This window comes from Scyliorhinus torazame, chromosome 22 (assembly GCF_047496885.1).
Source record: "Scyliorhinus torazame isolate Kashiwa2021f chromosome 22, sScyTor2.1, whole genome shotgun sequence".
Classification (NCBI taxonomy): Eukaryota; Metazoa; Chordata; class Chondrichthyes; order Carcharhiniformes; family Scyliorhinidae; genus Scyliorhinus; species Scyliorhinus torazame.
The window spans coordinates 111,605,183-111,749,361 of NC_092728.1; the positions used below are offsets into that span (position 1 = coordinate 111,605,183).

Sequence of the window (144,179 nt, forward strand, 5' to 3'; positions counted from 1 at the left end):
CCCAATTCGGGGCGTTCACGTTGGCCAGTACCACCCTCTCTCCCTGCAACTTACCATTACGTACCTACCGCCAATGTCTGCCACAATGCTCGACGCCTCGAATGACACCTTCTTTCCCACCAAGATCGCCACCCCTCGATTTTTGGCATCCAGCCCCGAATGAAACACCTGACCTACCCACCCTTTCCTCAATCTTACCTGGTCTGCCACCTTCAGCTGTGTCTCCTGGAGCATGACCACATCCGCCTTCAGCCCCTTCAGGTGCGCGAACACGCGGGCCCGCTTGACCAGCCCATTCAGTCTCCTTACATTCCAGGTTATCAGCCGGATCAGGGGGCTACCCGCCCCCTCCCCCGCCGACTAGTCATAACCCCTCCTTGGCCAGCCACGTGCCCGCGCCCGCATCCCACGCCCTGCCCATTCCCCACGGCGGCAGACCCCGTCTTGACTTCCCCCCCACCCCCCACTCGCTCCAGCTCCCCCTTGACCATACCAGCAGCAACTGGATTCCCCCCCACCCATCCCTCCCCGGCTAGGACCCATCCAAGCTGTTTTACTCCCCCCATTGCACTTCTGCAAGTCAGCTGACTCCTGCTGACCCCGGCCACTCCCTCGACTCCTCCCATTGTGTGACACACCCTCCTCTTCCATTCCCCATCCACAGGCTCTCCCCCTCCCTCTTCCATCCTAAGCGCGGGAAACAACCCTCGCTTCCCCGCCCCGGCCCCGCCCCGCCCCCTCCAGTCTTCAGCGCGGGAAAAAGCCCGCGCTTTCCACCTACCCGGCCCCGCCACCTCTGACACAGCTCCTTTACAGGCCCAGTCCCCCCTCACCCCCGACTTGGGGCCTCCTCCTCCTCCTCCGCGGGACCCCATCTCACCGCCGGCCATCCACACCTGTTCCATTTGCTTACCCCCCTCCAAGAGCCCCCCCAACCAACCCAACCAAAACAGTGCCCAACCCACTCCACCCACCCTCAACGACCCGAAAGAGAAAAATACAAAGAAAAAGAAACCAAGAGCAAAGGACCCCCCCTCAAAAAGTAACATATCAACCGCAGTCCCCAAACGTCCATCCCGACCCTCAATCGGTGTCCAACTTCTTGGCCTGAACAAAGGCCCACGCCTCCTCCGGAGACTCAGAATAATGGTGCCGGTCCTTGTAGATGACCCACAGTCGCACCGGCTGCAACATGGCAAACTTCACTCAGGGACTGTTTAGCACAGGGCTAAATCGCTGGGTTTGAAAGCAGACCAAGGCAAGCCAGCAGCACGGTTCAATTCCCGTAACAGCCTCCCCGAACAGGCGCCGGAATGTGGCGACTAGGGGCTTTTCACAGCAACTTCATTGAAGCCGACTTGTGACAATAAGTGATTTTTATTTCATTTCACCCCCTTCCTGTGCAGCACCACCTTCGTTCGATTGTACCCGGCCCTCCTCTTCGCCACCTCCGCACTCCAGTCCTGGTATATTCGAACCTCCGCGTTCTCCCACCTGCTGCTCCTCTCCTTCTTGGCCCACCCGAGCACACACTCCCGATCAGCGAACCGATGAAACCGCACCAGCCCCGCCCGCGGAGGCTCGTTAGCCTTGGGCCTCCTCGCCAGCACTCTATGGGCCCCTTCCAGCTCCAGGAGCCCCTGGAAGGACCCCGCTCCCATCAGCGAGTTCAACATGGTGACCACATAGGCCCCCACGTCCGGCCCCTCCGGGAGGCCCAGAATCCGCAGATTCTTCCGCCTTGACCGATTCTCCATCTCCTCGAACCGCTCCTGCCATTTCTTGTGGAGCACCTCGTGCGCCTCCACCTTTACCGCCAGGCCTAAGATCTCGTCCTCGTTGTCGGAGATATTTTGTCGGGCCACGCGGATCGCCACTCCCTGGACTGTCTGTGTCTCCAGCAGCTTATCAATAGAAGCCTTCATCGGCTCTAGCAGGTCCGCTTTAATCTCTCTGAAGCCGCGCTGGATACCCTCCTGTTGCCCCTCTGCCCACTGAATCCACGCTGCCTGGTCTCCGCCCGCCGCCATTTTGTTCTTCTATCCTCGCACCTTCCGGGTCCACCACCACCTTTTTAGTCGCCCCGCTCCTGGTAAAAGCCATATACTATCGGGGAATTGTAATCTCCTTCCCACACCGGGAAACATCGAAAAAGTGCCGTTGGGGGCTGAAACGAGCCCAAAAGTCCGTTTTTGCAGGAGCCGCCGAATGTGCGACTTAGCTCCGTATAGCCGCAACCGGAAGTCTACTTCGTACAATCGTTGATTGACTAAATCTGTTAGCTAAATCTACAAAATGCAAAATAAATACATTATTGTCTTCATTTTAAGGTCTATGGCCACAATGTTGTTAAAATCCCTGGCCAAAGGTAGGGTTACTATCGGTCGTGCTGGTGTCCTTCTGTACATCCTACAAAACAGCAATCACTAACCTGTTCTATCAGCTTAGTATGGTCTTCATCCCTTACCCTTGCATCCTTTGATAAATTTTTCAGCCTCCGAGGAGACGGATGCGCAAATTGCCGATGCACTTTTAATACAACAAGCTTTTTCTCAGCTTAAGTCCCATTTTCAACTGCCATTAACACATCCTTACCAACTGTACTTGAAATATTATTTGTCAGTAATGAAATAGACCGGTTGCCATTCCGAAAAAGAACCTTTTATCCCAACTCTCTGCCTTCTGCCTGACAGCCAATCGTCAATCCATGTTAGTGGAGAAATCCTCTATTTTCCAGAACCTATCAAAATCCAACCATGCTTCATTCGCACTTAGCAAGTCATCCTTTTTATAAATCTTATTCATACAGCGTAATAGAGTCTCCAAAGAACAAAGAAAAGTACAGCACAGGAACAGGCCCTTCGGCACTCCAAGCCTGTGCCGACCATGCTGCCCGTCTAAACTAAAATCTCTGCACTTCCTGGGTCCGTATCCCTCTACTCCCATCCTATTCATGTATTTGTCAAGGTGGCCCTTAAATATCACTATTGTCCCTGCTTCCATCACCTCCTCCAGCAGCGAGTTCCAGGCACCCACTACCCTCTGCGTAAAAAACTTGCCTCGTACATCTCCTCTAAACCTTGCCCCTCGCACCTTAAACCTTTGCCCCCTAGTAATTGACCCCTCTACCCTGGGGAAAAGCCTCAGACTATCCACTCTGTCTATGCCCTCATAATTTTGTAACCAACTTTATTCAACCTCTCCTCATCGCTAATGCCCTCCATACCAGGCAACTGGTAAATTTCTTCTGCACCCTCTCCAAAGCCTCCACATCCTTCTGGTAGTGTAGTGACCAGAATTGAACACTATACTCCAAGCGTGGCCTAACTAAAGTTCTATACAGCTGCAACATGACTTGCCAATTCTTATACTCAAAAAATACTCCAGACCTTCTTCTGAGTCTAACTCTTCCAATTCCAGCTCAGAAAACACTTTGCTCTGGATTTTACTGTCATAAGGTAAAGAGAGAGCCAAGCCATACCTTGTTTTCTCTTTCCCAAGGCAGTTATCTTAGTGCACATAACTACTGCACTTCTCCATTGGTCGTATAATCCTTTTTCAGAAAATAAGGGGGGATAGTCATATCCGGCCATCGATATCCTCGGTTCAGCCATTTATCTTTTTTTTTTCTTCTCACTCACTCCTTGGTTTGATCTGGAAAAGTTGTATCTTTCAACCCTTCACATTTACACAGCAACCCTCCTCTGCTACCATTTGTTAGACGTTTAGCTGCTGTTGTATAAAGAGTCAAAGGTTCTGCTCCTTTTCACAAACACCTTTAATTTACTTCAACAGACTCTGCACAAAACTCTAACATCACATCACCTGACACAAAGGTCACCTGAAGCCTCTTTACATATCAGTGTCAATTATTGGATACTTAACATAAATGAGACAACTAATTGGAATGTCTCTTAACCCATTACTTAGCAGCACCTGCCACGATTTTGGGGTCAGGAGCTATTCTTCACCTGATCGCATGCTCTGATTTCAGCGTCGGCTAACGGAAAAGCCCAATATCTATCTGAAATTCCTATATTCATCACAGGTGGAGGTTGTTGCAACTACTACAAAAGGAACATGTCAGTCCTCTGAAAAAAAAACCAAAGCACGACAAGGGATTGTTATCAAATGTTGTTCGAAAGGAATGATGTATTTAGTTTGCAAGAAACAAATAAACTGAATGGATTGCAAAAGCAGAGCGATGGACTGAAGAATGATTGTGATTCCTGTCGACAAGAGAAAGTTATTCAGACAGAACAAAATACTGCAGTGGTTTGAGGTAGAACTCCGACATGTTCAGTAACAGAGTGTTAAGCTGGCAAGAAATGTCAGTTGACTGGAAATTTCTTGCAAAGCGTTTAAAATCAAGGTTGGAATGTTTTTTTAAACTAAATTTAAGATACTCAATTCTCTATTTTTTCCAATTAAGGTGCAATTTATTGTGGCCAATCCACCTACCCTGCACATCTTTAGGTTGTGGGGGCGAGACCCACGCAAACACGGGGAGAATGTGCAAACTCCATATGGACAGTGACCCGGGGCTGGGATTGAACCCGGGTCCACCATACCGCCCCCAAAATTGGAAGTCTGCTGGAGCAATCATTTTACATGAGTCAAATGGACTAAGAGTAAAACCTGCGCAAACTGAGAACGAGAATCAGAAAGCAAGAAAAACAGCTTCATCATCGCATACAAACTAATCAGCTCTCAACTGAGTGAGAGATTGTGAAGGCAACAGCTGGGAAATAAAACTGAGTTGGAGCAAATTCGGAAACAGGTTGAAGATTGTGATCACTGCAGAAAACTCTTTCAACAAAGATGGGCCATTTAAAATTGTCAGATGAATTTTAAGATAAATGAAAAGTTTTATAAAAGGAACAACTGTAGGAGACGGAGTTGGAACTGGCTCAGACCAAAATGCAACTAGTGGATGCTGAGTGCAAAATACAGGTGGAGGAGAAAGCGGGCACATTCAATGAAGAACTGCTGAGGTCCAAGTAGATTGATTGAAGCAGAAGATGAAAGGAAGAGATTGGAAAATGAAACCACCCGGTTTAAGGAAGTTGTGCCGGAGAGAATTAGACAAAGCAGCAATTCAGGCGGAGGAAACTGAGATTACACGCCAGAACAAGATTGCTGAAATGGTCACACTAATAGAAATGCACAAGCTTGAAAATAACATGGTCAATGGAAAAGATGTTGAATAGAAATGCTAGAAAGAGGAACTTTGTCACACAACCTAAGCACCAGAGACAGTACCATGACCATTCCTCCACATGCGACAGACCCAGTTGTGAATTAGTGGTCAAGACATTAGACTCTGTCGTGTTGTGATGATGGTACCTTCATTGCATTGTAGAGTAAGATACGTGACAGAGAAAAAGATCAGTGAAGGATTGGAGATCGACATCGTTCGCAGAGTAAAGTATGTAGTCCATGGTCAGCGCAGCATCTAGAACAGGTTTCGGAAAGCAGCAGCCTGTATGGAGGAATCCCATGCAAGGCTATATTTGGAACTGTGCATATGTGAAGCCGACTAGTAGAAGTGTTATGCCAAATGCAAGCCTCAAGATCTCATCATTGAACAATCACGATCTTGATTTACAAATGTCTAACTTGCGTGTCTGATTTTTATTTAGAATGTGGGTTTGAGTAAATTGATTTTGAAGATTGCGTAAAAAAAGGTTAAAGGGGAGGAATGTAGTGAGTGTCTGTCGCTTTAAGACAGTACAGCAGAATAGGTTCACCTGACTGAAGGACCAATGGGAACCGAAACTAAGTGATCACCAGAGCGTTGAGCGCTCTCTTGGGCAGATTACATCTGGAAGCAATGTAGTAAGCAGTTAAGGATTGGAGCTGCTGCTGGATGGAATGGTGGCACAGTGGTTAGCACTGCTGCCTCACAGTGTCAGGGACCTGGGTTTGATTCCAACCTTGGGTGACTGTGTGGAATTTTCATGTTCCCTCCATGTGCTCCGGTTTCCTTCCACAGCCCAAAGCTGTGCAGGTTAGGTGGATTGGGCCTGATAAATTGCCCCCTAGTGTCCAAAGATGTGTAGGTTAGGTTGCGGGGATAGAGCGGGGAATGGGCCGAGGTAGAGTGCTCTTTCAGAGAGTCGGTGCAGAATCGATGGGCCGAATGGCCTCTTTCTGCACTGCAGGTATTCTATGGATTCCAGAGCTCCAAACTTCCTGTACCAAGTTTCTCTTTAAGAATAAATACCTTCTTGTTCCTAACAAACTCTGATGCCTCTTGACAACGGAAGAAATGTGCCCCAAACATAACAATCCCTACTTCTGAACTTACCATGGAAGGAAGGTGATTGATGAAACAGCTGAAGATGGTCCGGCGCAGGACACTCGTCTGAGGAACTCCTGCAGTGACGTCCAGCAGCTGAGATGATTGACCTCCAATCACAACCATCTTCCTTCATGCCAGGTATCAGTCCAACTAGTGGAAGTTTTCTCCCCGTTTCCCATTGACTCATTTCATGAAGGCTTCTTAATGTCGCACTCAGTCAAATGGCATTTTCATGTCTAGGGCAGTCACGCTCATAATCCCTGGTATTCTGCTCTTATATCTCTGTTTGGAACAAGGCTGTATTGGAATCTGGTGCTGGGCGGCCCTTGTGGAACCCAAACTGAGCATCAATGAGCAAGGTATTGCTGTAACTGCTGCTCGAGAACTTTGCCAATTGTACTTTCTATCATTTTGATGATGATCGAGTAGTCTGACGGGTGGTAATCGGCCTGACTGGGGATTTGGTGGACATATCTGGGCAATTTTGCACATGCAGTGTCTCACAGATTCACCAAAACGATATCTGTACTTCAAATTTTATATTACAAGGAGAGATTACATAAATTTGGTTTCAATTCCTGGGATTAGTGATGGTTGAAGGGCAATCTGATTGAGGTTTTAGGACTTTGAAAGAGATTAGATCAGGCAGTTGAAATTTCTATTACTGATGAGGGAGTGGGGTCTACAAAAAGGGTCCATAACCTTAAATCAGTCATGATGTGGAGATGCCGACGTTGGACTGGGGTGAGCACAGTAAGAAGTCTTACAACACCAGGTTGAAGTCCATTAGGTTTGTTTCAAACACTAGCTTTCGGAGCATGAGGAAGGAGCAGCTCTCCGAAAGCTAGTGTTTGAAACAAACCTGTTGGACTTTAACCTGGTGTTGTAAGACTTCTTACTTAAATCAGTCAGGCCATTGAAGAGAGAAGTTAGGAAACATCTCTTCACATAAAGGATGATAGAAGTTTGAAAGTCTCTCAACAAAAAGTAGTACTTGGTTGCTCAATTTATAATTTTAAATCTGAGATTGATAGATTCAAATGAATCCAGGATATAAAAAGATCTGGAAACAACACTTGTAAATGGAGTTGTTACAGATCACTCATGATTGACTGATGAAAGATTTGAGGGCTGGAAATCCTCCTCATGTTCCTATGCTGTTAGCACTGTTGCATTTGAAATGTCAAACACCATCTCCTTATCCGTAGGGAATGGTGCCTGCTGAACCCAAACTGACCATTTGCACCCTCCGATTGAACTATCAGCATAAATTCAGTCTGTCAGTAATAATCACAGGGTACATAGAACATAACAGCGCAGTACAGGTCCTTCGGCCCTCGATGTTGCGCCGACCTGTGAAACCACTCTAAAGCCCATCTACACTATTCCCTTATTGTCCATATGTCTATCCAATGACCATTTGAATGTCCTGAGTGTTGGCGAATCCACTAATGTTGCAGGCAGGGCATTCCACGACCGTACTACTCTCTGAGTAAAGAACCTACCTCTGACATCTGTCCTATATCTATCTCCCCTCAATTTAAAGCTATGTCCCCTTGCGCTAGACATCACCATCTGAGGAAAAAGGCTCTCTCTGTCCACCCTATCCAATCCTCTGATCATCTTGTATGCCTCAATTAAGTCACCTCTTAACCGTCTTCTCTCTAACGAAAACAGCCTCAAGTCCCTCAGCCTTTCCTCATAAGATCTTCCCTCCATACCAGGCAACATTCTGGTAAATCTCCTCTGCACCCTTTCCAATGCTTCCACATCCTTCCTATAATGCGGCGACCAGAATTGCACGCAATACTCCAAATGCGGCCGCACCAGAGTTTTGTACAGCTGCAACATGGCCCCATGGCTCCGAAACTCAATCCCTCTACCAATAAAAGCTAACACACTGTACGCCTTCTTAACAATCCTCTCAACCTGGGTGGCAACTTTCAGGGATCTATGTCCATGGACACCGGGATCTCTCTGCTCATCCACACTGCCAAGAATCTTACCATTAGCCCAGTATTCAATCTTCCTGTTATTCCTTCCAAAATGAATCACCTCACACTTTTCTGCATTAAACTCCATTTGCCACCTCTCAGCCCAGCGCTGCAGCTTATCTATGTCCCTCTGTAACTTGTAACATCCTTCCACACTGTCCACAACTCCCCGACTTTAGTGTCATCTGCAAATTTACTCACTCATCCTTCTACACACTCCTCCAGGTCATTTATAAAAATGACAAACAGCAGTGGCCCCAAAACAGATCCTGTGGTACACCACTAATAACTGGACTCCAGTCTGAACATTTCCCATCAACCACCACCCTTTGTCTTCTTCCAGCTAGCCAATTTCTGATCCAAACTGCTAAATCACCCTGAATCCCATGCCTCCGTATTTTCTGCAGTCGCCTACCGTTGGGAACCTTATCAAACGCTTTACTGAAATCCATACACACCACATCAACTGCTTTACCCTCATCCACCTGTTTGATCACTTTCTCAAAGAACTCAATAAGGTTTGTGAGGCACGACCTACCCTTCACAAAACCGTGTTGACTATCTCTAATCAAATTATTCCTTTCCAGATGATTATATATCCTATCTCTTATAAACCTTTCCAAGACTTTTCCCACAACAGAAGTAAGGATCACTGGTCTATAGTTAACGGGGTTATCTGTACTCCCCTTCTTGAACAAGGGGACAACATTTGCTATCTTCCAGTCTTCTGGCACTATTCCTACAGACAAAGATGACTTAAAGATCAAGGCCAAAGGCTCAGCAATCTCCTCCTTAGCTTCCCAGAGAATCCTGGGATAAATCCCATCCGGCCCAGGTGACTTATCTATTTTCACACTTTCCAGAATTGCTAACACCTCCTCCTTATGAACCTCAAGCCCTTCTAGTCTAGTAGCCTGAATCTCAGTATTCTCCTCGACAACATTGTCTTTTTCCTGTGTGAATACTGACGAAAAATATTCATTTAGCACCTCTCCTATCTCCTCGGACTCCAAGCACAACTTCCCACTACTGTCCTTGACTGGCCCTACTCTTACCCTAGTCATTCTTTTATTCCTGACATATCTATAGAAAGCTTTAGGGTTATCCTTGATCCTACCTGCCAAAGACTTCTCATGTCCCCTCCTGGCTCTTCTTCGCTCTCTCTTTAGGTCCTTCCTAGCTAACTTGTAACTCTCGAGCGCCCTGACTGAACCTTCATGTCTCATCTTTACACAAGTCTCCTTCTTCCTCTTGACAAGTGTTTCGACTGCTTTAGTAAACCACGGTTCCCTCACTCGACCACTTCCTCCCTGCCTGACAGGTACATACTTATCAAGGACACGCAGTAGCTGTTCCTTGAACAAGCTCCACATTTCCATTGTGCCCATCCCCTGCAGTTTTCCTCTCCATCCGATGTATCCTAAGTCTTGCCTCATAATTGCCTTTCCCCCAGATATAACTCTTGCCCTGCGGTATATACCTATCCCTTGCCATCACTAAAGTAAACGTAATCGAATTGTGGTCACTATCACCAAAGTGCTCACCTACCTCCAAATCTAACACCCGTCCTGGTTCATTACCCAGTACCAAATCCAATATGGCCTCGCCTCCCGTTGGCCTATCTACATACTGTGTCAGGAAACCCTCCTGCACACATTGGACACATAGGTCATGAGTAGGGTTTCAAAGTTGCAGGAGTGTACCGGCAGGCAGGAAGGTGGTTTAAAATGTGTCTTCTTCAATGCCAGGAGCATCCGGAATAAGGTGGGTGAACCTGCAGCATGGGTTGGTATAGGTTTAGTGATTCACAGTGCATACCTCAGAGCCCCATTAACTCAGTAATCTCTGGCTCTTTTTGAAAATTGTTCAGTACAGGGAATGCGAGTCGAGTCATTTTGTGTAGAATTCCCTGAGTGACAGTGCAAGCAGAGACTCTCATGTTCAGTCCAGATAACAGAAAATAAAGCCATTAAACACAGCAGCAGAGATCTCAGTCAATGTACAGACATTAAACACATCGACTAGTATATTCACCGGAAATTTTAATTTCAAAATGGGCAACTCTGTAAAATACATGCTTCGGAAAAGACTTTGAACAAGATCGCAGAGAGAAGAGGATGCTATTTAGTCCCTCAGACCTGTTCTACCATTCAATTCAATCACGGTTAATCTGTATTTTAGGTAAATAAAAGCAAAATACCGCAGGGGCTGGAAATCGGAAACAAAAACAGGACATGCTGGAGAACCTTAGTGGCTCTGACAGCATCTGTGGAGAGAGAAACAGAGTTGAACAGTTTCCATCTGCACCACTCTTGATTGACTTGATATAGAATTGTTTCCGTCTCCAGAGTTTCTGCAGCATTTTCTGCTTTCATTTCTCTATTTTAGGACCTTAGCAGCAGGAGGAGACCATTCGGCCCATCGAGCCTGCTCCACCATTCAGTAAGATCATGGCTGATACGATTGTCATCTCTACTCCATTTTTCTGTCTGCAACCCAACCCCCCCATCCCACTCAGCCCCCCCGTAACCATTTGCTTTCTTGCCCAACACATCTGTCTAGCTCAGCCTTGAATACATTCAAAGACCATCTTCCACTATTTCCTGGGAAAGGGAATTCCACATACCAACAACACTTTGGGCGAGACCTCTTATTTTTAAACGATGTTCCCTGGTCTTAGTCTGAACCACAAGAGGAAACAACCTCTAAGTATCCATCCCTTCACCCACAGGATCTCATGTTTCAATAAGAACTCCTCTCATTCTTCCAAACTCCAATGGGTCTCGGCCTAACTTGTTCAACCTTTCTTCATAAGACGACCTCTTCATCCTAGGAATGAGTCCAGTGAACCTTCTCTGAACTGCTTTAAAAGCAATTATAACATTTTAAAAATAAGACTGTGTACACCACTCCATAAGTGGTCTCACATTTGTACAGATGCAGTAAAACATTGTTGTTTTTATAATCCATTCCTCTTGCAATAAAGACTAACTTTCCATTTGCCTTCCTAACCACTTCCTGCACCAACACACTAACTTTGTGTGGTTAATTTATCAGGACAATTAGATCCCTCCATTTTGCAATGTCCCTCCATTTAACTAGTATACTACATCTCTCCCCTTTTAACACATGGGAATAATAAAATTACACAATTTCCAGAACAGCAACGATCACAAACACTTTTCCACTGGTCCAACAATAGCGGTGGGTCCAGTGACGACTTCTTCCTCTCAGAGTGATGTAGCACCAGTGACTTGAGATTCTTCTATTAAAGGTAGTCACTGTTGGCCTTATTTCACAAGGACTCGCTCCTTGTACCGCGTTTCACCTTCCCCTGTTTCCTGGGGATAACACTCTGGCCTGTTACTCGCTGATCCCACAGTTCATTCCTCAGGAAGTTATGCATAGTTCAGGAATAAAGCAATTTAACTCAACTGCGTATCATCCAGAATCACAGGGCACGTTAGAAAGATGGCATCAAACTCTAAAGACCATGTTGAAGGCCGATAGTCAAGATTATCAAGAGAATTGGGATAAAGGAATTCCATTTGTACAATTTGCATTTATGGATGCACCTAATGAATCAACTAAATTCAGTCCTTTCAAATTGATTTTTGGGCATGAGTAAGAGGACCAGTTAAACTGATCAAAGATAAATTGGTGAGTTAGCGTTTGGAGATGACCAGCACAATTTAATGAAAACACGCAAGTATGATTTTGGGCGCGTTTGGCAGGGTGTTTCTCGATGGCTGCGTTGTTGAGATCGAGGCCTGTATTTAACAGAACTTATGAGTCCCCTCGGGCTTCTCACCATCTGATTCGGCAGGCTGCACCTCAGTGTCTCGCCGCTAACAAGGGGAGCTGCTTTTAAACGCTCCCTCACCACTCATTCCCAGTCAATGGCTGTGCGCAGACCTGCTCCTCGCTTAAGGGGAGGATTCTCTGGCTGGGATTCTCTATGCTGTCAATGCAAGACAGGACATCCTGTTCCCTCGAAGGGGTTGGAGGAATAGCAGCCGGGTCACTCATACCACCTGGGCGGCAGTGGCAGCCAGAGCAGTTGGCATGACCCGAAGGACCGCCGTACAATGTCGGCAGAAGATCAACGACCTCTACTGAGCTGCAAGAGTAAATTACCACCTCTCCCCTGGCATCAGTTCCACCTGCCACCCCTCAAATTCCCAAACCCCCTCTTCCCCCACAAATCACTGACTGACACCTCGCACCCTCCCCACAGCCGATCCTCATGCTTGCTCCTCAGAACTCCATGGCACCCAGAAGCACAATCCCTTCATGGCCAAGTGTGGTGCCCACACACCACCTGATATAGACCCCCCGACCCATCACGCGTGCGGCTCACTATGCCCTCTCTTTGTCCCTGCAGAAGATAGCCCATAATAGGCGGAAAAGGCCAAGACAAAGGAGGATGACTAGAGATTGGAGTCCTCACCCCCTATGAGGAACAGGAGCTGGAAATAATGGGATTGATTTGGGGAGAGATCAGTCACCAACAGCGAGGTTGTCCTGCACCACAGAGGTGAGGATCCACTGCCCCTTCACCCAGATGACCTGTGTCAAAACAGTTGTTCATGTATGACAAAATGATCCCTCTCACTGACCACATGTCCATTGTCTCACAGGATCACCATTTGATAGGGGTGGGTCATCTGGAGTTGTTCCCCCAGCCAAGAGACCACCTCGGAGGAGAGCTCCGTGGAGACCACCATTGTGGCAACATAGCTGAGTCAGCACAGTGGTGCAGTGGTTTGCACTGCTGTCTCACGGCACCAAGGACCCGGGTTCTATCCCGACCCTGGGTCATAGTCCGTGTGGAGTTTGCACGTTCTCCCAGTGTCTGCGTGGGTCTCACCTGCACAACCAAAAGATGTCCAGGGTAGGTGGATTGGCCATGCTAAATTTCCCTTAGTGTCCAAAAAGGTTGGTGGGGTTACATGGTTATGGGGATAGGGTGGAGATGTATGCTTAGGTGTGTGCTCTTTCCAAGGGTCGGCAGAAACTCGATGGGCCGAATGGCCTCCTTCTGCACTGTAAAATTCTACGATTTTGGAAATGGAGTAATTGTGCAGCTTCACAATCTGGCAAGCTTGTAATCCCAACTGATACAAATGGTTTTATCCAGTTACACTACTGGCACATGGGTGCTGCCCATTCTATAAATCACACTGGTTGAAGGATGCCTAGATATTCTAGCCTTTTCAATTCTGTTTCAACATTCTCCAATAACGCAGAGGGCACAGGTCTAGCCCTGAAAAATCTTCTAACTTCACATGAATCTTGACTACTTCTATTTTTCACAGTTCTTCCTGGAAAACATCTTGGTGCTTGCTTCTTGAGCCTTCCGTGAGGCTAAAAATCTCAAACCAATTTAATTTGATCTTCTGGAGCCGGTCACGCCCCATTAAGCTTGGTCTTTGACCAGCCATGACAACTAAAGGTGGCTGGGCAGATGTGATCAATAGCTCACTGGGGTCATCATTGTGCCTATTCTCTTTATGGCCCTTCTGGGAGGTACCGGTAGGTTTGCTCCTCCCACCATGGGGCTGAGGCTCCAGTGTCCACTTCCATCCGTAACACCATTCCATTTACCACCAACTCGGTGGCACAGTGGTTAGCACTTGGGGACCCGGATCTGATTTCGGCCTCGGGTCACTGTCTGTGCGGAGTTTGCACTTTCTCCCCGTGTCTGCGTGGGTTTCCTCTGGGTGCTCTGGTTTTCTCCCACAGTCCAAAGATGTGCAGGTTAGGTGGATTGGCTTTGCTAAATAGCCCCTTCATCTCCAAAAGGTTAGGTGGGGTTACTGGAATAGGGTGGAGGCGTAGGGTGCTCTTTCCAAGGGCCAGTACAGACCAATGGGCAGCACGGTAGCACACGTGGTTAGCACTGTGGCTTCACAGCACCAGGGTCCCAGGTTTGATTCCCCACTGGGTCACTGTCTGTGCAGAGTCTGCACGTTCTCCCCGTGTCTGCGTGGGTTTCCTCTGGGTGCTCCGGTTTCCTCCCACAGTCCAAAGACGTGCAGGTTAGGTGGATTGGCCATGCTAAATTGTCCCTTAGTGTTCAAAAAGGTTAGGAGGGGTTATTGGGTTATGGGGAGAGGGTGGAAGTGAGGGCTTAAGTGGGTCGGTGCAGACTTGATCGGCCGAATGGCATCCTTCTGCACTGTATGTTCTGTGCATCTATGATGGGTCAAATTGCCTCCTTCTGCATTGTACATTCTATGAAATCCATGTGATCACGGCCACTTTGTCCGTTTTTACATTACTGACATAACTTTCCACTCCGCCTCAAGACTATTTTCCATATGGTATACTGCTGCTGTATTGGTCGATCAAATACTGTTAGGCAGGCTGTGCTCATAGTTGTACTCACCTGCCCATCATTGCCACGCCCCAAAATCACCCACACTACTACCATTTATGCCACCCCACACAGCCAGCAACACTTACATCCCGTAAAATTACATTTAAATAGTCTATCCCTCATGCACATCATCTCTGACAGTGCAGCGCTCCCGGAGTACTGACCCTCTCTGACAGTGCAGCACTCCCTCAGTACTGACCCTCTGACAGTGCGGCACTCCCTCAGTACTGACCGTCTGACAGTGCAGCACTCCCTCAGCACTGACCCTCTGACAGTGCATCACTCCCTCAGCACTGACCCTCTGACAGTGCGGCACTCCCTCAGTACTGACCCTCTGACATTGCGGCACTCCCTCAGTACTGACCCTCTGACAGTGCGGCACTCCCTCAGTACTGACCCTCTGACAGTGCGGCTCTCCCTCAGTACTGACCCTCTGACAGTGCGGCACTCCCTCAGTACTGACCCTCTGACAATGCAGCACTCCCTCAGTACTGACCCTCTGACAGTGCAGCACTCCCTCAGTACTGACCCTCTGACAGTGCGGCACTCCCTCAGTACTGACCCTCTGACAATGCAGCACTCCCTCAGTACTGACCCTCTGACAGTGCAGCACTCCCTCAGTACTGACCCTCTGACAGTGCAGCACTCCCTCAGTACTGACCCTCTGACAGTGCAGCACTCCCTCAGTACTGACCCTCTGACAGTGCAGCACTCCCTCAGTACTGACCCTCTGACAGTGCGGCACTCCCTCAGTACTGACCCTCTGACAATGCAGCACTCCCTCAGTACTGACCCTCTGACAGTGCAGCACTCCCTCAGTACTGACCCTCTGACAGTGCGGCACTCCCTCAGTACTGACCCTCTGACAGTGCGGCACTCCCTCAGTACTGACCCTCTGACAGTGCGGCACTCCCTCAGTACTGACCCTCTGACAGTGCGGCACTCCCTCAGTACTGACCCTCTGACAGTGCAGCACTCCCTCAGTGCTCTCTCTCTGGGCGCTGCTGCTTCTCCCTCGGTTCAATTTTTTTTGCCGCTTCGCTTTTCTTCCATTTGAAGGCGGCAGCGGGACCCGGTGCGCCTGCGTGGCCGCGGCATGCCGGGAGTTGTAGTCCTGGCTGACCCTAAGCGCCGCTCTCTGAATCCTGATCCCCGGCTGCGAGAACTACAACCCCCAGCGGGCAGCGCGTGCGCTCCGCGCCTGCGCACTGTCTGGGCGGGCTCAGCGCAGCCGCCGAGGATGCGGGAGAATCGGCGGTGGCGGCGGCTCGGAGCCGAGAGGCAGCAGGTAGAGCGGCCTGGCCTGGCGGCGGGGGGCACCGGGGGCGGGAATACCGGCCGGGGGAGAGCGGCTCGGGGGAAGGGGGCATTGGGAGGGTTGAAGCGCGGGCGGAGGGAGCACAGTGGGGGAGGGGCTGGGTGGGGGGGCACAGTGGGGGAGGGGTTGGGTGGGGGCACAGTGGGGGAGGGGTTGGGTGGGGGCACAGTGGGGGAGGGGTTGGGTGGGGGGCACAGTGGGGGAGGGGCTGGGTGGGGGCACAGTGGGGGAGGGGTTGGGTGGGGGGCACAGTGGGGGAGGGGTTGGGTGGGGGGCACAGTGGGGGAGGGGCTGGGTGGGGGCACAGTGGGGGAGGGGTTGGGTGGGGGCACAGTGGGGGAGGGGTTGGGTGGGGGCACAGTGGGGGAGGGGTTGGGTGGGGGCACAGTGGGGGAGGGGTTGGGTGGGGGCACAGTGGGGGAGGGGGTTGGGTGGGGGGCACAGTGGGGGAGGGGTTGGGTGGGGGGCACAGTGGGGGAGGGGCTGGGTGGGGGGCACTGGGGGCAGGGGCTGGGTGGAGGGCACTGGGGAGGGGCTGGCTGGGGGGCACAGTGGGGGAGGGGCTGGGTGGGGGGCAGTGGGGGAGGGGCTGGGGTGGGGGGCAGTGGGGGAGGGGCCTGGGTGGGGGGCACTGGGGGAGGGGCTGGGTGGGGGGCACTGGGGGAGGGGCTGGGTGGGGGCACAGTGGGGGAGGGGTTGGGTGGGGGGCACAGTGGGGGAGGGGCTGGGTGGGGGGCACTGGGGGAGGGGCTGGGTGGAGGGCACTGGGGGAGGGGCTGGCTGGGGGGCAGTGGGGGAGGGGCTGGGTGGGTGGGCACTGGGGGAGGGGCTGGGTGGTGGGCACTGGGGGAGGGGCTGGGTGGGGGCACTGGGGGAGGGGCTGGGTGGGGGCACAGTGGGGGAGGGGTTGGGTGGGGGGCACAGTGGGGGAGGGGTTGGGTGGGGGCACAGTGGGGGGCACTGGGGGTGGGGGGCACAGTGGGGGAGGGGCTGGGTGGAGGGCACAGTGGGTGAGGGGCTGGGTGGGGGCACAGTGGGGGAGGGGTTGGGTGGGGGCACAGTGGGGGAGGGGCTGAGTGGGGGAGGGGTTGGGTGGGGGCACAGTGGGGGAGGGGTTGGGTGGGGGGCACTGGGGGAGGGGCTTGGTAGAGGGAACAGTGGGGGAGGGGTTGGGTGGGGGGCACAGTGGGGGAGGGGTTGGGTGGGGGCACAGTGGGGGAGGGATTGGGTGGGAGGCACAGTGGGGGAAGGGTTGGTTGGGTGGGGGGCACAGTGGGGGATGGGTTGGTTGGGTGGTACAGTGGGGGAGGGGTTGGGTGGGGGGCACAGTGGGGAGGGGTCGGCTGCGGGCACAGTGGGGGAAGGGTGGGGGGGGAAGGCACGGGGTGTGAGAGTGAGCGGGGCAAGTATTGGGGGGGAGAAGGAGAGAGTGAAGGCATGGAGGATAGAGGGTGAGAGGGGGCCAGACTGGGTACGGAATGGGGGGGAAGAAAGCAGCAGGGAGCAAAAGTGAATGGGCCGGTATGGGGAGGGGGAGAGAGATGGCAGACACAACAGGTGGGGGATGGAAGCGAGAGCCGGCACCGGGTGTGGGGGAGAGGATTCGGCAGAGGTGGTGGATGGGGTGCACGGAGGGGAATATGGGGAAGTGGGGCTGTAATGGGGTTAGTGCCTTTGATCAGTGTGATTAATATTAGTGTAATTAATGATAAAGGTCACCATTAGTGAGTCTAGTTCTCAAATTAATTGAATTTGAATTCTACCAGCTGCCATGGGGGATTTGAAGCTGCGTCCGGGTTCCCTCTGGGTTACTAATTGACATGAGCACTATGCCATCAACTCATTTTTGGTGTCTCAGATTAAAAGGATATGAGGAATGGGTGGGAAAGTGGAGCTGAAGCCAAAGACCGGCTGTGATGGTATTGAGTGCGGATTAATATTCTACTCCTGCTCCTATTTCTTATGTTCTTGTGATCTTCCCGGTGATGTTTACATCTGAAACCTCACAAACTGCTTTACGGGAGCGATTATCGAACAGTTTTGGCACTGAAACACACACAGTGATATTTTGATCAATGAGCATTGTTGAAGAGGTGGTTTAAGGGAGCATCTTGTACAGAAGAGAGAGATGAAGAGGTTTAGGGAAGTGAATTCCAGAACTTTGGGCCCCAGGCAGCTAAAGGCACAGCAGCCAATGGTGGTGTTACATCTCAGGCTGGGAGAACAACACCAAAAGTCACAGATTTAACTGCAAGAACACCATAATTTAAGCTGCCATTTTGGGCGGCAAGGTGGGGCAGTGGTTAGCACTGCTGCCTCTCAGCGCTGAAGACCCAGCTTCGAACCCGGCCCCGGGTCACTGTCCGTGTGGAGTTTGCACATTCTCCCCTTGTCTGCGTGGGTCTCACCCCACAACCCAAAGATGTGCAGAGTTGGTGGATTGGCCACGCTAACACTTAATTTTAAAAATTACCTGAAGTCTTTGGCTTCCCAATAACTAGCCACCAGGTTTGGAAATTTAAACACAATTAACTTTTATTATTTAAAAAAATATTTGTTTATTCTTCTCCTTTTTCACATTTTCTCCCAAATTTACACCCACCAACAATGAACAATAATCAGTACCAAATATGTCAATCCCATATCAATAACAATGATCCCATCCTCCCACCAAACCCCAAACATTCGCCCGCATGTTCACATAAACAAATAACAAAAAGGAATCGTGACTCACCCACGGCCACCATTATCACACACCGCCCCCAGCCCCCCCCCCCCCCCTCCCCCAACTAATGTTCAATGTTATCTAATTCTTGAAAATGCATAATGAATAATTCCCATGAATTGTAAACCCCTCTATCCTTCCCTTCAGTTCAAACTTAAGAGTCTCAAGAATTCCAACAGGTCCCCCTACCACGCCAGGGCACAGGGTGGAGAGGTTGCTCTCCAGCCCATCAGGATCCGCCTTCGGGCGATCAACGAGGTGAAGGCTACAACATCTGCCTCCGCACCCGTTTCCAACCCTGGCTGGTCCGACACCCCGAATATGGCCTCCTGGGGGCCTGGGTCCAGTTTCACGTGCACCACTTCAGAAATTACCCTAAAAACCTTCTTCCAGTAATCCTCTAGCTTTGGACAGGACCAAACATATGAACGTGGTTAGCGCCCCCCCCCCGCAACGTTCACACACATCTTCTACACCTTCAAAGAACTTGGCTCGCCCTCATGAGGTGTGCTCTGTATACCACTTTCAGCTGTATCAGCCCCAACCTCACACACGAGGTGGAGGCATTCACTCTCCGGAGCACCTCACACCAGAACCCCTCCTCCACATCCTCTCCCAACTCTTCCTCCCACTTTGCTTTGATCCCTTCCAGTGGTGCCTTCTCCTCTTCCAAAATAGCTCTGTAAACCGCTGATACTACCCCCTTCTCCAGTCCCCCTGTCATCAGCACCTCCTCCAGCAATGTGGAGACCGGCTCCACCGGGAAGCCTGTATTTCCTTTCTGGCAAAATCTCGAACTTGCTTGTATCTAAACATTTCCCCCTGCTCCAGCCCATACTTCGATTCCAGCTCCTTCAGTCCTCCAAACCGATCCCTAAGAAACAAGTCTTTTACTGTCTTAATCCCCTTCTGCCATTTCCGAAAATTTCCATCCACCTCCCTGGCTCAAATCTGTGGTTCCCCGAATAGCATTTCCCTTGACCCTGCCCCCAACCCGAAGTGTAGGCGAAACTGCCTCCAAATTCTCAATGAAGCTATTATTACTAGACTCCCTGAGTACTTCCCCGGGGCTATCCGGAGCGGCGCTGTTGCTAGTGCTTTCAATGCTGACCCCCCTGCACAAACTCCTCCATTCTGGCCCACTGGGAATCAACCCGTCTGACCCAGCTCTGCACCTTCTCCACATTCGCCGCCCAGTAATAATACATCAGGTTCGGAAGACCCAAACCCCCTGCCTGCCTTCCCCTCTGTAGCAGCACCTTTCTAACTCTGGCCACCTTCCCTCCCCCATATGAACAACGTAATCCTTCCCTCAATCTCTCTGAAAAAAGCCTTTGGCAGGAAAATCGGCAGGCATTGGAAAATAAACAGAAATCGCGGCAACACGTTCATTTTAACTGCCTGTACCCGACCCGTCAGTGACAGAGGGAGACCATCCCACCTTGCCAGATCAGCTTTCACTCTCCCCACCAGACTCTAAATGTTGTACCTGCTGAGCCCCCCCCCCCCGCCCCCCCACTCCTAGGCAACCTGCACCCCCAGGGGTACCTAAAGTGAGTCCCTGCCCTACGGAATGGCAGTCCCCCCACCGCTGCCCCCACCCCCGGCCGAGACACCACAAAATACTCACTCTTGTCTAAATTTAGTTTGTACCCTGAGAAAGACCCAAACACTCGAAGCAGCTCCAATATTCCCCCTATCGACACACTCGGTTCCGACACATATACAGCAAGCCATCGGCATATAAGGACAACCCTATGCTCTATCACCCCCCACCCCCCCCCCCCCCCCCCCCCCCCCCCCCCCGCACTATTCCTTTCCATACCCATAATGCGATGGCTAACGGCTCAATCAGTGAGTGTAAACAGCAGGGGGGACATAGGACATCCCTGCCTAGTCCCACAGTGGAGAGAAAAAGTATCTCGAGCTGATGTTGTTTGTGCGGACACTCGCCCTCGGCTCCTTATATAGTAGCTTTACCCAGTTCACAAATCTTGGTCCAATCCCAAACTGTCATCAAGTACCCCCATTCTACCCGGTCAAACGCTTTCTGAGCGTCCCATGCCACAACCACCTCTGTTTCCTTCCCCTCTGCGGTGCCATAACGACGTTCAATACCCTGAAAAGAGCTGCAAACCCTCTCTCGAACCCTGTCTGATCTTCATCTGTCACCGTTCGGGGAGGCACTCCTCCAGCCTACCCGCCAGTACCTTCGCCAATACTTTTGCGTCCACATTCACAAGTGATATGGCCCTATACGACCCACGCTCCGTCGGATCCTTATCTTTTTTTAGCAACAGGAAATCGATGCCTGCCCCAAAGTTTGTGGCAACAACCCCCTTCCCTATCGCCTCCTCAAACATCCCCACCATCAGGGGTGCCAGCTTATCCTTGAATTTTTTATAATATTCGACCGGAACCCCATCCGGCCCTGCCACCTTCCCCGACACTGCATCCTCCCAATCGCATCCTTTATCTCCTGCTCCACTATCGCTCCTTCTAATGTAGCACTGTCCCCCTCCCCTAACCTCGGGTACTCCAACCCATCTAGAAAGTCCTGCATCTCACGGCCTCCCCCAGGCAGCTCTGACCTGTACAAACTCTCATAAAATGCCTCAAAAACCTTGTTAATCAGATCCGGAGCCACCACCAACTTCCCTGCCCTATCCCTCACCTGTACAACTTCCGTCCGGAGCTGACCTGCTAACATACGCCCGCCTTATCTCCATGTTCATAAACTGTACCCCTTGCTCATCTCAGTTGACGCACCGCCTTCCTGGTGGACAGTCGGTCAAAGCTCGCCTGTAGTTCCTTCCTCTTTTCCAGCTTTGCTGGGTCCCCATCCTCTGCATAACTCCTATCTACCTACAACATCTCATCTATTACCCTCTGCCGCTCCAACCTCTCCTCTTTGTCCACCTTGGCCTTAAACAAAATCATCTCCCCCCCTCACCACCGCCTTTAGAGCCTCACAGATGATCACCTTCGACACCTCACCTGTACAGTTGAAACCTACATATTTCTTAATTACCTTTTCAATTTTGTCACAGAACACTTGGTCCCCCCCAAAAGTCCCACATCTAATTTCCACCCCGGCCTCTGCGCTACCCCCCTTCTCCAGCACCATATCCACCCAATGCGGGACACATGACCTTTTTTTTAGAACATTACAGCGTAGTACAAGCCCTTCGACCCTCGATGTTGCGCCCGACCTTTGAAACCACTCTAAAGCCCATCATCCATATGTTTATCCAATGACCATTTAAATGCCCTCAATGTTGGCGAGTCCACTATGTTGCAGGCAGGGCATTCCACGCCTTTACTACTCTCTGAGTAAAGAACCTACCTCTGACATCTGTCCTGTATCTATCACCCCTCAATTTAAAGCTATGTCCCCTCGTGCTCGACATCACCATCCGAGGATAAAGCCTCTCACTGTCCACCCTATCTAATCCTCTGACCATCTTGTATGCCTCAATTAAGTCACCTCTTAATCATCTTCTTTCTAAAGAAAATAACCTCAAGTCCCTCAGCCTTTCCTCATAAGATCTTCCCTCCAGACCAGGCAACATCCTGGTAAATCTCCTCTGCACCCTCTCCAATGCTTCCACATCCTTCCTATAATGCGGTGACCAGAATTGCACGCAATACTCCAAATGCGGCCGCACCAGAGTTTTGTACAGCTGCAACATGGCCTCATGGCTCCGAAACTCAATCCCTCTACCAATAAAAGCTAACACACCGTATGCCTTCTTTAAAAAAAAAAAAAATTTTTATTAAAGGTTTTCATAAAATATCAGTAACAAAATGAGAAAGAAAAAAGAACCCAACAGGGTTAAGTACAAAACACAATCTAAAAAAGCAACCCCCCAAAACCCCCCCCCCTGTACATAAATAATAAATTAACATTAACACCCTGACTTAACACAACAGGTGTATACACCCCCTCAGACCCTCCAGTGTAAATAACATAAACAAAAATAAAGTAACCCCCCCCCCCCCCGCAATACTCCAAATGCGGCCGCACCAGAGTTTTGTACAGCTGCAACATCACCTCATGGCTCCTAAACTCAATCCCTCTACCAATAAAAGCTAACACACTGTACGCCTTCTTAACAACCCTCTCAACCTGGGTGGCAACTTTCAGGGATCTATGTACATGGACAGCGAGATCGCTCTGCTCATCCACACTGCCAAGAATCTTACCATTTGCCCAGTACTCTGTCTTCCTGTTATTCCTTTCAAAATGAATTACCTAATTTTTCTGCATTAAACTCCATTTGCCACCTCTTAGCCCAGCTCTGCAGCTTATCTATGTCCCTCTGTAACGTGTTACATCCTTCCGCACTGTCCACAACTCCACCGACTTTAGTATCATCGGCAAATTTACTCACCCATCCTTCTACGCCATCCTCCAGGTCATTTATAGAAATGACAAACAGCAGTGGCCCCAAAACAGATCCTTGTGATACACGACTAGTAATTGGACTCCAGGCTGAACATTTCCCATCAACCACCACCCTTTGCCTTCTTCCAGCTAGCCAATTTCTGATCCAAACTGCTAAATCACCCTCAATTCCCAGCCTCCGTATTTTCTGCAATAGCCTACCGTGGGGAACCTTATCAAACGCTTTACTGAAATCCATATACACCACATCAACTGCTTTACCCTCGTCCACCTGTTTGATCACCATCTGACACTGCAATTGCCGAGTATTCCGACCCCTTGATCCCAGCCAGCAAAGTCTTCCCCACCACAAAAAAGTCGATCCGCGAGTATACCTTATGGACTGCTGATAAAAACGAGTACTCCCATTCCCTCGGGTGCAGAAACCTCCAAGGGTCCACCCCTCCCATTTCCACCATTAGCACAGCCAACGCCTTTGCGCCCTCTGATGGGACCAACAAGCGCGGCTGTGACATGTCCAACCGTGGCTCCTGCACCAAGTTCCAGTCCCCCCCCACTATCAGTTTGTGTGTGTCCAATTCGGGGATGGCCCCAAACACCTTCTTTGCGAATCCCACCTCGTCCCAATTGGGGCCGTATACACTTAACAGCGCCACTAACCTCCCCTCCAGCGCCCATGTCACAATGACATATCTATCCCCTTGATCTGCCACCACCGTCTCCATCTGACTAACTTTTATTATTAAAATAAGTATAACTAAATCTCCTGATGGAAATAGGGCGAAGAAATCAACTGCTACGTCCTCCCATCAATAACCGTGGGCTGTGTACTGGTTCTGGTGAATTTGGTCTGCTGACAAGTTGACATCCATGACATGTTTCGACAAACTGCTCCACATCTTTTCCCATCCCTGACCACCATACTTAAGTTTGTAAGTTTTGCTTAGTGACGCTCATGAACTGGCATCACTAGTCTCGGACTAACCCTTTGTGACACTACAAGTCTGCTGCCTGTAAGACCGCACTTCCCAATTAAGTCCTCAGCGTATACCTCAAACTCCTCCAGCTACACTTTGCAATTCACACTAATGGTGTTGGATCAATGGTTTAATGTCTTGGACGACAGGCATATCAGCTCCAGCAAATGCCAGACAGAGTCCTAAATATCTCCACATTCATCCCCATTGCCAATGTCACATTGCAGTCTGAAAGAACAACACTGTCACAGATTTAACTGCAAGAACAAGGTCATTTCATCTACCAGACTGGCTAACTTCCAAACATGTGCCATCTGACCTTCAAACCCATGTCAGGTGACCCCAGATGTAGTACAGAGTGTACCTTACAGTACAGTATCTATGTGAACACCTATAGTTTCTAATACTTAAACCCACATGCACCACCAGCACAATCCATACACACCACCAGCTCAATCCACCCCCACCCCCCCAGCACAAACACCCCCGGCACACACACCATCAGCTCAATCCACACACACCACCAGCTCAATCCACATACACCCCCAGCTCAACCCCCACACACCAGCTCAATCCATACACACCACCAGCTCAATCCACACACACACCAGCTCAATCCACACACACCCCCAGCACACACACCACCAGCTCAATCCACACACACCACCAGCTCAATCCACACACACCTCCAGCACACACACACCCAGCACACACACACCCAGCACACACACCCCCAGCACACACACCCCCAGCACACACACCCCCAGCACAAGCCACACACACCACCAGCTCAATCCACACACACCACCAGCTCAATCCACCCCCCCCCAGCTCACTCCACACACACCACCAGCTCAATCCACCCCCCCCAGCTCACTCCATACACACCACCAGCTCAATCCACACCCCCCCCCCCCAGCGCACACACCACCAGCTCAATCCACACACACCAGCTCAACCCACACACACCAGCTCAATCCACACACCCCCCAGCACAAACACCACCAGCTCAATCCACACACACCACCAGCTCAATCCACACACACACCAGCTCAATCCACACACACCAGCTCAATCCACACACACCAGCTCAATCCACACACACCAGCTCAATCCGCACACACCAGCTCAATCCGCACACACCAGCTCAATCCGCACACACCCCCAGCACACACACCACCAGCTCAATCCACACACACACCAGCTCAATCCACACACACACCAGCTCAATCCACACACCACCAGCTCAATCCACACACACACCAGCTCAATCCACACACACACCAGCTCAATCCACACACACCCCCAGCACAAGCCACACACACCACCAGCTCAATCCACACACCACCAGCTCAATCCACACCCCCCCCCCAGCTCATTCCACACACACCACCAGCTCAATCCACACACAACCCCAGCACACACACCACCAGCTCAATCCACACACACCAGCTCAATCCACACACACCAGCTCAATCCACACACACCAGCTCAATACACACACACCCCCAGCACACACACCACCAGCTCAATCCACACACCACCAGCTCAATCCACACACCACCAGCTCAATCCACACACCACCAGCTCAATCCACACACCACCAGCTCATTCCACACACACACCACCAGCTCAATCCACACACACCACCAGCTCAATCCACACACACCACCAGCTCAATCCACACACACCACCAGCTCAATCCACACACACCACCAGCTCAATCCACACACACACCAGCTCAATCCACACACACACCAGCTCAATCCACACACACACCACCAGCTCAATCCACACACACACCAGCTCAATCCACACACACACCAGCTCATTCCACACACACACAACCAGCTCAATCCACACACACCACAGGCTCAATCCACACACACACCAGCTCAATCCACACACACACCAGCTCAATCCACACACACACCAGCTCAATCCACACACACGCCAGCTCATTCCACACACACACCAGCTCAATCCACACACACACCAGCTCAATCCACACACACCACCAGCTCAATCCACACACCACCAGCTCAATCCACACACCACCAGCTCAATCCACACACACCCCCAGCACACACACCACCAGCTCAATCCACACACACCAGCTCAATCCACACACACCAGCTCAATCCACACACACCACCAGCTCAATCCATACACACCACCAGCTCAATCCACACCCCCCCCAGCACACACACCACCAGCTCAATCCACACACACCAGCTCAATCCACACACACCACCAGCTCAATCCACACACACCACCAGCTCAATCCATACACACCACCAGCTCAATCCACACACCACCAGCTCAATCCACACACACACCACCAGCTCAATCCACACACACACACCAGCTCAATCCACACACCACCAGCTCAATCCACACACACACCAGCTCAATCCATACACCACCAGCTCAATCCACACACACACCACCAGCTCAATCCACACACACACCACCAGCTCAATCCACACACAAACCACCAGCTCAATCCACACACACACCAGCTCAATCCACACACCACCAGCTCAATCCATACACACACCAGCTCAATCCACACACACACCAGCTCAATCCACACACACACCAGCTCAATCCACACACACACCAGCTCAATCCACACACCACCAGCTCAATCCACACACCACCAGCTGAATCCATACACACCCCCAGCACACACACCACCAGCTCAATCCACACACACACCAGCTCAATCCACACACACACCAGCTCAATCCACACACACACCAGCTCAATCCACACACACCAGCTCAATCCACACACACCCCCAGCTCAATTCACACACACACCAGCTCAATCCACACACACCAGTTCAATCCACCCCCCCCTGCTCATTCCACACACACCACCAGCACAATCCACATACACCACCAGCTCAATCCATACACACCCCGAGCACACACACACCAGCTCACACCACACACACCAGTTATCATGATCACAAGGGGAGTGATAGAAATTGGGAGTACTCAAGAATCCAGCATTTGAGCACTGATAACGCTCCGGATTCTGGGGCTGGAGAAGTTTGCTGAGATAGGAATGGGATGAGGACATTGGGAGAGTTGAAATCCATGATGAGAATTTTCAAGGCTTTGCTTCACTGGGAGCCAGTGTAGGTCACAGGAGGCGATGGGTGAGTGACATTTGAAGTCATAAAATCTTGAGAAATAGGAGCACAAATAGATGATTTGGCCCATCAAGCCTGCTTTGCCCTTTGTTAAGAGCAACTTCAAATTTAGGGAACATGAGAGGCAGGTCGGGACAGAATTGCAACAGTCAAGTCTGGAGGTAACAAAGGCATGAATGAGTGCTTCAGCAGCAGATAATCTGAGGCAAGGCAGAACTCAACCAGGTTATGGAAAATAACATGTTGCTTCCACAAAACCCCTTCAAATTGATCTTGTCTATCATGGTTGTTCAGTTTCGGTCCTTTGGTTGATGACTCCTTCACTCACACCATGACATTGGCTATAAAAATATTCAAACTGTTGCAGGTTCTGGCACCAGAACTCTTGCTAGGATCTTCCTGCTGTTTTTGATCAGTCTGCTTTGCTACTTTAGATAGAAGCAATCAGAATATTGGCCCTTAAACAGGAGGTCTGTTGCGGGGGTGGAAGGTGGTTCTTTAATTCAGGTTGTTCCTCTCTACCTACTCTTCAACGGGATGATTAATCTTCCAAATGAGTGATATTTTCTTTGCAGTTGGTACTAGATTTCCGATGCCAATGAATGGGAACTGTTCTGATTATAAAGATTTAATGCCAAGGGTTAGCAGCAGGAGGTCGTTCAGGATTGGGAATCTGTGCTGCCCTTCAATTAGATCACGCTGATCTGCACCCATCTGCCTTGGCTCCTTATCCCTCAATACCCTTACCCAACAAAAATCTGTCAGTCATGTTTATGAAGTTTGGTTCAGACTCTCTCTGGAATGGGGTTGACGGATTTCCATTTCCCCCTGTGAAGAACTGCTTCTTGACATCATCCTTCAACACCCAAGCTCAATTTTTCTTTTATTCGTGGGATGTGAGCTCCCTGGCTAGGCCAGCATTTGTTGTCCTTGACAAGTTGGTGGTGAGCTGCCTTCTTGAACCAATGCAGTCTTTGAGATGTAGGTGCACCCACAGTGCTGTTAGGGACAGAGTTCCAGGAGTTTGACCCAGCGAGTGAAGGAACGACGATATATTTCCAAGTCAGGATGGTAAGTTACATGTAGGGCAGCTTCCAAGTGGTGGAGTTCCCAGGTATCTGCTGCTCTTGTCCTTCTAAATGGTAGCAGTTGTGGCTTTGGAAGTTGCTGCCTAAGGAGCCTTGGTGAGTTCCTGCAATGCATCTTGTCGATGGTACACACGGCTGCCATTGTGCGGCGGTGGAGGAGGAATTGAATATTTGTGGAAGGCAGAGAAATCAAGCGGGCTGCTTTGTCCTGGATGGTGTCGAGTGCTTTTGGAGCTGAACTCATCCAGGCAAGTGAAGAGTATTGCATCACACTCCTGACTTGTGCCTTGTAGATGGTGGACAGGCTTTGGGGAGTCAGGAGGTGAGTTACTCGCTGCACGATTCACAGCCTCTGATCTGCCCTGGCAGCCACAGTATTTATATGGCTGGGTCCAATTCAGTTTCTGATCAATGATATCCACCAAGATGTTGACAGTGGGGGATACAGTGATGGTAATGCCATTGAATGTCAAGGGGTGATGGTTAGATCCTCTCTTGTTGGAGATGGTCATTGGCTGGCACTTGTGTGATGCAAATGTACTTGCCACTTGTCAGCCTAAACCAAGATTTGCCCAGGCCTTGCTGGATTTGAACATGGACTGCTTCACTATCTGAGGAGTTGCGAATGGAGCAAGGGACTGTTTAAAGTCAGAAGGGAGTTGCCCTGGGAGTCCTGAACATGACTGTACCCCATGAAGGCTCATGGCACCAAGTCAACATGAGCAGGAAACCTTTTGCTGATTACTACATGCTGTGTCACCCCCCCCCTCTCAGCTGATGAATCAGTACTGCTTCATGTTGAACACCACATGGAGGTTCTTGGGAGGGGGGGGGGGGGGCAGCAGAATTTTAAGATTCTGGCCCTTTACCTCGGAGTCGTCCACCACCAGAGGAATTTGTTTCTCTGAATTGATCTTCTCCAGACTTGTGTAAATCTGAGATTTATAGATACACATTTTTAAACTAGATGTGTTTCAATTAAACATCAGTGGCAGTGGTTTTTTTTTAAAGACTCTTCACTATAGCTGATAATTTAGTTTTTAAGCAGATGGTATTCCTCTGGGTTACAGAGGCTCAAACACAGGAGCTGTGGGATTTCACTTGTATCCCATGAACGGTTAATAACACCTCACTTACAGATTTAGTTTGCCTGAATTGACTCATGGCCAAAACGAGAATCAGGGCCATTCATTTACAATGAGTGAGTAAATAAATCCCATTCCATGTCTTTTAAGTGAAATATTTTGATTTTTACGTCCCATTCTATTATTCCATTCAATTATCTATACAAACTGCTGGTGATTATTAATTGTATCCCGTTGCTCCCTACAGTGCTTTCATATCTCACTTGAACAGCAACAACAATTAAATGAGTTATTTTGCAATGTGCCACGTGACTTGTTTTACAGTGAATTTATCTTCATATAGGTTGTAAGTATTTGATGGATTATGGGGGGGGGGGTTGTGGGATATTTGGGCTGTTGAGGTTATTGACATTGCGTTGAAGAGTGTGCTGCTGGTTGATGTGACGGTGAAGGACCCTACAGCAAACAAGAAGCTGTTATATAGCACCTCTAACATCGTAAAACTTTCCAAAATCTTTCACGCATGATCAAAATAGCAGCTGTGGTGTAGTGTGTGGTATACTGTAAATTATGTCAGATGCTCGTCATTAAGATGTGCTTTGTTAGGTTTATTCACTGTGAATGGTTGCCATGGAGTTTCTTATATTTCCTAATAGTTGCTGTTTGGTTGTGTTGTTCATTGTCTTGTCCATGGGATGTATGATTTGTGAAAGCAACTCTGAGTTTCTGAAGTGCTGCAGTTATATATGTTGGTCTTCTGAATTCAGATTAAGGGCAATTTTAAACTAATTAGGGATAACATGTCAAAAATAACTGCAAACTTAATGGATAAAACTGAATTTTGGTTCCGGGTGCGGCGATGACCAGCTAAGTCGCACGTTTCGGCAGCTCCCGGTGGAACGGACTTTTGGGCTCTTAATAGGAGCCCCAACGGCAATTTTAACGGCTAAAAACACTGTGCGGCAAACCAGAAGGGAATCCCCCCTGGACACGGATGGAAAAAGGAGAGGAAAGTGGCCAGATTGCGGTGGATCCTCTAGAGCAGCGGCCAGGACGGCAAGCACAAAGCAAGATGGCGTCGGAAGGTGGCAGTTTAATATGGGGCCCTGACCAACAAGAGTTCCTGCGGCGCTGCGTGGAAGAACTTAAAAAGGAGATGAAGAAGGAGCTGTTGGCCCCGATATTTCAGGCGATTGAAGGGCTAAAGGAGGAGCAAAAGACCCAGGAGCAGAAGCTTCGGGTCGTGAAGGCAAAGGCTGCTGAGAATGAGGACGAAATACAGGGCCTGGTGGTGAAGACGGAGATGCACGAGGCACAACACAAAAGGTGTGTGGAAAGGCTGGAGGTGCTGGAGAATAATGCGAGGAGGAAGAATTTAAGGATTCTTGGTCTTCCCAAAGGTGCAGAAGGGGCGGACGTCGGGGCATATGTGAGCACGATGCTTGACTCGTTAATGGGATCGGAGGCCCCGACGGGCCCGTTGGAGGTGGAGGGAGCATACCGAGTTATGGCGCGAAGACCGAGGGCTGGAGAAATTCCTCGAGCCGTAGTGGTGAGATTTCTCCGATATAATGACAGAGAGATGGTCCTCAGATGGGCAAAGAAAACCCGGAGCAGTAGGTGGGAGAACGCGGTGATCCGTGTATATCAAGATTGGAGTGAGGAGGTGGCGAGAAGGAGGGCAAGCTTTAATCGGGCCAAGGCGGTGCTGCACAAAAGGAAGGTTAAATTTGGAATGCTGCAGCCGGCAAGACTGTGGGTCACACATCAAGGGAAACACCACTACTTTGAAACGGCAGAAGAGGCGTGGACATTTATTGTCGAGGAGAAACTGGAATAAGCGGGCTAGAAAAAGAACGTTTGGGACAAAGTGGTGGGGTGATTACGTGGGGTGAAGGGGGGGGGAAATGGGGGAAGAGATGATTTCCCAAGTTGTTAATCCTGCGACCCTGTAACTTTTCTCTCTTCCCCATGTCGTGGGGGAGGGAGGATGGGGAATTGGGGGCGGGGCCAAATGGGAAGCGCGGGCTTTGTTCCCGCGCTATGGTAATCATGGCGGGAAGCAGGAAGGAGGGGGCCTCGCACAGTGGGGGCCGAGGTCACGGGGGGAAGCCGAGGTCGGCCAGAGTTTGCTGACTTCTGGGAGCAACATGGGGGGTGCAATTACGCTAGAAAGGGATCTAGCGGGGGGGGGGGGTTAACTGGGTTGCTGCTGCTGGGGAGAAGGGGGAGCTGGTATGGGGTGGGGCGGGAGGGCACCATTGGGGGGAGATACGTGGGAACCGGGAGAGGAGCTGGATTGAAAAAGGAGATGGCTAGCCGACAAGGGGGGGGGTAAAGAGCCCCCCAACCCGGCTGATCACGTGGAATGTGAGAGGGCTGAACGGGCCGATTAAGAGGGCACGGGTACTCGCACACCTAAAAGAACTTAAGGCAGATGTGGTTATGCTGCAGGAGACGCATCTGAAACTGATAGACCAGGTCAGACTTCGCAAAGGATGTGTGGGGCAGGTGTTTCATTCGGGGCTAGATGCAAAAAACAGGGGGGTGGCTATATTAGTGGGGAAGCGGGTAATGTTTGAGGCAAAGACCATAGTGGCGGATAGTGGGGGCAGATACGTGATGGTGAGTGGCAGATTGCAAGGGGAGGCGGTGGTTTTAGTGAACGTATATGCCCCGAACTGGAATGATGCCAATTTTATGAGGCGTATGTTGGGACGCATCCCGGACCTAGAGGCGGGAAAGTTGGTAATGGGTGGAGATTTTAATACGGTGCTGGACCCAGGGCTGGACAGATCGAGGTCCAGGACTGGAAGGAGGCCGGCTGCAGCTAGGGTGCTCAAGGACTTTATGGAGCAGGTGGGAGGAGTAGACCCCTGGAGATTTAGTAGACCTAGGAGTAAGGAGTTTTCGTTTTTCTCCTATGTCCACAAAGTCTATTCACGGATAGACTTTTTTGTTTTGGGAAGGGCACTGATCCCGAAGGTGACGGGGATGGAGTGCACGGCTATAGCTATTTCGGACCACGCTCCACATTGGGTGGACCTGGAGATAGGGGAGGAAAAAGAACAGCACCCACCCTGGAGAATGGACATGGGATTATTGGCAGATGAGGGGGTGTGTTTAAGGGTGAGGGGGTGTATTGAAAGGTACTTGGAACTCAATGACAATGGGGAGGTTCAGGTGGGAGTGGTCTGGGAGGCGTTGAAGGCTGTGTGGTTAGAGGGGAGCTGATATCTATCAGGGCACATAAAGGAAAGCAGGAGGGTAGGGAAAGGGAGCGGTTGTTGAAAGAACTTTTGAGGGTGGACAGACAATATGCGGAGGCACCGGAGGAAGGACTGTACAGGGTGTACAGTACGAATATGGGGAGAAGGCGAGCAGGTTGCTGGCCCACCAACTGAGGAAAAGGGGAGCAGCGAGGGAGATAGGGGGGGTGAGAGATGAGGGAGAGATGGAGCGGGGAGCGGAGAGAGTGAATGGAGTGTTCAAGGCATTTTATGAAAGATTATATGAAGCTCAGCCCCCGGAAGGGAAGGAGAGAATGATGTGCTTTCTGGATCAGCTGGAATTTCCTAAGGTGGAGGAGCAGGAGAGGGCGGGACTGGGAGCACAGATTGAGACGGAGAAAGTAGTGAAAGGGATTGGAAGCATGCAGGCGGGGAAGGCCCCGGGACCAGACGGATTCCCAGTGGAATTCTATAGGAAATATATGGACTTGCTGGCCCCGCTACTGATGAGAACCTTTAATGAGGCTAGGGAAAGGGGGCAGCTGCCCCCGTCTATGTCAGAGGCAACGATATCGCTCCTCCTAAAGAAGGAAAAAGACCCGCTGCAATGCGGGTCCTACAGGCCCATTTCCCTCCTGAATGTGGATGCTAAGATTCTGGCCAAGGTAATGGCAACGAGGATAGAGGATTGTGTCCCGGGGGTGGTACATGAGGACCAAACTGGGTTTGTGAAGGAGAGACGGCTGAACACAAATATACGGAGGCTGCTAGGGGTAATGATGATGCCCCCACCAGAGGGGGAAGCGGAGATAGTGGTGGTGATGGATGCCGAGAAAGCATTTGATAGAGTGGAGTGGGATTATTTGTGGGAGGTGCTGAGGAGATTTGGCTTTGGAGATGGGTATATCAGATGGGTACAGTTGCTGTATAGGGCCCCGATGGCGAGCGTGGTGACGAATGGACGGGGGTCTGATTATTTTCGGCTCCATAGAGGGACGAGGCAGGGATGTCCTCTGTCCCCGTTATTGTTTACATTGGCGATTGAGCCCCTGGCCATAGCATTGAGGGGTTCCAGGAAGTGGAGGGGAGTACTCAGGGGAGGAGAAGAACACCGGGTATCTCTGTATGCGGATGATTTGTTGTTGTATGTGACGGACCCGGCGGAGGGGATGTCAGAGATAATGCGGATACTTGGTGAGTTTGGGGATTTTTCAGGGTATAAATTGAACATGGGGAAAAGTGAGTTGTTCGTGGTGCATCTAGGGGAGCAGAGCAGGGAAATAGAGGATTTACTGTTGAGGAAGGTAACAAGGGACTTCCGGTACTTGGGGATCCAGATAGCCAAGAAATGGGGTACATTACACAGGCTTAATTTAACGCGGTTGGTGGAACAGATGGAGGAGGACTTTAAGAGATGGGACATGGTGTCCCTGTCACTGGCAGGTAGGGTCTAGGCGGTTAAAATGGTGGTCCTCCCGAGATTCCTTTTCGTGTTTCAGTACCTCCCGGTGGTGGTCACGAAGGCTTTTTTCAAGAGAATCAAGAAGAGTATTATGAGTTTTGTGTGGGCCGGGAAGACACCGAGAGTGAGGAGGGGATTTTTGCAGCGTAGTAGGGACAGGGGGGGTTGGCACTACCGAGCCTAAACGACTATTATTGGGCCGCCAATGTTTCAATGGTGTGTAAGTGGATGGGAGAAGGGGAGGGAGCGGCGTGGAAGAGATTGGAGAGGGCGTCCTGCAGGGGGACTAGCCTACAAGCAATGGTGACGGCACCGTTGCCGTTCTCACCAAAGAAATACACCACAAGCCCGGTGGTGGTGGCTACATTGAAAATTTGGGGGCAGTGGAGACGGCATAGGGGAAAGACTGGAGCCTCGGTGCGGTCCCCGATAAGAAATAACCATAGGTTTGTTCCGGGGAGAATGGATGGGGGATTTGGAGCATGGCAAAAAGCTGGGGTAGTACAATTGAGAGATCTGTTCGTAGATGGGACGTTTGCGAGTCTGGGTGCGCTGAGGGAAAAATATGGGTTGCCCCAAGGGAATGCATTTCGGAATATGCAACTGAGGGCTTTCGCGAGGCAACAGGTGAGGGAATTCCCGCAGCTCCCGACGCAGGAGGTGCAGGATAGAGTGATCTCAGAGACATGGGTGGGGGATGGTAAGGTGTCGGACATATATAGGGAAATGAGGGACGAGGGGGAGATCATGGTAGATGAGCTGAAAGGGAAATGGGAAGAAGAGCTGGGGGAGGAGATTGAGGAGGGGCTGTGGGCTGACGCCCTACGTAGGGTAAACTCATCGTCCCCGTGTGCCAGGCTAAGCCTGATACAATTCAAGGTTCTACACAGGGCACATATGACTGGAGCACGGCTCAGTAAATTTTTTGGGGTAGAGGATAGGTGTGAGAGATGCTCGAGAAGCCCAGCGAATCACACCTACATGTTCTGGTCATGCCCGGCACTACAGGGGTTCTGGGTGGGGGTGGCGAAGGTGGTGGGGGTCCGGGTCGAACCAAGCTGGGGGTTGGCTATATTCGGGGTTGCAGAAGAGCCGGGAGTGCAGGAGGCGAGAGAGGCTGATGTTTTGGCCTTTGCGTCCCTAGTAGCCCGGCGCAGGATATTGTTAATGTGGAAGGAAGCCAAACCCCCGGGTGTGGAGACCTGGATAAACGACATGGCAGGGTTTATAAAGTTAGAATGGATCAAGTTCGTATTAAGGGGTTCGGCTCAAGGGTTCACCAGGCGGTGGCAACCGTTCGTCAACTACCTCACAGAAAGATAGAGGGAATGGAAAAGAAGAAGACAACAGCAGCAACCCAGGGGGGAGGAGGAGGGGGGGGGGGGGGGGGAGGGAGGGGGGGGGGGTGGGGTGGGGTGAGGAACCGGACGGACTCTCAGGGATGTCATTGTATATGTATAGACACTTGTTATAGGAAATGTACATTGGATTGTTGGATTGTATCTTTGGAGAGTAACTATTTTTGACAAGGCAGTTGCCACTCAGTTTTGTTTTTGTTTATATATTATTTATTTATTTGTTTAAAATTGGCCACGGTTATTTATATTGCTTTGTTGTTGTTCAAAAGAAAAACTATGTACTGTTATGTTTGGCCACAAAATTTTGAATAAAATATATTTTTTTAAAAACTGAATTTTGTTTTAACTTGCTGATTTGAATTTTCTGGTATCTGCGTAAGGCGATCAATGTAACATATATTTCATAAAAGCATAGAATGGTTACAGCACAGAAGGAGGTTGCTCATACTGGCTCTTTCCAAGAGCATCTGGGACCATGCCACTTATCCCCTTGGTCCTGAAATCTCTATTGAGGTGCCTATCCAATCCCCTTTTGAAAGCCACGATTGAATCTGCCTCCAGCGCACACACAGTTGTAAGCATTGCTGCTATCCTCATATTGTTGTTACTCTTTTTGCCATTCTCCTGAAACCAATACTTGGTTCTCAACCCTCTGCCAATGGGAACAGTTTCTCCCTGTCCAGTCTGTCTGGACTCCTCATGATTTTGAACACCTCTCAAAAATTTCCTCTCTGTATTCTGCTCTCTCAAGTCCTGATGGATTTCATCCCAAGGAATTCAAAGAAATGTCCAGTGGCATAATTGTCACATTGGTTTTAATTTTCCAAAACTCCCTAGATTCGGGAAAGAACCCATTAGATTGGAAGATAGCAAATGTAACTCCCTATTCAAAAAGGGGAAGAGAGAGACAGAAAGCGGGAAACTACAGGCCAGTTAGCTTATCATCTGTCATGCGGAAAATGTTAAAGAAGTTGTTGCAGGGCATTTGGATAAGTTCAAGGTGTTGAATCTGCCAAAGCAGCAGGCATGAAACAGCAGGGAGGAAACAATAAACAAGGTTTGTGAGCAGTATAATCAAGTCTCCACTCCCCGAAGGGTCTCCCTCCCTGACCTTCACCCAGGTCAGGGTTTTTATACTACCAAGGGCTCCCCTTGTTAAGGGGAAGCCCCACCCCCATTACCGGGAAGTTCATATTCCATGGAGGGCATGGGGAATCGGATTGTCCTTATTCCTTGACCTCCGTGGGGGTTATACGCTCCTCTCCACTGGCCCCTCCGCAAAGTCTGCTCTGCAGCGATGTCCATATCGGTGGACTGACTCGGAAGATCTCTCGGCTTCTTTGCCTGCGGATGTCTTTCGGGCGGCGTCCGCGTGGTATCCGTAGGTGTATACCTGACCGGGGATCAACGCTTTTGTGAGGAGCACCTGGGTGGTGCTGGCAAGGCTGCCTCGGTTGCGGGACCTGGCACAAAAGGCTCCGGTGGCAGCAATATATCTGTGGTTGACTCAGAATCAGAGTAGGACAGGATTTCATCTTACATCTCGGCATCTTCGACCTCAGTGTTCTTATTCTCAATGGCTGGCAGAACCGGGGGTAGCAGTGGCTTTGGTGGCAATAAAGACAGAGAGAGCAAGATGCTGATTAAGTACCTGGTCCGAGCACAGACTGGGTTTTGATTTGGTGATGTGTTTTGTTATATAATGGAATTTATAGATATATATATCATAGAATTTACAGTGCAGAAGGAGGCTATTCGGCCCATCGAGTCTGCACCGGCCCTTGGAAAGAGCATCCCACGTAAGCCCACGCCTCCACCCTATCCCTGCAACCCCGTACCCCGGCCAAACTTTTTTGACACTAAGGGCAATTTATCATGGCCAATCCACCTACCCTGCACATCATTGGACTGTGGGAGGAAACCAGATCATCGGGGGAAACTCACGCAGACACGGGGAGAAGGTGCAGACTCCGCACAGACAGTGACCCAAGCCGGGAATCGAATCTGGCACCCTGGAGCTGTGAAGCAACAGTGCTAACCACTGTACTACCATGCTGCCATATATATATGGAATTCAATCCAGATAAGTGTGAGGTGATGCACTTGGGCAGGATAAACAAGGCAAGGGAATACGTGATGAATGGCAGGACCCTGGGAAGCACCGAGGATCAGAGGGACCTTGGTGTGCCTGTACACCCGCCCCTTAAGGTAGCAGAGCAGGTGGATACAGTGGTTTCGAAGGAATACGGGGCATAGAGTTTAAGAGCAGGGAGGTTATGCTGGAACCTTGGTTAGGCCACAGTGAGAGTATTATGTGCAGTTCTGGAATCCACATTATAGGAGGGATATGATTGCACTGGAAAGGGTGCAGAGGAGATTTACCAGGATGTTGTCTGGGCTGGAGAGTTTTAGTTATGAAGAGAGATTGGATAGACTGGGGTTGTTTTCCTTGGAGCAGAGGAGACTGAGGGGGGACATGATTGAGATGTATAAAATTATGAGGGGCATAGAGTAGACAGGAAGTAACTTTGCCCCTTGGTGGAGGGACCAATGACTGGGGGGATATAGATTGAAGATGAGGAGGCAGGAGGTTTAGAGGGGATGTGAGGGAAACATTTTCATCCAGAGGGTGGTGGGAGTCTGGAACTCGCTGCCTGAAAGAGTGGTGGCGGCAGAGACCCTCATAACATTTAAGAAGTATTTGGATATGCATTTGAGATCCCACAATGGGCCAAGTGCTGGGAAATGGGATCAGGATAGTTAGGTGGTCGTTTTTGATCGGCACAAATGTGATGGGCCGAAGGGCCTTTTCTGTTCTGTAGACCTCTGTGACTCTATAATGAAGCCAGAATTCCTGAAGCCTTGAATCACTGCAGATTTGAGACTGGTTCTATAAGGGAGTTGAGTTAAGGTCACGATCAGATCAGCTATGATCTTATTGAATGCCAGAGCAAGCTCGAGGGGCTGAATGATCTATTCTTCCGATTTCAAATGTTACATTCCCAAGCAGCACATCACCTACCAACAATCCCAGTGGGCGGAAGAATTCACTGAGTTGCAGTGTGCTTCAGACAACACCTCTTTCTCATACAGTCCCTAACCAGGTGGACGATGGGTGTGCCCAGCACAGTCCTTTTAAAAAAATAAATTTAGAGTACCCAATTCATTTTTCCCAATCAAGGGCCAATTTACCTACCCTGCACATCTTTGGGTTGTGGGGGCGAAACCCATTCAAACACGGGGACAATGTGCAAACTCCACACGGACAGTGACCCAGAGCCGGGATTGAACCTGGGACCTCAGCGCCGTGAGGCAGCAGGGCTCACCCACTGCACCACCGTGCTGCCCTGCCCAGCACAGCCCTGTTGGCATGGTGACATGTGTCTGATGCTGCCTCCTCCTGATGCTCTTCAAGGTGATATTGTCTTGTTGACTCTTCTGATTTGTCCTCTTCTAACGTGATCCTTTCTTTGCACAGGTTGCACAGTGAGGAGACGGTGGGTTGGTTGGAGATGGGATTTCGGTTACATTTGAGAAGCTTTCAACAAAAAGGAGAATCCAGACGTTGTCATTGAGTTGTGACGTTTTGTGGAGCCCACAGATGTCGGCAGCAGCTACTGCTGCTCAACCGCTGACCTCCATTGGGACGGTCGTCACTTCATTGCCAGAGGTTATGAACCCCAACAGGCCTGGGCGTGTGACTAATCAGCTTCAGTACATGCTGAAAGGTGTTGTGAAAACACTGTGGAAACACCAATTTGCCTGGCCCTTCCATGTTCCAGTTGATGCTAAGAAACTTAACTTGCCGGTAAGTCAAGCTTTAGAAGCACTATTTGATCAATAGTTATTAATGTGAAGGAAATTGATTAATAATACGCTTTATTTATTTTTGTGTATCCTGCTTAAATGGCTTGGTGGGTACATGAAGCACACCAGTCAGTCTTCAGTTACACAGGCGACTCCTGCTCTCATCCCTCTGCCCAAACCTTTGGTCTATTGTTGATCAAGCACATGGGAGGACAATTGGCCTCAGTCCCTGTGGACTAGACAGAGGAAAAATCAGCCAGGGTTCCTGCTCTTGATCTCTGTCCAGAGAACCCTGCGGTAGAGAGAGAGAGAGAGTAGGGGGGAAATCAGCCGGGGTTCCTGCCCCTGATCACTGTCCAGTGATCCCTGGGTCAGAGAGAGAGGAAATCAGCCAGACTTCCTGCTCCTGATCACTGTCCAGTGATCCCTGGGTCAGAGAGAGAGGAAATCAGCCAGGGTTCCTGCTCCTGATCACTGTCCAGTGATCCCTGGGTCAGAGAGAGAGGAAATCAGCCAGGGTTCCTGCTCCTGATCACTGTCCAGTGATCCCTGGGTTAGAAAGAGGGGGGAAATCAGCCAGGTTCCTGCTCCTGAACACTGCCCAGTGATCCCTGTGTTAGAAAGAGGGGGGAAATCAGCCAGGGTTCCTGCTCCTGATCACTGTCCAGTGATCCCTGGGTTAGAAAGAGGGGGGAAATCAGCCAGGTTCCTGCTCCTGAACACTGCCCAGTGATCCCTGGGTTAGAAAGAGGGGGGAAATCAGCCAGGGTTCCTGCTCCTGATCGCTGTCCAGTGAGCACTGCTGTAAAACCCAGGCTTGCTGAATAAAGTAATAAACAGTGTTGGTGGGAGTACGCATCGTTAGCTGATTAAAGAAAAGTGATCAAAAGAATAATGGAATCTTGGGCTTCATTACAAGAGGTGAAGAATATCAAATGAAGACAATGCTGCTGCAGTTTCACAGGTACCTGACAGATATGAACTGCAAATCAGCTTCCATTTATGCTGTCTTGGGAAAGCGGGCAGCATAATCAAAGACCCCTCCCACCCGGCTTACTCACTTTTTCAACTTCTTGAGTTAGGCAGGAGATACAAAAGTCTGAGAACGCGCACAAACTGACTCAAAATTAGCTTCTTTCCCGCTGTTACCAGACTCCTAAACGACCCTCTTATGGACTGATCTGATTAATACTACACTCCTGTATGCTTCACCCAATGCCATTGTGTTGCCCTATTATGTATTTTCTTTATCTTTTATTTATTTTCATGTACTAAATGATCTGTTTGAGCTGCTCGCAGAAATAAGCTTTTCACTGTCCCTCGGTACACGTGACAATAAACAAATCCAATCTGCCGCTTGTGGAAGGATGTTCTGAGTTGGGATTAGTGACTGCTTTAATCTGGTGGAGGTTCTGGGGTGACCTGATTGAGGATATTAAGACTAGATAATGACCTATCTTCCCTCTAGTTAGAGGGGACAGAACCTGGGAATTCCAACAGAGTCACTGAAAAGTAAATCCAGAAAAAAAAATCTATACACAAGAGGAATGAGATTGTGGGGCATTGCAACAGCACAAGCTAATGAATAAAATTGGAAGCTCCTGTCCCTTCCAAGAGATGATGTTTGAGTCTGCACTATTCAGGGTCAGGGCTGGGGTTGCTACTTGATTTGGTCTTTTGTGTCTGGTGAATTTAAACTGAGTACCATATGGTCAGACATTTATTACCCTGCATTAGACTACTCGGGTTTCTAGGAGGAGTTAAGATGATTGAACAGGTAACGAGTTTGGACTGTCCTAGGGTGAGCTGTCTTTGTGAATAACGGTAAGATTAGCATTTCTGGGTGGACCAGTGGGCAGGAGGCCACTGGGTGGGCGGCACGATGCTGTCCGGGAATGTTAATGTGCAAGAAATATGCTCAGTTTTCTTTCAGGATTTTAAACGATTTGCTGAAAAATCTTAATTTCAGGATTATCATAAAATTATCAAGCAGCCCATGGACATGGGGACAATAAAGAAGCGGTTAGAGAGCAACTATTACTGGAGTGCGAGTGAGTGCATGCAGGATTTCAACACCATGTTTACCAACTGCTACATCTACAACAAGGTAATGCACTGACAATGTAAAGTCTTTCTTTATGTTCATATTTCTTGTCGGTCAAAAATGCCCCTCACCCGATCACCGTCAGTCGCTCCTGCCCCCACTTAACCCTTTTAATCTGCCCTCGCCAAAGAGCAGGAATGGTTATGTTATGTGACGAGTAACTTCGTAAACTACTTGTGGCCTGGCCTAATCTGGGGAATGAGTTCAACTCCCATTACAACTGCTGGGGAATCTAAATTCTGTTAATTAAGTAAGTCTGGAATAGAAAGCTACTCCCAGTAATGGTGACTATGAAACTACCAGATTGTCATTTACACCCTGTTAGGACCCCGGTTGATGATATAACTGGATGGGAAGATCCCAGAATGGAACACTGGCTCAAAATACTTTTTTTTAGAAAGAGTGAAGGAACAAAGTCACAGGAATCCAATTAGCTTTTAACAACAAGAATAAAACATTTATTAAACATGAAAAGTTTGACTATAATGCAATATGCTTTCACTCCCACTTACCTTAATGGATTTTAAGGATAACGCAGGTTATGAAATATATCCTATGGTATTATGGTCTCAGTAAACATAGTCCCTTTGAAACCACAGACTTACTGAAGTCAAACACACTGCACTCTGAAACCAAGTGACAGATGCCATTCAGTCAATCTTCTGTGGATTTCACCTCAAATTTCCCCCAGATGATTGTCATACGAGTTTCCAAACTCCACTCTCAAAAAGACACGCTTTAAAATCTTCTTTCAAACAATGCTTTCTCTCAGCAGTTTCCATCAAGGATCCACCCCCAGGCTTTCCAACTATCCTTTCAAAAAAAGAACTTCCTCTCCACTGTTTTAGCAAGGGCCTGCTTCAGGTTTTCCATCCAGCCATCAATTGGTTCACAATTTCTTCAACGATTGCTTCATAGGCTGTAGTCAAATGTCACAGACCTTCAGATCACTTCAGATAGCTTTGGCTTCTCACTAGCCAACTTTTTCTCCGCTTTGACCTGTGACTTCAATGAACACTACCCTGTTCCAATTACAGTTCCCTCTGTTCCTTTAACTTCAAACTTTCTGGAAATTCCGCTTCCATTTCTGGCTTCCTTAACTAGCTGATCTTTAGATTCCTGGCACTTGCTTTCTTGCCCCTTGCTCTATTGTATGGCTTTTCTTCCAGCAAAGCTGTGAGAGATGTTCCCTTTCTCCCTGCAAAGGTCCTTCTCCTCTGGCTTCCAGTTAAACTAAACTCGAAAATGTATTTTCTGTAAAAGTGACCCCAATAAAAAAAAAGTAGATGAGGATTTGCAAACCTCTGCCAATCTAACAAAACCTTAGTCAACAGTTCGAATCAAATTGGCCTTAAAATGTTATGATTTTGTCACTTCCCATTGGATTGACAAGTTGTAGCCTTAAAGGGAGTGGCCAGGTTAAATGCTTTAACTGTAGCAACTGCCTCATCACCTACTGAGCATCTGTTACCAAAGTAAAGTGGTAAGTAATAGTGCTGGGAATATCACCAGCTGAGATGGAAGGACCCTGGGCAGAGAACCTGTTCTTCTCTTTCCAGGGCCGACTGACACACACCATATTTCCAGGACGTTCCTTTCTTACTTCACTTTAGCTTGTGTTGTACATCTCTCTGACGTTCTGGAAAGTTGCAGTCCAGCAAAGCTGGAATTGTTCCTCTTGGAGCAGAGATGGTTAAGGGAAGATTTAATAGAGGCTTTTATTTACTCCATCAAAATCCCTGATCATTTTGAAGATAAACTGTTTCCAGTGACAGGAAAATCAACAACACAAATTGAAGAGAATCAGCAAGAGAACTGGGGCAATCATTTTTTTACACAGCGAGTTGTGATCTGGAAGCTACTGTCTGAAAAGACGGTGGAAGTGAATTCAACAGGAACATTCAAAGGGAATTGCATAAATACCTGAAGTGGAAAAAATTTCTGGGCAATGGAAAGAGCAGGAGTGAATGGGACTCAGTGGATAGCTTTTTGAAAGAGCCAGAATCTTCTGAAGAGCTCTTCTAAAGAGCCAAGGTGCTGAGTAGTTTCCTGTGCTGGTAGATTTGATGAAGCATCTCCCCTCCCTACAATCCCTTGACCTGCAGTGAACGTGTGAGATTTTGTGACGGGTGTTCGATGACTTGCGTCATAATCATGCATCCTCAACCCACCATCATTCCCTGTGTGCGTGCCCTTTTTAACCCACTCCTTTCTCGCAGCCTGGCGATGACATTGTATTAATGGCGCAGACCCTGGAGAAGATCTTCCTGCAAAAAGTTGCGCAGATGCCTCAGGAAGAAGTGGAACTGACAGCCCCATTGCCACGAGGCAAAGGCCGAAAGCAGCCAGGTAACTAGAGCTGTGCAGGTGTATGACAATGGATCTGATTTAATTTGTAACCTGTGACTCCCCTTGGGATGTGCTTCCAGCCCTGATCCCTGCTGAACCAATGGAACTCAGCGCAGCTATGGGGTTCAGACTCTCATCTCCTTCAGGGAGGGGCAATCAATCAGCCAGGGTTCCTCCTTGTGAGCACCACTCAACATCTGTACAGGGTTGAGCTTGGGCTGATATATTCCATAGTGGAATAGTTTATAAATGTCATTTTGTATTGAGGAGGGCCTGAAGAGAGATTGTGGTGTGTGCGCAGTGCTGATAAACCTGTGACCTGGCAAAAAGTCAATAGCAGGAAATCATTTTTCCTGGTGAAGTTGCCTTTTGAGCTGGATCCTGGGTGTTTATTAATCTCGTTCCCCGTCACAGCAGAATGGATTTTTGAAGCTTGTGGGCAGATAGCACGCTGGCATGATTATTGTCGTCTTAGCCAGGGAATGGATTAAACTCTGGTTTTCTGTTTCCCGTGTTGGATTGGCCTCACTAAGATCCTACCTCTGAGCATGTGGAGCAGAACTCGCTCAAAGGCAGTGTTAAGCGACAAGCTGCAGAAGGGAGGAATGGTAATACTGAGGAGTTGATTGTACCACCAGTGACTTTGTACCAAAAAACCCCATGTGCCTGTATAGTTGATGTGTGTTTTAAGTGTTGGCTTCATTACTCTGTTGCTTATTTAGTCTGTCGCTAATCTTTCTCTGCAGGAATGCAGCAGGTGGCAGCAGTGTCTTCAGCCAGTGAGCCAACAGTCTTCCCAGAAGCTCCTCCCAAGACTTCTCCGACTCCCATCATCATCTCCACTGCAGTGCCACCTGCCATGCTCACCCAGGTCACGGCGGCCCCTGCTCAGTCTTCCAGCCCAGTCATGCCAATAATTTCTCCACCGACGCAGCTGATTACCAAGGTAATAGCCCCACTCCACTTCTGGCTCCATTTATTCATTGGTGAGTCAGTGTGCAGTGATTGGCTGTAACCAGCCCTTTGTGAAGGCCGACAGTCTTGGATTTAAGGCAGGATTTTTGTGTGTGAAATTATTGCCTCCCTGAGGCAGTAGAAGGCATCCAGGCAAATAGACAAGAGAAAGCTCCGCTTCAATCGCTAGTCTGTAGGCTGAGAGAAAAGACACAGGCTTAGAATGAGGTTCATGTGGCCAAAGCTGACTGCACAGAATAGGGGAAACTCAGGTGAGATAGAAAACGAGGAAACACAGAAGCTGATCCTATTCAAAAGGCACATTGTATTTTCTAAATGTGGCCGAGGACAGTTTGTAGTTCAGCCAGAATGTGGACCATGGCATCTTGCAGAGGAGGAGGCAAGGGAAGTGTGATGTAGTAGTTGTAGGGATTCAACATTTCGGTGGAGCAGACTCGATGGGCCAATTGGCCGAATTCTGCTCCTATATCTTATGGTCTTAGTACTTCAGATAGAAGCCTTTGTAAACAGTGTGGAAAGTTCCACATGGTACGTTGCCTCCCTGGTGCCAGTTCAAGTTCATGTAATGTTGGAAGTGGACAGCTCCGAAATTCTAGATTCAGTTGAGGTTGACTTCAACGGGATGAGAAAAAGTGTCCACAGTAAACTGGGCAAATTGGTAAATGAATCATAGAATCCCTACAGTGCAAAAGGAGGCCATTCAGCCCATCGAGTCTGCACCGACCCTCCGAAAGAGCAACCCACCTCGACCCACTCCTCTGCCCTATCCCTGTAACTCCACCTAACCATTGGATCATGGCCAATTCACCTAACCTTCACATTTGGTCTGTGGGTGGAATCCGGAGCACCCGGAGGAAACCCATGCAGACAAGGGAGAAAGTGCAAACTCCACACAGTCACTCAAGGCTGGAATCGAATGTGGGTCCCTGCCACTGTGAGATAGCTAAACACTGTGCCACCCTGGATGAACAACAAATGATTAGGGAGAGGCTGAGTGGGACAGTCAGTTGAAGGTTATGGTTTTGGGGAGTGGGCAGGTTGTTTATTGATGTAAAAACCTTTTGTTCTTTCTAGAAAAAAGGTGTGAAGCGGAAAGCAGACACGACCACTCCCAGCACCTGTGCCATCACTGCGAGCAACAGCGAGTCCCCTCCTCCGGCCTCAGCACAACCCAAGCTCTCAAAGCAAGTGTTGCGGAAGGAGACCGGGCATCCATTCAAACCATCAAGGAAGGACACAGAGGAGGTGGAGCCACAGCATCCCCTGGGGAAGAAGGGGAAACTGACAGAGCACCTGAGGCACTGCGACAACATCTTGAAGGAAATGCTGTCCAAGAAACATGCTGCCTATGCATGGCCTTTCTACAAACCAGTGGATGCTGAGGCCCTGGAACTGCATGATTATCACGAAATCATTAAGCACCCGATGGACCTCAGCAGTGTGAAAGTACGTCAGCTTCTCTTGTGCCCAACGGAGAGGCAACTTGCGCTCGTTATTGAGCAGATGCAGTCTTGAATTGGGGATACAAGCTCTGGTCTCCATCACCATGCTTCACTTAGTTCCAGGTCTCTCTGTACTGGTGCCTAGCAGAGATTTTAGGATTGGTGTGGGTGGGGGGGGGGGGGGGGGGGGGGGGAGGGGAACAGTACTTTCTCATATCTTAAGTGAGACAAGAAGAAGGAAAGAACTTCCATTTCTGCTGCTCTAATCTGAGGATGTCTCCATGTTCTTTGCAATCAATTAATAACTTAAAGCATAGGCATTGTAATGTAGGAAACAGCAGCCAATTTGCACACTGCACGTTCCCCAAACAAAATTGGCACAAAGAAATGACAGGCTTCAGCTATGGTCCAGTGGAAAGTGCTCTTCTGGGTTGAAGTCCCACTATAAAGAGGAGAGCAAGAAAATCTAGTACTGAGTGAGCATTGTATTGTTAGGGGTGACAGTAGGCTGATCAGAGCTGTGTTAGGAAGCTGGAATCGGCCATTCAGCCCCTCGAATCTGCTCTCTCATTCAAACTGATTATGGCCAATCTTCTACCTCAGTGCCATTTCCTCGCACGTCTGCACATCCCTTCATATCTTTAATATCTAGGAATTTACCCATCTCTGTCTTGAACACTCAATGACTGAGTCTCCACAGCTTCTTGGGGAGAGAACTCCACCCACTGAGTGAAGAAATTCCTCCTCACCTCAGTCCTAAATGGCCTTTCCCCTAGATTGAGACGGTGCCCCCTGTTTCTAGCAGGGCCCAGCCAGGGGAAACAGCTTTCCTGCACCTACCCTGCCCAGCCCTGTAAGAACTTTGTGAACTTCAATGAGATCATCTCTCATTCTTCCAAACTCTGGGATACTGGCCCAGTCTCCTCAATCTCTCCATATCGGACAATCCTGCCATGCCAGGGATCAGTCTGGTGGGCCTTCATTTGTGCTCCCTCGATGGTAAATATATCTTTCTTTAGGTAAGAAGACCAAAACTGTAAACAATACTCTAGATACAGTCCCTCCAAGGCTCTGTACAACTGCAGCAAGAATTCTTTACTCCTGCATTCAAATCCTCGTAATAAAGGGGCAACAGAAATGCAAGTCCTTTTTTCTCGATCGCGATATTTTGCTTTGTCTTTATCTTAATTGATGCGACGCTGCAATACCGAGTGTGCTGATAGTTAGGGTGTATGTTTGGTTCCTCCTGAATCAGATGTTTGTGTCTTGCCTCTGTAGTAATCCATTGGTAATGCAGGATTTTTATGGTACTCTGTTTTTCAGAAAAAGATGGACAGTCGGGATTATCTGGATGCCCAGGGATTTGCTGCAGATATCCGATTAATGTTTTCCAACTGTTACAAGTACAACCCTCCGGATCATGAAGTGGTGGCGATGGCCAGGAAACTGCAGGTAGGATTGGGTGAGACTGCACCGCGGCCCGGTGAGCGCGTCTGGCTGCCCAGTCAGCACCCCCGGCATCCCGGTCAGCGCCCCCGGTCAGCTCTCCCGGCTGCCCGATCAGCATCCCCGGCCGCCCGGTCAGCGCCCCCGGTCAGCACCCCCGGCTGCCCGGTCAGCATCCCCGGCCGCCCGGTCAGCGCCCCCGGTCAGCACCCCCGGCTGCCCGGTCAGCGCCCTCAGCCACCCGGTCACCACCTCCGGTCAGCACTCCCGGTCAGCGCGCCCGGTCAGCGCCCCTGGCTGCCCGGTCAGCGCCCCCAACCGCACGGTCAGTGCCCCTGGCCGCCCGGTCAGCACTCCCGGCTGCCCGGTCACCACCCCGGTCAATGGCCCCGGTCAGCGCCCCCCGCCGCCCGGTCAGCGCCCCCGGCCGCTCGGTCAGCGCCCCCGGCCGCTCGGTCAGCGCCCCTGGTCAGCTCTCACTGCCGCCCGGTCAGCACCCCCAGCCACCCGGTCAGCGCCCCCGGTCAGCTCTCCCGGCCGCCCGGTCAGGGCGCCCGGTCAGCGCCTCCGGCCGCCCGGTCAGCGCCCCCGGTCAGCACCCCTGATCAATGTCCAACCAACCATGTTGAATACTGAACCTGGTCTTCACGCGTTGATGTTTACTTTGTTTATTCCTGTTAGGACGTATTTGAAATGCGGTTTGCAAAGATGCCAGACGAGCCTGTTGACATTTCTCCGCCTCTTCCCCCGCAACTTCCAATCATTGCCAAGCCCAAAATGTCATCTAGTGACAGCAGCCGTGAATCCTCCTCTAATTCTAACAGCTCAGATTCGGAAGAGGAGCGGGCAAATCGACTGGCGGAACTGCAGGAGCAGGTGGGTGTCGGCAACCCCTCCACTCAAAGGAACATGGTAGATATCAGCACCACATCTTTACATTAAGCATGTTTTTACTAACGCTTCTTGTCTATTTCTAGCAGCAGCACTGGTGACTGTCCTGACAAAAATATTGATATGAATACAGTGAATACAGTCATCCGTGCAAAGGTTTGTCAGGACCAAAGTCGCAACTTGGCAGGAAGGGGGTTCTTTCAGTCAGGACAATAGAATACTGGACTCGGAATGTAGAAGCTTGAACGAATGATCTGGAGAGACTTGTTCAACTCTCTACAGTTGTGGAATTTCAGTGCAGTTAATTAATTAAATAGAACATACAGTGCTGAAGGAGGCCATTCGGCCCATCGAGTCTGCACTGATCCACTTAAGCCCTCACTTCCACCCCATCCCCCTAACCCAATAACCCCATCTAACCTTTTTTGGACACTAGGGGCAATTTATCATGGCCAATCCACCTAACCTGCACGTCTTTGGACTGTGGGAGGAAACCGGAGCACCCGGAGGAAAGCCACGCACACACGGGTAGAACGTGCAGACTCCGCACAGTCAGTGATCCAGTGGGAAATCGAACCTGGGACCCTGGCTACAATGCTACCGTGCTGCCCTCATCCTGGAACAAAACGTCAGATGAGGACCATGAAACAAGCCAATTGTAGAAAACACATCTGGTTTCTGATGTCTTTTTGGGAAGGAAATCTGCCACCCATACTCTGTCTGAACTACATCAACGTGGGCTTGACTCTTCACTGCTTTCCCAACTGGTCCAGCGAGCCACTCCATTATTAAGGTGGCTAACCACCAGCTTCTGAAGGTCAATTAGAGAAGAGCAATAAATGCTTTCCTCGACCCCAATCAATGACTGGACTCTTCCAGTGTACAACAGGATGAATGAATATAATTCTTTAGAACAAGGGTACTATCATTCTGATTGGCTGGTTATCAATTGGGTTTTTTATACTGACTCTCACTGGGGTACGATTCCCACACACTGATTCTCACTGGGGTACGGGTCCCACACACACTGACTCTCACTGGGGATACGGGTTCCACACACACTGACTCTCACTGGGGTACGGGTCCCACACACACTGACTCTCACTGGGGTACGGGTTCACCACACACTGACTCTCACTGGGGTACGGGTTCCACACACACTGACTCTCACTGGGGTACGAGTCCCACACACACTGATTCTCACTGGGGTGCGGGTTCCACACACACTGACTCTCACTGGGGTACGAGTCCCACACACACTGACTCTCACTGGGGTACGAGTCCCACACACAATGACTCTCACTGGGGTACGGGTCCCACACACACTGACTCTCACTGGGGTACGGGTTCCACACACACTGACTCTCACTGGGGTACAAGTCCCACACACACTGATTCTCACTGGGGTACGGGTTCCACACACACTGACTCTCACTGGGGTACGAGTCCCACACACACTGATTCTCACTGGGGTGCGTGTTCCACACACACAGGCTCTCACTGGGGTACGGGTCCCACACACACTGACTCTCACTGGGGTACGGGTCCCACACACACTGACTCTCACTGGGGTACGAGTCCCACACACACTGACTCTCACTGGGGTACGGGTTCCACACACACTGACTCTCACTGGGGTACGGGTCCCACACACTGACTCTCACTGGGGTACGCGTCCCACACACACTGACTCTCACTGGGGTACGGGTTCCACACACACTGACTCTCACTGGGGTACGGGTCACACACACACTGACTCTCACTGGGGTACGGGTTCCACACACACTGACTCTCACTGGGGTACGGGTTCCATACACACTTATTCTCACTGGGGTACGGGTCCCACACACACTGACTCTCACTGGGGATGGGTTCCACACACACTGACTCTCAGTGGGGTACACGTCCCACACACACTGACTCTCACTGGGGTACGGGTCCCACACACACTGTCTCTCACTGGGGTACGCGTCCCACACACTGACTCTCACTGGGGTACGGATCCCTCAGACAGTTATTGTCAGTTGTGTAAGGGTTTCACAGAATCACTGAATTATTATGGAGCAGAAGGAGGCCATTCGGCCCATAGTGTCTGCACAAGCTCTCTAAAGGAGCATCATGACTTAGTGCCATTCTCCTGCCTTTCCCCACATCCCTGCACATTGTTTCCATTCAAATAATCATCTCGTACCCTCTGAAATGCCTCGATTGAACCTGCCTCCACCTCTCTTCCAGGCCGTGCATTCCACACCCCAACCACTTGCTGTGTGAAAAAGTTTTATCTCCATCACATTTGCTTCTTTTGCAAATCACTTTAAATCTGTGCCCTTTGTTCTCGATCCCTTTACGAGCGGGAGCAGTTTCTTCCTGTCTACTCTGTCCAGCCCCCTCATTATTTTGAACATCTCTATCAAATCTTCTCTCGGCCGTCTTCTCTCCAAGGAGAACATTCCCAAACTCTCCAATCTATTCCCATAACTGAAGTTTCTCATCCCTGGAACCATCCTTGTAAACCTCTTCCCCACTCTCTCCAGTATGTTCACATTCTTCCTAGAGTGTGGCCCCCAGAACTGTGCACAGTATTCCAGCTCGGGTCTAACGAGTGTTTTGTATAAATTCCGCATAACCTCCTCGCTCTTGTACTCTCTGCCCCTATGAATAAAGCCCAGAATAGTCTGCTTTATTAACTGCTCTCTCCACCTGTCCTGTCACCTTCAATGTGTATGGACAGATACACCCAGGTCCCTCTGCTCCTGCACCCCTTTTAGAATTATACATTTTATTTAATATTGTCTCTCCGTGTTCTTCCAATGAAAATGCATCACCACACATTTCTCCACATTGAAATTCATCTGCCCACTCCATCAACTTGTAATAATCTTTATTATTGTCACAAGTAGGCTTACATTTGCACTGCAATGAAGTTACTGTGAAAATCCCCTAGTCGCTACATTCCGGCACCTGTTCGGGTACACAGAGGGAGAATTCAGAATGTCCAGTTCACCTAACAGCACATCTTTTAGGACTTGTGGGAGGAAACCGGAGCACCCGGAGGAAACCCACGCAGACACGGGGAGAATGTGCAGACTCCGCACAGACAGTGACCCAAACCGGGAATCGAACCTGGGACCCTGGCGCTGTGAAGCAACAGTGCTAACCACTGTGCTGTCGTGCTGACCGTCTATGCCCTTTGTCCTCTTCTCAGTTTACAATAGTTTCACATTTTGAAATTATCCCCTGCAAACCAAGATCTAGATCATTAAGATATATCAGGAAAAGCAAAGGTTCAATACTGACTCTTGCGGAACTCGACGAAAAACCTGTCTCCAGTTTGAAGAATATCCATTGGCCGTTACTCTCTACTTTATTCGTCTAATTTTGTCTCCATGTTGCCACTGCCCCTTTTATTCAATGAGCTCTAACTTTTCTCACAAGTCTGTTGTGTGGCACTGTATTGAATGTCTTCTGAAAGTCCATGTGCGCCACATCAGCAGCATTACCCTCATCGACCCTTTCTGTTCCCTCAAAGTTAGTTAAACTTGATTCCCCCTTTAGAAATCCATGCTGGCTCTCCCTAATCAACCAGCATTTTTCCATGTGACTATTGATTCTATCCCAAATAATTGTTTCTGGAAGCTTTCCCACCACTGATAAACTGACTGCTCTGTAATGCTACTTTGAACAAGGGGGTAACATTTGCAATTCCCAGTCCTCTGGCACCTCCCGAGTCTCGAGAAGACGGGATGATTATGGCCAGCCCCCCTGCAATTTCCACTCTCAATTTCTTCAATAACCTCGGATGCATTTCATTGGGTCCCGGTGACTTGTCAACTTTCAGTAGTGACAGTCTATTCAACACTTCCTCCGTACCAAGTTTGAACCATTCTAGGGACAGAGTGTAATCGTCTGTCTCCGTGGCTTGGTAGCATCTACCTGGGTAAAGACAGATGCAAATTATTTATTTAATAACTCAACCACACCCCAGCCTCCATGTGTAGATTCCATTTCAGGTCCCTAATTGGCCCTATTCCTCGTTTTACCACTGTTTTACTGTTTATGTAGACGACTTTGGGATTTCCCCTTATGTTGGTTGTCAGTCTTTTCTCATAATACTTCTTTGCTTCGCTAATGAACATTTCACCTCCTGAAATTTCGGTATTCCTGTTGGTTCTCAACTATATTTTCTACCTGACACTTGGCATAAGCACACTTTTTCTTCCTTATCTTAATTTCCATTTCCTTTTTTCACCCAGGGAACTCTGAATTTTTTACCCTATCTTTCCCTTTTAAGGGAATGACTGCACAAGCCATTTCTGTTTTAAAGGCAGCCCATTGTTCAGCTACAGTTTCTCTCACCGACCTTTTGTCCCAGTCCAACTGGCCCAGCTCCATTCTCGCCCAATTGAAGTCAGCTCTCCTCCAGTTAATTATTTTTACTCTGGATCACCTATTATTCTTTTCTATCATCATCCTAACTCTTACAATACAATGGTCACTGTCTCCTAAATGTTCCCCCACTCACTTGATCTACTTGGCCCGCCTCATTTCCAAGAACCAGGTCAACCAGGGCATCCTTTCTTGTTGCACTGGACATACACTGCCGCAGAAGATTTCCTGAATACAATTGAGGAACGTTTGCTCCTCCCTGCCCTTTATGCTACCACTGTCCCAATCCACATTCGGGTAATTAAAGTCCCTCTTTAAAACTACTCTGTAATGTTTGCATCTCTCAGTAATTTGCCTGCAGATTTGTTCTTCAACATTATTCTCACTAGTTGGCGGAGTATAAATTGCGGAATAAACGCTGTTATTCACCCTTTTTGTTCCTCAGCTTGAGCCAACTAGATTCTGTCCTTGAACCCACTGGGACATCCTCCGGCTCCAGCACTGCATTCCTCTCCCTACCCAACAACGCCTCCCCTCCTCCTTTCCTATCTTTTCTGAACACCTTGTAACCAGGAATATTTAACATCCAGTCCAATCTTTCCTTGAACCAGGTCAATGTTATCGCCATAACAGCATCTTTCCACATGACAATATGTATCTGTAATTCCCCAGTCTTATTTAGTCTCCTCCATGCCTTCAAATACATGCACAGTAATCCTGATTTAGATGTCCTTATTTTATCCCATACTCCAACTTCCCCAATTAATGTAATATTTTCTATACTTGTGCTATCAGCCTCTCCCAGTAATTTGTGGATCCTGGTTTCCTGTCTAATATTTCAACTTGGTTGCCACATCCCTGCCGAGTTTAAAATCCTCCCGACAGCACCAGCAAAAACGCCCCCCAAGTAACTCAGTCCCAGCTCTGTTCAGGTACAGCTCGTCAGGCTTGTACAGCTGCCATCTCCCCCAGACCCCGTCCCAGTGTCCCAGGAATCTAAAGCCCTCCGTCCTCACCATCTTTCCAGCCATGCATTCACCTGCCTTATCTCCTAGTTCTGTACTCACTTGCATGTGGCACTGTGGGTAATCCAGAGGTTACTAAATTTGAGGTCCTGCTTGTTATTCTGCCAAGCTCCTTAAATTCTGATCGCAGGATGCCATCCCCCTTCCTACCTAAATCATTGGTACCAATGTGGATCACAATCTCTCCCCCAGCAGAGAATTTCCTGCAGCCACTCTGTGACATCCTTGACCCTGGCACCAGGGAGGCAACTTACCATCGTGGTCACATCTATGGCAACAGAAATGCCCATCCTTTCCTCTCATTAATGATTCCCCTAACGCTAAAGCTCTTCCTGTCTTCTGCTCCTCTGTACAGCTGAGCCGCTTGTGGTACCACAAACCTGACTCTGACTGCACTCCTCTGAGGAGCCAGCATCTTCACCAGCTTCCAAAACATAAAACCGACTTCTGAGCTGGACCCAAGGAGACTCCTGCACCACCTGCCGAGTTCTCCTGGACTGCCTGCTGGCTCTGAAACTGTGGTGTGACCACATTGCTTCTGCCACCAATGTCTCACCTGAGGGCCCCATTCACTGTGGCCTGATGAGGAATTCTGGAAGGCAAAGCCAACCCCAGCCCTCTCCTCACCAGGGTCCAGAGTCAAACTTGCTGGAGTATGGGGTCCATGGGCTCTGACTGACAAATAAAGGTGTATTGGCTCTCACTTTAGACTGCACATTGATCAGGAGCAGGCACCCTGGCCGATTTCCCTGAACCTATTTCAGGCACAGCTTCCGTGATGTACACAGTGCAGGTTGGGGATGGAATCTGTCATTCCTCTTGCCTTGGGCTCACTGCCAGGTTGTGGTAGTTTCTAATCAAGTCTGTAAGGAAGCGGTTGTTAAAGGCTGAAACTTTTATATCCCCTCCCAAGACATGAGGAATTCCCAGTGCTTTGCAGTTGAATATTTTTAAAGTGAAGTCACTGTTGTAATCTCAAAAACATGGCCCAGAATTTACGCAAAGCGAGATCCCACTAGCTATTCAAGTTGATTGGTCCCAGGCTTCCATGGAATTCCTGCCTGTTTATTAGCCGCACAATATTACTCACCTTAGGGTTAGGGTATTTTCAGTCCACTTAAGAGGACAGACAAGATGTTGATGTACTTCTCTCTTTTAAAAGAACGCACCTCCAACAATGCAGCGCCCTCTCTGCGCTGACCCTCCGATGGTGCTGTGCTCGCTCTATGCTAACACTCCCACAGCACAGTGCTCTCTGTGCTAAACTTCGAACAGTGTTGCTGTCCCCTCTAAGCTCATTCCCACAGGATGGTGCTCCTTCTGCATTGACCCCCCCCTGACAGCTCAGTGCTCCCATTGCACAGACCCTCCAAAAGCACAGGGTTCCATCTGCGATGACCTTCCGACAACACAGCGTTATGCTCCCACTTAGAGGACACTCTCCCTGTCTGCATGGACGCTCAGAGAATGCAGCGCTCCCTCGGCACAGACATAGAGAATGCAGCGGGCCCTCTGCACAGACACAGAGAATGCAGCGCTCCCTCGGCACAGACACAGAGAATGCAGCGCTCCCTCGGCACAGACACAGAGAATGCAGCGGGCACTCTGCACAGACACAGAGAATGCAGCGCTCCCTCGGCACAGACACAGAGAATGCAGCGGGCCCTCTGCACAGACACAGAGAATGCAGCGCTCACTCTGCACGGACACAGAGAATGCAGCGCTCAATCTGCACGGACACAGAGAATGCAGCGTTCCCCATGCGTGGACACAGAGAATGCAGCGCTCCCACTGCACGGACACAGAGAATGCAGCGCTCACTCTGCACAGACACAGAGAATGCAGCGCTTCCACTGCACGGACACAGAGAATGCAGCGGTCCCACTGCACAGACACAGAGAATGCTGCGCTCACAATGCGTGGACACAGAGAATGCAGCGTTCCCTCGGCATAGACACAGAGAATGCAGGGCTTCCTCTGCACAGACACAGAGAATACAGCGCTCCCGATGCGCGGACAGAGAATGGTGTGCTCCCTCTGCACAGACACAAAATGCAGCGCACCCTCTGCACAGACACACAGAATGCAGCGCTCACTCTGTACGGAAACAGAGAATGCAGCGCTCCCTCTGCACGGACACAGAGAATGCAGCGCTCCCCCTGCACAGACACAGAGAATGCAGCGCTCCCTCTGCACAAACACAGAGAATGCAGCGCTCCGTCTGCACAGACACAGAGAATGCTGCGCTCCCTCTGCACAGACACAGAGAATACAGGGCACCCTCTGCACGGACACAGAGAATGCAACGCTCCCTCTGGGAGGACACAGAATGCAACGCTTCCTCTGCACGGACACAGAGAATGCAACGCTCCCTCTGGGAGGACACAGAATGCAACGCTTCCTCTGCACAGACACAGAGAATACAGGGCACCCTCTGCACGGACACAGAGAATGCAACACTCCCTCTGGGAGGACACAGAATGCAACGCTTCCTCTGCACGGACACAGAGAATGCAGCGCTCCCTCGGCACAGACACAGAGAATACAGGGCTTCCTCTGCACAGACACAGATTGCAACGCTCCTTCTGCACGGACACAGAGAATGCAGTGCTCCCTCGGCACAGACACAGAGAATACAGGATACCCTCTGCACGGACACAGAGAATGCAGCGCTCCCTCGCCACGGAATGAGAATGCAGCGCTCCCTCGGCACAGACACAGAGAATACAGGGCACCCTCTGCTCGGACACAGAGAATGCAACGCTCCCACTGCACAGGCACAGAGAATGCAGCGCTCGCTCTGCACGGACACAGAGAATGCAGCGCTCCCTCTGCACGGACACCGAGAATGCAGCGCTCCCTCAGCACAGACACAGAGAATGCAGCGCTCCCCATGCGCGGACAGAGAATGCAGTGCTCCCTCTGCACGGACACAGAATGCAGCGCTCCCTCTGGGCGGAAGCAGAGAATGCAGCGCTCCCTCAGCACAGACACAGAGAATACAGGGCACCCTCTGCACGGACACAGATTGCAGCGCTCCCTCTGCACAGACACAGAGAATGCAGCGCTCCCTCGGCACAGACACAGAGAATGCAGCTCTCCCTCTGCACGGACACAGAATGCAGCGCTCCCTCGGCACAGACACAGAGAATACAGGGCACCCTCTGCACGGACACAGAGAATGCAACGCTCCCTCTGGGAGGACACAGAATGCAACCCTCCCTCTGCATGACACAGAGAATGCAGCGCTCCCTCGGCACAGACACCGAGAATACAGGGCTTCCTCTGCACAGACACAGAATGCAGCGCTCCCTCAGCACAGACACAGAGAATACAGGGCACCCTCTGCACGGACACAGAATGCAGCGCTCCCTCTGGGCGGAAGCAGAGAATGCAGCGCTCCCTCGGCACAGACACAGAGAATACAGGGCACCCTCTGCACGGACACAGATTGCAGCGCTCCCTCTGCACAGACACAGAGAATGCAGCGCTCCCTCGGCACAGACACAGAGAATGCAGCTCTCCCTCTGCACGGACACAGAATGCAGCGCTCCCTCGGCACAGACACAGAGAATACAGGGCACCCTCTGCACGGACACAGAGAATACAACGCTCCCTCTGGGAGGAAACAGAATGCAACCCTCCCTCTGCACGGACACAGAGAATGCAGCGCTCCCTCGGCACGGACACAGAGAATACAGGGCTTCCTCTGCACAGACACAGAATGCAACGCTCCCTCTGCACAGACACAGAGAATGCAGCGCTCCCTCAGCACAGACACAGAGAATACAGGGCACCCTCTGCACGGACACAGAGAATGCAGCGCTCCCTCGGCACGGAATGAGAATGCAGCGCTCCCTCGGCACAGACACAGAGAATACAGGGCACCCTCTGCACAGACACAGAGAATGCAGGGCTTCCTCTGCACAGACACAGAATGCAACGCTCCCTCTGCACGGTCACAGAGAATGCAACGCTCCCTCAGCACGGAATGAGAATGCAGCGCTCCCTCGGCACAGACACAGAGAATACAGGGCTTCCTCTGCACAGACACAGAATGCAACGCTCCCTCTGCACAGACACAGAGAATGCAGCGCTCCCTCAGCACAGACACAGAGAATACAGGACACCCTCTGCACGGACACAGAGAATGCAGCGCTCCCTCGGCACGGAATGAGAATGCAACGCTCCCTCTGCACAGACACAGAGAATGCAGCGCTCCCTCAGCACAGACACAGAGAATACAGGGCACCCTCTGCACGGACACAGAGAATGCAGCGCTCCCTCGGCACAGACACAGAGAATAAAGGGCACCCTCTGCACGGACACAGAGAATGCAGGGCTTCCTCTGCACAGACACAGAATGCAACGCTCCCTCTGCACGGTCACAGAGAATGCAACTCTCCCTCTGCACGGACACAGAGAATGCAGCGCTCCCTCTGCACGGACACAGAGAATGCAGCGCTCCCTCTGCACAGACACAGAGAATGCAGCGCTCCCTCTGCACAAGCACAGAGAATGCAGCGCTCACTCTGCACTGGCACAGCGAATGCAGCGCTCGCTCTGCACGGACACAGAGAATGCAGCGCTCCCTCTGCACGGACACAGAGAATGCAGCGTTCCCTCGGCACAGACACAGAGAATGCAGGGCTTCCTCTGCACAGACACAGAATGCAGCGCTCCCCATGCGCGGACAGAGAATGCAGTGCTCCCTCTGCACAGACACAAAATGCAGCGCACCCTCTGCACGGACACAGAATGCAGCGCTCCCTCTGGGCGGACACAGAGAATGCAGCGCACCCTCTGCACGGACACAGAATGCAGCGCTCCCTCTGGGTGGACGCAGAGAATGCAGCGCTCGCTCTGCACAGACACAGAGAATGCAACCTTCCCCCTGCACGGACAGAGAATGCAGCGCTCCATCTGCATGGACAGAGAATGCAGCGCTCCCTCTGCATGGACAGAGAATGCAGCGCTCCCTCTACACGGACACAGAGAATGCAGAGCTCCCTCTGCACGGACACAGAGAATGCAACGTTCCCCCTGCGCGGACAGAGAATGCAGCGCTCCCTCTGCACAGACACAGAGAATGCAGCGCTCCCTCTACTCGGACGCAGAGAATGCAGCGCTCCCTCTGCACGGACACAGAATGCAGCGCTCCCTCTGCACAGACAGAGAATGCAGCGCTCCCTCTGCACAGACAGAGAATGCAGCGCTCCCTCTACACGGACACAGAGAATGCAACGTTCCCACTGCGCGGACAGAGAATGCAGCGCTCCCTCTGCACGGACACAGAGAATGCAGCTCTCCCTCTGCACGGACACAGAATGCAGCGCTCCCTCGGCACAGACACAGAGAATACAGGGCACCCTCTGCACGGACACAGAGAATGCAACGCTCCCTCTGGGAGGACACAGAATGCAACCCTCCCTCTGCATGACACAGAGAATGCAGCGCTCCCTCGGCACAGACACCGAGAATACAGGGCTTCCTCTGCACAGACACAGAATGCAGCGCTCCCTCAGCACAGACACAGAGAATACAGGGCACCCTCTGCACGGACACAGAATGCAGCGCTCCCTCTGGGCGGAAGCAGAGAATGCAGCGCTCCCTCGGCACAGACACAGAGAATACAGGGCACCCTCTGCACGGACACAGATTGCAGCGCTCCCTCTGCACAGACACAGAGAATGCAGCGCTCCCTCGGCACAGACACAGAGAATGCAGCTCTCCCTCTGCACGGACACAGAGTGCAGCGCTCCCTCGGCACAGACACAGAGAATACAGGGCACCCTCTGCACGGACACAGAGAATACAACGCTCCCTCTGGGAGGAAACAGAATGCAACCCTCCCTCTGCACGGACACAGAGAATGCAGCGCTCCCTCGGCACGGACACAGAGAATACAGGGCTTCCTCTGCACAGACACAGAATGCAACGCTCCCTCTGCACAGACACAGAGAATGCAGCGCTCCCTCAGCACAGACACAGAGAATACAGGGCACCCTCTGCACGGACACAGAGAATGCAGCGCTCCCTCGGCACGGAATGAGAATGCAGCGCTCCCTCGGCACAGACACAGAGAATACAGGGCACCCTCTGCACAGACACAGAGAATGCAGGGCTTCCTCTGCACAGACACAGAATGCAACGCTCCCTCTGCACGGTCACAGAGAATGCAACGCTCCCTCAGCACGGAATGAGAATGCAGCGCTCCCTCGGCACAGACACAGAGAATGCAGCGCTCCCTCGGCACGGACACAGAATACAGGGCACCCTCTGCACAGACACAGCGAATGCAACTCTCCCTCTGCACGGACACAGAGAATGCAGCGCTCCCTCTGCACGGACACAGAGAATGCAGCGCTCCCTCTGCACAGACACAGAGAATGCAGCGCTCCCTCTGCACAAGCACAGAGAATGCAGCGCTCACTCTGCACAGGCACAGCGAATGCAGCGCTCGCTCTGCACGGACACAGAGAATGCAGCGCTCCCTCTGCACGGACACAGAGAATGCAGCGGGCCCTCTGCACAGACACAGAGAATGCAGCGCTCACTCTGCACGGACACAGAGAATGCAGCGCTCAATCAGCACGGACACCGAATGCAGCGTTCCCCATGCGTGGACACAGAGAATGCAGCGCTCCCACTGCACGGACACAGAGAATGCAACGCTCACTCTGCACAGACAGAGAATGCAGCGCTCCCACTGCACGGACACAGACAATGCAGCGCTCACTCTGCACAGACACATAGAATGCAGCGCTTCCACTGCACGGACACAGAGAATGCAGCGGTCCCACTGCACAGACACAGAGAGTGCTGCGCTCACAATGCGTGGACACAGAGAATGCAGCGTTCCCTCGGCATAGACACAGAGAATGCAGCGCTCCCCATGCGCGGACTGAGAATGGAGTGCTCCCTCTGCACAGACACAAAATGCAGCGCACCCTCTGCACAGACACACAGAATGCAGCGCTCACTCTGTACGGAAACAGAGAATGCAGCGCTCCCTCTGCACGGACACAGAGAATGCAGCGCTCCCCCTGCACAGACACAGAGAATGCAGCGTTCCCCATGCGCGGACTGAGAATGGAGTGCTCCGTCTGCACAGACACAAAATACAGCGCACCCTCTGCACGGACCCAGAGAATGCAGCGCTCCCCCTGCTCAGACACAGAGAATGCAACGCTCCCTCTGCACAGACACAGAGAATGCAGCGCTCCCTTTGCACAGACACAGAGAATGCAGCGCTCCCTCTGCACAGACACAGAGAATGCAGCGCTCCGTCTGCACAGACACAGAGAATGCTGCGCTCCCTCTGCACAGACACAGATAATACAGGGCACCCTCTGCACGGACACAGAGAATGCAACGCTCCCTCTACACAAACACAGAGAATACAGGGCACCCTCTGCACAGACACAGAGAATGCAGCGCTCCCTCTGCTCGGACACAGAGAATGCAACGCTCCCACTGCACAGGCACAGAGAATGCAGCGCTCGCTCTGCACGGACACAGAATGCAGCGCCCCCTCTGCACGGACACCGAGAATGCAGCGCTCCCTCAGCACAGACACAGAGAATGCAGCGCTCCCCATGCGCGGACAGAGAATGCAGTGCTCCCTCTGCACGGACACAGAATGCAGCGCTCCCTCTGGGCGGAAGCAGAGAATGCAGCGCTCCCTCGGCACAGACACAGAGAATACAGGGCACCCTCTGCACGGACACAGATTGCAGCGCTCCCTCTGCACAGACACAGAGAATGCAGCGCTCCCTCGGCACAGACACAGAGAATACAGGGCACCCTCTGCACGGACACAGATTGCAGCGCTCCCTCTGCACGGACACAGAGAATGCAGCGCTCCCTCTGCACGGACACAGAGAATGCAGCGCTCCCTCTGCACAGACACAGAGAATGCAGCGCTCCCTCGGCACAGACACAGAATGCAGCGCTCCCTCGGCACAGACACAGAGAATACAGGGCACCCTCTGCACGGACACAGAGAATGCAACGCTCCCTCTGGGAGGACACAGAATGCAACCCTCCCTCTGCACGGACACAGAGAATGCAGCGCTCCCTCGGCACAGACACAGAGAATACAGGGCTTCCTCTGCACAGACACAGAATGCAACGCTCCCTCTGCACAGACACAGAGAATGCAGCGCTCCCTCAGCACAGACACAGAGAATACAGGACACCCTCTGCACGGACACAGAGAATGCAGCGCTCCCTCGGCACGGAATGAGAATGCAACGCTCCCTCTGCACGGACACAGAGAATGCAGGGCTTCCTCTGCACAGACACAGAATGCAACGCTCCCTCTGCACGGTCACAGAGAATGCAACTCTCCCTCTGCACGGACACAGAGAATGCAGCGCTCCCTCTGCACGGACACAGAGAATGCAGCGCTCCCTCTGCACAGACACAGAGAATGCAGCGCTCCCTCTGCACAAGCACAGAGAATGCAGCGCTCACTCTGCACTGGCACAGCGAATGCAGCGCTCGCTCTGCACGGACACAGAGAATGCAGCGCTCCCTCTGCACGGACACAGAGAATGCAGCGTTCCCTCGGCACAGACACAGAGAATGCAGGGCTTCCTCTGCACAGACACAGAATGCAGCGCTCCCCATGCGCGGACAGAGAATGCAGTGCTCCCTCTGCACAGACACAAAATGCAGCGCACCCTCTGCACGGACACAGAATGCAGCGCTCCCTCTGGGCGGACACAGAGAATGCAGCGCACCCTCTGCACGGACACAGAATGCAGCGCTCCCTCTGGGTGGACGCAGAGAATGCAGCGCTCGCTCTGCACAGACACAGAGAATGCAACCTTCCCCCTGCACGGACAGAGAATGCAGCGCTCCATCTGCATGGACAGAGAATGCAGCGCTCCCTCTGCATGGACAGAGAATGCAGCGCTCCCTCTACACGGACACAGAGAATGCAGCGCTCCCTCTGCACGGACACAGAGAATGCAACGTTCCCCCTGCGCGGACAGAGAATGCAGCGCTCCCTCTGCACAGACACAGAAAATGCAGCGCTCCCTCTACTCGGACGCAGAGAATGCAGCGCTCCCTCTGCACGGACACAGAATGCAGCGCTCCCTCTGCACAGACAGAGAATGCAGCGCTCCCTCTGCACAGACAGAGAATGCAGCGCTCCCTCTACACGGACACAGAGAATGCAACGTTCCCACTGCGCGGACAGAGAATGCAGCGCTCCCTCTGCACGGACACAGAGAATGCAGCGCTCCCTCTGCACGGACAGAGAATGCAGCGCTCCCTCTACACGGACGCAGAGAATGCAGCGCTCGCTCTGCACGGACACAGAATGCAGCGCTCCCTCTGCACGGACAGAGAATTGCAGCGCTCCCTCTACACGGACACCGAGAATGCAGCGCTCACTCTGCACAGACACAGAGAATGCAGCGCTCCCTTTGCACAGACACAGAGAATGCAGCGCTCCCTCTACACGGACGCAGAGAACGCAGCGCTCCCTCTGCACGGACAGAGAATGCAGCGCTCCCTCTGCACGGACAGAGAATGCAGCGCTCCCTCTGCACGGACAGAGAATGCAGCGCTCCCACTACACAGACACAGAGAATGCAGCGCTCCCTCTGGGTGGACACAGAATGCAGCGCTCCCTCTGCACAGACACTGAGAATGCAGCGCTCCCTCTGCACGGACACAGAATGCAGGGCTCCCTCTGCACAGGCACAGAGAATGCAGCGCTCGCTCTGTACGGACACAGAGAATGCAGCGCCCCCTCTGCACGGACACAGAGAATGCAGCGCTCCCTCTGCACAGACACAGTGAATGCAGCGCTCCCCATGCGCGGACACAGAGAATGCAGCGCTCCCCATGCGCGGACAGTGAATGCAGTGCTCCCTCTGCACGGGCACAGAATGCAGTGCTCCCTCTGGGCGGACGCAGAGAATGCAGCGCTCCCTCTGCACAGACACACAGAATGCAGCGCTCCCTCTGCACAGACACAGAGAATGCAGCGCTCCCTCTGCACAGCTACAGAGAATGCAGCGGTCCATCTGCATGGACACCGAGAATACACGGCAGCCTCTGCACGGACACAGAATGCAGCGCTCCCTCTGGGAGGTCACAGAGAATGCAACGCTCCCTCTGGGAGGACACAGAATGCAACGCTCCCTCTGCACGGACACAGAGAATGCAGCGCTCCCTCGGCATAGACACAGAGAATATAGGGCACCCTCTGCACGGACAGAGAATGCAGCGCTCCCTCTGCACGGACAGAGAATGCAGCGCTCCCACTACACAGACACAGAGAATGCAGCGCTCCCTCTGGGCGGACACAGAATGCAGCGCTCCCTCTGCACAGACACTGAGAATGCAGCGCTCCCTCTGCACGGACACAGAATGCAGGGCTCCCTCTGCACAGGCACAGAGAATGCAGCGCTCGCTCTGTACGGACACAGAGAATGCAGCGCCCCCTCTGCACGGACACAGAGAATGCAGCGCTCCCTCTGCACAGACACAGTGAATGCAACGCTCCCCATGCGCGGACACAGAGAATGCAGCGCTCCCCATGCGCGGACAGTGAATGCAGTGCTCCCTCTGCACGGGCACAGAATGCAGTGCTCCCTCTGGGCGGACGCAGAGAATGCAGCGCTCCCTCTGCACAGACACACAGAATGCAGCGCTCCCTCTGCACAGACACAGAGAATGCAGCGCTCCCTCTGCACAGCTACAGAGAATGCAGCGGTCCATCTGCATGGACACCGAGAATACACGGCACCCTCTGCACGGACACAGAATGCAGCGCTCCCTCTGGGAGGACACAGAGAATGCAACGCTCCCTCTGGGAGGACACAGAATGCAACGCTCCCTCTGCACGGACACAGAGAATGCAGCGCTCCCTCGGCATAGACACAGAGAATACAGGGCACCCTCTGCACGGACACAGAGAATGCAGCGCTCCCTCGGCACGGAATGAGAATGCAGCGCTCCCTCGGCACGGAATGAGAATGCAGCGCTCCCTCGGCACGGAATGAGAATGCAGCGCTCCCTCGGCACGGAATGAGAATGCAGCGCTCCCTCGGCACAGACACAGAGAATGCAATGCTCCCTCTGCACGGACACAGAATGCAGCGCTCCCTCGGCACAGACACTGAGAATACAGGGCACCCTCTGCACGGACACAGAGAATGCAGCGCTCCCTCGGCACGGAATGAGAATGCAGCGCTCCCTCGGCACAGACACAGAGAATGCAGCGCTCCCTCTGCACGGACACAGAACGCGGAGCTCCCTCTGCACAGGCACAGAGAATGCAGCGCTCACACTGCACGGACACAGAGAATGCAGCGCTCCCTCTGCACGGACACAGAGAATGCAGCGCTCCCTCGGCACAGACCCAGAGAATGCAGCGCTCCCCATGCACGGACACAGAATGCAGCGCTCCCTCTGGGCGGAAGCAGAGAATGCAGCGCTCCCTCGGCACAGACACAGAGAATACAGGGCACTCTCTGCACGGACACGGAGAATGCAACGCTCCCTCTGGGAGGACACAGAATGCAACGCTCCCTCTGGGAGGACACAGAATGCAACGCTCCCTCTGCACGGACACAGAGAATGCAATGCTCCCTCTGCACGGACACAGAGAATGCAACGCTCCCTCTGCACGGACACAGAGAATGCAGCGCTCTCTCTGCACAGACACAGAGAATGCAGCGCTCCCTCTGCACAAGCACAGAGAATGCAGCGCTCACTCTGCACAGGCACAGAGAATGCAGCGCTCGCTCTGCACGGACACAGAGAATGCAGCGCTCGCTCTGCACGGACACAGAGAATGCAGCGCACCCTCTGCACAAGCACAGAGAATGCAGTGCTCCCTCTGCACAGACACAAAATGCAGCGCACCCACTGCACGGACACAGAATGCAGCGCTCCCTCTGGGTGGACGCAGAGAATGCAGCGCTCCCTCTGCACAGACACAGAGAATGCAGTGCTCGCTCTGCACAGACACAGCGAATGCAACGCTCCCTCTGCACGGACACAGAGAATGCAGCGTTCCCTCTGCACGGACAGAGAGTATGCAACGTTCCCCCTGCACGGACAGAGAATGCAGCGCCCCTCTGCACGGACACAGAGAATGCAGCGCCCCTCTGCACGGACACAGAGAATGCAGCGCTCCCTCTGCACGGACAGAGAATGCAGCGCTCCCTCTGCACGGACACAGAGAATGCAGCGCTCCCTCTGCACGGACACAGAGAATGCAACGTTCCCCCTGCGCGGACACAAAATGCAGCGCTCCATCTGCACAGACACAGAGAATGCAGCGCTCCCTCTTCACGGACAGAGAATGCAGCGCTCCCTCTACACGGACGCAGAGAATGCAGCGCTCCCTCTGCACAGGCACAGAGAATGCAGCGCTCGCTCTGCACAGACACAGAGAATGCAGCGGTCCATCTGCATGGACACCGAGAATACACGGCACCCTCTGCACGGACACAGAATGCAGCGCTCCCTCTGGGAGGACACAGAGAATGCAACGCTCCCTCTGGGAGGACACAGAATGCAACGCTCCCTCTGCACGGACACAGAGAATGCAGCGCTCCCTCGGCATAGACACAGAGAATACAGGGCACCCTCTGCACGGACAGAGAATGCAGCGCTCCCTCTGCACGGACAGAGAATGCAGCGCTCCCACTACACAGACACAGAGAATGCAGCGCTCCCTCTGGGCGGACACAGAATGCAGCGCTCCCTCTGCACAGACACTGAGAATGCAGCGCTCCCTCTGCACGGACACAGAATGCAGGGCTCCCTCTGCACAGGCACAGAGAATGCATCGCTCGCTCTGTACGGACACAGAGAATGCAGCGCCCCCTCTGCACGGACACAGAGAATGCAGCGCTCCCTCTGCACAGACACAGTGAATGCAGCGCTCCCCATGCGCGGATACAGAGAATGCAGCGCTCCCCATGCGCGGACAGTGAATGCAGTGCTCCCTCTGCACGGGCACAGAATGCAGTGCTCCCTCTGGGCGGACGCAGAGAATGCAGCGCTCCCTCTGCACAGACACACAGGATGCAGCGCTCCCTCTGCACAGACACAGAGAATGCAGCGCTCCCTCTGCACAGCTACAGAGAATGCAGCGGTCCATCTGCATGGACACCGAGAATACACGGCACCCTCTGCACGGACACAGAATGCAGCGCTCCCTCTGGGAGGACACAGAGAATGCAACGCTCCCTCTGGGAGGACACAGAATGCAACGCTCCCTCTGCACGGACACAGAGAATGCAGCGCTCCCTCGGCATAGACAGAGAATACAGGGCACCCTCTGCACGGACACAGAGAATGCAGCGCTCCCTCGGCACGGAATGAGAATGCAGCGCTCCCTCGGCACGGAATGAGAATGCAGCGCTCCCTCGGCACGGAATGAGAATGCAGCGCTCCCTCGGCACGGAATGAGATTGCAGCGCTCCCTCGGCACAGACACAGAGAATGCAATGCTCCCTCTGCACGGACACAGAATGCAGCGCTCCCTCGGCACAGACACTGAGAATACAGGGCACCCTCTGCACGGACACAGAGAATGCAGCGCTCCCTCTGGGAGGACACAGAATGCAACGCTCCCTCTGGGAGGACACAGAATGCAACGCTCCCTCTGCACGGACACAGAGAATGCAACGCTCCCTCTGCACGGACACAGAGAATGCAACGCTCCCTCTGCACGGACACAGAGAATGCAGCGCTCTCTCTGCACAGACACAGAGAATGCAGCGCTCCCTCTGCACAAGCACAGAGAATGCAGCGCTCACTCTGCACAGGCACAGAGAATGCAGCGCTCGCTCTGCACGGACCCAGAGAATGCAGCGCACCCTCTGCACAAGCACAGAGAATGCAGTGCTCCCTCTGCACAGACACAAAATGCAGCGCACCCACTGCACGGACACAGAATGCAGCGCTCCCTCTGGGTGGACGCAGAGAATGCAGCGCTCCCTCTGCACAGACACAGAGAATGCAGTGCTCGCTCTGCACAGACACAGCGAATGCAACGCTCCCTCTGCACGGACACAGAGAATGCAGCGTTCCCTCTGCACGGACAGAGAGTATGCAACGTTCCCCCTGCACGGACAGAGAATGCAGCGCCCCTCTGCACGGACACAGAGAATGCAGCGCTCCCTCTGCACGGACAGAGAATGCAGCGCTCCCTCTGCACGGAGACAGAGAATGCAGCGCTCCCTCTGCACGGACACAGAGAATGCAACGTTCCCCCGGCGCGGACACAAAATGCAGCGCTCCATCTGCACAGACACAGAGAATGCAGCGCTCCCTCTGCACGGACAGAGAATTGCAGCGCTCCCTCTACACGGACACCGAGAATGCAGCGCTCACTCTGCACAGACACAGAGAATGCAGCGCTCCCTCTGCACGGACACCGAGAATGCAGCGCTCACTCTGCACAGACACAGAGAATGCAGCGCTCCCTTTGCACAGACACAGGGAATGCAGCGCTCCCTCTACACGGACGCAGAGAATGCAGCGCTCCCTCTGCACGGACAGAGAATGCAGCGCTCCCTCTGCACGGACAGAGAATGCAGCGCTCCCACTACACGGACGCAGAGAATGCAGCGCTCGCTCTGCACAGACACAGAATGCAGCGCTCCCTCTACACGGACGCAGAGAATGCAGCGCTCGCTCTGCACGGACACAGAATGCAGCGCTCCCTCTGCACGGACAGAGAATTGCAGCGCTCCCTCTACACGGACACAGAGAATGCAGCGCTCCCTCTGCACGGATAGAGAATTGCAGCGCTCCCTCTACACGGACGCAGAGAATGCAGCGCTCGCTCTGCACAGACACAGAATGCAGCGCTCCCTCTACACGGACGCAGAGAATGCAGCGCTCCCTCTGCACAGACACAGAGAATGCAGCGCTCCCTCTGCACAGGCGTAGAGAATGCAGCTCACACTCTGCACGGAAACAGAATGCAGCGCCCGCTCTGCACAGACAGAGAATGCAACGCTCCCTCTGGGCGGACAGCGAATGCAGCGCCCCCTCTGCACAGGCACAGAGAATGCAGCGATCCCTCTGCACAGGCACAGAGAATGCAGCGCTCCCTCTGCACAGAAACAGAATGCAGCGCTCGGTCTGCACAGACACACAGAATGCAGCGCTCCCTCTGGGCGGACAGCGAATGCAGCGCTCCCTCTGCATGGACACAGAATGCAGCGCTCCCTCTGCACAGGCACAGAGAATGCAGCGCTCCCTCTGCACAGACACAGAGAATGCTGCACTCGCTCTGCACACAGAGAATGCAACGCTCCCTCTGCACAGGCACAGAGAATGCAGCGCTCCCCCTGCGCAGACACAGAGAATGCAGCGCTCGCTCTGCACAGGCACAGAGAATGCAGCGCTCCCTCTGCACAGACACAGAAATTACAGCGCTCCCTCTGCACGGACAGAGAATGCAGCGCTCCCTCTGCACGGACACAGAGAATGCAGCGCTCCCCATGCACTGACACAGAATGCAGCGCTCCCCATACACAGACACAGAGAATACTCCCTCGGCACGGAATCAGAATGCAGATCTCCCTCGGCACAGACACAGAGAATGCAGCGCTCCCTCGGCACGGAATGAGAATGAAGCGCTCCCTCGGCACGGACACAGAGAATACAGGGCACCCACTGCACAGACACAGAGAATGCAACGCTCCCTCTGCACGGACACAGAGAATGCAGCGCACCCTCTGCACAGACACAGAGAATGCAACGCTCCCTCTGCACGGACACAGAGAATGCAGCGCTCCCTCTGCACAGACACTGATAATGCAGCGCTCGCTCTGCACAGACACTGAGAATGCAGCGCTCCCTCTGCACAGGCACAGAGGATGCAGCGCTCCCTCTGCACGGACACAGAGAATCCAGCGCTCCCTCTGCACGGACACAGAGAATGCAGTGCTCCCTCTGCACGGACACAGAGAATGCAGCGCTCCCTCTGCACGGACACAGAGAATGCAGCGTTCCCTCGGTACAGACACAGAGAATGCAGGGCTTCCTCTGCACAGACACAGAATGCAGCGCTCCCCATGCGCGGACAGAGAATGCAGTGCTCCCTCTGCACAGACACAAAATGCAGCACACCCTCTGCACGGACACAGAATGCAGCGCTCCCTCTGGGCGGACACAGAGAATGCAGCGCACCCTCTGCACGGACACAGAATGCAGCGCTCCCTCTGGGTGGACGCAGAGAATGCAGCGCTCCCTCTGCACAGACACAGAGAATGCAACGCTCCCTCTGCACGGACACAGAGAATGCAGCGCTCCCTCTGCACGGACACAGAGAATGCAGCGCTCCCTCTGCACGGACAGAGAATGCAGCGCTCCCTCTTCACGGACACAGAGAATGCAACGTTCCCCCTGCGCGGACAGAGATTGCAGCGCTCCCTCGGCACAGGCACAGAGAATGCAGCGCTCCCTCTACACGGACACAGAGAATGCAGCGCTCCCTCTGCACGGACACAGAGAATGCAACGTTCCCCCTGCGCGGACAGAGAATGCAGCGCTCCCTCTGCACAGACACAGAGAATGCAGCGCTCCCTCTGCACGGACAGAGAATGCAGCGCTCCCTCTACACGGACGCAGAGAATGCAGCGCTCGCTCTGCACAGACACAGAGAATGCTGCGCTCACTCTGCACGGACAGAGAATGCAGCGCTCCCTCTACACGGAAGCAGAGAATGCAGCGCTCGCTCTACACGGACACCGAGAATGCTGCGCTCACTCTGCACGGACAGAGAATGCAGCGCTCCCTCTGCACGGACAGAGAATGCAGCACTCCCTCTACACGGACGCAGAGAATGCAGCGCTTGCTCTGCACGGACACAGAATGCAGCGCTCCCTCTGCACGGACAGAGAATGCAGCGCTCCCTCTGCACGGACAGAGAATGCAGCACTCCCTCTACACGGACACAGAGAATGCAGCGCTCCCTCTGCACGGACACAGAATGCAGCGCTCGCTCTGCACAGACACAGAGAATGCAGCGCTCGCTCTGCACGGACACAGAATGCAGAGCTCCCTCTGCACGGACACAGTGAATGCAGCGCTCCCTCTGCACGGACACAGAATGCAGCGCTCCCTCTACAAGGTCATAGAATGCAACGCTCCCTCAGCGCAGGCACTCGTACGCCACCCAACCCCTTGCTGCTTAGTGTCAGCTTGTTTTATGAGCTCGAGGTTGTGGAGTGAGACTTGAACCTGTGACTGGGCAGGTGTACCCTACACAGCCCAAACCTGTGACTGGGCCGGTGTACCCTACACAGCCCAAACCTGTGACTGGGCCGGTGTACCCTACACAGCCCAAACCTGGAGTTCCACATTTCTGTTTTGGCACGAGGGACAGTGAGGTGGTTGAAGATCTCGAGTGTAAAAGTTGCCAGACTTTCTTGAACATTGAAGGGAATCTTGATGTTAATTGTACTTGTCCTCTCAGCTGAAAGCTGTTCATGAGCAGCTGGCAGCTCTGTCCCAGGCTCCTGTCAGCAAACCAAAGAAGAAGAAAGAGAAAAAGGAGAAAAAAAAGAAGGAAAAGCACAAAGTGAAAGTGGAGGAGGAGAAGAAGGGCAAGTCCTCTCAGGCAAGCAAGCAAGCACATTCCAAGAAACACGGCAGCAAGAAGTCAGGCAGTGCAAATTCACTGAGCAGGTGCGACACTAGATAGTGACTCAAATTCAGATGTGTTTAATCTGTTAACAGAAGCATAGAGTACAAAGGCAAGGGAGTAACATTCAACCTTTTATACCTCAATGTATAGGCCCCAGCTGGAGGACTCTTGTGTTCAGTTCTGGTCACCACACCTTTTAGACCCTTGGAAGAGAGATTTATTGTAATGGTTTTTTTGATTTATATAAATTACTTTGTATGGAATACAAGAGTAAAGTTTCAAAATTTACCCACGCTACCAACTTGGCATTGCGGCAAACAGTGAACGGAGGCCATTCAACCCGTCGAACGTGCTCTGTCATTCAGGACGATCATGGCTGAAATTTCTCCTCATCTCTGCCCTATGTGGCTCCTGCCTTATTTTGAAATTCCGCCCCCTGGTTCTAGTCTCCCAACTCAGGAAAACATATTCCCCGCATTTCCCCTGTCTATTTCTTAAATTATTTTGTAGGTTTCAATGAGATCACCTCTCATTCTTTGAAACTGTAGAGAATACAGGTCCTGTTTGCCAAATCTCTCTTCATCCCCGGATCAAGTCTGGTGAATCTTCATTGCACTCCTATGGCAATAATATCCTTAATGTGGAAGGGGACCAAAAACTGCACACAGTACTCCAGGTGTGGCCTAACCAAGCTCCTGTACAACTGAAGCAAGACTTCACTACTCCTGTACTCAAATCCTCTTGTGATAAAGGCCAACATACCATCAACCTTCCTAATTGCTGCTGAACCTGCAGGTTGGCCTTCAATGACGCCTGGACAAGGTCACCCAGATCCCTTTGTACATCTGCACTTTGTAATTTCTTACCCTTTCGGAAATACTCTGCACATTTGTTCCTTTTACCAAAGTGGAGTACTTCACATTTTTCCACATTATGTTTCATCAGCCACGTTTTTAAAATAAATTTAGGAGTACCCAATTATTTTTTTTCCAATTAAGGGGCAATTTAGCGTGGCCAATCAACCTACTCTGCACATCTTTGGGTTGTGGGGGTGAGACCCACACAGACACGGGGAGAATCTGTCATCAGCTATGTTTTTGCCCACTCGCTGAAGCTATTGAAATCCTCCTGAAGCTACTTCATATCTTTCTCACAACGCACATTCCTGCCTAGCTTTATATAGCAGTCAACTGTAACAGGACATAGATGGGTTCGCAGGATGGGCAGACAAGAGACTGATACAACTTAATACAGAGAAGTATGAGGTGATGCATTTTTTAAGGGGAGAGGCAACAATGGAATTAATGAAACAGTTCTGAAGAGCGTGCAGGGTCATCGGGACCTGGGGGTTCATGTGCTTAGATGTTTGTCAGTGGCAGGATATATTGAGACAGCAAAGCACATTGGATCTTGGGTTTCATAAATCGAGATATTTTGATAGTGACAGCAAAGTGGGAAGGAAAGTAAATTGTCAAATGGAGGTAGCGAGTCTATAAAACGACAGAGACAGGTTCAGTGAATGGGCAAAAAATAGGCAGATGGAATATCATGTGGGAAAATGTGAACTTTGTGTTGATACCCGTGGCCAGACCTTGGGACATGGGGGCATGGTTGGTTAGGGATCAGTATATGTTGAGATTCAAGACCCCTGCTTTGGGAATTAAGTCAGAAAATTCCACGGGTTTTGAACAAACTAAAACAAACTTTATTACACAAGTTCAGAAAGATAAAATGATTTGCAATATGTATCTTATACTCTGACGTTCAGGGTAAGTATGAGGTACATGTGAATTAACAAACAAACTGGTCAAGCACATACGGTACAGAACAAGTGACAGATGCAACCAGCACAGAGTCCATGGATTTCTCAACAAATCACAGACATTATTAGAGTAAGTCAGCCAATTGGACGGAAGCTTTGTCTTTCTCGTGGGATTTTCCAATCTCCATCTTTGAAGATCCTGCCTTGGAATTCTCTGCATAGGTGGTCTTTCCCACTCGGGTGGCTTTAACAATGACCCAACTCGGAGAGTTTCAGTCTCACCTTCCGAGATGGCTTATCGTTGGTTTCCTGAGTCCGCTCAAACCGCAAACTTTTTTTTTTTTTGAAATATATTTTATTGAAAATGTTTTGATCACAATTTTTTCCCCTTACACATCAAACATAACAACAAAAAAAAAGAAAAAGAAAATGGAAATTTAACAGTGAACAAATGGCTAATCAACATGGTAAACTAATCATTTAACATAAACTAAAACTTTCCACCTTCCCCCCCCCCTCCCCCCTGGGTTGCTGCTGCTGGTCATCTGTCTTCCCTCTAACGTTCCCCCAGGTAGCAGAGGAATGGCTGCCACCGCCTGGTGAACCCTTGAGCCGATCCTCTCAGCGCAAACTTCATCTGCTCCAGTTTTATGAACCCCACCATATCATTTATCCAGGCCTCCAGTCCGGGGGATTTCGCCTCCTTCCACATGAGTAAAATCCTACGCCGGGCTACTAGGGACGCAAAGGCCACAACGTCGGCCTCTTTCGCCTCCTGCACTCCCGGCTCATCCGCAACTCCAAATAAAGCTAACCCCCAGCCTGGTTTGACCCGGACCTTCACCACCTTCGAAATCACTCCCGTCACTCCCTTCCAATACCCCTCCAGTGCCGGGCACGACCAAAACATATGTGCGTGGTTTGCCGGGCTTCCGCCGCACCTCCCACACTTGTCCTCCACTCCGAAGAACCTGCTCAACCTTGCTCCCGTTATGTGTGCTCTATGTAGCACCTTGAATTGAATCAGGCTAAGCCTGGCGCACGAGGAAGAGGAATTTACCCTGCTTAGGGCATCAGCCCACATACCCTCCTCTATCTCCTCCCCTAGCTCTTCTTCCCACTTTCCTTTTAATTCGCCCACCAGCTCCTCCCCCTCATCTCTCGGTATATCTCTGACACCTTGCCCTCCCCGACCCACACCCCCGAAAGCACTCTGTCCTGGATCCCCTGTGCCGGGAGCAGCGGAAATTCCCTCATCTGTTGTCTTGTGAACGCCCTCACCTGCATATATCTAAGGAAGTTTCCCCGGGGCAACTTATACTTTTCCTCCAATGCTCCCAAGCTCACAAACGTCCCATCTATAAATAAATCTCCCACCCTCCTAATTCCCAACTGGTGCCAGCTCTGAAATCCTCCATCCATCCTTCCTGGGGTAAACCTGTGGTTGTTCCTGATTGGGGACCCCACCAGAGCTCCCCGCGCACCTCTCTGTCGCCTCCATTGTCCCCAAATATTCAATGTTGCCGCCACCACAGGGTTCGTGGTAAACTTTTTTGGTGAGAGCGGTAGCGGCGCCGTCACCAGTGCCTCTAGGCTCGTCCCTTTACAGGACTTTCTCTCCAGTCTTTTCCACGCCGCTCCCTCTCCCCCCATCATCCATTTACGAATCATCGCCACATTGGCGGCCCAATAGTAGTCGCCCAAATTCGGTAGCGCCAATCCTCCTCTGTCTCTGCTACGTTGTAGGAACCCCCTCCTTACCCTCGGGACTTTCCCTGCCCACACGAAGCTCGTGATGCTCCTGTCTATTTTTTAAAAAAAGGTCTTAGTGATTAGTACAGGGAGACATTGAAATACAAATAAGAACCTCGGGAGGACCATCATCTTAATTGCCTGTACCCTGCCCGCCAACGACAGAGGCTGCATGTCCCACCTCTTGAAGTCCTCCTCCATTTGTTCTACCAATCGTGTCAGATTAAGTCTGTGTAGGGTTCCCCAGCTCCTAGCGATCTGAATCCCCAGGTATCGGAAGTTTCTTTCCACTTTCCTGAGAGGCAGGCCTTCTATCTCTCTACTCTGGTCCCCAGGGTGTATCACGAATAGTTCACTCTTCCCCATGTTAAACCTATATCCCGAGAAATCTCCAAACTCCCTCAATATCTGCATGACCTCTGTCATCCCCCCCGCTGGGTCCGTCACATACAACAGTAGGTCATCTGCGTATAGTGACACTCGGTGTTCTTCTCCCCCTCTAATCACCCCTCTCCATTTCCTGGAGTCTCTCAACGCCATGGCCAGAGGTTCAATTGCCAACGCGAACACAATGGAGACAGCGGGCATCCCTGTCTTGTTCCCCTATATAGTCGGAAATACTCCGATCTTTGCCGACCCGTGACCACACTTGCCGTTGGGGCCCCATAAAGGAGTTTGACCCAGCTAATAAACCCGTTCCCGAACCCAAACCTCCTTAACACCTCCCATAAGTACTCCCACTCCACCCTATCAAATGCCTTCTCTGCATCCATCGCCGCCACTATCTCCGCCTCCCCCTCCACTGGGGGCATCATTATCACCCCTAATAGTCGTCGCACGTTGACATTCAGTTGTCTCCCCTTTACGAACCCTGTCTGGTCTTCGTGCACCACCCCCGGGACACAGTCCTCCATCCTCGATGTCAGTACCTTTGCCAGCAATTTGGTGTCCACATTCAATCATGAAATAGGTCTATAGGACCCGCACTGCAACGGATCTTTATCCCGCTTCAGAATTAGCGATATCGTCGCCTCCGACATTGTCGGGGGTAAAGTCCCTCCTTCCCTGGCCTCATTAAACGTCCTCACCAGCAGCGGGGCCAACAAGTCCACGTATTTTCTGTAAAATTCCACCGGGAACCCGTCTGATCCCGGAGCCTTCCCTGCCTGCATATTCCCCAGCCCCTTAACAACCTCGTCCACCCCAATCGGTGCCCCCAGGCCTTCCACCTCCTGCTCCTCCACCCTCGGGAACCTCAATTGATCCAGGAACTGCCGCATCCCCTCCTCTCCCTTCGGGGGTTGGGACCTACACAGTCCTTCATAAAAGGTCTTTAACACCTCGTTTATCTTCCCTGCTCTCCGCACTGTAGCTCCCTTTTCGTCTCTAATTCCCCCTATCTCCCTCGCCGCTGTCCTCTTTCGCAGCTGATGGGCCAGCAGGCGACTAGCCTTTTCCCCATATTCATACCTCCTCCCCTGTGCCTTCCTCCACAGCACCTCCGCCCTTCTGGTGGTCAAAAGGTCGAACTCCGTCTGGAGTCGTCTTCTCTCCCTGTACAGTCCTTCCTCCGGGGTCTCCGCAAATTCCCTGTCCACCCTTAAAATCTCCCCCAGTAATCTTTCCCTTTCCTTTTCCTTGGCCTCTGTTTTCCCTTTGTGGGCCCTAATGGAGATCAGCTCTCCTCTGACCTCCCACTCGGACCTCCCCGTCGTCATTGGCCTCCAGGTACCTCTCAATACATCCCCGCACTCTTCCACACACTCCCTCATCCGCCATCAATCCCACATCTAATCGCCAGAGTGCTCGCTGCTCCCTTTCCTCTCCTAGTTCCAGGTCCACCCAGTGTGGGGCATGGTCCGAAACCGCTATGGCTGAATACTCAGCTTCTTCCACCCTTGAGATCAACGACCTTCCCAGAACAATAAAATCTATCCGGGAGTACACTTTATGGACATGGGAGAAGAAGGAGAACTCCCTGGCCCTCGGTCTAAGAAATCGCCATGGATCCACTCCCCCCATTTGGTCCATAAACCCCTTGAGCACCTTGGCCGCTGCCGGCCTTCGGTCTTCGATCTGGATCTATCTAACCCTGGGTCCAGCACGGTGTTGAAGTCCCCTCCCAATATCAAGTTTCCTACCTCCAGGTCCGGTATACGACCCAACATCCGTCTCATAAATCCCGCATCGTCCCAATTCGGGGCATATACGTTAACTAGCACGACCTCCATTCCCTCCAGCCTGCCACTCACCATTACATATCTTCCTCCGCTATCTGCTACAATGCTCCTTGCTTCAAATGCTACCCGTTTCCCCACCAATATGGCCACCCCTCTATTCTTTGCATCTAGCCCTGAGTGGAACACCTGTCCCACCCATCCTTTCCTTAACCTAACTTGGTCCGCCACCTTCAGGTGCGTCTCCTGGAGCATAGCCACGTCTGCTCTTAGTCCTTTCAAGTGCGCGAGCACTCGGGCCCTTTTAATCGGTCCATTCAGGCCTCTCACGTTCCACGTGATCAGCCTCACTAGGGGGCTACCTGCCCCCTTCCCATGACGACTAGCCATCACCTTCTCTAGGCCAGTCCCATGTCCCGCCTCCGTGCTCCCACTCGCTCCCCAGGCGTCGCATTCCATCCCTGTCCACCCACTCTTTAGCCATTTCCTCTTTGATTTCCGCAGCAGCAACCCAGTTATCCACCCCACCCCACCCCGCCCCCCCGCTAGATCCCCTTCTAGCGTGATTGCTCCCCCATATTACTTCCACAAGTCAGCTGACTTCAACTGACCCCGGCTACTCCTGCTCCCTCCTTGACCCCCCCGTGTGGGGAACTCCCATCTGCCTTGCGCCTGTCTTCCCGCCATTATCTTTCTGCCGCGGGAACAGCCCTATATCTGACCCGCCTCTTGTGGCGCAGCTCCCTTTCCCCTCCCACTCCCATTCCTCATTCTCCGCCTATGTCCCTTCCCTCCCCCCTCACCGGCGCCCACATTTCTTAGTGTCTCCCCCTTCCCAATTTACTTCTCTATTTACATCGACAATAACATTCCCTACAGTATCAGTCCCTCAGTTCCGATCCAATTTCTCCTCTTTAATAAAGGTCCATGCTTCTTCCGCCGTTTCGAAATAGTGATGCCTCTCCTGGTACGTGACCCATAGTCGTGCCGGCTGCAGCATCCTGAACTTCACCTTTTTGTGTAACACCTCCTTGGCTTGGTTAAAACTCGCCCTCCTTCTCGCCACCTCCGCACTCCAATCCTGGTACACCCGTACCACTGCATTCTCCCATCTGCTACTCCGTACTTTTTTAGCCCATCTCAGGACCTCTTCTCTGTCTTTAAGGCGGTGAAATCGCACGATTGTCACCCTAGGTGGTTCTCCCGCTTTTGGTCTTCTCGCCGGGATCCGATGGGCCCCCTCCACCTCGAAGGGGCCCGCAGGGGCCTCAGCTCCCATCAACGAGCTTAGCATTGTGCTTACATAAGCCCCGCAATCCGCTCCTTCCACTCCCTCAGGGAGACCCAGTATTCGAAGGTTCTTCCTTCGCGCTCTGTTTTCTAGGGCCTCAATCCTTTCAATGCACTTTTTGTGGAGCGCCTCGTGTGTCTGTGTTTTGACCGCCAGGCCCAGGATCTCGTCCTCATTATCCGTCACCTTCTGCTCCACCACGCGGAGCTCTGTCTCCTGGGTCCTTTGTGCCTCCTTGAGCCCCTCAATTGCCTGTAGCATCGGGGTCAGCACCTCCCTCTTTAGTAGCTCCACACACCATCTCAAGAATTCGTCTTGCTCGGGCCCCCATGTCGCCTGGGCTTTCTCCGCCGCCATCTTGTGTCTTCTCCCTTTCTGTCCCTATCGTCGAGGATTCCTCGCGCTGCAGCCGCCGCCGCCGATATTTTCCTCTTTCGTTGGGGGGGGGACTCCCTACTCACTCACCCCACACCGGGTTTCGTCGCGCGAAAATTTCCCGTTGGGGCTCTTAAAAGAGCCCGAAGGTCCGTTGGAGCTGGAGCCGCCGAAACGTGCGGCTTAGCTAGTCATCACCGCAACCGGAAGTCCCTCAAACCGCAAACTTACCAGCATACTTTCAGATCTATGGCTGTGCCAAGCAGAACACGGCAGTTCCAAAGGGGGTACCATTCCCCAATGGTCCTTGTTACTTCAAATTGAATGACCTAACCCTTGTTCTATGTCATTTAGAGCCTTGTGTCCAGTTCTAGTCTCTATACTTTAGAAAAGATGTGAGGGTCATTGAGGGAGGGCAGTGGAAATTTACCAGGATGGATCCTCGGATGAGGGAATTTAGTTACAATGTTAGAATGGAGAAGCTCACTTATTCTCCTCGGAGAAAAAAAAAAGAGCTTGAGGGAAAGTTTGATAGAGGTGTACAAAATTATGACAGGTGAATGTAACGTAGATGAAGGAAAGTTTTTCCATTGCCAATGGTGCAAACTGGGTGGGGGGACAGGTTTAGCGTTTTGCACAAGAGTTGGTCAGGGAGTGGATGTGAAGAAGAACATTTTACGTAGTGCGTGGTAGTGAGCTGAGCCCACTGACAATAAGGGAGGGGGTGGAAATGGCGACAATCAATGATTTTGAAAGGCAATTGGATGGACAATAAAATAAACTTGCAGAGTTTCAGGGGTGAAGTGCGGAAATGCGACTAATTGGATTGCTCTACAGAGAATAGCATGTACTTGATGGGCTGTGGCAGTGCAGAAGGAGGCCATTCGGCCAATCGAGTCTGCACCGGCTCTTGGAAAGAGCACCCTACCCAAGGACACCACCTCTACCCTATCCCAATAACCCAGTCACCCCAACCAACACTAAGGGCAATTTTGGACACTAAGGGCAATTTATCATGGCCAATCCACCTAACCTGCACATCTTTGGACTGTGGGAGGAAACCGGAGCACCCGGAGGAAACCCACGCAGACACGGGGAGGATGTGCAGACTCCGCACAGACAGTGACCCAAGCCGGAATCGAACCTGGGACCCTGGAGCTGTTTAGCAATTGTGCCAACCACTGTGCCACAATGCTACCGTGCTGTCCCAATGATTGCACCATAATGAGTGAGAAGATGAAGGGGAGATTTAATACAGATGTTCAAAATCATGACAACTCACTTACTCTGTACCGTATGTGCTTGACCAGTAAATCCATCCTTAACAGAGTAACTTTCCATCCCTCCAAATGTCCTCAGTGAACTCCACATTCTCCCTCGGCCCAGCCACCTCCCCTCGGCCCCGCCGTCTCCCCTCGGCCCCGCCGTCTCCCCTCGGCCCCGCCGCCGCCTCCCCTCGGCCCCGCCACCTCCCCTCGGCCCCGCCGCCGCCTCCCCTCGGCCCCGCCACCTCCCCTCGGCCCCGCCACCTCCCCTCGGCCCCGCCGCCTCCCCTCGGCCCCGCCGCCTCCCCTCGGCCCTGCCGCCGTCTCCCCTGGGCCCCGCCGTCTCCCCTGGGCCCCGCCGTCTCCCCTGGGCCCCGCCGTCTCCCCTGGGCCCCGCCGCCTCCCCTCGGCCCCGCCGCCTCCCCTCGGCCCCGCCGCCTCCCCTCGGCCCCGCCGCCTCCCCTCGGCCCCGCCACCTCTCCTCGGCCCCGCCGCCGCCTCCCCTCGGCCCCGCCGCCTCCCCTCGGCCCCGCCGCCGCCTCCCCTCGGCCCCGCCGCCTCCCCTCGGCCCCGCCGCCGCCTCCCCTCGGCCCCGCCGCCGCCTCCCCTCGGCCCCGCCGCCGCCTCCCCTCGGCCCCGCCGCCTCCCCTCGGCCCTGCCGCCTCCCCTCGGCCCCGCCGCCTCCCCTCGGCCCCGCCGCCGCCTCCCCTCGGCCCCGCCGCCGCCTCCCCTCGGCCCCGCCGCCTCCCCTCGGCCCCGCCGCCACCTCCCCTCGGCCCCGCCGCCTCCCCTCGGCCCCGCCGCCTCCCCTCGGCCTTGCCGCCGCCTCCCCTCGGCCCCGCCGCCGACTCTCGGCCCCGCCGCCGCCTCCCCTCGGCCCCGCCGCCGCCTCCCCTCGGCCCCGCCGCCTCCCCTCGGCCCCGCCGCCGCCTCCCCTCGGCCCCGCCGCCGCCTCCCCTCGGCCCCGCCGCCTCCCCTCGGCCCCGCCGTCTCCCCTCGGCCCCGCCGCCTCCCCTCGGCCCCGCCGCCTCCCCTCGGCCCCGCCGCCTCCCCTCGGCCTTGCCGCTGCCTCCCCTCGGCCCCGCCACCTCCCCTCGGCCCCGCCGCCTCCCCTCGGCCCCGCCGCCTCCCCTCGGCCCCGCCGCCGCCTCCCCTCGGCCCCGCCGCCTCCCCTCGGCCCCGCCGCCGCCTCCCCTCGGCCCCGCCGCCTCCCCTCGGCCCCGCCGCCTCCCCTCGGCCCCGCCGCCACCTCCCCTCGGCCCCGCCGCCTCCCCTCGGCCCCGCCGCCTCCCCTCGGCCCCGCCGCCTCCCCTCGGCCCCGCCACCTCCCCTCGGCCCCGCCGCCTCCCCTCGGCCCCGCCACCGACTCTCGGCCCCGCCGCCTCCCCTCGGCCCCGCCGCCGCCTCCCCTCGGCCCCGCCACCTCCCCTCGGCCCCGCCACCTCCCCTCGGCCCCGCCACCTCCCCTCGGCCCCGCCGCCGCCTCCCCTCGGCCCCGCCGCCTCCCCTCGGCCCCGCCGCCTCCCCTCGGCCCCGCCACCTCCCCTCGGCCCCGCCACCTCCCCTCGGCCCCGCCACCTCCCCTCGGCCCCGCCGCCTCCCCTCGGCCCCGCCACCGCCTCCCCTCGGCCCCGCCACCTCCCCTCGGCCCCGCCGCCACCTCCCCTCGGCCCCGCCGCCGCCTCCCCTCGGCCCCGCCGCCGCCTCCCCTCGGCCCCGCCACCGCCTCCCCTCGGCCCCGCCACCGCCTCCCCTCGGCCCCGCCACCTCCCCTCGGCCCCGCCGCCTCCCCTCGGCCCCGCCGCCTCCCCTCGGCCCAGCCGCCTCCCCTCGGCCCCGCCGTCGCCCCTCGGCCCCGCCACCTCCCCTCGGCCCCGCCCCCTCCCCTCGGCCCCGCCGCCTCCCCTCGGCCCCGCCGCCGCCTCCCCCCGGCCCCGCCGCCGCCTCCCCCCGGCCCCGCCGCCGCCTCCCCTCGGCCCCGCCGCCGCCTCCCCTCGGCCCCGCCGCCGCCTCCCCTCGGCCCCGCCGCCGCCTCCCCTCGGCCCCGCCGCCGCCTCCCCTCGGCCCCGCCACCTCCCCTCGGCCCCGCCGCCTCCCCTCGGCCCCGCCGCCTCCCCTCGGCCCCGCCGCCTCCCCTCGGCCCCGCCACCTCCCCTCGGCCCCGCCGCCTCCCCTCGGCCCCGCCGCCTCCCCTCGGCCCCGCCGCCGCCTCCCCTCGGCCCCGCCACCTCCCCTCGGCCCCGCCGCCTCCCCTCGGCCCCGCCGCCTCCCCTCGGCCCCGCCGCCTCCCCTCGGCCCCGCCGCCTCCCCTCGGCCCCGCCGCCGCCTCCCCTCGGCCCCGCCGCCGCCTCCCCTCGGCCCCGCCGTCTCCCCTCGGCCCCGCCGTCTCCCCTCGGCCCCGCCACCTCCCCTCGGCCCCGCCGCCTCCCCTCGGCCCCGCCGCCTCCCCTCGGCCCCGCCACCTCCCCTCGGCCCCGCCGTCTCCCCTCGGCCCCGCCACCTCCCCTCGGCCCCGCCGCCTTCCCCTGACCCCGCCGCCTTCCCCCGGCCCCGCCGCCTCCTCTCAGCCCCACCGCCTCCCCTCGGCCCCACCGCCTCCCCTCGGCCCCGCCACCTCCCCTCGGCCCCGCCACCTCCCCTCGGCCCCGCCGCCTCCCCTCGGCCCCGCCGCCTCCCCTCGGCCCCGCCGCCTCCCCTCGGCCCCGCCGCCTCCCCTCGGCCCCGCCGCCGCCTCCCCTCGGCCCCGCCGCCGCCTCCCCTCGGCCCCGCCGCCGCCTCCCCTCGGCCCCGCCGCCTCCCCTCGGCCCCGCCGCCACCTCCCCTCGGCCCCGCCGCCACCTCCCCTCGGCCCCGCCGCCTCCCCTCGGCCCCGCCGCCACCTCCCCTCGGCCCCGCCGCCACCTCCCCTCGGCCCCGCCGCCACCTCCCCTCGGCCCCGCCGCCTCCCCTCGGCCCCGCCACCTTCCCCCGGCCCCGCCACCTTCCCCCGGCCCCGCCACCGCCTCACCTCGGCCCCGCCACCTCCCCTCGGCCCCGCCGCCTTCCCCCGGCCCCGCCACCTTCCCCCGGCCCCGCCGCCTCCTCTCAGCCCCGCCGCCTCCCCTCGGCCCCGCCACCACCTCCCCTCCGCCCCGCCGCCTCCCCTCGGCCCCGCCGCCACCTCCCCTCGGCCCCGCCGCCTCCCCTCGGCCCCGCCACCTTCCCCCGGCCCCGCCACCTTCCCCCGGCCCCGCCGCCTCCTCTCAGCCCCGCCGCCTCCCCTCGGCCCCGCCGCCTCCCCTCAACTCCAGGAATTGCTGCTGCACAGGAGGTGGCCATTTGGTCCATTTTGCCTGCACCAACTCTCCAAACGAACAATTCTCCTCATTCCATTCTCCCACGCTCTCTCTCGCTCTCCCACGCTCTGAAGATTCCTCCCTCCGTTTCAGATAACTGTCTAATTCACTTTTCAGTGCTTCAGTGGAACCAGCCTCCACCACTCCATCAGGCTGAGCATTCCAGACTCTTAACCATTTTCTGCATGAAAAAGGTTTCCCTCTCATCACTATTGAACTTTTACTAATTCCTTTAAATCGATGTTCTCTCATTCCATTCACAAGGTGCAATGTTATGTTCCCTTTCTGCTCTGTCAAACCTCCTCGTGATCTTGAATACCTCTATTAAACCTCCTCTCAGCTTTCCTTTCTCTCAGGAAAATGGTCCAATCTATCTTCATAACCGGGCGGCACGGTGGTTAGCACTGCTGCCTCACAGCGCCAGGGACCCGGGTTAGCTCTGCTACCTCACAGCGCCCGGGACCCGGGTTAGCACTGCTGCCTCACAGCGCCAGGGACCCGGGTTAGCTCTGCTACCTCACAGCGCCCGGGACCCGGGTTAGCACTGCTACCTCACAGCGCCCAGGACCCGGGTTAACACTGCTGCCTCACAGCGCCAGGGACCCGGGTTAGCACTGCTGCCTCACAGTGCCAGGTACCCGGGTTAACACTGCTGTCTCACAGTACCAGGGACCCGGGTTAACACTGCTGCCTCACAGTGCCAGGGACCCAGGTTAACACTGCTGTCTCACAGTGCCAGGGACCCGGGTTAGCACTGCTGTCTCACAGTGCCAGGGACCCGGGTTAACACTGCTGTCTCACAGTGCCAGGGACCCGGGACCCGGGTTAACACTGCTGCCTCACAGCGCCAGCGACCTGGGTTAAAACTGCTGTCTCACAGTGCCAGGGATCCGGGTTAACACTGCTGCCTCACAGTGCCAGAGACCCGGGTTAGCACTGCTGTCTCACAGTGCCAGGGACCCGGGATAACATTGCTGCCTCACAGTGCCAGGGACCTGGGTTAACACTGCTGCCTCACAGTGCCAGAGACCCGGGTTACCACTGCTGCCTCAGCACCAGTGACCCGGGTTAACACTGCTGCCTCACAGCGCCAGCGACCCGGGCTAACACTGCTGCCTCAGAGCCCCAGAGTCCCGGGTTATCACTGCTGCCTCACAGCCCCAGGGCCCTGGGTTTGATTCCAACCTCGGGTGACTGACTGTGTGGTGTCTGCACGTTTTCTCCCTGTGTCTGCGTGGGTTTCCTCCGGGTGCTCCAGTTTCCTCCCACAGTCCAAAGATGTGCAGGTTAGGTGGATTGGCCGTGCTTAGTGTCCAAAAGGTTAAATGGGGTTACTGGGTTCAGGTGGGAGCCTGAGTCTAGGGAAGGTGGCCTTTCAGAGCATCAGTGCAGACTAGATGGGCTGAATGGCCTCCTTCTGCATTGCAGGGATTCTGTGACTGGAGTTTCTCATCCCAGGAACCATTCTCATGAATCTTTAATGACTTCGCATCTTTCAGGTCCAGAACTGGACTCAGTACTCCAGCTGGGATCCAACTAGTGACTTATTAAAGTTCAATCTAACCACCTTACTCTTGTACTCCACTCGACTACTATTAAAACCCAGGATACTGTATGCTGTATTAACCTGTCCTGTTTAATTACTTAGGCACATCTGCACCCAGGTCCCGCTATTCCTGCATCCCCGAGTTGCATCGCCTGTTTTATACTGACTCCCCATGTTCTTTCTATGAACATGAATCACTTCACATTTCTCTGTTTTGAACTTCATTTGCCACTAATCTGCCCACCTACAAATTCATCGCTCTGCTTTTGAAGAATTCCACGATTCTCCTCACAGGTCACACTGCTTCCGGGTTTTGTATCATCTTTCCAGCCACGCAATCATCTGTCTGCTCTTCAAATTTCAGTATTTAATTGCCCCTTGTTCTGGGAGTAATCTGGAGATTTAAGGTCCTGCTTGCTAATTTTCTGGCTGACTCCCGAAATAAAGACTGCAGGACCATATCTCTCTTTTTTAGCATTATCACTCTGTTACTGATGTCTGGGTGGGTTGTTCAAATATCCGTGGACTCTATTTTTGTCGCGTCTGCCATACACTTTATCGTGCGGTGTGTTTAGCCACAGTTTGCTTGTTAATTCACAATTGCCTCACTCATCCCCTGGATGTTGGTGTATAAGCTAGACAGTATAAATTGTTTCATCTGTCTGACGCCACCGTCACCGTCTTCTCCACATCCCTCGGTCCTGCTGTCTTAGATCCATAGAATTCCTGCAGTGCATAAGGAGGCCATTTGTCCTAATGGGCTTGCACTGACCCTCTGAAAGAGCATCCTATCAAGATCCACTCCCCCACACCTAGGTCAAACCCTATCTAACAGCACGTCTTTGGACTGTGGGAGGAAACCGGAGCATCCAGAGGAAAGCCACGCAGACACGGGAAGAAAGTACAAACTCCGTACAGGCAGTCACTCACCCAAAGCTGGAATTGAACCCGGGTTCCTGATGTTGTGCTAAATACTGTGCCGCCCTTCTTCCCAGATCCCTGTCCTCGCTACCTTCCCCACATACATCTCCCCGCTACCTTCCCCACATTTCTCTCCCCGCTACCTTCCCCACATCCCTCTCCTCGCCACCTTCCCCACATCCCTCTCTCCACTACCTTCCCCACATCCCCCTCCTCGCTACCTTCCCCACATCCCTCTCCTCGCTACCTTCCCCACATCCCTCTCCCCGCTACCTTCCCCACATCCCTCTCCCCGCTACCTTCCCCATATCCCTCTCCCCGCTTCCTTCCCCACATCCCTCTCCTCGCTACCTTCCCCACATCCCTCTCCCCGCTACCTTCCCCACATTTCTCTCCCCGCTACCTTCCCCACATCCCTCTCCTCGCTACCTTCCCCACATCCCTCTCCCTGCTACCTTCCCCACATCCCTCTCCTCGCTACCTTCCCCACATTTCTCTCTCCGCTACCTTCCCCACATCCATCTCCTCGCTACCTTCCCCATATCCCTCTCCCCGCTACCTTCCCCACGTCCCTCTCTCCGCTATCTTCCCCACATCCCTCTCCTCGCTACCTTCCCCACATCCCTCTCCTCGCTACCTTCCCCACATCCCTCTCCTCGCTACCTTCCCCACATCCCTCTCCCCGCTACCTTCCCCACATTTCTCTCCTCGCTACCTTCCCCACATCCCTCTCCTCGCTACCTTCCCCACATCCCTCTCCTCGCTACCTTCCCCACATCCGTCTCCCCGCTACCTTCTCCACATCCCTCTCCCTGCTACCTTCCCCACATCCCTCTCCTCGCCGCTACCTTCCCCACATCCCTCTCCTCGCTACCTTCCCCACATCCCTCTCTCCGCTACCTTCCCCACATCCCTTTCTCTGCTACCTTCCCCACATCCCTCTCCTCGCTACCTTCCCCACATCCCCCTCCTCGCTACCTTCCCCACATCCCTCTCCCCGCTACCTTCCCCACACCCCTCTCCTCGCCGCTACCTTCCCCACATCCCTCTCCTCGCCGCTACCTTCCCCACATCCCCCTCCTCGCTACCTTCCCCACATCCCCCTCCTCGCTACCTTCCCCACATCCCTCTCCCCGCTACCTTCCCCACATCCCTCTCCTCGCCGCTACCTTCCCCACATCCCTCTCCTCGCCGCTACCTTCCCCACATCCCCCTCCTCGCTACCTTCCCCACATCCCTCTCCTCGCTACCTTCCCCACATCCCTCTCTCCGCTACCTTCCCCACATCCCTTTCTCTGCTACCTTCCCCACATCCCTCTCCTCGCTACCTTCCCCACATCCCCCTCCTCGCTACCTTCCCCACATCCCTCTCCCCGCTACCTTCCCCACACCCCTCTCCTCGCCGCTACCTTCCCCACATCCCTCTCCTCGCCGCTACCTTCCCCACATCCCCCTCCTCGCTACCTTCCCCACATCCCCCTCCTCGCTACCTTCCCCACATCCCTCTCCCCGCTACCTTCCCCACATCCCTCTCCTCGCCGCTACCTTCCCCACATCCCTCTCCTCGCCGCTACCTTCCCCACATCCCCCTCCTCGCTACCTTCCCCACATCCCTCTCTCCGCTACCTTTCCCACGTCCCTCTCCCCGCTACCTTCCCCACATCCCTCTCCCCGCTATCTCCCCCACATCCCTCTCCCCGCTACCTTCCCCACATCCCTCTCCCCGCTACCTTCCCCACATCCCTCTCCTCGCCGCTACCTTCCCCACATCCCTCTCCTCGCTACCTTCCCCACATCCCTCTCTCCGCTACCTTCCCCACATCCCTCTCCCCGCTACGTTCCCCACATCCCTCTCCCCGCTACCTTCCCCACATCCCTCTCCTCGCCGCTACCTTCCCCACATCCCTCTCCCTGCTACCTTCCCCACACCCCTCTCCTCGCTACCTTCCCCACATCCCTCTCCCCGCTACCTTCCCCACATCCCTCTCCTCACCGCTACCTTCCCCACATCCCTCTCCTCGCTACCTTCCCCACATCCCTCTCTCCGCTACCTTCCCCACATCCCTCTCCCCGCTACCTTCCCCACATCCCTCTCCCCGCTACCTTCCCCACATCCCTCTCCCCGCTACCTTCCCCACATCCCTCTCCCCGCTACCTTCCCCACATCCCTCTCCCCGCTACCTTCCCCACATCCCTCTCTCCGCTACCTTCCCAACATCCCTCTCCCCGCTACCTTCCCCACATCCCTCTCCCCGCTACCTTCCCCACATCCCTCTCCCCGCTACCTTCCCCACATCCCTCTCCTCGCCGCTACCTTCCCCACATCCCTCTCTCCGCTACCTTCCCCACATCCCTCTCTCCGCTACCTTCCCCACATCCCTCTCCCCGCTACCTCCCCCACATCCCTCTCCCTGCTACCTTCCCCACATCCCTCTCCTCGCTACCTTCCCCACATCCCTCTCCTCGCTACCTTCCCCACATCCCTCTCCTCGCTACCTTCCCTACACCCCCCTCCTCGCTACCTTCCCCACGTCCCTCTCCTCGCTACCTTCCCCACATCCCTCTCCCCGCTACCTTCCCCACATCCCTCTCCTCGCTACCTTCCCCACATCCCTCTCCCCGCTACCTTCCCCACATCCCTCTCCCCGCTTCCTTCCCCACATCCCCCTCCTCGCTACCTTCCCCACATCCCTCTCCCCGCTACCTTCCCCACATCCCTCTCCCCGCTACCTTCACCACATCCCTCTCCCTGCTACCTTCCCCACATTTCTCTCCCCGCTACCTTCCCCACATCCCTCTCCCCGCTACCTTCCCCACATCCCTCTCCTCGCTACCTTCCCCACATCCCTCTCCCCGCTACCTTCCCCACATCCCCCTCCTCGCCGCTACCTTCCCCACATCCCTCTCCCCGCTACCTTCCCCACATCCCTCTCCTCGCTACCTTCCCCACATCCCTCTCCTCGCTACCTTCCCCACATCCCTCTCCCCGCTACCTTCCCCACATCCCTCTCCTCGCTACCTTCCCCACATCCCTCTCCCCGCTACCTTCCCCACATCCCCCTCCTCGCCGCTACCTTCCCCACATCCCTCTCCCCGCTACCTTCCCCACATCCCTCTCCCCGCTACCTTCCCCACATCCCTCTCCTCGCTACCTTCCCCACATCCCTCTCCCCGCTACCTTCCCCACATCCCCCTCCTCGCCGCTACCTTCCCCACATCCCTCTCCCCGCTACCTTCCCCACATCCCTCTCCCCGCTACCTTCCCCACATCCCTCTCCTCGCTACCTTCCCCACATCCCTCTCCCCGCTACCTTCCCCACATCCCCCTCCTCGCCGCTACCTTCCCCACATCCCTCTCCCCGCTACCTTCCCCACATCCCTCTCCTCGCTACCTTCTCCACATCCCTCTCCCCGCTACCTTCCCCACATCCCTCTCCCCGCTACCTTCCCCACATCCCTCTCCTCGCTACCTTCCCCACATCCCTCTCCCCGCTACCTTCCCCACATCCCTCTCCCCGCTACCTTCCCCACATCCCTCTCCCCGCTACCTTCCCCACATCCCTCTCCTCGCTACCTTCCCCACATCCCTCTCCCTGCTACCTTCCCCACATCCCTCTCCCCGCTACCTTCCCCACATCCCTCTCCCCGCTACCTTCCCCACATCCCTCTCCTCGCTACCTTCCCCACATCCCTCTCCCTGCTACCTTCCCCACATCCCTCTCCCCGCTACCTTCCCCACATCCCTCTCCTCGCTACCTTCCCCACATCCCTCTCCTCGCTACCTTCCCCACATCCCTCTCCCTGCTACCTTCCCCACATCACTCTCCCCGCTACCTTCCCCACATCCCTCTCCCCGCTACCTTCCCCACATCCCTCTCCTCGCTACCTTCCCCACATCCCTCTCCCTGCTACCTTCCCCACATCCCTCTCCCCGCTACCTTCCCCACATCCCTCTCCTCGCTACCTTCCCCACATCCCTCTCCCCGCTACCTTCCCCACATCCCTCTCCTCGCTACCTTCCCCACATCCCTCTCCCCGCTACCTTCCCCACATCCCCCTCCTCGCCGCTACCTTCCCCACATCCCTCTCCCCGCTACCTTCCCCACATCCCTCTCCTCGCTACCTTCCCCACATCCCTCTCCCCGCTACCTTCCCCACATCCCTCTCCCCGCTACCTTCCCCACATCCCTCTCCCTGCTACCTTCCCCACATCCCTCTCCTCGCTACCTTCCCCACATCCCTCTCCCCGCTACCTTCCCCACATCCCTCTCCTCGCTACCTTCCCCACATCCCTCTCCCCGCTACCTTCCCCACATCCCTCTCCCTGCTACCTTCCCCACATCCCTCTCCCCGCTACCTTCCCCACATCCCTCTCCCCGCTACCTTCCCCACATCCCTCTCCCCGCTACCTTCCCCACATCCCTCTCCCCGCTACCTTCCCCACATCCCTCTCCTCGCCGCTACCTTCCCCACATCCCTCTCCTCGCTACCTTCCCCACATCCCTCTCCCCGCTACCTTCCCCACATCCCTCTCCTCGCTACCTTCCCCACATCCCTCTCCCTGCTACCTTCCCCACATCCCTCTCCCCGCTACCTTCCCCACATTTCTCTCCCCGCTACCTTCCCCACATTTCTCTCCCCGCTACCTTCCCCACATCCCTCTCCTCGCTACCTTCCCCACATCCCTCTCCCCGCTACCTTCCCCACATCCCTCTCCTCGCCGCTACCTTCCCCACATCCCTCTCCCCGCTACCTTCCCCACATCCCTCTCCCCGCTACCTTCCCCACATCCCTCTCCTCGCCGCTACCTTCCCCACATCCCTCTCCTCGCTACCTTCCCCACATCCCTCTCCCCGCTACCTTCCCCACATCCCTCTCCCTGCTACCTTCCCCACATCCCTCTCCTCGCTACCTTCCCCACATCCCTCTCCCCGCTACCTTCCCCACATCCCTCTCCTCGCCGCTACCTTCCCCACATCCCTCTCCCCGCTACCTTCCCCACATCCCTCTCCCCGCTACCTTCCCCACATCCCTCTCCTCGCCGCTACCTTCCCCACATCCCTCTCCTCGCTACCTTCCCCACATCCCTCTCCCCGCTACCTTCCCCACATCCCTCTCCCTGCTACCTTCCCCACATCCCTCTCCTCGCTACCTTCCCCACATCCCTCTCCCTGCTACCTTCCCCACATCCCTCTCCCCGCTACCTTCCCCACATCCCTCTCCCTGCTACCTTCCCCACATCCCTCTCCCCGCTACCTTCCCCACATCCCTCTCCCTGCTACCTTCCCCACATCCCTCTCCCCGCTACCTTCCCCACATCCCTCTCCCCGCTACCTTCCCCACATCCCTCTCCCCGCTACCTTCCCCACATCCCCCTCCCCGCTACCTTCCCCACATCCCTCTCCCCGCTACCTTCCCCACATCCCCCTCCTCGCTACCTTCCCCACATCCCTCTCCCTGCTACCTTGTCGTTGTCCTCAACTTTTTCTGTCACTTGAAACACGTCAAATTGGGCGGCACGGTGGCGCAGTGGTTAGCACTGCTACCTCACAGCGCCGATGACCCGGGTTCGATCCCGGCCCCGAGTCATTGTCCCCTGGCGTTTGCACATGCTCCCAGTGTCTGCGTGGGGCTCACCCCCGAAACCGAAAGATGTGCAGGGGGAGTGGATTGGCCCCGCTAAATTGCCCCTTTGAGTGGGGAAAAAATGATTTGTATTCTCTAAGTATACTTTTTTTTTAAACACGTCACATATTCTCCAGATCCCATGTCATCCATCAGCTTTAATATCCTTACCTGGGACCTGAGAACATGGTTCAATTAATCCCTGGAATAATAAATTCTCCAACTTATCTTCTTAGTTTGAATTTGCCAATTTTCATTTTTTGTTCTTTATTCTCCATTCCCTTAACCATCTCCTCAACACCTCTTCCCTTTATTCCCATCCCCTCCACATTCCCCGTGCCTCTTATTGATTCCCCAGCACCCCATGCCCGTCCGTGATCCGCCTGCCACCATCCCGTTCCCCCCCTGGTTTGACTCTTTAACTGTTATGAATGATTTGCAATCTCTGCATCTGCAAGGTAACTTGTTTGGTTCTTTGTAATTGAACATCCTGATTGCACATTCCTTCTTCCTTTGGCCTGGAATATTTTTGTCTTTTGCTTGTGTTCAGACCCCTGAAGAAAGCTGCAAAGCAGGCTGCTTTAGCCGATGATTCTGAGGAGGAAGAGGAAGCTCAGCCAATGTCGTACGATGAGAAACGTCAGCTGAGCCTGGACATCAACAAGCTGCCAGGTGAAAAACTGGGTCGGGTGGTGCACATCATTCAGTCGAGGGAGCCCTCTCTCAGGGACTCCAACCCTGATGAGATTGAAATAGACTTTGAAACGCTGAAGCCCACGACCCTACGGGAGTTGGAACGATACGTCAAGTCTTGTTTACAGAAAAAGCAAAAAAAAACATATAGTAAGTGAAAATATTTGGGTCATGTAATGCCTCACATAGATCATGCATACTGGAGAATCATAACATCACAATGCACATGATGTGTGTTTGGTGCTTGTAATATTGTAAAGGATTACTTGTGTTAAGCTTGTATTATTGCAATGGATTGCATGTTTGGAGCTTGCAATATTGCAATGGATTGTGTGTTTGGAGTTTGTAATATTGCAATGCATTGTGTGTTTGGAGCTTGTAATATTGCAATAAATTGTGTTTGGTGATTGTAATATTTTAATGGGTTGTGTGTTTGGAGCTTGTAATATTGCAATAGATTGTACATTTGGAGCTTGTGATATTGCAATGGATTACATGTTTGGAGCGTGCAATATTGCAATGGATTGTGTGTTTGGAGCTTGTAATATTGCAATGAATTGTGATTTCTGCTTGTAATATTGTAATAGGTTGTGTGTTTGGAGCTTGTATTATTGCAATGGATTTTGTGTTTGGAGCTTGTATTGCAATGGATTGTGTGTTTGGAGCTTGTAATATTGCAATGGGTTGTGTGTTTGGAGCTTGTAATATTGTAATAGAAAAACATAGAACATAGAAAAATACAGCACAGAACAGGCCCTTCAGCCCACGATGTTGTGCCGAACCTTTGTCCTAGATTAATCATAGGTTATCATAGAATTTACAGTGCAGGAGGCCATTCAGCCCTTTGAGTCTGCACCGGCTCTTGGAAAGAGCACCCTACCCAAACTCAACACCTCCACCCAACACTAAGGGCAATTTTGGACACTAAGGGCAATTTATCATGACAAATCCACCTAACCTGCACATCTTTGGACTGTGGGAGGAAACCGGAGCACCCGGAGGAAACCCACGCACACACGGGGAGGATGTGCAGACTCCGCACAGACAGTGACCCAGGCCGGAATCGAACCTGGGACCCTGGAGCTGTGAAGCAATTGTGCTATCCACAATGCTACCGTGCTGCCCTTAAGAACAAATTAATCTACACTATATCATTCTACCGTAATCCATGTACCTATCCAATAGCTGCTCGAAGGTCCCTAATGTTTCCGACTCAACTACTTCGACAGGCAGTGCATTCCATACCTCCACTACTCTATGGGTAAAGAACCTACCTCTGACATCCCCCCTATATCTTCCACCATTCACCTTAAATTTATGTCCCCTTGTAATGGTTTGTTCCACCTGGGGAAAAAGTCTCTGACTGTCTACTCTATCTATTCCCCTGATCATCTTATAAACCTCTATCAAGTCGCCCCTCATCCTTCTCCGTTCTAATGAAAAAAGGCCTAGCACCCTCAACCTTTCCTTGTAAGACCTACTCTCCATTCCAGGCAACATCCTGGTAAATCTCCTTTGCACCTTTTCCAAAGCTTCCACATCCTTCCTAAAATGAGGCGACCAGAACTGTACACAGTACTCCAAATGTGGCCTTACCAAAGTTTGTACAGCTGCATCATCACCTCACGGCTCTTAAATTCAATCCCTCTGTTAATAAACGCGAGCACACCTTAGGCCTTCTTCACAACTCTATCCACTTGAGTGGCAACTTTCAAAGATGTATGAACATAGACCCCAAGATCTCTCTGCTCCTCCACATTGCCAAGAACTCTACCGTTAACCCTGTATGCGTTTGGAGCTTGTAATATCGCAATGGATTGGTATGTTTGGAGCTTGTAATATTGACATAGATTGTGGGCGGGATTTCAGTTTCTGAGACTAAATGTTGACCCCAACGGGAAATCCGTGGGCTTTTATGACAGAAACACTAGCGCCGCCCCTGGCCCGATTCCGTTACCGTCGAGGGGCAGCGCCGGCGCCGCGTGGAACACAATCGATTCCAATGGGAAACGGGGCCGGATTGGCCGTGTCCGTGATTGACACTCGGGAGGCTGACAAGCTGCAGCTGCACACACACATTACACACCCCACACACACTCATCCCAGCCAACAAGGTGGCACTGGTTGTGCTGGAGCGCGCCCATACAGCTGATGGGTCGGCTGGGGTCTGGGGGGAGACCTATAAGACCCATGGCACCAGGTTCAAAGTGGGCTGTTAGCGTGTGCGCAGCTGCATGGCTGGCTTGCCGGCTGCGACAATGGTGTTCCGTGCCCGTCCACCCCGAAACCACAGCCCACCTCCTGGCCACCCCACCATCGCCGTTACTCTCCCCAGCCCTGGCAGAAGCCCCCCCGGCCAGCGGCACAACTGTCAGCACATTCTGGCGATGTTGGACACTTTCCCCACCCCCTCTCCCTCAGCAGCCGCCGCTCCGGTTTCATGATTTTTAAAAGCAGAAGTGAACCGCGCCGTCGGGGATCGGCCCATTGGAGGCGGAGAATTGTGGAGTCCCTGCAGAGTACCGGGTTGGGCCCGCTAATGGTTTGCAAATGGTGGCTACCGTACACGCAGAGTGAAACGCGTTGACGCCATTTTCGAGGTGACGGAGAATCACGATTTGGGTCAAATCTGCTCCTGCCACAATTTTGGCGTTGGAGTCCATTCTCCGCCCAACCGATTTTGCCGTCGGCTATTGGAGAATCCCACCCTTTGTGTTTGGAGCTTGTAATACTGCAATGGTTTGTGTGGTTAGAGTTTGTAATATTGCAATGTATTCTGTCTGGAGCTTGTAATATTGCAATGGTTTGTGTGGTTAGAGCTTGTAATATTCCAATGTATTCTGCCTGGAGTTTGTAATATTGCAATGGTTTTGTGTTTGGAGCTTGTAATATTGCAATAGATTGTGCGTTTGGAGCTTGTAATATTTCAAGAGTGTGTTTGGAGCTTGTAATATTGCAATAGATTCTGTGCCTGGAGCTTGTAATGTTGCAGTGGATTGCGTGTTTGAAAGTTGTAACATTGCATTGGACTGTATGTTTGGAGCTTGTAATGTTGCAGTGGAGTGTATTACAACATCTTGGGTGAGTGTGCGGTTAATTCCAGCCCCAGATTTGTAATACAAATGAATTGACCAATAATTCTTCGAAAAATACCGAAAGTCTTTGGCCATTGGCTGTCCAATAATTACAGTCACCAGGTTTGTAAATGCAAGCATAATGACATTTATTTAGAACAAAAACTACAATGGAATATGCAGCAAATACAACTGGTTAACTATCATGTAATTCCTAATTCCCTCCACTTTACCTTTCCCCCACCCTCGACACACACATAGGACAAACAATATAGGGTGAAGGAAAGGGCTAAAAATAATAGGTAAAAGGAAAAAGGGTCTTTGTTTTAGATGATGATTTCTAGCACGCCTTCCTTTACAATAAGCTTGCAGGTTAAAGTCTCTGTTTGCAGCCTGTATTGGTCTCCCCTATAGATTCATTCATTCATTCAGGTTCTCTGCAGCTTCAGAACCATAGCAGTTATGCAGCATTCCTGGAGAAAACATGGAAAGAGAGAGAGAGTGAACAGGTCCTTGTCTATGTGTGTCTCGGACTCAACTGCTCCCTGAGGTCTCTGAGAATCACCACCTGTTACCAGCCTTTTCACCAAGTCAGTGGCCAATCAATCAAACTGAGTCCCATCCTGTCTCTCTGTCGTGCCGAAAAGTCTGAGGTTTCCTGTTCAAAACTAGTGGTGTTCTCTCCTATAACTTCTGAATGTCTCACTCTTCTCTGCTGCTTGACTCAAGGACACATATCCACTAATCGTCCATGGATCAAAATGATAGCGGCAAAATGAAAGAAAGGGAAATTAAGGGAATGCACAGGAAGGTCCCTGACACTTGTGTGTTTGAGGGCAGCACGGTGGCGCAGTGGTAGCACTGCTGCCTCATCGTGCTGAGGACCCAGGTTCAATCCTGACCCCCTCATCACTGTCCGTGTGGGGTTTGCACATTCGCCATGTGTCTGCGTGGGTCTCACCCCCACAACCCAAAAAGTTGTGCAGGGTACGTGGATTGGCCATGCTAAATTACCCCTTAATTGGCAAAAAAAAGAAATGGCTACTCTAAATTTATTTTTTAAAAAACAATTGTGCGTTTGAAAGTTATAATACTGCAATGGATTGCATGTTTGGAGCTTGTAATATTGCAGAGCAGCTCTATCAAACATTAACGATGAGGCCGGGACCACCTTCTCAAGGGCAACGAGTGACGGGTAAAAAGCTTTGGCCTTGCCAGTGACACCAACATCCCAAGAATGAATGGAAAAAAGACAATTATGCAATTGTTTTGTCTTTAATTGTCCTGGCAACACAAAGAGAATGAAGAAAAGTACAGCACGGAAACAGGCCATTCGGCCCTCCAAACATGTGCCGATCATGCTGCCTGTCAAAACTAAAACCTGCGCTTCCGGGGTCCGTATCCCTCTATTCCCATCCTATTCATGTGTTTGTCAAGACGCCCCTTAAACGTCACTATCGTACCTGCTTCCACCACCTCCTCCGGCAGCGAGTTCCACGCAATCACCAGCCTCTGTGTAAAAACAACCTCCCTCGCTCCATGTCACAGAATTTACAGTGCAGAAGGAGGCCATTGGGCCCATCAGGCCTGAACTGGCCCTTGGAAAGTGCACCCCACTTAAGCTAAGCCCACTATTGCAACCTATCCCAGTAACCCCACCTAACCTTTTGGACACCAAGGGCAATTTAGCATGGCCAATCCACCTAACCTGCACATCTTTGGACTGTGGGAGGGAACCGGAGCACCCGGAGGAAACCCACGCAGACACGGGGAGAACGTGCAGACTCCAGACAGACAGTGACCCAAGCTGGTAATCGATCCTGGGACCCTGGAGCTATGAAGAAACTGCTAACCACTATGCTACCGTGCTGCCCCCCTTAAACCGATTTCCCCTAGTAATTGACTTTTCCACTCTGTCCATGCCACTTATAATTTTGTAGACTTCTATCAGATCGCCCCTCAATCTCCGTCGTTCCAGTGAAAACAAACAAGAGTTTATCCACCTTTCCACATGGCCAATGCCCTCCACACCAGTCAACATCCTGGTCAACCTGTTCTGTACCCTGTCCAAAGCCGACACATCCTACTGCTAGTGTGGCGACCAGAATTAAACACAGTAACACCATTTGGAATTCAGTAGCCTTGTGATACCGGTGGAGATTCATTTAATACTTTTTTATAAATTTAAAGTACCCAATTAATTTTTTCCAATTAAGGGGCAATTTAGCGTGGCCAATCCACCTACCCTGCACATCTTTGGGTTGTGGAGACGAAACCCACACAAACACGGGGAGAATGTGCAATCTCCACACGGACACTAAGCCAGAGCTGAGATCGAACCTGAGACCTCCGCCGTGAGGCAGCAGTGCTAACCACTGCGCCACCGTGCTGCCCGAGAGATTAATTTACTGTGTCACCTTTGTCTTTCACCTACTTGGCAGTTCTCTGCGGTTTTACATGTGTGTAATGTTGTGTTGCTCTGTGAGCTGTGTCGTGGACCTGTTCACCGTTGCGTCTCGATCTGCTGGTAATCTTATTTTTCTCATCAAAGGTCATTATCTTTGTTTCAATCGCAAACTTGCAGACACTTTGTCCGCCATGTTCAGTGATAGAGATGGTGAAGCGCAGCAGCCCCAACATCGATCCCAGTGGGATTCCAGTAGTAACCCGCCCCCATTACCAGGTATACAACGTGAACCAGGGGACCGACCTCCGTTAACCCAATAGCTTCCTTCACATAGAATTCAACCAGTTTGCTGGGATTAATCTTCTTTGCCAGAAGACTGGGCATCTCAATTGACCTTTGTCCGTGTGGTCAGCTTAGGAGTGAAAGATAATCTCGTCTGGTAATGGGCTGGTATATTCTCGGATCTGGCTTGTTACACTGTTTGAATACTGACACAAAGGCACTGCCTCTGATCCAGGGAGCAATTCCAGACCCCAGCAAACTTTCAGATCTCTCATGAATATACCAACTCTTGAATAAATTAATAACAGCCTCCCACAACAGGCGCCGGAATGTGGCGACTAGGGACTTTTCACAGTAACTTCATTTGAAGCCTACTTGTGACAATAAGCCATTTTCATTTCATTTCATTCATCTACACACCTTGTGTCCAGCCTTTAAGTGCTAATTGTAGCTGAGTTATTGCACCTTTGCCTCGGTCAGAACGTCCTGGGACAAGCCCCGCTTTGTATGCATTAGAACGTAATTCAGCCTGATGTCTATTGAAGTGCAGAGGGAGCACAGCACTGTCAGTGGGTCAGTACTGAGGGAGTGCTGCACTGTCAGAGGGTCAGTACTGAGGGAGCGCCGCACTGTCAGAGGGTCAGTACTGAGGGAGTGCTGCACTGTCAGAGGGTCAGTACTGAGGGAGCGCCGCACTGTCAGAGGGTCAGTACTGAGGGAGTGCTGCACTGTCAGAGGGTCAATACTGAGGGAGTGCCGCACTGTCAGAGGGTCAGTACTGAGGGAATGCCGCACTGTCAGAGGGTCAGTACTGAGGGAGCACAGCACTGTCAGTGGGTCAGTACTGAGTGAGCACAGCACTGTCAGAGGGTCAGTACTGAGGGAGTGCCGCACTGTCAGAGGGTCAGTACTGAGGGAGTGCTGCACTGTCAGAGGGTCAGTACTGAGGGAGTGCCGCACTGTCAGAGGGTCAGCACTGAGGGAGCACAGCACTGTCAGTGGGTCAGTACTGAGGGAGCACAGCACTGTCAGAGGGTCAGTACTGAGGGAGTGCCGCACTGTCAGAGGGTCAGTACTGAGGGAGCACAGCACTGTCAGTGGGTCAGTATTGAGGGAGCACAGCACTGTCAGAGGGTCAGTACTGAGGGAGTGCCGCACTGACAGAAGGTCAGTATTGAGGGAGTGCTGCACTGTCACAGGGTCAGTACTGAGGGACTGCTGCACTGTCAGAGGGTCAGTACTGAGGGAGTGCCTCACTGTCAGAGGGTCGGTGCTGAGGGAGCACAGCACTGTCAGTGGGTCAGTACTGAGGGAGCACAGAACTGTCAGTGGGTCAGTATTGAGGGGGCACAGCACTGTCAGAGGGTCAGTACTGAGGGAGCACAGCACTGTCAGTGGGTCAGTATTGAGGGAGCACAGCACTGTCAGAGGGTCAGTACTGAGGGAGTGCCGCACTGTCAGAGGGTCAGTACTGAGGGAGTGCCGCACTGACAAGGTCAGTATTGAGGGAGTGCTGCACTGTCACAGGGTCAGTACTGAGGGACTGCTGCACTGTCAGAGGGTCAGTACTGAGGGAGTGCCTCACTGTCAGAGGGTCTGTACTGAGGGAGAGCTGCACTGTCAGTGGGTCAGTACTGAGGGAGCGCCGCACTGTCAGAGGGTCGGTGCTGATGGAGTGCTGCACTGTCAGAGGGTCAGTGCTGAGGGAGTGCCGCACTGTCAGAGGGTCAGTACTGAGGGAGTGCCGCACTGACAGAAGGTCAGTATTGAGGGAGTGCTGCACTGTCAGTGGGTCAGTACTGAGGGAGTGCCGCACTGTGAGAGGGTCAGTACTGAGGGAGTGCCGCACTGTCAGAGGGTCAGTACTGAGGCAATGCTGCACTGTCAGATGGTCAGTACTGAGGGAGAGCCGCACTGTCAGAGGGTCAGTACTGAGGCAGTGCCGCACTGTCAGAGGGTCAGTACTGAGGGAGTGTCGCACTGTCAGAGGGTCAGTACTGAGGGAGTGCCGCACTGTCAGAGGGTCAGTACTGAGGGAGTGCTGCACTGTCAGAGGGTCAGTACTGAGGGAGTGCTGCACTGTCAGAGGGTCAGTACTGAGGGAGTGCTGCACTGTCAGAGGGTCAGTACTGAGGGAGTGCCGCACTGTCAGAGGGTCAGTACTGAGGGAGTGCCCTGCTCATCTGGCTGCTGCTTATCTGTTTCTGCGAGCTTGCTGTGCCCATATATGTGGAAAATATGTCTTGAGACCATGAACGGTGCCACAGATGTGAATACTTCCTTTTCTCTGGTTCTTTTAGTGTCCAGCTAAAACACTTCATTGCACACACACTGACTCTCACTGGGGTACGGGTCCCACACACACTGACTCTCACTGGGGTACGGGTTACACACACACTGACTCTCACTGGGGTACGGGTTACACACACACTGACTCTCACTGGGGTACGGGTTACACACACACTGACTCTCACTGGGGTACAGGTCCCACACACACAGACTCTCACTGGGGTACGGGTCCCACACACACTGACTCTCACTGGGGTACGGGTCCCACACACACTGACTCTCACTGGGGTACGGGTCCCACACACACTGACTCTCACTGGGGTACGGGTCCCAGACAAACAGAACCTCCGACAGGCCAGCACTCCCTCAGTACTGACCCGCTGACAGTGCAGCACTTCCTCAGTACTGACCCTCTGACAGTGCAGCACTTCCTCAGTACTGACCCTCTGACAGTGCTGCACTCCCTCAGTAGTGGCCCTCTGACAGTGCGGCACTCCCTCAGGACTGTCCCTCTGACAGTGCGGCACTCCCTCAGGACTGACCCTCTGACAGTGCAGCTCTCCCTCAGCACTGACCCTTTGACAGTGCAACACTTCCTCAGTACTGACCCTCTGACAGTGCAGCACTCACTCAGTACTGACCCTCTTCTGACAGTGCAGCGCACCCTCAGTACTGACCCTCTGACAGTGCAGCACTCCCACAGCACTGGCCCTCTGACAGTGCGGCGCTCCCTCAGTACTGACCCTCTGACAGTGCGGCGCCCCCTCAGGACTGATCATCTGACAGTGCAGCACTCCCTCAGTACTGACCCTTTGACAGTGCAGCACTCCCTCAGTACGGACCCAGTGACAGTGCGGCACTCCCTCAGTACTGACCCTCTGACAGTGCGGCACTCCCTCAGTACTCACCCTCTGACAGTGCAGCACTCCCTCAGTACTGAGCCCTCTGACAGTGCGGCACTCGCTCAGTTCTGGCCCTCTTCTGACAGTGCAGCACTCCCACAGTACTGACCCTCTGACAGTGCAGCACTCCCTCAGTACTGACCCCTCTGACAGTGCAGCACTCCCTCAGTACTGACCCTCTGACAGTGCAGCACTCCCTCAGTACTGACCCCTCTGACAGTGCAGCACTCCCTCAGTATTGACCCTCTGACAGTGCGGCACTCGCTCAGTACTGACCCTCTGACAGTGCAGCACTCCCTCAGTACTGACCCTCTGACAGTGCAGCACTCCCTCAGTACTGACCCCTCTGAAAGTGCGGCACTCGCTCAGTACTGACCCTCTGACAGTGCAGCACTCCCTCAGTACTGACCCAGTGACAGTGCGGCACTCCCTCAGTACTGACCCTCTGACAGTGCGGCACTCCCTCAGTACTCACCGTCTGACAGTGCGGCACTCCCTCAGTACTGAGCCCTCTGACAGTGCGGCACTCGCTCAGTACTGACCCTCTTCTGACAGTGCAGCACTCCCACAGTACTGACCCTCTGACAGTGCAGCTCTCCCTCAGTACTGACCCTCTGACAGTGCAGAACTCCCTCAGTACTGACCCTCTGACAGTGCAGCACTCCCTCAGTCCTGACCCTCTGACAGTGCAGCACTCCCTGAGTACTGACCCTCTGACAGTGCAGCACTCCCTCAGTACTGACCCTCTGACAGTGCGGCACTCCCTCAGTACTGACCCTCTGACAGTGCAGCACTCCCTCAGTACTGACCCTCTGACAGTGCGGCACTCCCTCAGTACTGACCCTCTGACAGTGCAGCTCTCCCTCAGTGCTGACCCTCTGACAGTGCAGCACACCCTCAGTACTGACCCTCTGACAGTGCAGCTCTCCCTCAGTACTGACCCTCTGACAGTGCAGCACTCCCTCAGTACTGACCCTCTGACAGTGCGGCACTCCCTCAGTACTGACCCTCTGACAGTGCAGCACTCCCTCAGTCCTGTCCCTCTGACAGTGCAGCACTCCCTCAGTACTGACCCTCTGACAGTGCGGCACTCCCTCAGTACTGACCCTCTGACAGTGCAGCTTTCCCTCAGTACTGACCCTCTGACAGTGCAGCTCTCCCTCAGTGCTGATCCTCTGACAGTGCGGCACACCCTCAGTACAGACCCTCTGACAGTGCAGCACTCCCTCAGTACTGACCCTCTGACAGTGCGGCACTCCCTCAGTACTGACCCTCTGACAGTGCAGCTCTCCCTCAGTACTGACCCTCTGACAGTGCAGCTCTCCCTCAGTACTGACCCTCTGACAGTGCTTCTCTCCCTCAGTACTGACCCTCTGACAGTGCGGCACTCCCTCAGTACTGACCCTCTGACAGTGCACAGTGCAGCTCTCCCTCAGTACTGACCCTCTGACAGTGCAGCTCTCCCTCAGTACTGACCCTCTGACAGTGCAGCTCTCCCTCAGTACTGACCCTCTGACAGTGCAGCTCTCCCTCAGTACTGACCCTCTGACAGTGCGGCGCTCCCTCAGTACTGACCCTCTGACAGTGCGGGACTCCCTCAGTACTGACCCTCTGACAGTGCAGCTCTCCCTCAGTACTGACCCTCTGACAGTGCGGCACTCCCTCAGTACTGACCCTCTGACAGTGCACAGTGCAGCTCTCCCTCAGTACTGACCCTCTGACAGTGCTGCTCTCCCTCAGTACTGACCCTCTGACAGTGCGGCACTCCCTCAGTACTGACCCTCTGACAGTGCAGCACTCCCTCAGTACTGACCCTCTGACAGTGCAGCTCTCCCTCAGTACTGACCCTCTGACAGTGCAGCTCTCCCTCAGTACTGACCCTCTGACAGTGCGGCACTCCCTCAGTACTGACCCTCTGACAGTGCACAGTGCAGCTCTCCCTCAGTACTGACCCTCTGACAGTGCAGCTCTCCCTCAGTACTGACCCTCTGACAGTGCAGCTCTCCCTCAGTACTGACCCTCTGACAGTGCAGCTCTCCCTCAGTACTGACCCTCTGACAGTGCGGCGCTCCCTCAGTACTGACCCTCTGACAGTGCGGCACTCCCTCAGTACTGACCCTCTGACAGTGCAGCTCTCCCTCAGTACTGACCCTCTGACAGTGCGGCACTCCCTCAGTACTGACCCTCTGACAGTGCACAGTGCAGCTCTCCCTCAGTACTGACCCTCTGACAGTGCAGCTCTCCCTCAGTACTGACCCTCTGACAGTGCGGCGCTCCCTCAGTACTGACCCTCTGACAGTGCAGCTCTCCCTCAGTACTGACCCTCTGACAGTGCGGCACTCCCTCAGTACTGACCCTCTGACAGTGCGACACTCCCTCAGTACTGACCCTCTGACAGTGCACAGTGCAGCTCTCCCTCAGTACTGACCCTCTGACAGTGCAGCTCTCCCTCAGTACTGACCCTCTGACTGTGCGGCGCTCCCTCAGTACTGACCCTCTGACAGTGCAGCTCTCCCTCAGTACTGACCCTCTGACAGTGCGACACTCCCTCAGTACTGACCCTCTGACAGTGCGGCACTCCCTCAGTACTGACCCTCTGACAGTGCGGCACTCCCTCAGTACTGACCCTCTGACAGTGCGACACTCCCTCAGTACTGACCCTCTGACAGTGCGGCACTCCCTCAGTACTGACCCTCTGACAGTGCATTGTGGGTTGTTCTGGTTCTGTCTTATTTAATGATTGATCTGTTGTGATTTAGCTCCATCATCAAAGAAAAGTGTCGGGAAAACGAAGGAGGAGCTTGCTCTGGAGAAGAAGAAAGATCTGGAGAAACGTTTACAGGACATGAGTGGGCAGCCCATCCACAGCAAGAAATCCAGCAAGAAAGGTAAAGGCCTCACTATCACCCCCAATGCCGTCAACCCCAATGCCGTCAACCCCAATGCCGTCATCCCCAATCCGGTCACCCCCAATGCCGTCACCCCCAATGCCGTCACCCCCAATGCCGTCACCCCCCAGTCCCCGTCACCCCCGGTCCCCGTCACCCCCGGTCCCCGTCACCCCCCAGTCTCGTCACCCCCCAGTCTCGTCACCCCCCCAGTCTCGTCACCCCCCCAGTCTCGTCACCCCCCAGTCTCGTCACCCCCCCGGTCCCCGCCACCCCCTGTCCCCGCCACCCCCTGTCCCCGCCACCCCCTGTCCCCGCCACCCCCTGTCCCCGCCACCCCCTGTCCCCGCCACCCCCGGTCCCTGCCACCCCCGGTCCCTGCCACCCCCGGGTCTCGTCACCCCCGGGTCTCGTCACCCCCGGGTCTCGTCACCCCCGGGTCTCGTCACCCCCCGGTCCCCGCCACCCCCGGTCCCCGCCACCCCCAGTCCCCGCCACCCCCGGTCCCCGCCACCCCCCGGTCCCCGCCACCCCCGGGTCTCGTCACCCCCCGGTCCCCGCCACCCCCCTGTCCCCGCCACCCCCGGTCCCCGCCACCCCCGGTCCCCGCCGCCCCCGGTCCCCGCCGCCCCCGGTCCCCGCCACTCCCAGTCCGTCTCTCCGCCCACCCCCCCTCCAGCCGCCAGTCTCAGAGAGACTTCTGCTACGCTCCCACAAACTCAGGTTTTGTTGGATAAGGATATCAAAGACATGAATGAGAGGTACATAGTTTGAGTTGTCGTCCATATTCGCCATGTTCTAATTAAACGGTGCAGGTGATGGCGTACTGCTGATGCCAAAGAAGCATCAATGCAGAGGCCCAGGTCAACGCTCTGGGACACGAGTTCAGATCACAACCCGGCAGCTAGTGGAGTTTAAACTCTGCTGGAATATTAAACTGGTCTCCATAATGTGACCATGAAGCTATCATTGATTGTTGTAAAATCCCATCTGGTTCACTATGTCCATTAGGGAAGGAAATCTGCCGTCTGGCCGACATGTTACTCTGGACCCTCAGCAATGTGCTTGATTGTGAACTGCCCTCTGAAGTGGACGAGCGACACACTCTGTTAGGGGCAGTAGGGGATGGGAACACACGCTGGCCTCGCCCAGCGATGCCCACATCCCATGAATAAATTTCAACAAGGCTTGTTGGCCTGAAACCCCCACCTATTGATAATGTTTCCTGCAGCCATTGACGTACGTGTCAAGCTCCAGTACACACTGTTTGGGATGGACTGAGGGAATGAGGATGTGGAGCAATTTGGTTGAATGATTCTCACCACGTAGCTCATGCACACACTCTGGTGGCCAGGCCACAAATGGTTTAAGGATAGGGTTGGGTGAAGCAGAACTGAACTGAAGGTGGAGGGGTGCGACCTATTAAAAGGTGATATGCTCCTGACTGCCCTCTGCCAATCCCAGTGCTGTGATCTCTAGTTTCCTACATATGATCTGTACAGTCCCTCACACCTTGGTTCATTTATTGACTGAAATCATGTCCCGCTATCCCTTGTGGATTGTGCCTCTCCCAACATATGTTGTTCCATATCAGTGTTAGAGAGAGGCTGTGTGCACAGAGAAAAGGGACCTCTAACGGCAATACCAGTTCAATCCCGTTTGGAATACTGCCTTCAATTTTGGGAATCTTGAAATAGTTACAACAAAGAAAGGCCATTCAGCCCATCATGTTCATGTTGTATCCTCTGCAGGACCAATTTCCTGTAGCCCTGCCTGTTTATTGCTTTCCGATCATCATTCTATTCCCTTTTGAATACCTCAATTCATAGAATCCCAACAGTGTAGAAGGAGGCCATTCAGTCCATCGAGTCTGTACCGACCCTCCGAATGAGCTCCCTACCTAGGCCCACGCCTCCGCCGTATCCACGTAACCCCACCTAACGTCTGGACACTAAGAGGCAATTTATCATGGCCAATTTACCTAATCTGCACATATTTGGACTAGGAGGAAACCGGAGCATCCAGAGGAAGCCCACACCGACATTGGGAAGAAGTATAAACTCCACACAGAAAGTCGACCAGGAATCAGTCTCGGTCCCCGGCTCTGTGAGGGAGCAGTGCTAACCACTGCCACCATGCTTCCCTGGCGCTGTACGGCAACAGTGCTAACCACTGCTACCATGCTGCCCTGGCGCTGTGAGGCAGCAGTGCTAACCACTGCTACCATGCTGCCCTGGCGCTGTACGGCAACAGTGCTAACCACTGCTACCATGCTGCCCTGGCGCTGTGAGGCAGCAGTGCTAACCACTGCTACCATGCTGCCCTGGTGCGGTGAGACAGCAGTGCTAACCACTACACTGTGCTGCCCTGGTGCTGTGAGGCAGTAGTGCTAACCACTGCCTCCGTGCTGCCCTGGCGTGGTGAGGCAGTAGTGCTAACCACTGCCTCCGTGCTGCCCTGGCGCTGTGAGGCAGTAGTGCTAACCACTGCTACCGTGCTGCCCTGGCGCGGTGAGGCAGCAGTGCTAACCACTACACTGTGCTGCCCTGGCGCGGTGAGGCAGCAGTGCTAACCACTACACTGTACTGCCCTGGCACTGTGAGACAGCAGTGCTAACCACTACACTGTGCTGCCCTGGCACTGTGAGACAGCAGTGCTAACCACTGCCTCCGTGCTGCCCTGGCACTGAGAGACAGCAGTGCTAACCACTGCTACCGTGCTGCCCTGGCGCGGTGAGGCAGCAGTGCTAACCACTGCCTCCGTGCTGCCTTGACGCTATGAGGCAGCAGTGCTAACCACTGCCTCCGTGCTGCCTTGGCACTGTGAGGCAGCAGTGCTAACCACTGCCTCCGTGCTGCCCTGGCGCGGTGAGGCAGCAGTGCTAACCACTGCCTCCGTGCTGCCTTGGCGCTGTGAGGCAGCAGTGCTAACCACTGCCTCCCTGCTGCCTTGGTGCTGTGAGGCAGCAGTGCTAACCACTGCCTCCGTGCTGCCTTGGCGCTGTGAGGCAGCAGTGCTAACCACTGCCTCCGTGCTGCCTTGGCGCTGTGAGGCAGCAGTGCTAACCACTGTGCCACCCATTGAACCAGCTTCAGTCACCCCCTCGGGCGGTGCATTCCAGACCCTAACCACTCGCTGCAGGGGAAAGATTGTCAGCGTTGGCACATCTGCTGCTTTAGCCGATCACCTTCAATCTGCCCTCTGGTTCTTGACCCTCCCGCCAATTGGAACAATTTCCCCGCTCTACTCTGTCCAGACCCCTCATGATTTTGGAAACCTCTATCATATCTCCTGTCTTCTCTTCTCCAATCTACCCACATAAGTGATGTTCCTCATCCCTGGAACCATTCTTATGAATCTTTTCTGCTGTCTCTCCAATGTCTTCACATCTTTCCCAATGTGTGGTGCCCAGAACTGGGCACAATGCTCCAGCTGAGGCTGAAGCCAGTGTTTTTACAGATTTAACATCCTTTGCTCTTGTTCTCGATGCCCCTACTCACGGCCTAGCATTCTGTGCGCTTTATGAACAACACTCAACCTGTCCGACCAGTAATTTATATACAGATACACCCAGGCTCTCCTGCATCCCCGTTACAATTATACCCGTTATTTTATGTTGTGTTACCCGCACTGTCGGAGCTCCTTCTTCACATGGGCAGCAGAGATTTGAGAAGACCTATTCTGAGCAGCTGAGTGTGGGCAATTAATGCTAGAGCTGCCAGCGCTGAATGAAGCTTGAGAATGAAATTCAAGTAGTTTTGGTGTTTTTGCTGTAATTGTCAGGTGTTTTTCCTCACAGGCAGTAAGTCGGACCCTGGACAGGGGGGTGGACCGTCTCGGCTCAGCGGCAGCAGCAGTTCGTCCTCTGACTCGGGCAGTAGCAGTTCCAGTGGCTCCAGTTCCTCGGACACCAGTGAATCTGAATAGAGCTGGGAAACTGCCTTTCAATCTGGGCTCTCAATGTACAGTTTAGCCACAGAGGGTTCATCCAGCACCCAGCCCACACAACTTGAACCTTACCTCACTGGACTCAAAGGCTGGAGCTGTTCTTTTTTTATAAATCAATCTGATAAAAACCCTAACAAGCACATTCCATTGACGATCATTCACCCAGCATATAGCCGTGTAAATGTGTGTGACTGAGGGAGCGCGTGTGGGCGAGCACGAGACTGAGGGAGCAGGTGTGGGCGAGACTGAGGGAGCACAAGACTGAGGGAGCGCGTGTGGGCAAGACTGAGGGAGCACGAGACTGAGGGAGCGCGTGTGGGCGAGACTGAGGGAGCGCGTGTGGGCGAGACTGAGGGAGCACGTGTGGGCGAGACTGAGGGAGCACGAGACTGAGGGAGCACGAGACTGAGGGAGCGCGTGTGGGCGAGACTGAGGGAGCACGAGACTGAGGGAGCACGTGTGGGCGAGACTGAGGGAGCGCGTGTGGGCGAGACTGAGGGAGCACGAGACTGAGGGAGCGCGTGTGGGCGAGACTGAGGGAGCGCGTGTGAGCAAGACTGAGGGAGCGCGTGTGGGCAAGACTGGGGGAGCACGAGACTGAGGAGCGCGTGTGGGCAAGACTGGGGGAGCACGAGACTGAGGGAGCACGAGACTGAGGGAGCGCGTGTGAGCGAGACTGAGGGAGCGCGTGTGAGCGAGACTGGGGGAGCGCGTGTGGGCAAGACTGGGGGAGCGCGTGTGGGCAAGACTGGGGGAGCACGAGACTGAGGGAGCGCGTGTGGGCGAGACTGAGGGAGCACGAGACTGAGGGAGCGCGTGTGGGCGAGACTGAGGGAGCACGAGACTGAGGGAGCACGTGTGGGCGAGACTGAGGGAGCGCGTGTGGGCGAGACTGAGGGAGCGCGTGTGGGCAAGACTGAGGGAGCGCGTGTGGGCAAGACTGGGGGAGCACGAGACTGAGGAGCGCGTGTGGGCAAGACTGGGGGAGCACGAGACTGAGGAGCGCGTGTGGGCAAGACTGGGGGAGCGCGTGTGGGCAAGACTGGGGGAGCACGAGACTGAGGGAGCACGAGACTGAGGGAGCGCGTGTGGGCAAGATTGAGGGAGCGCGTGTGGGCGAGACTGAGGGAGCGCGTGTGGGCGAGACTGAGGGAGCACAAGACTGAGGGAGCGCGTGTGGGCAAGACTGAGGGAGCGCGTGTGGGCGAGACGGAGTGAGCGCGTGTGGGCAAGACTGAGGGAGGGCATGACTGAGGGAGCGCGTGTGGGCGAGACTGAGGGAGCGCGTGTGGGCGAGACGGAGTGAGCGCGTGTGGGCGAGACAGAGTGAGCACGTGTGGGCGAGACGGAGGGAGCGCGGGTGGGCGAGACTGAGGGAGCACATGTGGGCGAGACTGAGGGAGCGTGTGTGGGCGAGACTGAGGGAGCGCGTGTGGGTGAGACTGAGGGAGCACGTGTGGGCAAGGCTGAGTGAGCGCGTGTGGGCGAGACTGAGGGAGCGCGTGTGGGCGAGACGGAGGGAGCGCGTGTGGGCGAGACGGAGTGAGCTCGTGTGGGCGAGACGGAGTGAGCGCGTGTGGGCGAGACGGAGGGAGCGCGGGTGGGCGAGACTGAGGGAGCGTGTGTGGGCGAGACTGAGGGAGCGTGTGTGGGCGAGACTGAGGGAGCGCGTGTGGGTGAGACTGAGGGAGCGCGTGTGGGCAAGGCTGAGTGAGCGCGTGTGGGCGAGACTGAGGGAGCGCGTGTGGGCAAGACTGGGGGAGCACGAGACTGAGGGAGCGCGTGTGGGCGAGACTGAGGGAGCACGAGACTGAGGGAGCGCGTGTGGGCGAGACTGAGGGAGCACGAGACTGAGGGAGCACGTGTGGGCGAGACTGAGGGAGCACGAGACTGAGGGAGCGCGTGTGGGCGAGACTGAGGGAGCGCGTGTGGGCAAGACTGAGGGAGCGCGTGTGGGCAAGACTGGGGGGAGCACGAGACTGAGGAGCGCGTGTGGGCAAGACTGGGGGAGCACGAGACTGAGGAGCGCGTGTGGGCAAGACTGGGGGAGCGCGTGTGGGCAAGACTGGGGGAGCACGAGACTGAGGGAGCACGAGACTGAGGGAGCGCGTGTGGGCAAGATTGAGGGAGCGCGTGTGGGCGAGACTGAGGGAGCGCGTGTGGGCGAGACTGAGGGAGCACAAGACTGAGGGAGCGCGTGTGGGCAAGACTGAGGGAGCGCGTGTGGGCGAGACGGAGTGAGCGCGTGTGGGCAAGACTGAGGGAGGGCATGACTGAGGGAGCGCGTGTGGGCGAGACTGAGGGAGCGCGTGTGGGCGAGACGGAGTGAGCGCGTGTGGGCGAGACAGAGTGAGCACGTGTGGGCGAGACGGAGGGAGCGCGGGTGGGCGAGACTGAGGGAGCACATGTGGGCGAGACTGAGGGAGCGTGTGTGGGCGAGACTGAGGGAGCGCGTGTGGGTGAGACTGAGGGAGCACGTGTGGGCAAGGCTGAGTGAGCGCGTGTGGGCGAGACTGAGGGAGCGCGTGTGGGCGAGACGGAGGGAGCGCGTGTGGGCGAGACGGAGTGAGCTCGTGTGGGCGAGACGGAGTGAGCGCGTGTGGGCGAGACGGAGGGAGCGCGGGTGGGCGAGACTGAGGGAGCGTGTGTGGGCGAGACTGAGGGAGCGTGTGTGGGCGAGACTGAGGGAGCGCGTGTGGGTGAGACTGAGGGAGCGCGTGTGGGCAAGGCTGAGTGAGCGCGTGTGGGCGAGACTGAGGGAGCGCGTGTGGGCGAGACTGAGGGAGCGCGTGTGGGCGAGACTGTGGGAGCACGAGACTGAGGGAGCAAGTGCGGGCAAGACTGAGGGAGCGCGTGTGGGCGAGACTGAGGGAGCGCATGTGGGCGAGACTGAGGGAGCGCGTGTGGGCGAGACTGAGGGAGCGCATGTGGGCGAGACTGAGGGAGCGCATGTGGGCGAGACTGAGGGAGCGCATGTGGGCGAGACTGAGGGAGCGCATGTGGGCGAGACTGAGGGAGCACAAGACTGAAGGAGTGCGTGTGGGCGAGACTGAGGGAGCACGAGACTGAGGGAGCAAGTGTGGGCAAGACTGAGGGAGCGCGTGTGGGCAAGACTGAGGGAGCGCGAGACTGAGGGAGCGCGTGTGGGCGAGACTGAGGGAGCGCGAGACTGAGGGAGCACCTGTGGGCAAGACTGAGGGAGCGTGTGTGGGCGAGACTGAAGGAGCACGAGACTGAGGGACCGCGTGTGGGCGAGACTGAGGGCGGGTGAGACTGAGGGGAGCGCGTGTGGGCGAGGCTGTGGGAGCGCGTGTGGGCGAGACTGAGGCAGCACGTGTGGGCGAGACTGAGAGCGCGTGTGGGCGAGACTGGGAGCACAAGAGTGAGTGAGTATGAGTGACTTAATGCATGTACATGTGTATATACCTAATTTATTGATGACCTGGACAATTCGATCAGTTCAGGACCAATGGGGAAGATGCCTTGCAGGATTGCAGTCGTGTGCGTGGCCTGTGATGTGCAGGATTCCTCATCTGTTTGTATTGCCATTGCAAAGGCAGGCACCACATGTTTCAATCTATAATGTTTCTTGAGGACTTCCGTCATTCTATTTCGGATGGAGGGAGGACTGGGTGGGTTATGGAGTCCATTACACAGAGAAAGTTTTAAAAGTTTAGAGAATAGGGATTTGAAAAAGTTGTTTTCAAATTTCTTCACACCCCCTTCAGAAATAAAGAGGACAGCGATTGGTGAGTGCTTGTTTTAATACTGAAAGGGACTTAAATCATGGCTGTTTATTATCCAATCCATTCATGCGTAACTCTGAATGTCCTGTTCGGCAGAGCATCTTCAGTAGTTTGCATTGTTACCCCTTTGAATACTTTTATTGCAATCAGAGAGGAGCAACGGAGCTCCGAGATCCTGCAGATAGTGACATCATTGTGGTGCTTGCTGCACACACTCTCTTACTGACTGTGAGTTCTCTCTCGCTGTTTCACTGTCACTGTATCTCATTCTCCTTGTCTCTGTCTCTACTCCCTCCCATCTCTGTGTCTTTCCCTCTCTCTCCCATCTGTCTCTTTCCCTCTCCCTCCCTGTCTCTGTCAATCCCCGTCTCGATCTCTCTCTCTCCCCATCTCTGTCTCTCTCTCCCCGTCTCTGTCTCTCTCTCCCCGTCTCTGTCTCTCTCTCCCCGTCTCTGTCTCTCTCTCCCCGTCTCTGTCTTTCTCCCCGTCTCTGTCTCTTTCTCTCTGTCTCTGTCTTTCTCCCCGTCTCTGTCTCTCTCTCTCCCCGTCTCTGTCTCTCTCTCTCCCCGTCTCTGTCTCTCTCTCTCCCCGTCTCTGTCTCTCTCTCCCCGTCTCTGTCTCTCTCTCCCCGTCTCTCTCTTTCTCCCCGTCTCTGTCTCTCTCTCTCCCCGTCTCTGTCTCTCTCTCTCCCCGTCTCTGTCTCTCTCTCCCCGTCTCTGTCTCTCTCTCTCCCCGTCTCTGTCTCTCTCTCCCCGTCTCTGTCTCTCTCTCCCCGTCTCTGTCTTTCTCCCCGTCTCTGTCTCTTTCTCTCTGTCTCTGTCTTTCTCCCCGTCTCTGTCTCTCTCTCTCCCCGTCTCTGTCTCTCTCTCTCCCCGTCTCTGTCTCTCTCTCTCCCCGTCTCTGTCTCTCTCTCCCCGTCTCTGTCTCTCTCTCCCCGTCTCTCTCTTTCTCCCCGTCTCTGTCTCTCTCTCTCCCCGTCTCTGTCTCTCTCTCTCCCCGTCTCTGTCTCTCTCTCCCCGTCTCTGTCTCTCTCTCTCCCCGTCTCTGTCTCTCTCTCCCCGTCTCTGTCTATCTCTCCCCGTCTCTCTCTCGCCCCGTCTCTCTCTCTCTCTCCCGTCTCTCTCTCTCCGTCTCTGTCTCTTTCTCCCCGTCTCTGTCTCTCTCTCCCCGTCTCTGTCTCTCTCTCCCCGTCTCTGTCTCTCTCGCCCCGTCTCTCTCTCTCTCTCCCGTCTCTCTCTCTCCGTCTCTGTCTCCCTCTCTCCCCGTCTCTGTCTCTCTCTCCCCGTCTCTGTCTCTCTCTCTCCCCGTCTCTGTCTCTCTCTCCCCGTCTCTGTCTCTCTCTCCCCGTCTCTGTCTCTCTCTCCCCGTCTCTGTCTCTCTCTCCCCGTCTCTGTCTCTTTCTCCCCGTCTCTGTCTTTCTCCCCGATCTGTCTCTTTCTCTCTGTCTCTGTCTTTCTCCCCGTCTCCGTCTCTTTCTCTCTGTCTCTGTCTTTCTCCCCGTCTCTGTCTCTTTCTCTCTGTCTCTGTCTTTCTCCCCGTCTCTGTCTCTTTCTCTCTGTCTCTCTCTCCCCGTCTCTGTCTCTCTCTCCCCATCTCTGTCTCTCTCTCCCCGTCTCTGTCTCTCTCCGTCTATCTCTCTCCCGTCTCTCTCTCCCCGTCTCTCTCTCTCTCTCCCCGTCTCTCTCTCTCTCTCCCCCAGTCTCTCTCTCTCTCCGTCTCTCTCGCCCCGTCTCTCTCTCCCCCTTTCTCTCCCCGTCTGCCTCTCTCTCCGTCTCTCTCTCTCTCACCCCGTCTCTCTCTGTCTCTCCCCACCTCTCTCTCCCCGTCTCTCTCCCTGTCTCTATCTCTTTCCCTGTCTCTCTCTCCCTGTCTCTCTCCCTCCCTGTCTCTCTCTCTCTCTCTCTCTCTCTCCCCGTCTCTCTCTCTCCCCGTCTCTCTCTCTCCCCCTGTCTCTCTTTCTCCCCCCGTCTCTCTCTCTCCCCCGTCTCTCTCTCTCCCCCCGTCTCTCTCTCTCCCCCCGTCTCTCTCTCTCCCCCCGTCTCTCTCCCCCGTCTCTCTCTCGCTCCCCGCCTCTCACTCTCTCCCCGCCTCTCTCTCTTCCCGTCTCTCTCTCCCCGCCTCACTCTCCCGGTCTCACTCTCTCTCTCTCCCCGTCTCTCTCTCTCCCCGTCTCTCTCTCTCCCCGTCTCTCTCTCTCTCCCCGTCTCTCTCTCCCCGTTTCTCTCTCTCTCTCCCCCCGTCTCTCTCTCTCCGTCTCTCTCTCTCTCCGTCTCTCTCTCTCCGTCTCTCTCTCCGTCTCTCTCTCTCTCCCCGTCTCTCTCTCTCTCTCTCCCCGTCTCTCTCTCTCCCCGTCTCTCTCCCCGTCTCTCTCTCTCTCCCCGTCTCTCTCTCTCTCCCCGTCTCTCTCTCCCCCTTTCTCTCCCCGTCTGCCTCTCTCTCCGTCTCTCTCACCCCTTCTCTCTCTCTCTCCCCACCTCTCTCTCCCCGTCTCTCTCTCTCCCCGTCTCTCTCTCTCCCCGTCTCTCTCTCTCCCCGTCTCTCTCTCTCCCCGTCTCTCTCTCTCCGTCTCTATCTCTTTCCCTGTCTCTCTCTCCCTGTCTCTCTCTCTCTCCCTGTCTCTCTCTCTCTCCCTGTCTCTCTCTCTCTCTCCCTGTCTCTCTCTCTCTCCCCGTCTCTCTCTCTCCCCGTCTCTCTCTCCCCGTCTCTCTCTCTCTCCCCGTCTCTCTCTCTCTCCCTGTCTCTCTCCCCCTGTCTCTCTCCCCCCGTCTCTCTCTCTCCCCCCGTCTCTCTCTCTCGCTCCCCGCCTCTCACTCTCTCCCCGCCTCTCTCTCTTCCCGTCTCTCTCTCTCTCCCCGCCTCTCTCTCTCCCCGTCTCTCTCTCTCTCTCTCCCCGTCTCTCTCTCTCCCCGTCTCTCTCTCCCCGTTTCTCTCTCTCTCTCCCCCCGTCTCTCTCTCTCTCCGTATCTCTCTCTCTCCGTCTCTCTCTCTCTCCGTCTCTCTCTCTCCCCGTCTCTCTCTCTCTCTCCCCGTCTCTCTCTCTCTCTCCCCGTCTCTCTCTCTCTCTCCACGTCTCTCTCTCTCTCTCCACCCCCGTCTCTCTCTCTCTCTCCACCCCCGTCTCTCTCTCTCTCTCCACCCCCGCCTCTCTCTCCCCGTCTCTCTCTCTCTCGCCGTCTCTCCCTCTCTCCCCGTCTCTCTCTCTCTCCCCGTCTCTCTCTCTCCCCGTCTCTCTCTCTCCCCGTCTCTCTCTCCCCGTCTCTCTCTCTCCGTCTCTCTCTCTCCGTCTCTCCCTCCCCGTCTCTCTCTCTCCCCGTCTCTCTCTCTCTCCCCGTCTCTCGCCCCCCCCGTCTCTCTCTCTCCCCCCCCGTCTCTCTCTCTTCCCCCCCCCGTCTCTCTCTCTCTCTCTCCCCATCTCTCTCCCCCCCGTCTCTCTCTCCCCCCGTCTCTCTCTCTCTCTGTCTCTCTCTCTCTCTCCCCATCTCTCTCTCTCTCTCCCCATCTCTCTCTCTCTCTCCCCATCTTTCTCTCTCTCTCCCCGTCTCTCTCTCCCCCCCCACCCTTCTCTCTCTCTCCCCGTCTCTCTCTCTCTCCCCGTCTCTCTCTCTCTCTCCCAATCTCTCTCTCTCTCTCTCTCTCCCACCGTCTCTTTCTCTCTCCCACCGTCTCTCTCTCTCCCCCCGTCTCTCTCTCTCCCCCTCGTCTCTCTCTCTCTCTCCCCCCCCCGTCTCTCGCTCCCTCGTCTCTCTCTCTCTCCCCCCCGTCTCTCTCTCTCTCCCCCCGTCTCTCTCTCTCTCTCTCCCCCCGTCTCTCTCTCTCTCTCTCCCCCCGTCTCTCTCTCTCCCCCCCCCCCCGTCTCTCTCTCTCCCCCCGTCTCTCTCCCCCCGTCTCTCTCTCTCTCCCCGTCTCTCTCTCTCTCCCTGTCTCTCTCCTCCTGTCTCTCTCCCCCCGTCTCTCTCTCCCCCCCGTCTCTCTCTCTCGCTCCCCGCCTCTCACTCTCTCCCCGCCTCTCTCTCTCTTCCCGTCTCTCTCTCCCCGCCTCTCTCTCTCTCTCCCCGTCTCTCTCTCTCTCTCTCTCCCCGTCTCTCTCTCTCTCTCTCCCCGTCTCTCTCTCTCCCCGTCTCTCTCTCCCCGTTTCTCTCTCTCTCTCTCCCCCCGTCTCTCTCTCCCCCCGTCTCTCTCTCTCTCCGTCTCTCTCTCTCTCCGTCTCTCTCTCTCCCCGTCTCTCTTTCTCCCCGTCTCTCTCTCTCCCCGTCTCTCTCTCTCTCTCTCCCCGTCTCTCTCTCTCTCTCTCCCCGTCTCTCTCTCTCTCCACGTCTCTCTCTCTCCACCCCCGTCTCTCCCTCTCTCTCCACCCCCGTCTCTCTCTCTCTCTCCACCCCCGCCTCTCTCTCCCCGTCTCTCTCTCTCTCGCCGTCTCTCCCTCTCTCCCCGTCTCTCTCTCTCTCCCCGTCTCTCTCTCTCCCCGTCTCTCTCTCTCCCCGTCTCTCTCTCCCCGTCTCTCTCTCTCCGTCTCTCCCTCCCCCGTCTCTCTCTATCCCCGTCTCTCTCTCTCTCCCCGTCTCTCGCCCCCCCCGTCTCTCTCTCTCCCCCCCCCCCCCGTCTCTCTCTCTTCCCCCCCCGTCTCTCTCTCTCTCTCTCCCCGTCTCTCTCCCCCCCCGTCTCTCTCTCTCTCTGTCTCTCTCTCTCTCTCCCCATCTCTCTCTCTCTCTCCCCATCTCTCTCTCTCTCTCCCCATCTTTCTCTCTCTCTCCCCGTCTCTCTCTCCCCCCCCCACCCTTCTCTCTCTCTCTCCCCATCTCTCTCCCCGTCTCACACTCCCCCCCCCCCCCCCGTCCCTCTCTCTCTCTCCCAATCTCTCTCTCTCCCACCGTCTCTTTCTCTCTCCCACCGCCTCTCTCTCTCCCCCCATCTCTCTCTCTCCCCCTTGTCTCTCTCTCTCTCTCCCCCCCCGTCTCTCGCTCCCCCGTCTCTCTCTCTCTCCCCCCGTCTCTCTCTCTCTCCCCCCGTCTCTCTCTCTCTCTCCCCCCCCGTCTCTCTCTCTCTCCCCCCGTCTCTCTCTCCCCCCGTCTCTCTCTCTCTCTCTCCCCCCCGTCTCTCTCTCTCCCCCCCCCTGTCTCTCTCTCTCCCCCCCCCCGTCTCTCTCTCTCCCCCCGTCTCTCTCCCCGTCTCTCTCTCTCTCCCCGTCTCTCCCCCTCGTCTCTCTCTCTCGCCCCCCGTCTCTCTCTCTCTCCCTGTCTCTCTCTCTCCCCCCCCCGTCTCTCTCTCTCTCCCCCCCCCCCCCCCCGTCTCTCTCTCTCCCCCCCCCCTCTCTCTCTCCCCATCTCTCTCTCTCCCCGTCTCTCTCTCTCCCCGTCTCTCTCCCTCCCCGTCTCTCTCCCTCCCCGTCTCTCTCTCCCCGTCTCTCTCTCTCTCTCCCCGTCTCTCTCCCCCCCGTCACTCTCTCTCTCCCCGTCTCTCTCTCCCCCTGTCTCTCTCTCTCTCTCCCCCCCCGTCTCTCTCTCTCTCCCCCCGTCTCTCTCTCCCCCCGTCTCTCTCTCTCTCTCTCCCCCCCGTCTCTCTCTCTCCCCCCCCCGTCTCTCTCTCTCCCCCCGTCTCTCTCCCCGTCTCTCTCTCTCTCCCCGTCTCTCCCCCTCGTCTCTCTCTCTCGCCCCCGTCTCTCTCTCTCTCCCTGTCTCTCTCTCTCCCCCCCCCCCCGTCTCTCTCTCTCCCCCCCCCCCCGTCTCTCTCTCTCCCCCCCCCCTCTCTCTCTCCCCATCTCTCTCTCTCCCCGTCTCTCTCTCTCCCCGTCTCTCTCCCTCCCCGTCTCTCTCCCTCCCCGTCTCTCTCTCCCCGTCTCTCTCTCTCTCTCTCCCCGTCTCTCTCCCCCCCGTCACTCTCTCTCTCCCCGTCTCTCTCTCCCCCTGTCTCTCTCTCTCTCTCCCCCCGTCTCTCTCTCTCTCTCCCCGTCTCTCTCTCTCTCTCTCCCCGTCTCTCTCTCCCCCTGTCTCTCTCTCTCTCTCCCCGTCTCTCTCTCTCTCTCTCCCCGTCTCTCTCTCTCTCTCTCTCTCCGTCTCTCTCTCTCTCTCCCCGTCTCTCTCTCCACCCCCCGTCTCTCTCTCTCTCTCCCCCCGTCTCTCTCTTCCCCCCCCCCGTCTCTCTCTTCCCCCCCCGTCTCTCTCTTCCCCCCCCCCGTCTCTCTCTCCCCCCCCCCCCCGTGTCTCCCCCCCGCCTCTCTCTCTCCCCCCCCCGTCTCTCTCTCTCTCCCCATCTCTCTCTCTCTCTCTCTCCCCGCCTCTCTCTCTCTCCCCATCTCTCTCTCTCTCCCCGTCTCTCCCCCCCCCCCCCCGTCTCTCTCTCTCTCTCCCTCCGTCTCTCTCTCTCTCCGTCTCTCTCTCTCTCCCCGTCTCTCTCTCTCTCTCTCCCCGCCTCTCTCTCCCCATCTCTCTCTCTCTCCCCGTCTCTCTTCCCCCCCCCCCCCCCCCCCCCCCCCCACCGTCTCTCTCTCTCTCTCCCCGTCTCTCTCTCTCCCCATCTCTCTCTCTCTCTCTCCCCGCCTCTCTCTCTCTCTCTCTCTCTCTCTCCCCCCACCGTCTCTCTCTTTCTCCCCGTCTCTCTCTCCCCATGTCTGTCTCTCTCCCCCTCTCTGGGCCTCGCTCCCTCTCTGGGCCTCCCTCTCTCTCTCTGTATCTCTCTGTCTCTCTCTCGCTCTCTATAATAACTGCTTGCTGCAATCTTCCTTGTTACAAATTTTAGGTGATTTATTGATCCATTCCTGGTTTCTTAGATGGGCACAGATGTATTTTTTAACGCTTTTTTCACAATCTTGTAACAACAGTGTTGCAGCTCAGTTGGATTAAGAGCGAGATGCTAAACGTTTACCAGTTTCAGAGGTGCAGACAGTGTCCTGGGACCCGGACACATTCTTAATCATCTCCCGCCCCCCAAACACGGTTCCTTGGGTTCTTCATCTGTTCTTTATCCTCTGAAACTCAACTTTTCATATTGTGCAACGTTACAGTAACTGAATATTTTTAATGCTGTTTACAATTATAATTTTTAATTCTGTCATAGGAAATGTTAGATATAAGTTGACATAGTGATTGCTTATAGTATGAAGCAATGTGTCAGCACTGGCTGCCTGACAGAAACTAAATCTACTCAGTATCGCGTGCTCTTTTATTCATTTGTTTTTTTGGTTGTTGACATTGTGGTGGGGCAAATGTGAGGTTCACTTGTGGGGATTACAGCTTTCATAATAAAATCCAAAAACGCTTAAGCATCTGTAATAACGCAGTCACTGCTTGCTTTCCCCATCTCTGCTCTCTCCACTGTTTCACTTATCTCACTCCCCCTCTCTCTGCCCCCTCGCTCTCTGCCCCCTCGCTCTCTGCCCCCTCGCTCTCTGCCCCCTCGCTCTCTGCCCCCCTCGCTCTCTGCCCCCCTCGCTCTCTGCCCCCCTCGCTCTCTGCCCCCCTCGCTCTCTGCCCCCCTCGCTCTCTGCCCCCCTCGCTCTCGGCCCCCCTCGCTCTCTGCCCCCTCGCTCTCTGCCCCCCTCGCTCTCTGCCCCCCTCGCTCTCTGCCCCCTCGCTCTCTGCCCCCCTCGCTCTCTGCCCCCCTCGCTCTCTGCCCCCCTCGCTCTCTGCCCCCCTCGCTCTCTGCCCCCTCGCTCTCTGCCCCCCTCGCTCTCTGCCCCCCTCGCTCTCTGCCCCCCTCGCTCTCTGCCCCCCTCGCTCTCTGCCCCCCTCGCTCTCTGCCCCCCTCGCTCTCTGCCCCCCTCGCTCTCTGCCCCCCTCGCTCTCTGCCCCCCTCGCTCTCTGCCCCCCTCGCTCTCTGCCCCCCCTCGCTCTCTGCCCCCTCGCTCTCTGCCCCTCGCTCTCTCTGCCCCCCTCTCTCTGCCCCCCTCTCTCTCTGCCTGCCCCCTCTCTCTCTGCCCCCCTCTCTCTCTCTGTGCCCCCTCTCTCTCTCTCTCTGCCCCCTCTTTCTCTCTCTGCCCCCTCTTTCTCTCTCTGCCCCCTCTTTCTCTCTCTGCCCCCTCTTTCTCTCTCTGCCCCCTCGCTCTCTCTCTGCCCCCTCGCTCTCTCTGTCCCCTCGCAGTCTGCCCTCGCCCCCTTGTAACAATCTCAGACGAGACCCCAGCAGTGGCTGGGCCACGGGACCGAAATTTTATTTTAATTTTGTCAGACTGTGAGGAAAGGTCACCTCGCGCCAGGTGGAATTTTACAAAAGAAATAGGGATCTGGTTTATTAAAACAAACTTTATTACTAACACAGTATTAAAATATATTTAACATCACACCAGCAAAGAACTTACAATTACACCTTAATACAGTGAATACAATACCATTAACTGCTATTTTTTTTCCCCACTTAAACAAGGACAAAACCCTCTCAGCTCTCAATCTGCTGTAACTACCAATGGCACATAGGAAACTTGCTTTACAGAGATTTTTTTTCATCAAGGGGGATCGCGTGACACTGCATTCAAGACGAGATCTAACTCCTGTCAGACCTATGCGGAAACTCTGGCTGTATGTCTCCAGAAGATGCCTCTTTCAGCTCCCCCTTGTTCTCATACAAGGACTGTTAATCTCTTTCAACTGAAGTCTAGTGAGAGTAAAACTGCGTGACTTCAGGACACAGCTTCATTCAGCTCAGAACTGACCTACTTTCTCAAAATGCCTGATGCCTTAGCTCCACCCAACAATGACAATTTTACCAAGCTGAAATCTAATTAACTCCACAGGGAATCCCCTTAATCCGAACTTCATTTTATTAGCCCAAGCCTTTTACAATGGTTTCATTGCCTCCCTGGCTCCTAAAATCTTCATTATCTTTCAAACTAGTATTCTTTGAAAACATGATTGCAGCAGCCAAACACACTCTAACACATGTGTTAACCCTTCCTGCATCAAATACCTATAATGCAATACATCTGAAATTCCTGCATTCATCACTCCCGCCCTTAACAAATGAACCAGCAATATAAAAAGATGGCTTCATTTTTCCAAAGACTCTACACATTTCTCATTACTAAACACAACTATTGCTCTGTCAGATACATATATTACATTTTAAACATGCAAACTAAAACACGAGGAAACTCCTTTTCAGTCTTTGTTTCCACCTCTCAACATTCCAGTCTTCTCACACTTCAAAATCATGATTAAAGCATCAGGAGTCCTGTTTTCTCTTCCGGCTACGTGTATGTTAAATCATTGTACCAACAAACTCCATCTGAACAGTCTTGCATTCCAATCCTTAAACTTTTCCAAAAACGTTATAATCTTTATTGTCACAAGTAGGATTACATTAACATTGCAATTAAGTTACTGTGAAAAACCCCTAGTCGCCACACTCCAGCGCCTGTTTGGGTACACGGAGAATTCAGAATGTCTAATTCACCTAACAGCACGTCTTTCAGGACTTGTGGGAGGAAACCGGAGCAACCGGAGGAAATCCACGCAGACACGGGGAGAACGTACAGACTCCCCACAGATAGTGACCCAAGCCAGGAATCGAACCTGGGATCCTGGCGCTGTGAAGCAACAGTGCTAACCACTGGATTATGGTCTGTATATACAATTGGCTCCAATGAATTGTTAGCAAAAATGTAACGCCAATACCAAACTCAATGTCTCCTTCTCGATGGTTGAATATTTCTTTTGATGAATAGTTAGTTTCCGAAAAAAATAATCAACAGGCCTTTTGATTCTTTTGTCGTCTTCCTTCAGCAATACAGCATCAACACCCACTTCACTCGCATCAATTGCTACCTTAAATTTCTTAGAATAAATAGGTGTCATTAGCACTGGTGCGGTGGTTGACACAGGTTTTCAGATTATCGAATGCCTTCTGACATCTACTGAAATATCCTGTGATTTTCAGAAGTTCAGTCAGTGAAGCAACTACACTGCTAACATTTGGCGTGAATTTCCAGTAGGAACCACTCATGCCCAGAAATCTCAGAACTTCTCTCCTCGTTGATGGTGTTGGAAACTCCCCGCTAGCTTTCATTTTTACATTCCTTGGAGCCACCTGGCTGTGTCCAATTGTCTGGCCTGAGAATGTGCCTTGAGCTTTCGCAAATTTACCAACCTCCTGTAGTCGATCGAATAACTCCTTTAATGTTCCAAATGCTCCTTCCACATTTTACCACCAAATTGTCGATGTACACGGCACAATTGTTTAATCCAGAATTGACCTTGTTGGTTAATCTTTGGAATGTTATTGGCGCATTCTTCATACCAAATGGCATAACTTTAAACCGATATAGACCATTTGTCATCACAAAAGCTGAAACTTCCTTGGCACTGTGTAATAAAGGTACTTGCCAGTATCGTTTACGTAAGTCAAGTTTGGTAATAAAATTTGCTTACCCTGAACCTGACTTCGTAATTGCATTGACTTTTCTATAGTCCACGCACAATCTGTGCATTCCATCTGGTTTTGGTACCATCACAATAGGTGAGCTCCAATCAGTGCAACTCATTTCCATGATATTTTTAAGCATGGTTTCAATCACTGTGCTACAGTGGATTGAGCCTGTATGGATGTTGCTTAATTTGAATAGCATTTCCTACATCTACATCATGCATAATTACTTTTATACTTCCTAATTTATCCCCACACAGCTCTATTTGACTGTAATTCTTTCAGGTAACTTTGAATTTCCTCTGGATGGTAACTCAGTAAATTATCCCAATTTCTTATTATTTCCTTATTGTGCAATCTGATTTGAGGAATGTTAGTCATTGAATAGGTTTAAAGTATTCCAATGTAGTAGTGCAGCACTCCCTCAATACCGACCCTCTGACAGTGCGGCACTCCCTCAGCACTGACCCTCTGACAGTGCAGCACTCCCTCAGTACTGACCCTCTGACAGTGCAGCACTCCCTCAGTACTGACCCTCTGACAGTGCAGCACTCCCTCAATACCGACCCTCTGACAGTGCGGCACTCCCTCAGCACTGACCCTCTGACAGTGCAGCACTCCCTCAGTACTGACCCTCTGACAGTGCGGCACTCCCTCAGTACTGACCCTCTGACAGTGCAGCACTCCCTCAGCAGTGAACCTTTGACAATGCAGCACTCCCTCAGTACTGACCCTCTGACAGTGCGGCAATCCCTCAGCAGTGAACTTCTGACAGTGCAGCACTCCCTCAGTACTGACCCTCTGACAGTGCAGCACTCCCTCAGTACTGACCCTCTGACAGTGCGGCAATCCCTCAGCAGTGAACTTCTGACAGTGCAGCACTCCCTCAGTACTGACCCTCTGACAGTGCGGCAATCCCTCAGCAGTGAACTTCTGACAGTGCAGCGCTCCCTCAGCACTGACCCTCTGACAGTGCTGTGCTCCCTCAGTACTGACCCTCTGACAGTGCAGTGCTCCCTCAGCAATGAGCCTCTGCAGCAATCCCTCAGTACTGACCCTCTGACAGTGCAGCACTCCTTCAGCAGTGAACCTCTGCAGCAATCCCTCAGTACTGACCCTCTGACACTGCAGCGCTCCCTCAGCAGTGAACCTCTGACAGTGAACAAGGAACAAAGGAAAGTACAACACGGGAACAGGCCCGTCGGCCCTCCAAGCCTGTGCCGACCATGCTGCCCATCTAAACAAATCTTCTACACTTCCGAGGTCCATATCCCTCTATTCCCATCCTATTCATGTATTTGTCAAGATGCCCCTTAAACGTCACTACCGTGCCTGCTTCCACCACCTCCTCCGGCAGCGAGTTCCAGGCACTCACTATCCTCTGTGTAAAAAAATTTGCCTCATATCTCGTCTAAACCTTGCCCCTCGCACCTTAAACCTATTTCCCCGAGTAATTGACCCCTCTACCCGGGAAAAAGTCTCTGACTATCCACTCTGTCTATGCCCCCCATAATTTTGTAGACCTCTTATCAGGTCGTTCCAGTGAGAACAAACCGAGTTCACAGATTATCATAGAATTTACAGTGCAGAAGGAGGCCATTCAGCCCATCGAGTCTGCACCGGCTCTTGGAAAGAGCAGCCTACCCAAAGTCAACGCCTCCACCCTATCCCCATAACCCAGTAACCCCACCCAACACTAAGGGCAATTTTGGATACTAAGGGCAATTTATCATGGCCAATCCACCTAACCTGCACATCTTTGGACTGTGGGAGGAAACCGGAGCACCCGGAGGAAACCCACGCACACACAGGGAGGATGTGCAGACTCCGCACAGACAGTGGCCCAAGCCGGAATCGAACCTGGGACCCTGGAGCTGTGAAGCAATTGTGCTATCCACAATGCTACCGTGCTGCCCTAATTTATTCAACCTCTCATAGCTAATGCCCTCCATACAAGGCAACATCCAGATAAATCTCTTGGCACCCTCTCCAATTCCTATGGTAGTGTGGCGACCAGAATTGAACACTATACTCCAAGTGTGGCCTAACTGAGGTTTTATACAGTTGCAACATCACTTGCCAATTTTTATACTCAATGCCCTGGCCAATGAATGCAAGCATGCCGTATGCCTTCTTGACTACCTTCTCCACCTGTGTTGCCCCTTTCAGTGACCTGTGGACCTGTACACCTAGATCTCGCTGACTGTCAATACTCTTGAGGGTTCTATCATTCACTGTATATTCCCTACCTGTATTAGACCTTCCAAAATGCATTACCTCACATTTGTCCGGATTAAACTCCATCTGCCATCTCTCCGCCCAAGTCTCCAGACAATCTAAATCCTGCTGTATCCTCTGACTGTCCTCATCACTATCCACAATTCCACCAACCTTTGTGTCGTCCACAAACTTACGAATCAGACCAGTTACATTTTCCCCCAAATCATTTATATATACTATGAACAGCAATGGTCCCAGCACTGATCCCTGCGGAACACCACTAGTCACAGCCCTCCAATCAGAAAAACACCCTTCCATTGCTACTCTCTACCTTCAATGACCTAGCCAGTGCAGCGCTCCCTCAGTACTGACCGTCTGACAGTGCGGCACTACCTCAGGACTGGCCCCCTGACAGTGTGGCACTCCCTCAGTACTGACCCTCTGACAGTGCAGACCCTCTGACAGTGCGGCACTACCTCTACTGACCGTTTGACAGTGCGGCACTACCTCAGGACTGACCCCGACAGTGCAGCACTCCCTCAGTACTGACCCTCTGACAGTGCAGCACTCCTCAGTACTGACCCTCTGACAGTGCAGCACTCCCTCAGTACTGACTCTCTGACAGTGCAGCGCTCCCTCAGTACTGACCCTCTGACAGTGCAGCACTCCCTCAGTACTGACCCTCTGACAGTGCAGCACACCCTCAGCAGTGAACCTCTGACAGTGCCACGCTCCCTCAGTACTGACCCTCTGCCAGTGCGGCACTCCCTCACTACTGACCCTCTGACAGTTCAGCACTCCCTCAGTACTGACCTCTGACAGTGCAGCACTCCCTCAGTACTGACCTCTGACAGTGCGGCGCTCCCTCAGTACTGACCCTCTGACAGTGCTGCAGTCCCTCCGTACTGACCCTCTGACAGTGCAGCACTCGCTCAGTACTGACCCTCTGACAGTGAAGTGATGCTGCAGTCCTGAATTGTCAAACTCTATTTTAGGCTCAGGTTTTTGGAGAATAACCAGTCAATTTGGGATCCTGAGTAGGTTTTGTGGCGATATCAATCTTTGTGCGCCTGTACTCAAATCTGAGAACATGTCAGATTTGGCTTTAACCTTGACATAGAACATAGAACGATACAGCGCAGTACAGGCCCTTCGGCCCACGATGTTGCACCTACATGGGAAATCAAAAAACAAAAGCCATCTAACCTACACTATGCCATTATCATCCATATGCTTATCCAATAAACTTTTAAATGCCCTCAATGTTGGCGAGTTCACTACTGTAGCAGGTAGGGCATTCCACGGCCTCACCACTCTTTGCATAAAGAGCCTACCTCTGACCTCTGTCCTATATCTATTACCCCTCAGTTGAAGGCTATGTCCCCTCGTGCTAGCCATTTCCATCCGCGGTAGAAGGCTCTCACTGTCCACCCTATCTAACCCCCTGATCATTTTGTATGCCTCTATTAAGTCTCCTCTTAACCTTCTTCTCTCTAATGAAAACAACCTCAAGTCCATCAGCCTTTCCTCATAGGATTTTCCCTCCATACCAGGCAACATCCTGGTAAATCTCCTCTGCACCCGCTCCAAAGCTTCCACGTCCTTCCTATAATGCGGTGACCAGAACTGTACGCAATACTCCAAATGCGGCCGTACCAGAGTTTTGTACAGCTGCAACATGACCTCATGACTCCGGAACTCAATCCCTCTACCAATAAAGGCCAACACTCCATAGGCCTTCTTCACAACCCTATCAACCTGGGTGGCAACTTTCAGGGATCTATGTACATGGACACCTAGATCCCTCTGCTCATCCACACTTCCAAGAACTTTACCATTAGCCAAGTATTCCGCATTCCTGTTATTCCTTCTAAAGTGAATCACCTCACACTTCTCTACATTAAACTCCATTTGCCACCTCTCAGCCCAGCTCTGCAGCTTATCTATATCCCTCTGTAACCTGCTACATCCTTCCACACTATCGACAACACCACCGACTTTAGTATCGTCTGCAAATTTACTCACCCACCCTTCTGCGCCTTCCTCTAGGTCATTGATAAAAATGACAAACCGCAACGGCCCCAGAACAGATCCTTGTGGTACTCCACTTGTAACTCAACTCCATTCTGAACATTTCCCATCAACCACCACCCTCTGTCTTCTTTCAGCTAGCCAATTTCTGATCCACATCTCTAAATCACCCTCAATCCCCAGCCTCCGTATTTTCTGCAATAGCCTACCGTGGGGAACCTTATCAAACACTTTGCTGAAATCCATATACACCACATCAACTGCTCTACCCTCGTCTACCTGTTCAGTCATCTTCTCAAAGAACTCGATAAGGTTTGTGAGGCATGACCTACCCTTCACAAAGCCATGCTGACTATCCCTGATCATATTATTCCTATCTAGATGATTATAAATCTTGTTTCTTATAATCCCCTCCAAGACTTTACCCACAACAGACGTGAGGCTAACCGGTCTATAGTTACCGGGGTTGTCTCTACTCCCCTTCATGAACAAAGGGACCACATTTGCTATCCTCCAGTCCTCTGGCACTATTCCTGTAGCCAATGATGACATAAAAATCAAAGCCAAAGGCCCAGCAATCTCTTCCCTGGCTTCCCAGAGAATCCTAGGATAAATCCCATCAGGCCCCGGGGACTTATCTATTTTCAGCCTTTCCAGAATTGCCAACACCTCTTACCTACGTACCTCAATGCCATCTATTCTAATAGCCTGGGTCTCAGCATTCTCCTCCACAACATTCTCTTTTTCCTGAGTGAATACTGACGAAAAATATTCATTTAGTATCTCGCCTATCTCTTCAGACTCCACACACAACTTCCCATCCCTGTCCTTGACTGGCCCTACTCTTACCCTAGTCATTCTTTTATTCCTGACATACCTATAGAAAGCTTTTGGGTTTTCCTTGATCCTACCTGCCAAATACTTCTCATGTCCCCTCCTTGCTCGTCTTAGCTCTCTCTTTAGATCCTTCCTCGCTACCTTGTAACTATCAATCGCCCCAACTGAAACTTCACACCTCATCTTCACATAGGCCTCCTTCTTCCTCTTAACAAGAGATTCCACTTCTTTGGTAAACCACGGTTCCCTCGTTCGACGCCTTCCTCCCTGCCTGACCGGTACGTACTTATCAAGAACACGCAGTAGCTGTTCCTTGAACAAGCTCCACTTATCCAGTGTGCCCAACACTTGCAGCCTACTTCTCCAACCTATCCCCCCCAAGTCATGTCTAATGGCATCATAATTGCCCTTCCCCCAGCTATAACTCTTGCCCTGCGGTGTATACTTATCCCTTTCCATCACTAACGTAAACTAAACGTCACCGAATTGTGGTCACTGTCCCCAAAGTGCTCTCCTACCTCTAAATCCAACACCTGGCCTGGTTCATTACCCAAAACCAAATCCAAAGTGGCCTCGCCTCTTGTTGGCCTGTCAACATATTGTGTCAGGAAACCCTCCTGCACACATTGTACAAAAAACGACCCATCTAATGTACTCGAACTATATCTTTTCCAGTCAATATTTGGAAAGTTAAAGTCTCCCATAATAACTACCCTGTTACTTTCGCTCTTATCCAGAATCATCTTCGCCATCCTTTCCTCTACATTCCTAGAACTATTTGGAGGCCTCTAGAAAACTCCCAACAGGGTGACCTCTCCTTTCCTGTTTCTAACCTCAGCCCATACTACCTCGGAAGAGTCCCCATCTAGCATCCTCTCCGCCACCGTAATACTGCTCTTGACTAGCAGCACCACACCTCCCCCTCTTTTGCCTCCTTCTCTGAGCTTACTAAAACACCTAAACCCCGGAACATGCAACATCCATTCCTGTCCCTGCTCTATCCATGTCTCCGAAATGGTCACAACATCGAAGTCCCAGGTACCAACCCATGCTGCCAGTTCCCCTACCTTATTTTGTATACTCCTGGCATTGAAGTAGACAAACTTCAAACCACCTACCTGAACACTGGCCCCCTCCTGCGAAGTCAAATCTGTGCTCCTGACCTCTATACTCTCATTCTCCCGTACCCTAAAACTACAATCCAGGTTCCCATGCCCCTGCTGCATTAGTTTAAACCCCCCCAAAGAGCACTAACAAATCTCCCTCCCAGGATATTTGTGCCCCTCAGGTTCAGATGTGGACCATCCTGTCTGAAGAGGTCCCACCTTCCCCAGAAAGAGCCCCAGTTATCCAGAAATCTGAATCCCTCCCGCCTGCACCATCCTTGTAGCCACGTGTTTAAATGCTCTCTCTCCCTATTCCTCATCTCACTATCACGTGGCACGGGCAACAACCCAGAGATAACAACTCTGTTTGTTCTAGTTCTGAGCTTCCATCCTAGCTCCCTGAAAGCCTGCCTGACATCCTTGTCCCCTTTCCTACCTATGTCGTTAGTGCCAATGTGGACCACGACTTGGGGCTGCTCCCCCTCCCCCTTAAGGACCCGGAAAACACGATCCGAGACATCACAACATTGTTACGTCACAACAAATAGGTCATTTATTCACTGAACCTGCATTACTATTTTACAATGGCCATGAAAGCAAGTCATTGATTTGCAAGGGGAGATGGTTTCAAGGTTTGATAGAGGTGCTGAAGATCATGAAGGATTTTGGTACAGTAAATCAGGAGAAACTGTTTGCAATGGCAGGAGCATCAGCAAGCAGGGCACAGATTAAATGTCGGTAACTATGCAGCAGCGAAGCTTCCTGAATGTCCCGGCTGAAAAGACAATGAAAACACATTCAATAACCACGTTCAAAATGTCAGAAGGAAATGTAAATATTTATTGGTCTGCGTGTAAGTGGGTCTAATCGAATATTCCTCACCGAGCTGCCAAAACCATCTTTGCCTGAAACGTCACCTCGGTTTGTCTATCGAAGATCCACTCGGTTTGGTCCAGAGTTTAAGCACCAGCCGTGTTTGATCCCGTGTCTGCTGAATAAGCCCAGTTGGATCCCCGGCTCCTGCAATTATCACATGTCCCTGCATCAGGAGGGAGAAATGAGCCTGGGTTCCTGTCCTGACCAGTTATTACTGAATGATGCTGTATGTATGTGAATAGCAGGTAAGGACCGGACTAGGCTCGCCTGCCATGCTCCCACAGGACAAATTGCCAGCCAATATTCGATAGGCTGCCACAGGCTGGGCCCAGCGTTGCTCTGATTGAAAGCACTGCAATTTTGTTTCAATCATCTGTTCCACTGCAGATGGCTAAAATCCAATTTAGTTTCCTGATCCTGACTCTTGCTCTGCTTGTATCTAATTAAAAAACTTCACATGAAAAATAGAAAGACAAATTCTTTAACCCAAAGTGCTCCTGGGCTCCTGTCCCATCTCAACCCCAAGCAAGGGGCAGGTCATCACTCCCCTGCAGGAACAATCTGCCTTCTTGTCAAAGCAATTCCTGACTTTGCTTGGATTTCCTGGAAATGGGATATGATCACTGACAGACCCCAGATTCCTGGAATTATTGAGACCAGTTTCATCAAGCTTGATTGTAACTGGCTGGACTCCTTCACCTAACTCATAACAGATCACAGCACTAAGTTTTTTTAAAAATTCCAATTAAGGGGCAATTTAATGTGATCATTCCACTTACCCTACACATCATTTGGGTTGTGGGGGTGAGACCCACGCAGACACGAGGAGAATGTGCAAACTCCCCACACTGAGCCGGTGTCGGGATCGAACTAGCTCCTCGGCAAGCACTGACTCCAGTTAGGGGAGTCTGCCAATCATGCCCCTGATGTTGGGAGAATGAATTAATCATTGAAACAGCTTTCCGGATAGGTCTGCTCTAAAGGGGCCAATCCTTTGTTGTTAATCCTTGGGAGCTGGTTCTTGGCGGCTAGGCCAGCATTTATTGCCCATCCCTAGTTGTCCATCACCCAGAAGGTGGTGATAAGCCTTCTCCTTGAGCCAATCCAGGCAGTGTGGTGAGATCAGGAGGACCTTGGATATGTCTCCACTTGGATACAGGATAACTGGAGAGGACGGGAAGTGTCTTTCGGCTGCACGTTATCAGATTGCGAAGGTAGAAGTCTGAGGAAATTTAACAGGGAGAAAGAAATCAGTAATGGAAACAATTGAAATACATCTTCTCGAATTACGGCCAAGTAGCACAGTGGTTGGCACTGTTGCTTCACAGCAGCGGGCACCTGGGTTTGATTCCCGGATTGGGTCACTGTCTGTGCGGAGTCTGCACGTTCTCCCCGTGTCTGCGTGGGTTTCCTCCGGGTGCTCCGGTTTCCTCCCACAAGTCCCGAAAGACGTGCTGTTCGGCGAATTGGACATTCTGAATTCTCCCTCTGTGTACCCGAACAGGCGCCGGAATGTGGCAACTAGGGGATTTTCACAGTAACTTTATTGCAGTGTTAATGTAAGCCTATTTGTGACATTAAAGATTATTATTGTCTCTCCTTGGTGATTATTTGCAAAGTGCTGTGATTTTTTACTACGGGTTGGGTGAGGAGGCAGGCAAAGTGACTACCTCTTCCAGAACAGGGATCAAACTCCACACAGTCTTAATTTGGTCCAACTGAGCTAACCAAGCCCCATAAATACATCATAACATTTTAGAAGAAAAGAAAATTCAAATTTTAGATAGACAATGGAGGATCAATTAATGAATCTTTTTATAATAAAAATTCCATGTTATCCTTTTGAGATGCTAGGAAATTGGTTGGGAAGGAGGCAAGAATTTGGAGATAAAGGGAAGTTCTCAAATTGACCCGATATTACTGGTCTTATTACTCAGGGATATGAACAGAGATCTCAGTTTTTCACTACATTTATCAATGATGGAAATGAAATAGCCCCAGAACAAAGTTTGCCGATGACACCAAGCTGGATGGCACAGTACATTTGAGGGACAAAAACAGATTCAACTGTGACAGCTGGAGTTCAGTTTGCGTAAGTGAAGTCATCTGCTTTGAACCGAAGAAAAATAGATCTGAGTATTGTGTAAAAGGTGAGGAACCGCAAGGGAGCAGAGAGATTATGGGGTCGAAGTAAAGAAATCAATAAATGATGGTGGACAAGTGCCAAAATAAAAAAGGAAAATTAAATGTTGGTCTTTATCTCAAGAGGGCTGGAAGTTATATTGCAGCTTTGCAATACCCAGTATAGATGAAGTCAGTTGGAAAATGCCCAGTGAGTCAGTCAGTGGAAGATATAAATTTAAGGTTAGAATGTCTTGTTGGTACAATATGGAATTCTAGAGCAGGGGTAGCAGCAGAAAGCAGTAATACTGTTGGAGCTGAACGTCTGTCACAATAGCAACAACTAAATGTCTTTTGAAAGTACCTTTAACATTCTCAAGCGCTTCACAGCAGAATTATAACTTAAGATACATGCCTTGATACCAAAGATATGAGGTAGGTTTTAAATAAGAGGAGAGTCAGAAAAGTTTTGGAAGTATAGTTCAGTACATAAATCATTTAGTGCTGGATGAGTAAAGATCATCAGAACAAATACCGGGGTTTTGTTGCGAAAGTAGTAGTTTTGTTAAATACACTTTTTAAATACTGTAATTCCACTCTCAGGTTCGACCATAAATCCTGTAATTTGTTTAAACAATTGCTCAAAATTCTCAAGCAGAGATTCTGTGCATTCTCAGAGGCCAGCACAGTCTGATCACTGGATATGAGCAGAGCGCATCTGAAATTTAGAAGAAAATCTCACGTTTCAGGCCAGACTTTCTCAAAAATGTTTTCTTTTACATATTTGCACATTTTGTTCTGTACTGTCCCAGAAACTCATTCATTCCAGCCCAAGATTTCAGCATTCAATAAGGAAATCAATAAATAAGGAAATCAATAACTGTTCCTGGGAGTGTGCACGCAGGGAATGAGTGACAATCTGTGGCTTTAAAGCCCTCACACTGGCTGCAGTTTGATCTGAATTGTTCACAATTGCTGCTTTCAACTCCACCAAGTTTGCACAATGGATTTGCGAACAAGTCAAATGCTGATAAAGTGACGTCTGCTGGGACCTGGTCGTGAGTAGAGTCACTCTGGCTAGTGATCCAGATGTGGAGTGACACTGATCTAACTACTCCATAGATTCCGAGGTTGCACAATTCCCTGGGGACTAAATACTTGCAGGTCTAGATCCAGGTGTTCACCTAGATGTGCATTATTCCGGGTGACGGTTGCTCCGGCCGTTTTCCGGGTGCCCGTTACTCCGGGTGAGGGTTATTCCAGCTGTTACACTGGGTGAGGGTTACTCGGGTTGACTGTTACTCCGGGCGAGGGTTACTCGGGCTGAATATTACTCCGGGCGAGGGTTACTCGGGCTGAATGTTACTCCGGGTGAAGGTTAGTCCGGCTGAACGCTACTCCGGGTGAGGGTTACTCCGGCTGTTACTCTGGGTGACGGTTACTCGGGTTGAATGTTACTCCAGGTGAGGGTTACTCTGGCTGGTACTCCGCCTGACGGTTACTCTGGCTGGTACTCCACGTGACAGTTACTCCAGCTGTTACTCTGGGTGACGGTTACTGCGGGTGACGTTTGCTCCGGCTGTTACTCCAGGCGAGGGTTACTCCGGGTGAAGATTACTCCGGCTGAGAGCTACTCCAGCTGTTACTCCGGCTGTTACTCTGGGTGACGGTTACTCCAGGGGAGGGTTTCACCGGCTGTTACTCTGGGTGTTACTCCAGGTGAGGGTTACTCTGGGTGTCAGTTACTCCGGTTGAGGGTTATTCGGGTTGAATGATACTCTTGGTGAGAGTTACTCCAGCTGAATGTTACTCCGGGTGAGGGTTACTCCAGGTGACGGTTACTCTGAGTGAGGGTTACTCTGAGTGAGGGTTACTCCAGGTGAGGGTTACTCCAGGTGAGGGTTACTCCAGGTGAGGGTTACTCCAGGTGAGGGTTACTCCAGGTGAGGGTTACTCCAGGTGAGGGTTACTCCAGGTGAGGGTTACTCCAGGTGAGGGTTACTCCAGGTGAGGGTTACTCCAGGTGAGGGTTACTCCAGGTGAGGGTTACTCCAGGTGAGGGTTACTCCAGGTGAGGGTTACTCCAGGTGAGGGTTACTCCAGGTGAGGGTTACTCCAGGTGAGGGTTACTCCAGGTGAGGGTTACTCCAGGTGAGGGTTACTCCAGGTGAGGGTTACTCCAGGTGAGGGTTACTCCAGGTGAGGGTTACTCCGGGCGAATGTCACACCGGCTGAATGTTACTCCGGGTGCTGGTTACTCTGGCTGTTACTTCGGGTGACGGTTGCTCTGGCTGGTACTCTGCGTGATGGTTACTCTGGCTGGTACTCCGCGTGACGGTTACTCTGGCTGTTACTTCGGGTGACGGTTACTCTGGCTGGTACTCTGCGTGATGGTTACTCTGGCTGGTACTCCGCGTGACGGTTACTCTGGCTGTTACTTTGGGTGACGGTTACTCTGGCTGGTACTCCGCGGGACGGTTACTCTGGCTGTTACTTTGGGTGACGGTTACTCCAGGCGAGGGTTACTCCGGGAGAGGGTTACACCGGCTGTTACTCCGGGTGAAGGTTATTCCGGCTGAGGGTTACTCCGGATGACGATTACCGCAGCTGTTACTCCGGGTGAGTGTTATTCTGGCTGTTATTCCAGGTGAGGGTTACTCCGGCTGAGGGTTATTCCGGCTTTAACTCCGGGTGGGTGAGGGTTACACCGGGTGAAGGTTACTCCGGCTGTTACTTTGGGTGAGCGTTACTCTGGGTGTTACTCCGGGTGAGGGTTATTCTGGCTGCTACTCCGGCTGAATGTTATTCTGGCTGCTACTTCGGCTGAATGTTATTCTGGCTGCTCTCCGGCTGAGGGTTACTCTGGGTGAGGGTTACTCTGGGTGAGGGTTACTCTGGGTGAGGGTTACTCTGGGTGAGGGTTACTCTGGGTGAGGGTTACTCGGTGAGGGTTACTCCGGGTGAGGGTTACTCCGGGTGAGGGTTACTCCGGGTGAGGGTTACTCCGGGTGAGGGTTACTCCGGGTGAGGGTTACTCCGGGTGAGGGTTACTCCGGGTGAAAATTACTCCCGGTGAGGGTTACTCTGTCTGTTACTCCGGGTGTTACTCTGGGTGAGTTACTCCGAGTGAGGGTTACTCCGGGTGTTACTCCCGGTGAGGGTTACACTGGCTGAATGTTACACTGGGTGAAGGTTACTCTGGCTGTTACTCCAGGTGTTACTCTGGGTGAGTTACTCCGGGTGAGGGTTACTCCGGGTGTTACTCCTGGTGAATGTTTCTCTGGCTGAATGTTACTCAGGCTGAATGTTGCTCAGGGTGAGGGTTACGCCGGCTGAATGTTATTCCGGGTGTGGGTTACTCCGGGTGAAGATTACTCCGGGTGAGGGTTACTCCGGGTGTTACTCCTGGTGAGTGTTTCTCTGGCTGAATTGTTACTCCAGCTGTTACTCCGGGTGTTACTCAGGCTGTGGTGCTGACTCGGGTGCGGTTCACATGAGGGAGCAGAGGCGGGAGCGGCCTGGTCCGGCTGCGGTCCCCGGGCTCAGTTTGCTCCGGTCCCTGACCAGGATGGGCTGGTTGCCGAACTGTCGGTACCAGCCGCTCTGGCTGCGGGCCAGGAAGCTGTCGGGCCCGGGCCCCGGGCCTGCGCCCAGCACCCGCCGCTCCAGCTGCTGCTGCTGCTGCCTCCACACCAGCAGCGAGGTGTCGTGGTAGCGGAGCCGGGCCCAAGCCTCAGACACGGCCTTTTCCGCCAGAGGCCTCCGGCTGCCCGCCGCCGCGCCGCTCATCCCCGCGCCAGAGCCGGAGCCATGGCAACCAGGCCCCGCGGCCATGGCAACCTCCCCCCCAGCCATGACAACCAGGCCCCGCCCCCGCGGCCGTGGCAACCAGGCACCGCGGCCATGGCAACCTCCCCCCCAGCCATGACAACCAGGCCCCGCCCCCGCGGCCGTGGCAACCAGGCCCCGCGGCCATGGCAACCTCCCCCCCCCAGCCATGACAACCAGGCCCCGCGGCCATGGCAACCAGGCCCCGCCCCCGCGGCCGTGGCAGCCAGGCCCCGCGGCCATGGCAACCTACCCCCCCAGCCATGACAACCAGGCCCCGCCCCCGCGGCCATGGCAAGCGCCCCGCCCCCTGGGAACCATGGAAACCGGATCCCGCCCCCGGGTTAGGAGGCGAGGCGGCGCCGGCGGCCGGGAGGGCGGGAAACCCGCCGGGGTCCTCCCCCTCCCATGTCAGTGAGTCTAAACAGCGTACATAATGAGGCTATGCTGAGGAGCCACTCGGTAATAGTGATCATAACATGGCCCATTTCACTGCAGTCTGAGGGCGAGAAGAATGGGCCCCAGCCCAGTGTCTGTACAAATATACTCATCGGCGTTTCACATTGTGAGTGGGCACAAACCTGAGTCACAAACCAGACACCGATTCCACTCCGCCAAGGACCAGGGGAACCCTGGATACGGTCACAGAGAGCTGGTAAAACGATGCCCACGGTGCACCGGCCCCACCGGCCCACAGCTGTCACCAACATCCTCTACCCCAGCAACACCGCGGCATCAACATCAACACAGCATCAACATCAACACCGCGGCATCAACATCAACACCGCGGCATCAACATCAACACAGCATCAACATCAACACCGCGGCATCAACATCAACACAGCATCAACATCAACACCGCAGCATCAACATCAACACCGCGGCATCAACATCAACACAGCATCAACATCAACACAGCATCAACATCAACACAGCATCAACATCAACACAGCATCAACATCAACACCGCGGCATCAACATCAACACCGCGGCATCAACATCAACACAGCATCAACATCAACACAGCATCAACATCAACACAGCATCAACATCAACACCGCGGCATCAACATCAACACAGCATCAACATCAACACAGCATCAACATCAACACCGCGGCATCAACATCAACACAACATCAACATCAACACCGCGGCATCAACATCAACACAGCATCAACATCAACACCGCGGCATCAACATCAACACAACATCAACATCAACACCGCGGCATCAACATCAACACCGCGGCATCAACATCAACACAGCATCAACATCAACACCGCGGCATCAACATCAACACCGCGGCATCAACATCAACACAGCATCAACATCAACACCGCGGCATCAACATCAACACAGCATCAACATCAACACAGCATCAACATCAACACAGCATCAACATCAACACCGCGGCATCAACATCAACACAGCATCAACATCAACACAGCATCAACATCAACACAGCATCAACATCAACACCGCGGCATCAACATCAACACAGCATCAACATCAACACCGCGGCATCAACATCAACACAGCATCAACATCAACACCGCGGCATCAACATCAACACAGCATCAACATCAACACCGCGGCATCAACATCAACACAGCATCAACATCAACACCGCGGCATCAACATCAACACAGCATCAACATCAACACAGCATCAACATCAACACCGCGGCATCAACATCAACACAGCATCAACATCAACACAGCATCAACATCAAACACAGTATCAACATCAACACCGCGGCATCAACATCAACACAGCATCAACATCAACACAGCATCAACATCAACACAGCATCAACATCAACACCGCGGCATCAACATCAACACAGCATCAACATCAACACAGCATCAACATCAACACCGCGGCATCAACATCAACACAGCATCAACATCAACACCGCGGCATCAACATCAACACAGCATCAACATCTTCTTCATACACAAAACCCATGTCAACAGCACATTCATCACACCCAACTGTACAAAACAAAACAAACACGCCAGTTCTAAGGGGCAACTCATACACATCCCACAAGTCAATTTAACCCGAATCCAGGCACAGAGCAAGGCCCGACCGCTCCTATTCACACTAAAGGAGATAATTGTACCTGCCCTAGCCAGGAGGGGACCCCAGCCCGGGAAAAGTAGAATCATCAGAACACCCGTAGAATCATCAGGAACCCTGGGATGGAGGGGCCGCTCCCTCCTCTCTGACACCAGAAGGCATCCCACCCGAACCACCGGCCAGATCAGGATGTCGCAATGCACACTCAGATTAAGGTGTTACAACAGCCTGGGCTATTGCACCATCAATTCCAGACCCCATTGACAGAGTCATAACACAATTAAATTAACAAATAATTATTATAAAAATACCCAGAGTCTGGCTCTTGGATGCCCAATAATTACATTAACCAGGTTTGTAAAATTAAACATGATTACTTTTTGGTTATAATAATAGCTACAATGAAATATGTAGCAAATATAATTGGTTAACAATCAACTAATTCCTTTGCCAAACTTTGACTTTCCCCCACCCTCTACACACACACACACATACACACAAGATAGAAAACACAGAGGGAAAGATAGGGGTGAAAATAATAAGGATGAAAGTCAAAAGATAAAAGTCTTTGTTTCAGATGGTTGTTTCCAACACCTTTCTCCTCTTCAAACTTTGCTTTCAGTTCAAGGTTTTCACTGGAGATTCATTCAGGTCTCTGTAGGTTCAGGAATACATCAAGTCACAGCCTTTGTGGAGAGAGAGAGAGCAGGTCCTTGTTTGTGTGTGCCTTGGTCTCAACTCTGCTTTCCTTAGGGGGATCCTGAGTTTAGGAGTTGAGGAGCCTCAGCCCTTGACCTTGTCCAACAGGTATGAGGTACTTGCTCCCTGTGTGGATGAGGAAGAGGGCTGTAGGGAGGATGCGTTGACTGACCACTGCACCGTGGTACAGAAAGCCATTCAAGAGGGGGGAGCAAAAAGTCAAGTGGTAGTTGTAGGGGATTCTATAATTAGGGGGATTGATGGCATCCTTTGTAAGCCAGATCGAGAGTCCCGCGTGGTATGTTGCCTGCCCGGTGCCAGGGTGAGGGACATCTCTGATCGGCTTGAAAGGATTTTGGAGAGGGAGGGGGAGGATCCAGTTGTTGTGGTCCACGTTGGGACTAACAACATAGCTAAGACTAGGAAAGAGGACCTGTTTGGGGATTATCAAACACTAGGGACTAAATTAAAGAGCAGGTCCTCCAGGGTTATAATCTCTGGATTACTACCCGAGCCACGTGCCAATTGGCATAGGGTTGAGAAAATTAGAGAAGTTAACACGTGGCTAAAAGAGTGGTGCGGGAAAGAGGGATTCCATTTCATGGGGCATTGGCATCAGTACTGGGGCAGGAGGGACCTGTACCGTTGGGACGGTCTTCACCTGAACCATTCTGGGACCAGTGTTCTAGCGAATAGGATAAATAGGTTGGTCACAAGGACTTTAAACTAGCAGGTTGGGGGGAAGGGAAGTGTAAAGCAATGGACAGTATAATGGTTAATGGAGATCAAGGCAGCAGGTTACGTGACAGGTTATTATGTAGAGATATGGGTTCAAAGACAAGGAAAATTAGGAGAAAGGGTAAGAGGAAAAATAAATTGCGAAAAGTTACTGATCAAGGTGTTAGGATTCATAACAAAGACATAAAAAACAGCAGAAGTGTACTTTACCTGAATGCTCGTAGTATACGAAATAAGGTAAATGAGTTGATGGCGCAAATCATCGTGAATGACTATGATTTAGTGGCCATTACTGAAACATGGTTAAAAGATGGTCACGACACTTCCGGGTGCGGCTATGCAGAGCTAGGTCGCATATTCGGCAGCTCCCGCTTGGAACGGACATTTGGGCTCTTTTCCAGGGCCCCCACGGCATTTGTTTGACATTTCCCGGTGTGGGAAGAAGACTGCAGCATTCCCCTGACAGTGTCCCCCAGGAATGTTGTGTCTTTTGGCTGCCAGACCCGACAGAAACAGTGAAGGATTTGGCTTGAGCTGCAGCAATAGACAGAGGCCTCTTCCAGCATGCAGGCAGGGGAAGGGCAAGCTTAAAGCTGCAATCTGACTTGACTCTATCAAAGGTGAATTCTAGCAGCAGAGGGAACAGCGCAAGGAGATGCGCAAAGAGATGTTGGCGCCTATGCTTTCGGCAATTGAAGGATTCGGGATCACCCAGAAGGCCCACGAAGCTAAGATCCAGGAGGTACAGAAAAGAGTCAGTCAGAACAAGGACGAGCTCGTGGGCCTGGCAGTGAGAGTGGAGCAGAACGAGGCGCTACACAAGAGGTGGGCGGGAAGACTCGAAGACCTGGAGAACAGGTCGAGGAGAAAGAATCTGCGAATCCTGGGTCTCCCTGAGGGAATGGAAGGGGCTGATGCCGGGGCATACGCGAGCACGATGCTCGAGGCGATGATGGGCACGAAGGCCCCTTCGAGGCCGCTGGAGTTGGACGGGGCACATCGGGTGCTGGCGAAGAAGCCCCAGGCAAATGAGCCACCAAGGGCGATGGTGGTGAGGTTCCACCGGTTCACGGACAGAGAGTGGGTCCTGAGATGGGCCAAGAAGGAGCGGAGCAGTAAGTGGGACAATGCAGAGATCCGAATATACCCGGACTGGAGCACGGAGGTTGCAAAGCGGAGAGCGGGTTTCAACCGGGCCAAAGCGGCGTTGTACCGGAAAGAAGTGAAATTCGGAATGCTGCAGCCAGCGTGACTGTGGGTCACATACAAGGGCCAACACTATTACTTTGAAACGCCTGAGGAGGCGTGGACCTTTGTACAAGCCGAAAAGTTGGACTCTAACTGAGAGTTTGTGAGGGTGGGGGGGATGTTTTGGGGTTTGATGTGTGATGGTTGTTGTATATAGGGGGTCAATTACGCGCAGGAAATGTTACATGGGCTGGGGGAGAGAGACAAGGCCGCGACAGGAGCTGCGCCAGAGGGGCGGAGCGGGCTTTGGAAAGCACGGGGTTTTTTTCCCCGCACGCTGGAAGAAAGGCGGGAAGGGGAACGAAGGAATGCATATGGATTGGGAGACTCCCACGTGGGGAGGTCAATGGGACGGCGGGGGAAGCCGGGGTCAGCAGGCGTCAGCTGACTTACGGGAGTGACATGGGGGGAGCAAAAAAGCTAGACAGGGGTCTAGCGGGGGGAGGGGAGGGGGGGGAAGGGGGGGGGAAAAGGGTTGCTGCTGCACTGGCCGAAAGGGAATGGGACACAGAAGAGGTGGTCGGGACGGGGGTCCCCCCTCTGGGGGACTGGAGGGTGAGGGAGGCGTGGACACGGGACTGGCCCAGAAAAGGAGATGGCTAGTCGGCGGGGCGTGGGGGGGGGGGTGAGAGACCCTCCAATCCGGCTGATAACGTGGAATGTGAGGGGCCTGAATGGGCCGGTGAAGAGGGCTCGAGTGTTCGCGCACTTAAAGGGACTGAAGGCGGATGTGGCCATGCTCCAAGAGACACATCTGAAGGTGGCGGACCAGGTCAGGTTAAGAAAGGGATGGGTAGGACAGGTATTCCACTCGGGACTGGAAGCGAAGAATAGAGGGGTGGTAATATTGGTAGGAAAGCGGGTGTTATTTGAGGCCAAGACTATTGTAGCGGACAATGGAGGACGATATGTAATGGTGAGCGGTAGGCTGCAAGGGACGCGGGTGGTGTTGGTAAACGTATACGCCCCGAACTGGGATGATGCAGGATTCATGAAGCGCATGTTGGGGCGCATTCCGGACCTGGAGATAGGAGGCCTGATAATGGGAGGGGACTTCAATACAGTGTTGTATCCAGCACTGGACCGCTCCAAATAAAGGACTGGAAAGAGGCTTGCGGCGGCCAAGGTACTTAGGGGGTTTATGGATCAGATGGGGGGAGTGGACCCATGGCGGTTTGCAAGGCCGCAGGCCAGGGAATTTTCTTTCTTCTCCCATGTACACAAAGCCTACTCCAGGATAGATTTCTTTGTTCTGGGTAGGGCGCTCATCCCGAGGGTAGAGGGGACGGAGTATTCGGCTATAGCCGTTTCGGACCATGCCCCACACTGGGTGGAACTGGAGCTGGGAGAGGAGAGGGACCAACGCCCGTTGTGGCGGCTGGATGTGGGACTGCTGGCGGACGAGGTGGTGTGTGGGAAGGTGAGGGGGTGTATCGAAAGGTCCTTGGAGGCCAACGACAACGGGGAGGTGCGGGTGGGGGTGGTATGGGAGGCGTTGAAGGCGGTGATCAGGGGAGAGCTAATTTCCATTAGGGCTCACAGGGAGAAGACAGAGGGTATGGAAAGGGAGAGGTTAGTGGGGGAGATTTTGAGAGTGGACAGGAGATACGCAGAGGCCCCGGAGGAAAGATTACTTGGGGAAAGACGACGGCTCCAGACGGAGTTTGACCTGTTGACCACAGGGAAGGCGGAGGCACAGTGGAGGAAAGCGCAGGGGGCGACCTACGAGTATGGGGAAAAGGCTAGTCGGATGCTGGCACACCAGCTCCGTAAGAGGATGGCAGCGAGGGAAATAGGGGGAATCAAAGATGGAAGGGGAGCCACGGTTCGGAGTGCGACGAAAATGAACAAGGTATTCAAGGCCTTTTATGAAGAGCTGTACAGATCCCAGCCCCCAGTGGGGGAAGAGGGGATGAGACGATTCCTAGATCAGCTGAGATTCCCGAGGGTGGAGGAGCAAGAGGTGGCTGGTTTGGGGGCACCAATTGGGTTGGAGGAGCTGAGCAAGGGTTTGGGGAGCATGCAGGCGGGGAAGGCCCCGGGACCGGACGGATTCCCGGTGGAGTTCTACAGGAAGTACGCAGACCTGTTGGCCCCGCTACTGGTGAGGACCTTTAATGAGGCAAGAGAGGAGGGGACCCTGCCCCCGACAATGTCGGAAGCGACAATTTATTTGATCCTAAAGCGGGACAAGGACCCACTGCAATGTGGATCGTACAGGCCGATCTCGCTCCTCAATGTGGATGCAAAGTTGCTGGCAAAAGTGCTGGCCACGAGGATCGAGGACTGTGTCCCGGGGGTAATCCACGAGGACCAGACGGGATTTGTAAAGGGCAGGCAACTAAACACCAATGTGCGGCGGCTCTTAAACGTGATAATGATGCCATCGGAGGAGGGAGAGGCAGAGATAGTGGCAGCTATGGACGCGGAGAAGGCCTTTGACCGAGTAGAGTGGGAGTACCTCTGGGAGGTGCTGCGTAGGTTTGGGTTCGGGGTAGGGTTTATCAATTGGGTTAAGCTCCTTTACAGAGCTCCGATGGCGAGTGTAGTGACGAACCGGCGGAGGTCGGAGTACTTTCGACTGTACCGAGGGACGAGGCAGGGGTGCCCCCTGTCCCCCCTGTTGTTCGCATTGGCGATCGAACCATTAGCCATGTCATTGAGGGAGTCTAATAAATGGAGGGGGGTGGTCCGAGGGGGAGAAGAGCATCGGGTGTCGCTATATGCGGATGACCTGTTGCTGTACGTGGCGGATTCAATGGAGGGGATGGTGGAGGTCATGCAGACTCTAAGGGAGTTTGGGGCGTTTTCGGGCTATAAGCTCAATGTAGGGAAGAGTGAGCTCTTTGTATTACAGGCGGGGGACCAAGAAAGAGGGATAGGGGACCTACCGCTGAGGAGGGCGGAGGGGAGCTTTCGGTATCTGGGGATCCAGATAGCCAGGAGTTGGGGGACCCTACATAAACTGAATCTGACGAGGTTGGTGGAGCAAATGGAGGAGGATTTCAAAAGATGGGACATGTTACCGCTCTCGCTGGCGGGTAGGGTGCAGTCGGTCAAAATGGTGGTCCTTCCGAGGTTTCTGTTTGTGTTTCAGTGCCTTCCCATCGTGATCACTAAGGCCTTTTTTAAGAGAGTAGGCAGGAGTATTATGGGGTTTGTGTGGGCGAGTAAGACCCCGAGAGTAAGGAGAGGGTTCCTAGAACGCAGTAGGGACCGAGGAGGGTTGGCGCTGCCAAACCTGGGGAGCTACTACTGGGCAGCAAATGTGGCGATGATCCGCAAGTGGGTTATGGAGGGAGAGGGGGCGGCATGGAAGAGGATGGAGATGGCGCCCTGTAAAGGAACGGGCCTGGGGGCGTTGGTGACGGCACCGTTGCCGCTCTCGCCGACAAAGTATACCACGAGCCCGGTGGTGGCGGCAACGCTAAGGATCTGGGGCCAGTGGAGACGGCACCGGGGTGCAATGGGAGCATCGGTGTGGTCCCCGATCAGGGGTAACCACCGGTTTGTCCCGGGGAAGATGGACGGGGGGTTCCATAGCTGGCATCGGGCGGGGATTGGAAGAATGGGGGACCTGTTCATCGACGGGACGTTTGCGAGCCTAGAAGCACTGGAGGAGAAGTTCGAGTTACCCCCGGGAAATGCCTTTAGATATATGCAGGTGAGGGCTTTTGTGAGGTGACAGGTGAGGGAATTCCCGTTGCTCCCGGCACGAGAAGTTCAAGATAGGGTGATCTCGGGTGTATGGGTCGGGGAGGGCAAGGTGTCGGAAATACACCAGAAGTTGAAAGAAGAGGGGGAAGCGCTGGTAGAAGAGTTGAAGGGTAAATGGGAGGAGGGGCTGAGGGAGGAGATCGAAGAAGGTCTGTGGGCTGATGCCCTAGGGAGGGTTAATTCCTCCTCCTCGTGTGCCAGGCTCAGCCTGATACAATTTAAGGTGGTCCACAGAGCGCACTTAACGGGGGCGAGGTTGAGTAGGTTCTTTGGGGTAGAGGACAGATGTGGAAGGTGCTCAGGGAGCCCGGCGAACCATGTCCATATGTTTTGGTCATGCCCGGCACTGGAGGGGTTCTGGAGAGGAGTGGCGGGAGCAATATCTCAGGTGGTGAAAGTCCGGGTCAAGCCAAGCTGGGGGCTAGCAATATTTGGAGTAGTGGACGAACCGGGAGTGCAGGAGGCGAAAGAGGCCGGCATTCTGG

The 144,179-nt window shown here is 53.4% G+C and overlaps 2 protein-coding genes across 4 annotated transcripts; one reads left to right on the top strand and one right to left on the bottom strand.

Annotated features, from left to right (window-relative positions):
• Positions 1 to 15,873: 15,873 nt before the first annotated feature.
• Positions 15,874 to 108,237, top strand: LOC140399367 (bromodomain-containing protein 3-like). Of its 3 annotated transcripts, none has more exons than XM_072488943.1 (12): positions 15,874 to 15,968; positions 38,973 to 39,302; positions 41,271 to 41,408; positions 43,625 to 43,754; positions 44,501 to 44,700; positions 45,804 to 46,175; positions 47,495 to 47,623; positions 48,299 to 48,529; positions 71,393 to 71,604; positions 92,163 to 92,455; positions 104,019 to 104,147; positions 107,947 to 108,237. In XM_072488943.1, the coding sequence occupies exons 2-12, from the start codon at positions 39,096 to 39,098 to the stop codon at positions 108,072 to 108,074; spliced, it is 2,169 nt and encodes a 722-aa protein (XP_072345044.1). In that variant the 5' UTR covers positions 15,874 to 15,968; positions 38,973 to 39,095; the 3' UTR covers positions 108,075 to 108,237. The 3 variants fall into 3 exon arrangements, with proteins under 3 accessions (XP_072345044.1, XP_072345047.1, XP_072345045.1); XM_072488946.1 differs by having other exon boundaries at positions 92,163 to 92,284; XM_072488944.1 differs by having other exon boundaries at positions 48,299 to 48,493.
• A 20,675-nt stretch (positions 108,238 to 128,912) lies between these two features.
• On the bottom strand, positions 128,913 to 135,171 carry LOC140399368 (putative uncharacterized protein BRD3OS). The gene has a single exon (XM_072488947.1). The coding sequence runs from the start codon at positions 135,169 to 135,171 to the stop codon at positions 134,872 to 134,874; it is 300 nt and encodes a 99-aa protein (XP_072345048.1). The 3' UTR covers positions 128,913 to 134,871.
• Between the last annotated feature and the right edge of the window lie 9,008 nt (positions 135,172 to 144,179).

Coding starts and splice junctions, on each gene's coding strand:
- LOC140399368 (XM_072488947.1), bottom strand. CDS start 135,171: ATGAGCGGCGCGGCGGCGGGCAGCCGGAGGCCTCTGGCGGAAAAGGCC.
- LOC140399367 (XM_072488943.1), top strand. CDS start 39,096: ATGTCGGCAGCAGCTACTGCTGCTCAACCGCTGACCTCCATTGGGACG. Junction 43,755..44,500: donor CAAAGGCCGAAAGCAGCCAG/GTAACTAGAGCT, acceptor CTTTCTCTGCAG/GAATGCAGCAGGTGGCAGCA. Junction 44,701..45,803: donor CGACGCAGCTGATTACCAAG/GTAATAGCCCCA, acceptor TGTTCTTTCTAG/AAAAAAGGTGTGAAGCGGAA.